We start from the raw sequence: 134,176 nt of genomic DNA on the forward strand, positions 1-134,176 counted from the left end.
CAAGCCTAAAATTGTCAAGTTCGAACCCTATTGCTGGGCTCCTCGCGGGGCAGAAACCACTGCAAGCTTGGAGGACCCTGCCAGCTTATGGATTGAATATTAAGAATAAAGTAATCAATCATTCGTGATTCAAACAGTAAGCAATATGGGCATCTTTGGAGAATCCAAATTCGTGGGCATGATAATAAAGTCGCTGAGAGGGGTCCACATATCACACAATTTCAACAGGCCAGGAGCCAACAACTTGTTTGTGCACAGGAGACCTGTTCATCCTGGCGGACACATCAATGTTCCTCATTATTATCGTCATTCCTGTCGAGTGTTCAGCCACACATCCCATGGAGGATTGCAGTAAAACTCTTTCGGGAGTATTTGCCCCCACAAAACAGAAATTGGCGCCCCCAATTTCGCTCAAACTGGTGAAGCCAAGGCAGAACCACTCCACACAGCACGGGATGAAGTCATGGACATGTCCTGGTTGTCGAGAAGCTCAGTCCTTGTTCTTTTTGCTGCCCTTGCTTTTCTGTGTTTGATACCCAATGGCTTCTTTACAGGAAGAAAACATTGTTGTCGTTGACGTCGAGCTTCCCCTTTTGGGGCAACACGACCATCATTAGGGCATAGGGCAAGGGCAGAGGGCAAAGGTTCATTCTCACCAATTCAACAGCACCAGGTCGAGCTACCTGCACACACCCTTTTCAGAGAGCAAATCTTCCTTTCTTCCCTCGTCCATCTTGAAATACAAACTACGTCATGGCATGAAAGCTATTGAGTGGTGCGATGCCACCCCGAAAATTTTCAAGCCCTCTGCAAGCATAATGTCTGTGCTGCTAGAATGGCGGAGAGCCCAATGAAGGATGCTCCACGGAACATCCATTATGCTAAGCCTTTTCGATTAACACGAAAAATTTCGCCTAGTCAAATCCGCCCGTTCGTGCTTGCGCCTAGTCCTGCCAGTCAAGTTGACAACCAAGCAGTTGGACGAATGGGGCTGTGCCAAAATGCGAAGCAAGCTTGCACCGACAACGGAGAGTAATAGAAAACCTGAGCTTTACCGATAGCTCACAATAACATGCAGATGCAACTACGTCATAAATTATATATCTCCAACCTTGATCCATCGTCATAACTCTACAAGCCATCAATGATAAGGATGTCAGCGGAGAAACGCCTGACTCTGTGGTCATGCCAGCAGATTCAGTCGCTCCATCAGATCAGAGTTTACTCTCTACTCAACCATCTTAAACCCTTCCAAAAAAAAGGGGGGGGAGGGGAGGCTATGCTCAACAACAGTGATTGTGGCACAGAGGTTGGGTTTTCAGTTTGCAGGCTCCAGGATGCCAATGTCCATGTGTCCCAAAAAAAAAAGTGAATTTTTTTGGCATCCGACTCCGTTTACGACTGACAGGGATTCTGTCGAAAAGCTTATGGCGGATCAAGTCATGGTTATTCCAGGTGGAAAACGGATGTAGTTATGGTTGAATAGAATAGCGAAATGCTGTGTGTTCTATTTCCGGTGAGCGAAATGGATTGTGGGTAATAAGGAATAAAAGTAAACCAAAAGGATTTTGAGAAGTAAAGGCTTGATACCAGATCAAAGGAGAACATAAATAAAGGGAACGAAAGTCCATGCTGATTGCAATATTGCACGGAAAACTTAGGGCACAATTAAAGGAAATAAGATGTTAATTCCAAGAAACAACTCTGGGATGTTGGGTAAAAACCAGGTTAGAAGAAGAGACAAAAACAATTGAAAGTGAATAAAGAATTGAAATAAATGAAAGACAGATATCATTACTGGAAACCAGAACATGATAGGTTATGCATCGCTAATTTCGTCAAATGTATGAATGAAATACAACAAGAACTTGTGGCAGAAAAAAATCCGACAAAACCAGACGATGATGAAAAACCCCACTATACAACAATGCCATCTATCATCACCGTTACAGGATCTTACAAAATCACATATAGAAGATATAAAAGAAAGAAAAAAGCAAAGATAAAGAGAACACATCGGGGAAGAAAGCAAGAAACGAGAAGGGAATGAGATGTTTCAGGGATTAAGAAGCGAAAATGAAACGCAAAAAAATTCAACGAAATCAAAAGAGGGGCTTCCAGAGGAAAACTGCAAACTGGGAAGTGGGAAAACTTTGTGTGAGAAATTCGCACCGGCAAAAGGAGAAGGGAGAAAATTGTTCAGTTGACGACTGGCTATGCAGCAACCTCCACTGCAGGAGTTCCAGCAGCCTGATCCACCACGTTTGCTTCACCATTGACTGCGCCATTTGTTGCATTATCCAATGGAAGATCGGAAGGAGCAGGGAGATTGTCACCATCCTTACCCGTAGAACCTACAGCAGGGGTACCAGATCCGGAGCCTGAAGGGTCAGCCGTTTTCCTGGCGATTTCCATTTTTCGTGCGAGGACAGAAGGTGAATCGGCATAAAGGACCACGCCAGGGAGATACACGCATTGAGTGCCTTTCTCGCCGTCCTCGGTGAAGTCTTCGTGCACTGGCTCTCGGTAAATGCGTGGACACATGCGGAGGAGCACGCGTCGCCTACGGACCGAGGGAGTGTTATCGTTGGAATCTTCTGTAGGTGGAGATGGTGCGGTCTCATAGTTGAATTCCTTCCAGCCTTCATTCACTGTTTGTTCATCCTCAGCAGAAGGCATGGTTGAGATGATAAGTTCTCTTTCGACACGGGCGAGGCGCCAGGTCTCTGCAGCGAGTTTCACGATTTTCCTCACCCCCACGAGCAGGGCGTCGAGGTGCTTAGGATCCGCGAAGTGACGGATATGGTCTATGATTTCATCCACAATGACTGCGGCAACTACGTTGATAGCTTGTTTGGCGTCGGAGGTAGTGTAGGCAGCCTTGAGCGTTTGTTGTCTCCAGTACGCCTCGCGTCTCACGGATTTGCGACGGATATCCATAGACAGCATTTGGAAAAAGGTATCTGCTTTATCGTAGCGCCTGCCGAGAGTGAATAAGAACGGCTGGAAAATCCTGTAATTGAGTGTCTTAGAAATAACATGCTGCACATAAGCAGATCGAAGTTCCCGGGATGCTTGGGTGTTGTCAAGGAACTGGGGGATTTCGGACGGGATCTTTGCGATGATGTCTGCGGGTGGGTCGATTGGAAGGTAGCCAAAATGCTCCTTTGAGAGGTCGACAATAAGGCGTGTAAGTTGGCCAAAGCATTGGAAGCTAGAACGACAGATGAAACATAATTAGAACCAATCGAACCAATCTATAGAAAAAAAAGTGGTGGGCAGTCTATGAAAACAAATCGTAGACAAATCGGCAGTTACGTTGTTGGAAGTTATTGAAAAGAAAAAGATCCGAACTGCAATATGCAAAAGAGATCTAGATGCCATGGCCTTGCTTCCCACAGCTAAGCTTGGCAGCATACTTACAAGAAAGAGTCCCCTTTAATTTTCATATCGGTGGCTTCTCCGAGACTATGTAATGTTTTTTTCAACCGTTCCCGATCTTTGCTCAGATTCTCATGCGTTTGTCGCATCTCCTCTACCACATTCCGTAGTTGTTCTTCTTTAGCTTGTCCCTCCTTGGCGAGAACTTCCTTCTCTTCCCCCACTTGTTTCAATTCCTCTACTCGTTGTAGTAACTGAGCCTCCAGGTCCTCGCGAGCCTTCTGCCAAGCCTCCTCCTTTTGCTGGTACTCATTTATCAGGTTACTTATCTTTTCTTCGGCCTCTTGTGCTGCAGTGTCACGTTCTTTCTCGTGGGTTTCGTTTAACGCAGCGAGTTCGGCTATGTGGGATTGCTTCAATTGGTCAAGTTCTGCCTGCTTCGCATCGAGTTCCGCCTGTTTCGCTTCAAGATCGGATTGTCTGGACTCGAGCTCGGTCTGCTTGCTGGTCAACTCTCCTTGAATAGCCTCGAGCTCAGATTTCTTAGCTTCTAAAGCGGCGTTTTTGGCCTCCAACTCCTCGTTTTTGGCATCCAATTCGCGCTTTTTCTCCTCAAGCTCTTCGAGTTTTGCCTCCAATTCGGAATGTTTCGAGTCAAGATCACTCTTCTTAGCCTCAAGTTCTTCCCGTGTGGTGGTAAGCTCGCCCTGTGTCGTCTCGAGTTCACCTTGTTTCCCTTCCAACTCCTCTTGCTTATTCTTCAGTTCCTCAACTCTCTTCTCCAATTCACCTTTTGTAGTTTCCAGCTCTCCCTGTGTGGTTTCCAATTCGCCCTTCTTGTTTTTCAGTTCACCTTGAGTGGTCTCCAATTCCCCCTTTTTGGCTTCCAGCTCGTCTTTGGTAGTTTCCAATTCTCCTTGCTTAGCAACTAACTCTTCTTGCTTAGAAGCTAGAGCTTCTACTTTAGCAGCCAGAGTCTCTCGTGTCTCATCTAATTCCGCTTGTTTGGCCTCCAACTGTTCTTTCTTAGCATCAATCTCTTCCTGTTTCGCGTCGATTTCGGCCTGCTTAGACGCTAGCTTGCCCTCGTAGTCCGTGGCCATGGCGTCTTTTGCTTCCGTAAGTTCTCGCATTTCGGCCTCCAACTCAGCCTTGAGTTTATCACGCTCGTCAGTCAGTTCTTGCTCACGGGCCTGGAGTTGCTCAGCAGCGAGCCTGTCATCTTCATTCTTAATTTCCTGGAAATAGCCTTCCAAGTCCTGCTTCTGGTTATCCAGTGCCTCTTTCTCCTTTTCCCTTTGTCTTTCCAATTCTTGTTCATGAGCCTCCTTTTCTTCCTGGATCGCTCGTTGAAGATTATCGATCTCCTCTTGTAAATCTTCCCGAAGTTGGGAAAGCTCATCGTTTTCCTTTTGGGCGTCAGCTAAGCTCTCCTCGACATCCTTTTGTTTCTCCTGGAGTCCTCCAAGCTCGAACCGGAGCTCATTAATCCTGCCTTTTAATTTCGAGCATTCCTTTGCGCTCTCGTTGGCTGTTTTCTGCATTTGTGTTTGGAGGGCCTCGATGTAATACTCCTTGCGCATCAGGGACTCCTCATGCTGAGCTTCGATTTGCTTGTGCTCTGCTTCTCGTGCAGACAGTTGAGTTTGTTGGTCTCGATAGCTGATTACCAGTTGGCTAATATCCGGAATAATGCTTTGGATGCGTGATAGGAGACTGATATTGAGCCCTTCCCCATTTTTTGATGCATCTCTCCCGTCCTCAATCACAGGTGGCTGGACAGGTGCTGGTTCCCTAACAGGGCCATAGTCATTGTTGTAATAAGCATCAGCGTATCCGCGGCCATATGACGCTCGGCTACTCCTCCTAGCATGGTGGTATGGGGTATATGGCGAATCCATCGTGGATGATCGCACAGGGGTATGATAACTTGGGACGGTAACCGCCATTTTTCCGACCATTTGGGGGTCGAATGATACTCCGTTGTGTGGCGGTATCATGGGATTTGCATACGGATGCACGCCTGGGATATTATACGAATAATGGGGTGAAGATATAGGCGCCGGTGACGGCTCGTGCAGGTAATGATGCGCTGCAGCAGGATTCGATCGTGGATTCAATTTTGATTGCGACGGGGAAGGAAGATGAATTTCTGCTGCTGAGGGTGACGGATGCCTTAGAGGCTGTGGTGAGTCGGCAATCGCTTTGTCCGTGTTATCCGCGTTATCGGGGGCATCAAACGGATTATTTGACAGTACTGCAGCAGGTGTGGAGGGGCCGGCAGATGATATTGCACTTGCAGGCGATGGAACTGAGCGCACTCGCGGTTCGTCAAGTTCGTTCTCGTTGTCTTCGTCTTCAGCTTCGTCGCCCTTTGCACCGTCTTCAACGTTATCTTTGTCGTCCTTGTCGGCGTTCCCTCTGTTATCAACAAGAGTTTGATCCTGAAGTTCGGAGTTAGAAAACGTTGGAGAAGATATGTTTTCTTTGCTGAAACTTAAGGGTGTCGCCAACGGGGTTGATCCAGTGGCATCTGGCAAGGGTGGAAGACTTTCTATGACAGATAACGGTGCCAAAGGCTGCTGATCCTCCTGAATTTCATGAGACTCTTGGATCTCTAGGGGTTCCTGAGGTTTTTCGGGATCGTCGGCGTTTTCAGCTTCCTTAGACTTTTCTGGCTCTTGGGGCTCTTGAAATTCTTGAAATTCCTCAGGTTCTTCGTGTTCTTGACACTGCTGAGCTGCTTCAGATTCTTGAGACTCGTGGGGTTCCTGAAGTTGTTGCGGTTCCTGACATTCCTGAAGTGCTTGGGGCACCTCAGGTTCTTGGAGCTCTTGGGACGCTTGGGGTTCTTGATTTTCTTGAGTTTCTTTGGGTTCTTGGGGTTCTTGAGCTTCTTGAGCTTCTTGAGCTTCTTGGAGCTCTTGGGACGCTTGGGATTCTTGATTTTCTTGAGTTTCTTGGGGTTCTTGGGGTTCTTGGGGTTCTTGGGGTTCTTGGGGTTCTTGGGGTTCTTGGGGTTCTTGAGTTTCTTGGACGAGGTCTTTGGATCCTTCGAGTTCCTGAAATGCTTCAGGCTGCTGAGGTTTGATTTTTGGTGAAGATGGTGTGGATGTCTGAAGATCTGAGGGGTGGTCTTCTTTCTGTGACTTGTTTCCTTTTTTCCCTTTCTTTCCCTTGCGGGCTTTTGTGTTTCCTCCAGATTGACCCATGATGCCGGCGAGAAAAGGTATCAAATACTTCAATGACTTCTGTCACCTGACAAAAATTGACGTGGTCCCAGTTAAAGAACAATTAAGAATCCTTGTTCAGGATAGAGAAGCAACAGGTCTGGCGAAGTTCACAGGTATGACTGGTAAAAATTCGAAAGCATGGCATGCGGCAGTGAGGCAGAAGAGGGCAGTTAAGTGAAGACACGAATTCTAAGTGAAGCCCTTCGAGGGGAGACACGCAGCAAGGAGGGGTGAGTGAGTCAAAGGGTAGCAAAGCAGATATGTGAGTGAAAACCGTTTGAATTAGAATGGTTCTATCGGCTAGGGCTTGCGAATGAAGATAAATAAAAATAGAAAGGTGGTGTACAGTGGAGCAATCAACGATGATATACTCAGGCAAGGTGAAAATCAAAGACAGCGAGTTGAATCAACCCGGCGTTGGGTGCATGAAAGAAAAGTATTTCTCGAAAAGGGAATGGGAAGGTGGAAATATGACCAGAAATAATAAGCTGGTTGAGAGTCGCGCGCCCAACAGCTGATATAGCTATCCGACGAGCAGGTTGGATAGCCAACGCTCCTGGGAGGGAAACGTAACAAACCGAATAGGGATGGCTGGTGCATTTTGCCCACGTAAGGTTACCAAATTAAATGAAGCGCAAGTGGTTCTTCAGAAAACAGCCGGCAAGAGGCCAATGGAATGGTTTGTATCAGGATATTGGGCATCAATTGAGGGTCTTCTTTCGCCAGTCCGCCAGTTGTCTCCGTTAGTCAGGTAGCAACCGGACCTGCATGCAGCGTCTAGAAACGAACACATAAGCAAACTGGAGGCTGGAGGGGTCCCTGCGGATGCATTAAGTGGCGGGCATATGTGACCCAGATGTGACGGAGCAAATGGACAGACAGCATCTGGTAAGCCAGCGAGCGCCCGAGAAAAGAAACAACACCATTTTGGTCCGATGCTGCAGCCAGCAGGTGGAGCCTCGCAATGCCCAAGGCGAGGAGGTTGTGAGTTGTGGTCGCCAGGCGAGCGTACGAGGCCTCCAAGCGGTGGCTAGCCAACAGATCAGCCGCTACGGGTAAGCTAGGGAGTTTGATGTTCCAAGGAAGACTGGACAGCCAGAGCAAGCGCAGAAATGGGCTAGATCACGACACAGATGGGCCTCGGAAGAAAGAGAAGAGCACAGAATTGTGTACAAAGAGCTGATGGAGTCATGTTTACCAAGCGAGCGAATGTGTAGTTATACCTTATGCACTCCTAAAGCTTTGCCCAAAAAAAACAGAGTTGGTGAGATTGTGAATAGGACTGGGGTAAACGATAAGACGCGCTAAGTATACAAGCCAATCTCCGCGAGAGTGTGCTTGACAATATTCAAATGATACGAGCCCTATATAAATACCTCTAGTTCCTTATCCCTGGTCGCCGTTTTTGGCATAGAGAATAGGGCCCAAATCTAACGCCATTGTATCTTCCGTTCCAGAGGTCAAGTATCCACTTGTTATTACTTTGCTGGCTACATTCTCATCATAATCATCCAGAAACCAAACAGAGAATTGCCACTCTCCTGCAGCTTTGCGAGTATTTCTTCTTGCTGGTCCACTTAAATGACATTGGAAGGATACCCAGTGGTCTCACTGCATAACCACAGATTGTGAATCCTGCCTATACTTCACGCTCAACCGGAGCCCTTATCCAGTGCACTCGCTGTTGATCAACACGCAGAAAACACAGGTGACTCCAACCGGGCACCTTGCATTATGACGTTGTTTGCAACAGATCCTGAGGATAATGAACAGAACTCACCTGGCTTGGGCCGCAGGATTGTGTAAACATCCAATTTTATATCTTCCGAGGTAGACCGAATCATATCACAAGAAGAACTCCTTTAGAAGGGAGTTGGAAGAGGAGAGCTGGTCCATGATGAGGTAATCTCCACTTTTTTGATCAAGTAGGCTCATTCAGAGGTAAGGGAGTTTGGTATATATATTTCGCAGTGACATAATTGATGTTGCCATTCTGAAATTGGGCGAGTGCTGCCATGGTCAGACTTTTAACGTAGCAAACACAATCACATTAGGCAATGTCATGCAAGTAATGATACCCATTTGTAGTAGCCACCAGAACCCAAGTTGCACATAGATTGAGTAACCAGCACGTGGAATCTTCTGGATGATACGACTCAAAATTTCCCAGTCCTTCCAATGATAAAGTGAATAATATGATTGAATACCAGGGCTGAGGCCATCAGCTTTAAACGCTGGAGGCAATCTCCACTGGCTGGCTTGGTGGAAAGTCACAGGACGTTTCAAATGCTGGTCGGAAAGACAAAAGGGGCCAAATAGCGATGTAGACTAGCCGCGCTTGTCGACAAAGTAAAGATACTAGATCGACAGCAGCCGCACTGGCATCTTAAATCCCAACCCCTGGAGCAGAGAACTGAAAGAGTTATTCTTCCGGGCCGAGGTCTCAAATCAAAGTCCTGGGACTCTCCAATAATTCTCTTATTCGCCCAACCTTCAAGAATCTCTGGAGAAGTAGGTGCTGGCCGACGGCTACCCTCCGGCATATCTATTGCTAAATCACTTGTTCATCAGGGGGGAAGCCCCAGGCTTGGGTGATGACATGAGAACGTAGTTATCTAGTTAGCTGTTAAACCCAGATCAGCCGATTATAGATCACTGGGGAAACAAAATTTCACCCAATTTTCAATGGCCAAACTGCTAACGGAGGCTGCGGGAGCTATGCTGGAATAACGAAGCGAAAGGCACCATGTTGCTGTTAATTCGACAGGAAGCAAAACGGAATGGATTGTCGTTCGTTGGTTGGATCCATTCGTAGCCCTGCATCAGACCCTATATCACATGACCATTCGTCACCTGACTTTATGTCGCTTCACCACGACAGCCACTCCTCAGTCCAACGATAGCTCGAGAGCATTGACATCACCGCCTCATTCTCAATGCATTGCGGGTTGCGAAGCCCAATTGTCAACTTCCAAACAATGATTCCCGCCCGGGGAGCCGCTGTCCCTGCTCGGACTCTCCTCCGCTACCAACAGCCTCGCCGCTTTGCCTCCTCTACACCCCATGGTGAGCATCACCATGCCGAGCCCGTGAACGAGACCTTTGGCGTAAGCAACCTCCCATCCCTCCACCACCCGTTGTAACGTGTTCCAGACAGGACGACCCCACGTCCTCAAATAGATATGATCCATTAAAATAACCACACCTAACTGCCATTGGTGCCCCGCTTACTTTGAACGATATCTCATACCTTTCTGCGTTTTTGTCCTCTTTCAAAACATTCTACATACGCATGCACCGGAATCCACATGCTAACGCCTTTCTTCTTCTTCTTCCTTCCTTTCGCAGCGCGGCTTCTACGTGTTCATCGCATCCGTCCCTGTGGGCCTAGCCCTGTACAAATACTCCACGTCAGATCCAAACAACAAGCCATGGATGACCCGCCTAATTGAAAAATACTTTCCCAAGGAAAGCACGTGGGAAAGGCGGAATACCCTCCATACAGCCGCTATCGAGCGAGCTGCAGCTGATCGACATCTATTCCACAGCCAAAGGGCATCCCTAAACTTGGAGCTGAGTTTTCCTGAGTGCGTCATTTCCCACTCTCATCACATCCAGCTTCCCCTCCTCGTTTCAATCTTGAACAAGAGCCATGCAGATCAAAAAGCTAATTACCTTGATAAATAGGATTTTCAACACCGGGTCGCCCATGAATGTACCTGCAGGTAACGGTTCTGCGGACCTCACATCAATCGTCTCTCACTATCAGACGAAAAATAGGAAAATCGAAGAGGAGCGCGTTTCGCGAATGAAGGATGGGAAAGTGCTTTCTATTTATGAAGATAATCGATACTTCTAATGTAATGGATTTGTTGCCAACAAGAAAGAAAAGAAAGGAAGAAAAGGAAGAAAGAGAAAGAAGACGAGTTGATGTCCTTGAATCGTACTCTTGATTTGTCCATTCCCTCCCATATTTCCTCAACCTAGATTTTATCCTATTCAGTTTCATTTGCTATTCTGGACTTTCCATTTTTGTATATTTATGTATATATCATGCAACCATTGCCATACGTCCGAGACGTGCAGATGTCTGATATTTCATCTGTCTGGAGCATGCCAGCCAACCAAACCAGCATTCATATCCTCCCTGAAAGGCTTACTCTCATTGATGAGGTTCAGAACATAAATCTGGGAAAATTTTCACCAAACTGTCGTACTAACGTAATGGTGAAACGCACATACTCTCGAGTCGTACGATAAAACCAGGAAGAGAGAATAATTCCTGCAGCCAGTGAGACATACAACGCAAAGTTCCAATTAGTTACATGTACCCTTTTTATTTTCCTTGTCTATTTTAGGCACTTATGCCCCAGGTTCCTGAAATGAGAAAAGAAAATCTACAAGAAAATCATCCCTGAATGAATAATCCCTGGCTCGTTACGCCATCCATCCATCAAGAAATCATCTGCCGGGAACACAGCCCTTCCAAAGTCGATATCGATACCAATGCGAGAGTTCTTCCCTCAAATCGTAACCTCAAGCACCACTCTCCCAACCCCCTCATTCCTAACCTCGGTCCTCACCTTTACAGAGAAGCCATCACCTCCAATCTGGCCCTCCTCACGCCCATGATCCCTCATCACACGCAAAAACTCGTCAACCCCGCCCCCAACGCCAAAATATACCTCCTTGGCAGCAATTAGCGCTTTTGCTTTATATCCCGGCGGAGTATTTTTATCAGTAACAACAGGCTCAGCAGCTGGTTCTACTTGAGGAGAAGATGTAGATGTAGATGTAGATGTAAAGCCCAAACCCCTACCGCACCGCAGGAGTGCAAGTAAAGTTTCTGAAAAAGAACGGAGGGAAGAGGGAGAGTAGATTGTTTCGCTGGCGAGGATGAGAAGATGTGTCCGCCTTCGTTGTGATGATGGTGAAGCTGGCGGGCAGTTTGGTAAAGCAAGGTCGACGAAGGCAGGTGACCAGGCACCCGAGATGAAGGAGAGAGATATTCCGCGGGCATGTAAGTCCTTACGGAAATTAGAAAGGAGAGCATGGTCGATATCTAGGTCGGGTTGTTCGTCAGCGTCCGCGCTATCGAGGAGATTACCATTAGGACGATTTTCGGCATCGCTTCCGTTTTCGGTATTAGAAGATATACTCCGCTCTGAGTCTTGGGGGTTGTTCAGACAATGGCGGCACATGTGCCATGTCAGGAGTATATTCGGCACGGTCACTAGTCGAAGAACTGCAGCGTTATAATCTGCAAACACGAAACGGATGGACCTGCGAGGCAGGTCCTGCGGAGCAGGTTGTGAAAGGAGATGATGTAAAATGGAAAGGGATGGAATGGCAGTTCCTGCTCCGAGCTTTTATTGCAGAATCCGCACAGACGTTTTATTCGTGTCAGATATACATCCAATATATATCACGAATCTATGGAGAGATGAGATTGTGGATTTCTTTTCCTCTCACCTCTACGACATGAACATCTCCACTCTCTCCCTCCGCCAGATCCGATAGGAGGGAAGGTATTTCCTCAGCAGCCACCAACTTGGCGAGGTCAATAGCACACTCCCACGTCTTGAGGCCGCCTTCGTAAACTGTTGGCTTTAGATCACCTTTTTCCAGCCCGGATATCAACTCCGCATTCTCGTTGGTATCTGCATCATCTTCCGCCATCAGCTGGGCGCGAATGTCAAACACTTCGCGCCGTGGGATAGTGAGGCTTGGAGGCCCTGGAGCTGATGATTGGGGATTTATTGAGAGCATGTTGTATGATATTTGTGATGGAAGTGTGGAAAGCTATTCAGTGTTTTCAATTAGCATCATCCATGATTTTCCGTCGCCATTATCAATTTGACAGCTCCTCGCATATCTAGCATCCTGAGCCAAAACATGATGGAGGATATGTAGTATAATCCTCCTCTATTTCAAAAAAGAAAGAAAGAAAGAAAAAACCCCAGAACAATATCACAGGACATGTAGTAAATAACCCATCCGGCAAAAGTAATCGATTGGAGGGCCGGGTGGTCATGATGAATCTCATCACTACATTCTTCCAGCACAAGAGTGATCAGACATGCTCTAAAATCATACGCAGTCGGATTTTCAGAAGGTAGAGTCTGCGTACATGACCAGGAACGCAAAATAGCAACTTAGAAAGTATTCACGAACACAAACGACTTAGACTCGCTCTCCCAATTCCCATGGAAGAAAGAGACAAGCCAGTGGAGATTCGGAGAATCAGAGCTCACACAACGATATTTCCTCGCGGTGACAAGCAACTCCCAAATCGAAAATCGAATGTCCCAAACAAAAATAATATAATAAAATAATAAAATAAATAACATACCATCTCATCAAGATCGCATTGGCTCGCCTCAATCAAGACTCCCCCTTCTCCATCATGACTCTCCTTGCTTGCAATGTTCAACTGGCGCATACCAGCATCCATGCCGGCATCATGCATCTCGTCTTCCACATCCTGATTGTCGATATCGTCCCCTCCAAAGCCAAATGTGAAAGCGGACATTGGAGACAGAAGAAGTCTCGACGTCGATCTCGACCTCCTTTTTGTCTGGAAGGACGATCTGATATATTGCCTCTTCCGGGATTTTCACTATATATACTACTAGTATGTATGCATTGGAGCAGATAGAAACAAACGAAAGGAAAGAGAGTATGGCGAGCGAGTCCTTGAAGTGCTTGTGAAAAAAGGGGACGGAGGCCCAACGTTCGATAGTAAGAGGGGGAAACAAAATTATATCGAGGGCAAAATGCGAACTTCAAAGCGTTGGAAGCTTCAAGTTCTCGGCGATTAAAAATATGGATTTCCTCCTTCTAGTTCCGACAGGGTGGAGGATATATATATACAACATCTGCGCATGGAAATTAAATGCACTAACATATATATACTCCGTCCATTCGCATATTTAGATCTGCGGTTCATGGCTGTGGGGAGGATTTCCGAACACGCGGCTGGGTCTATAGCCACGCCAGCGGAAGCCACGTGCCTGTGATGGAATCGAGACAAACATGCCTCTGCATGAAGCAAGTATTGATTAATCGACACAGCAAGAAAGCCGCAAATGAGAGAGAGATAAAACGCCCCATGAGGTAACTAAAGGAATGTATAGGAGAAACAACTAAAGATAACCCGCCATTCAATTATTTGTTTCTGACCCCCTTTTTATTTATCCGAACACTTTTCATTTCTGAGACACAGCACCATATCACTGGGCTATTACTACTTGCCAATAATATTTTTCATTTTGCTGCTGCAAAGGGTTGTGTTCTTAAAACTCCAAGCTTAATAATGACATGATTTGATCAAACCAAACACCTATTTGCACATTCACAACTGCGTCGATTAGTACTATTACTATTTCGCCTGTGAGAAAAAAAACAAGATACTTTCCATTGTTGACATCGGGAAGTAGGAACCAAAAACCAAACAAAAAGAGGTCATGGATGGTTGGACAGTTGATTCAATTTCAGCTTCAACACCTGGTTTTTTGGGGTGGTGGTGAAAAACTTTTAAATTGTATACCCGTAGGTGGATGACCTATGCAAACATAAACAAATGAATGGAAGTCACCAGATCCAAAACTCCAGGAAATTTTCAAGAGAAAAAGGTGGTTTGGGGAAAAGGTAGAGTGTGCCCTGTGTCAGACCAACGCCATACAAAAGGAGGCGCGCCCCAAAAGAATATAAAAAAGATTTCTATGGTAAATCTTGGCAAAATTTGGTAATTAATAAAAGGAGGGGGCATTTCTTCGTAACTCTACCAAATAGCAGAGGACCGGCCAAAAAAAGGGGGAAAGCACCAGATAAAAAGAGAAAAAAGGAAGGATGGAGGCAGTAAAGGAAGAAACAAAACAGTCAAATAAACCCCATTCACCAAAGGAAAGTAAACGAAAAGAAGCAAAATTGACTAGAAGCAAAGAAAAATACGATGGGCGGGCCGCTCATGCCCGGCCATTCGCCAACCCATTAATTTTAGGCCCCACAGCCGCCTTCTCCAGCGCCTGCAAGACATCCGCTACCAAATCCGCACTATCCTCAATCCCACAGCTGACCCGGACCAAATCCTCAAACACCCCTGCTGCCTCTCGCTGCTCCTTCGGGATGCCCGCATGCGTCATGCTGCCCGGAACCTCAACGAGCGACTCCACACCCCCCAAGCTCTCCGCCAACACAAACAACTTGGTCTCCTGGCAAAAACGCTCGGCGGCAGCTACACCGCCCTTGATGCGGAAACTGAGCATGCCGCCGCCCATGCCATCGCGGTGTTGTTTAAGGGCGATGTCGCGTTGGGGATGGGACTTGATGCCTGGGTAGTTGACGGCGATGACGTGTGGGGAAGATTCGAGGGCGGTGGCGATGGCCGTTGCGTTTTTAGAGGCTTCGCGGGCGCGCAGGTGGAGGGTTTTGAGGCCTCGGTGGGCGAGCCAGCAGTCGAAGGCGGAGGGGACGGCACCTATAGCGTTCTGGAGGAAGGATAGGCGCTCGTGGAGAGTTGGAGAGTTGAAGACAGCTACGCCCATGAGGACGTCCTTGAGGTGGGAGTTAGTATGAGATTCTTTTGAGTGACATTTCTCGTTTTTCTTTTCTTCCCATGTCATCTGTACTTACAGAGTGGCCATTGATGTACTTTGTGACAGAGTGCACGACGATGTCGGCACCGTAGTCGAGCGGGTTCTGGATATAAGGGCTGAGGAAGGTATTATCGACAACGACCATAATGCCGTGCTGATGGGCAACGCTGGTTATTTTTCTGATATCGACAAGGCCGAGGGTAGGATTCGAGGGGCTTTCGATCCAGATTAATTTGGTGTCATTAGGGCGGATAAGGTCTGTAATGTCGATTTCGATGCTGGGGGAGAAGGTAACATGCACGCCGTGGGCGGCGGCAACTTTGGTGAAGTAGCGGTAGGTTCCGCCGTATACATCGGAGACTGATATGACGTGTGATCCCGCCGCGAGGGATTGGAGGATAACGGCCGTGGTTGCGGAGCCGGAAGCGAAGGCCAAGGCATATCGAGCGTGCTCGAGAGCTGCTACGGCTTCCTCGAAGTGGTCTCTGTTTGCCCACCGGGTAGGGAAATTGTCAACACCCGACATGCACAAAAACAATGAACTAAAAGTTGAGAGTGAAACGGGCAGTTTCTGCGGACCTGTTTGGGTTTGCGCTTCTTGTATATTCGTATTGTCCGATGGGCTTGCCGACCCCGACTTGAGCGAAAGTTGTAGAAAGAGAGATCTAGAGGGAAGGAGTTAGTTTCATTCATAGCCTTCAGCATGAAGGGGCGTAAAAGAGGTTTCCCTCCCCGCCTCTCTCTGTCTTACCGGGGCAATTACAGCACCAGTTGTAGCGTCCACATGCGCTCCAGCATGTACAGCTCGTGTGCCAAATTCATGGACTGGTGTGGGAGCCCTCGCAGGGGTTTCAATGGAGGTTCCATTCAGCTCGGAAGGGCTGCCTGAATAGGTGTCACTTGTCATACTCGCTTTACCCGATTTCTGTACGCCGAATCGATCGAGGAATTAAACAGCAAAGAGGAGAGGAATGAGCGGGGAGAAAGTCAAGTATTTAACGGCAATTTGCGCGCTAGCAAAGATGGGGAAGCGGAGAGGGTTGCAGCACAGAACGGCGGAAGAGTCGATACTGAATTTCGTCTATTAAGCTGGCCCAAGGAAGAGATATCTCTTTTGTAAATCTTGTTTATCTTTTATCCACAGGACCGGTGTTATAAGAGATACTAGTATATATATGAGGGAGACAGAACAAGGCAAAAAGTCCAGATGAAGGTGAGTTCCAACGAATTATTAATCTGATACAGGAAGAAAAGAAAAGCAATCAATCGAGCACACCATTCGACCGCCAGAAGGTGCCGCACAAACGGGCCACGGGTAATCCATCTTCTAACTTTCGGCTATTTATGGTTAATGGGAATGACTGTTTGATCTTTGTCCCTTTTCGGAGGAGTCGCTAATCGAGAAAAAGATGCAATATCAAAAGCCAAAAGCTCGCTGAGAAAACCAAAAACAAGAAAAAAGAAAAAAGAAAACATATCACCATCCCTGGACGCAGAATACAACACAGCTTCCCCTCAGCGAATCCTTGTCCCCGGTTCAGGTTCCCAGGGCTCAACAGGCCCAGACGGCTTCAGCAACAGCTCTCACCGCGTCAACAAACCTCCAGCGCCATGCAGCAGCGCCTTGGTGCACCGGCGCCAGACTCCAATCAGAGTCCCGCAACCACATTTGTGGCTGCAGGTGCTGACATTTCTGATCTGGAATCGTGCATGGCGATGCGATTCTGTTTTACAATTTTTTCCTTTGTTTTTCCGAGTGTCTTTATTACTAATGTGGCAGGAAAACCTCGGTGCTATGTGACGTCATTTATTGTTCATCGACGACGATTTGCCGTGGATCAAGGATGCCAAATGTTGGTTTGCAAAGGGCCATTCTGATTCTGCTTCAATTGTTTGCCCATAAGACTTGATGCTCTCGGATGACGAGATTTTGGCCGGTATTTGTGCAATCTCTCATGTGCAGGATCGTAAATAAAATGGACGGCGTGCATCGCTGCGATGACCTCGAGATATTGAGCACCATACCTTCACGACTGCGGGCAGTTCAATTCCAGAAGATCAGAACTCCCTGGCTAGTGTCCGAAGGCAAACAATGGATCATATACTCCATTTAACGATGTGACGGTTGGTAGGCGGCCGGAATGGCAGTTCTTACTGCTGCTTTTTGGTCTTGTGCTAACAGCCCAACGCCGCGAGCCTTCCCTCCACGCAACGACCACGGTATATGGAGTCCGCTGTGATGCTTTGTTTAGCAAAGTCTAGAGTTAAGGGGAAAAACTACAGTACTGTATATGATGTTACTCTCCCCCAGACTTCTTCCCCTCATCTTAGTATTGCGTTTTCAATAGAATGGCCAAAAGTGGAGCAGTTGTGGATAAAACTCTAGCGCTCCCCTTCAGCTTGAGCGAGGTGAGAGAGGGAAGGGCCACAGAGACAAGCTGTGATTATAGCTCTCCGAGAACGACGCACGGCTTTTGGGCATGATGGAGGAGCGCTTGCTCTGGTCGGAGATCAAGCGCTGTTTCTCAGACAGGACAGAGTCGGCCCTGCGCCGGCGGAAGTCGACCCTTCAAAAAAGAACAGATGGGACTGCGCGTTCAGTCAAGCCTGCGGCCCTCACTCCGGCCTTGGCTGTTGTGATGTAAAATATGACAAATGTGTCCTGAAGACATCGAGTCCCAGCTCTTCGTAGCTCATCATCGCATAGCCCACGATCATTTGAATGAATTTTTCTGAGTCTTTGTGAACTTCGAGGATGTCAGAGCTGTGGGGAGCCGAGCGGTTGAACACCCATACCTTAAATTTGGTTCTGTAGAGGGCGAACGCGAGGCCGAACCGTCGAGTCGGTGGACGCCGGGGGCGGGTGCTTTCGGCCAGACCTGATATGTACGCGATATTAGAAATATTGTATGAAATCAAGAAAGGAGAACTCGTTGTACCCCCGAGTCTGAGAGTAGGGAAATTAGCACAATGCGTAGAGGTGTGTAGACGATGGATAATGGAGAAACATGACGCCCTATAATTTCCGTTTAATCTTCCCTAATCCCAAGGAATGTAAGCATATCTATGCAGGACTCCATGTCTGGGGCGCTTTGGATACCAACTCCGGCCTTCACCAGCGGGGCGCGTGGGCCGGGCCTCAGAACCCCGTAAAGACGACCAAAATAGCTGTCGCCCATCTCAAATTCCTACCCTACTATTCCACTCTAAGCGACGCACAAAAACTACAGCACCAAGCTAACTAGCAAGCATTTGCCCAAAAATACAAACTACCGTACCCGGACTTAAGACAGCTTATATTGTCCCCTGCGGCAAGCACCAGAACACCGTCCCAGCGGGCGGGATTGCATAATGGCTACAAAATGATAGAGGAGATTGGTTGAGGAGAATTTGAAGAAGTTTGGAGGGCTAGTCAATATTGCGGCGGTGCAATTTGTGCTGCAAAGAAGTTCTTCAGGACGAAGGAGAAACTGAAGGTTCAGAGTCTCTGTAATTGCCACCCTTAAGCATCTTTCACATAGATACTGCTGCCAGACGTACTTCTGGCTAATTATCTACTGCCACAACTTGCGTAATTCGTGGATCTGATTGCGGATAAAGTAGGACTTGCGCTTATCATGAAGCTTATGCCACTGGTAACCTCTTGGGCTAGCCTTGTGACTACAACAGCTCTCACGCCTGATTCTCTCCTATATACAGGTACCAAGAATCGAAAGTGCAAATTTTTTGAAAGATGCAGCATCCCAGCATGGTGGCTGTCTCTCAGTGAAGAGACGATAAGTTGTCAAACTAGGCAACGCGGATTCTCATGGACATAGTCAAACACACTGAGAATCGCCCACACATGGATGACAGCACCGAGGACGACGAAAATGTGAAAGATCTGGTGTGATGCTCCCCAGATATCGAATCTCTCGGGCATCCACGACTCTGGGAATCGGGTCTAGTTTGTTGATTAGTCTGGTGCTTGGTTTAAAAAGGGGGTGCCAGTGCTACTCACGGCATAGAAGATTGTCCCAGTAATTATTGACAGACCCTCGAGCAGGTAGTAACCCAGGCCCGCTTGCTGGTTCCACTGGGCGTATGGAAAGATGATGGAGGCGTGGATCATGGGCGCGAGTGCTGAGAAACCGGTTGCAACAAAGGTGGAGAGCCGCAATTTTCTCCATTTAGAGCTCTGGAACCGGGGGCTCACCACTACAGTGGCTGTCAGGAGCCCCAACACGCCAATCTACGACGAGAAAGAATTCAATAGGGCGCGCTAGAAAATAGGAGAGGGAGGGGAAGATACCATTGTCCAATAGAGCTTCTGCAGGCCCGGCTCACAGTAAAAACTAACATATATTCCCGAAATGAATGACCCGAGGGTCTGGAAAATAATGGCCACATAATCTAATAGGGCCCAGAGTTTGACGTAATCCTCTGAATGGCAGAGGAGGGTGTGATAGATGGAAGATATTCCGAAGCACAGAATGGAAGTGCACAGATAGACATGGAATGCCAACTGGTCTGCGCAGGAGGCAGTTGGGTAGCGATTGCGGAAGTACAGGTGGAAGACGCCGTTGCTGATGACGGCGATTCCGGCTGGCACAAGGTGAGAGTATATGTTGACAGTCTCGTTGTGAAGACATCGTAAACTTTCGAGGCACAGTCTGGTCGACCGAGTGACGGGACGGTAGCCGGTGAGTAAGAAGGAATTGTGGGCGTACCACGGCGGCACTTCAGTCGCTGTCAAGAGCCGATATTTTGTCCTTGGGTGTTCAACAGCCGCTACGGGCCGGAAAGTGTTCGTAGCTGTACTTTGATCCCACATGCCATCGCTCCGGGCGGATAACAGTCGTTGGTACGGAGCCATCTGACGAGATATTCCAAAACTGATTCAACGAAGGATCCAAAAAATACAAGGAGAGAAGAAGAAGCAGAAGAAGAGAAGAAAATTTCTCCATCTTTCGCTCGATCATCGCTCATCATGTTTTTATGACGGGAGACCAGCCCCCCAACGCATGAAATACGGTTTCGGAAGATGCAGGCTCATCAAACTCCAACACCATGCATGCGCACTCAATTGGTCCAGGGGCTTCGGTTTCCCCCTGGCACCAGGAATGGAACCGCCGGCTCAGCTTCCCTGCCAGACTCCAGTGGAGGATTGTGCAACCATTGAGCATCTTCCCCCCCTTAAAAAATACGTTTCCAGGACTTACCCAGCCTAAAATTAGTCAGTGACAGTGCTTCTCTTCTTTCGTTGTGTGATACCACTTCGGCCCCCTCTCTCCTCTTGGTCAACTGTTGTTCTCTGAACCAATGCTCTTGCCGCATGGACCCCATCGCTTCGCCGCCGCAAATTTCAATATTCTATTTTTGAGGGCAACTGGCAGCTAATGTGATTAACTCGCCATGGTCTGCCGGAGCGACTATACCGGGTGAGCGCAGGGTAAGATGGCACCGTCCCCTGCAGGGGAGAGGGACGGGAAGGGGAATGGTGCAGTGCACCTGAGCACGCGCGAGAGAGAGTAGGGGAGAAGGAGAAGGAGAAAGTGCGTGGTCGTTTCGAAGGAGCAAGGCCTGGCTTTTATAGATCGAGCGTCTTGACATCCCTAGTGCTCGCCAGAATGCCACGTGACCGCGCCTATTTAAGCCGTTGCTGCTCCCGCTAGATACTTGCAATGAACCAACCTTCCACCTCCATCAGATTCGACGGTCCCTTTCTATCCCCTGGCAGTTTGGCGTGGACTACGACACCATCGGCCGCAGTTCTGCGTCGACGGGGATGATTACGAGTTTCCTGTTCCACTCTGCGTTTGGCGTCGTTGATGTGACGCGGCTTCGCGCGAAGGTCCAGGCGTTGGCGGATGTTGGGAAATTTACGGCGGAGATAGTGCTTGGGGACGACGGCTCGCTTGGTGCCAATGGGCCTGTTTTTATCGGCGGCGATACGCTTAGTTATGCGCGGGTCGCAGAGTTGGTGGAAAAGATCACGGAGAGGTCGGCTGTGACTGTTCCGGAAGCGCTGGAGATGTTGAAGAAGGAACTGGGCAATGTTTTGTGGAAGTTCTATGCTGTTTCTGGAGCGCTGACGGGTGTTGCGTGGGATCTGAAGAGGACGTGGAATTCCCGGAAGGGGGTCCATGCCTTAACCGCCGAGGAATGGACGCGGGAGAATCTCTAAATGTAGAGATACTGTCCCTATTAAGAATGGAGTCGATTCTTTGAGTATTTTATTTTTTGCATAAAATGCGGGGTTTTAGATACTATAAAAGAAAATTTTAGTTGTAGATAGATACATGAGATCCTAGGGGACTAAGGATTCAATATCGTCAACACAAACATGAAAAACGCTCAATCATATAGCATGTGCAGAGGATTAGCATTCATTTTATTTTATTTATGTATTTCCCCCTTTTTTTAAAGTCAATATAAGTCATACACAGACTTGGAACCTTAAGACCACCATGCAACTAGCCCCAGGCCCGCAATCTGCATGGATCCCTACATAAATATTCTGTTTAGCCGCAAGTTGCGATAGCGTAATCCGAACATTCGAATAGGAAAAAAAAGGAAAGAAAAGAAACCCACAATGATTGAATAAGGCGGCTTTCTCTCCATCACTGCCACACCATCCTGGTCATCAGGCGCGTCTGGGACCTGATCATGCCACTCCTCCGCCTCAACTCGAAAGCGCACCGTTTCGCCAATATCAAAGTAGAAAATTGCACCCTCGCCGTTATCCCAAATCCAGACTTGGTCGGCGAAGTCGCTATAGCATGAGAACGGAGACATGGGCTGTTAAAAAATATTCGTCTTACGATAAGTGTGAATGAGGGGGCTTGAACTTACAATCTAGCACCATCAAGTAATAGACTGGGGGGTATGAAGATATCGTTAAAGAATTCAACGCTAACTGAAGGTGTTGAACGAAAATGAGGGTGCGTTGTCGTTAGCATAGTAACGTCGCAATCTTGAAACGATAGAATGTCTGTCCCGAGTCTCGACGATCTCCTTTTTGGGTAAAAAAGTATTTTAGACGCACTTTTGATACCGTTCTCGGTTCCACTGGTGATTTTCCCCAGGATAACCTCGCCCTTGAAGGGCCGGAAGACGATTAATCGGAATTTAACTGGCCCAAACATGTAGTTACTCAGTAAGGGCTTGCAGGGAAAACATGGATTTGGCAGTTCGTTTCATGCTGCATGCATTCATTCATTCATTCATGCATACCATTAACATTGACAAGGCCGGTGCCATGTCCAATCAGGCCATCAGAGGACTCGAGCAAGTCGTAGAATCCGATGCAGAGGCCAACATTTTGGATGACCTGGGAAATAAAGTTAGTTTCTAAGTGCTGGCTTTTTCTCTTTCTTTTTCTTTTCTTCTTCTTCTTTTTTTTGGACATACCTTATTTGCATACTTCTCATTAATATTATCCTCGATTGCAACAGCGCTGAGTTTTGAAAAGTCTTCGGGGGAAATTTGAACCAGGTCGGAGAGGGTTGTCTACAAACATCCAGCATTAGAAATCGGCGGTCAACCCTAGTTAGGAGAAAATCTACCAGAACATACGGCATACCAGAATAAACATGATGCTAATAATCCTTATTTAGATTGAAATGTCACCGAATAACAAAAGGAGAAATTTAACGGTGCAATCCTCGGCATCTTCAGCGCTTCATGCCACAAGCAGGAGAAAGGAGGTTTCGGTAGTGAAAACACATAGACGAAAGCAATTAAGCGACAATACATATCATAGATCCCATATCCTATTCTACGTATAATCGAGAAACATTGAAAGTGGAAAAGCACATAAGTCCCTCGTCACCAACCCTCCACATTTCGTTGTATCAAAAAGGTTTCTGATGTCCACGTGACTTTGCACGGTCTCTGCCGGAGCGGATCAATGTATCGCCCCTGAAACCGCTAAAAGTTGGAATTCCCATGAGAATGATAACGACGACGACGCCATCTTCAACGATGATGGGCCCCTGAAGATGGAGGCCTTACCTCTACATTTCCGAATTTAGTCTCTCATTTCTACTCCTGTTCCTACTATGGGTTCTGGCGGATTCTCGTTTCCCCCCCCACCACCTCCTCCACCCCAGACTGGCCTGACGAGTTTCCCTGGTGCTCCATATAGTCAGAGCCAAGGGGGACGAGGCTCTGGTGGCCACCAGCGAGGTCGTGGAAGAGGAAGTGCACATAGGGGTGGGAAAGGAAACCGTATGAACGGCCCTAGTCATGGCCCTTCTCATAATATGAACTTTACGCCTGCGAGTGTCAACCGATATCACCCTCATCCTCATGCTCCGCACCCCCACGCACCTCCGAATAACCCCCTTCCTCCTCAGTATAACCCTCAGGGACCTGCCGCACATTATGCTCCGCCACCCCAAGGCCAGGCCGATTTCCCCTCGGCAGCACCTTATACCCGCCCTTCCCCACATCTGCCGCCTCAACAAAATACGTACAGCCAGCCGGTGCCGATACAATATCCCCCCCGTCACCCTGCATCACATCCAGCTGCATATAGCCCACCCGCTCCCATGCACCGGCATTCTCCGTCCCCGAATCGTCATCCGCAACCTCACATAATGCCACCTCCCATACATTGGGGTTTCGAAAATGCCGTCCAAGGCAGCGCGTACCCACCTCCAGATTCGCGTGCCCCTCAGTATGGTTACCCTGATAAGCCCGACTCAAAACCTCACCATCCGCCGCGGCCGCCCCACGATCGCCATGCATCCCGACCATCTCAGGAATATAATTCGTTCTCTTCAACAAACCAGTTCAACCGTGGTGATAAATTCGCCAATCGGAATAATAAACGCTCACATTCCGGTGCATTTGGTGGATCGCAGATGTCTAACACGAGACCAACTGCCCCTCTCCCTATCCCCAGCTTTGGACTCTCGCTTCCTTCAAAGCCGCCGCCCTCCGTCGACGCTACTAGAAAACATAAAAAGAAAAAACGAACTCACAACCAACTTGGTCTCACTCCACTAACAGAGGAGCATGAATCGAGCGAGGAGGAAGATGACGTCGATGAGGAGACCAAGCTTTCACAAACAGTTTCCACTGGCGAGCTTAAATTTACCTATAAAGGGCAAACCTCCACCTTACAAACACCAACAGATATTGCTGCCTGGATCGAGGAACGGAAAAAGCGATATCCAACCAGAGCAAGGGTTGAGGAGCGTCTGCGGGAAGCTGAAGCGAAGAAACAGGCTGCGAAGGAGGCCAGAGAGGCGAAGAGGGCCAAAGAGAATGCTACAAGACAACAGAAGAATATGGATCAGGAAGAAGCAAGACGGCCTCTGAAAGAAGCTAGATTGAAAAAGGACAAATATAAATCGGACAAGATAGCTCTGAAGGAAGAACAGAAACAGCCACTCGACCCTGCAGATGCAGCGGCTAAAGCGAAACTGAAGGCAGAAAAACTTCGACGGAAGCTCATGAAAGAAGAAAAGAGAGTAGCTAGGGCGGAAGCAGATGCGGAGAAAGCTAGGCTGCGTGCCGAAGCGTCTAAGGCACAGACTAATGGGGTGCTTGATGGAGAGGCAAAACCGGCCGTTACCCCAACTTCCGCGGCGGAATATGCACCTTCATCTGCAAGCTGTGATACCTCAAAGCCAGCACCAACAGAAATAGAAGATACCCAGCCAGATGATCAAATAGACGCTGGGAGTCCGCAACAGGAACAGCCAACTTCACACCTTGAAAGCACTATCCATACAGACCCAGTCCAAGCTGCGATTACTGGACCTGCAACAATTCGCACCCAACAAGAAACCCCCAATACCATGGAACATACCCCACATGTGAATGGAAATGTCCCGCCCACAGCCGTCACTGGGAATGGCCTATCCGATGAGCTCGACAGCCTTTCATCATTCTCAGATAACGATTCTGAACTCGATGATGAAACATCGTCCAGCGGCTCAGATTCCTCAGAAGAAGACGACACTAGCTCCTCGGAACCCGAGCAAGCTACAACCAGGCGAGAGCAACCCGAACGTGTCCTCCCACCCGCCCGACAACCCAAAACGCTTTGTCGTCAATTTGCTAAAACGGGCCAATGCCGACGAGGAAACAGGTGTAGATTCCTCCATCAGGCCCCGGACAAAACGAAAAATGCAATGAGGCCCTCTGCTCCCGTCCAGGATAAGAAGGGGAGGAAATCCTTGTTTCAGACTGTAAGTTCTCCCCCTCCCCTGGTATTTTTCTATATATGTCTAAATTCCCCGCTTATCTCACTTCTTGTTCTTAAACTGTTCTGGGATGTTAATGCATTTATTGACGAAATCTATAGCTTGTAAGCCGTGAGAAGGAGGAAGAGGATCGGACAGTGATGAAGGCAATATCCTGGCTGGGCCAGCGGGGTGTTTTAGCCGAGTCGGCGACTGATACGGTACAAGACATTCATGAAGAACCATCAACCACTTGAATCCTTCGCCTGGCTAGCGATGGACGGGGTGATACATGGCTGTGGTAGCCGTAGTGCTACGCTGCGAGTTTGAATATTTTCCCCCCCCAAAACCAAAGTTGGCTTGGTGTACCCGCCAAACCGGGCTGTGTCAAGAAGTTACAGACTCAAGATAGGCACTGTACCAGTACGACATCCTCTCCATAGAAATTAGCGGCTAAGTTGATGATGCTGCAAACCGAGAGCAAAGGGAAAAGAGTCACTGGCTATCATTTATTTCTCAATATCATATATAGACATTCTTATTGCCTAAAAACCTCAGGTTCCCCCCTAGCGCTCCTTGAGTCCACAGCCTGTAACTATACTCTCCCTAGTTGGAGGAGCTTCTGCCACAATTCGGCTCCAGAGGGAGCTGCCAATGGCGTATGTGAGAAGGTTCTACATCTTGATAGAAACTCTGAAGGGGGGAAATACTATTTTGTTACTTTTGGTTCTTATCTAATATTACTACCACGACAGCAACCTCAAAACAAAGCCATTAATCCTCTCAGTCCTTAAAAATCTTGATAATTGACTTTGATGTTGAGGAGGTGGAAGGTTAGTTCATTGTAACCATACTGCTTAAATAGGAGTGTTTACGTGGCATCAGCAAGGATGAACTCTCTTCCCGCCAACTGGACCTTTCGCGGCTCGAGGGCCATGGCGATGTCCATCAATTGTGAATGTAGCCCTACTTTTCCATTCTCGGGACCCATATATATATATTGGTTTTCTACGCTTCCATAAAAGGTCGTACATACATAGTTGGAAACTGGAGGGGGAAAAAAAGAGAGACAGAATATCAGTCAGAGTATCTTAATGACAAACCCTCACAACAAGGGTGGGATGAACGATTTACAAAGTCGAAAGAGTTCCCGCGGGCGTTTACATCCCTCTCTCGGCCCAGCTGAACTTTGGAAGGCGATTCGGGGATCAAAGGCCATCTCGACCAGCGGAAACAAAAGGGGAAAAACTCGTGGAGATTTGATAGCGGAATCGCCGACTGGCAGAGGGGTGCTGTAACGATATATATAGTTGCGTTCCATTTCGTCTCTTCTTGCGGAGTAGAATGGATACTCGACGCAAGAAAACGATGACCGGAAAGATGATATAAAAGAGAGGAGAGTATACAATCAGAAGGAGTATATGTCATGATATATGAGCGATATATGAGCTCAACGGGTGGTAATTTCTTAGAAGAAGGTGGCTCTGTGACTAGGACTAGCTGTGAAAAATATGAAACGAAAATATAGACATTCCTTCGCGCAGCACTGGGAAGGAACTGGAAAAAAGAAAATCGAAAACGTCGAAAACCGAATAACTAAATAAGGAGGAAGAGAAGAAAGGGATACAACTAACATACTTTGTAAGGTACATGTGAGTTTTTTTTTTTTTTTTTACTGTATTGCAGCGAAGGATGACACTAAAATAATGAGTGAGCCAAGATAACTCGATTAGCAGCATAAAAGTATGGAGGAGATACATTTGTTAAATGGAGGGAAGGAAACGCTCAGAGTAGTAAGTGTAAAAAATCGTTCTTTTTTTCTTTTCTTTTCTTTTCTTTTTTTTTTTTTTTTTTTGAGATGGTGGGGCAGAAGGGGGCGAAGAAGTTGTCCGGTCCCTGCTACAAACTTCTTGATGTTAGCGAGGTATGCTGCATTCATGAGCCGAATAAAAGGTTAAGTAGCGCGGATATCATAAGCGACTCGCTGATTGAAAAACAGATAAAATCCACTTAAGAGCATGAAATGGACGCTTGGGCTTTCTTTGCAACAAGACCTTCAGGTTACATTTTGATAATCTCATATTGGACTGGGTGGGAAAAGACGCAATGCCATCAGGGAGCTAACCTCAATTATTCAATGCTTCCATGCTTCCATGCTCCAGAGACGCCTGTTTGCTTTCCAGCTCTGCCTTGTATTGCCTTTATTTTTGTATATATAAATTTATATATACGTATGTGTCAGTAAGCATCAGTAGCGGCATCAAGTTCTCGCGATCCATGCAAAAGGCATGTGAGATCGTTTTCACTCAGCATGGGAAGGAAAGGATTAAGGATCCATGGGAGAAAAAAAAAATAAAAGAAGAAAAGGGGTTACCGAAGAATCAACACCTCCGCTTCTGACGCATTAACTTCCTCCACAACCATCTTCTGCATCTCCTCTGGACTCTCTGCCTTCTCCTCAATCCGGAGAATAGATGTCCCCACAGCCATAAGCAGTCGTCCTGCTCGCGTCGTTTCATCTGCTAGAAATCCGGAAAGAAGGCAAAACGAAGAGAAGATTTCAAATAGTGAGTTCTCCAAGTCTGTCTCTCAGATTTTTTGAGAAAATTCTCGAAAACCACGCAGATGGAGGAGACGACAAGATTCAAGTGGGCATGATTTTCGGGAAATTTTGCCACACTTATATTCAAACAAAAATGTGAGGGATGTGTGTGCATGAAAAAGAAAAGGGGAGGGGGCCTTACTCACAAACAAACTTCAACATACGATGATTCTCCACCTTCAATGCCTCCAAGCCATCCTCAATCGCGGCATAGTCACGAATATTCCCCGCCTCCTGCAGAACCGTCTGCCGCTGGTAATATATTCGCAACTCTGTCGCCTTCTGATCTATAGATCGGAACATGTACCTCTGTAGTGCGATCATGTACGCCTTGCATTTATCTGAGAGGGCCAGGTACGAAGGCGTTTCAGAGGTAAAGTCAGTAGCTTGAAGTTGTGCGTCGAAGGTCGTTTTCAGCTGTATCAACTCGTCGACAGCAGAGATGGGAAGGGCAACTATACTGCTGGCCATTATTTATTTTATTTATGGCTCGCAGGGGGTTGGCTGAGCTATTCTTTCAAGAGGAAATGCGAAAAAGGGGTGGAGGGAGATTGTTAAATAACAAGGATCGATTTTCTGACTCTTCTTTACCCAATTATTGACATATATAAAGGCCCGGCGGAAGAGAGGATGAGAAAATGGACAATGCGTTGTGTGGGCCGATCGGTGTCTGCGGTCCGAGCAACATTCAGTTGCATAATTCCCCTTCCTGACTACAAGTGAAGCATCGTGGAGAGGCTCATGTGGTATATGGTTTGTTGGAAGCCAATAATAATGTCAGTAGGAAGGGGATATGACGGAACGCTGCAGATGAAACCAAAAAAAATAAAGTAGACGGCAGGGCTTGGTTCCAACTGGAACCATTGTTTGATAGCAGAAAAAAGAAGGTGGCATCCCATACTGGCTATTTTCTCACGGGAAATACAAACGGAGAAACAAAACCCTTGCCAAGAAAGGTCAGAGTAAACAGATGGCTATTCGCCCTATCCAACAAGCATCCGCTTGTCGTCTGACAAAATTTTTGCAGAAGCCAATGAGAATAGTTGTTCGGTTGTTTGTTTGCGTTGGTTTTTATATTTTCAATTTTTTTTGAAATGTATCTTCTTTCACGGAAAAAATGAAATGAAATTGAAAAATGAAATAAAAATAAGCGGGGGAGAGTGGCTTTCCTCCACAATCCCCATCGGCAAAACTTGGAGCGGAGATACGGATGCTATCCAAAGCTTGAAAGAATCTTTCATTTTCGGCTGGCAGAAGGCCATGACTGGCTGTGCATAGACCGACGGGCGTTTCCTGCATATCAGCCGGCAATGCGATACTCGATGGCAAAGGACTGCTACGACAGGGAAAGCGCGGATTCCGTTTCCTGTGATTCCGGGTGGAATCTTGGCTCCTTGTGAGTAACTGGCGGGAGGAAGACAAAGCCTTCGGGTCATGGGTCTTGGAGACTAGAGAGTTTCTCGGATGTGCTGAATGAAAGTTGGCCTTGCAGTTTGGAGGCTGGCCTGCCGGAAGCCGTGGATGTGGTCTTCCTGGGATGTGACCCGTCATATTTGGGTGTGCGTGGTGAGGATCTCTATCGATGTATCAATAGGAAGCTGGGTTGGCTTGATGCGTCTGCGTCTATCGCGGTTAACTGTCACCCACGTGATGGTTTAATTTTTGTCGACATCTGAGTGGTTGTAGTGGTTGGTTCTGCTCCATCCAGGGAGGTACGCGATGCGTGAGGACATCGACATGGACAACATCGATATCACCGAGTTTTACGGAGAAGGTCGATGCTCAAAAGTTGGGACTCCGCAATGACGTCGGCGTCGTGGCCACACACCCACGGAGATGATGACCCAGGAAAGCTGGAGTTATATATCTGAAACCTCTACACGATGGGTCTCACGATCATCTATGTATTGAGTACGAAGAGAAGAACTTGATATACATCCAGCATGGACGTTCAAGGAAGTACTGTACAAAGGATAGATCGCCTAATCTATGGCTAGGCCCAGATTATTGAGACAGTGCCCATGAGGCAAGTTCATGGGTGATTCCATGGAGAAGCGCAGGCAATGCACCTAGTTAATTGGGGTGGAGGCTCAAGTAGAATGCGAGATCGCCATATGGGCTGCATTGTGGAGTCCACGAAGTCTGTGTTGAGTCTCCATATGGGTTTGTGGGGCGCGTGGTACCTACGTGAACATACAAATCAGGGGTGATAGCTCAGTTGGGAGTAGCGTACGACTGAAGTGAACTTTGGTCAATTCTAAAATCGTAAGGTCGCCGGTTCAATCCCGGCTCGCCCCAGTTTCTCTTTTTTTTTTTTTGAGTCAAGTATCAAGAACACTAAGAACACTATTAAAACCAAACCCTATGATTTCTGTACAACTTTTCCATCAGAAAATTCAGTGCATTCAATCTCTGTTCTTTTATCTGATATTTATTTATTTTCTTATTTCAAGGGTACGTCCTAGGACCTTTTCACCTCCAGGCTCCAAATTGCTGAATTGTCCTGTACCTGGCAAGCCGCAAAGACCATTTTTATCAACCCAAGCCAAGTTACCTTCTTCATCGACCTGTGTTAACTGAAGCAAAATTAAAATGTTTTCTTTTGTTTTTTCGTATTGCCCAATGATATGGTCTCCTATTTCTCGTGTTCAGGAGACCCTCCGTCAATTTTTCAGCTTCCAAAGCCTTCCCCGCCAGACAGTGAGCGAAATGCTGCGACCGCTAAGGAGTATCCTCCTGTAAACAAATCCCCGAACAGCGCTGATTTTACCATAGCGGTTCAGTATCAAATGGGCCTTGACATTATCGGTGTCGGAGCAGCGGGCTAAGTCTACAATGTCGATGATCACATCGTTTTGAAGGTGTGCAGGATATATGAGCCTCCTTGTAGTGATGCCACCCCACGCATCTTGTGGGATTATGCCTCGGAAACCATATTTCACTCTGGCCTTTTGAACGATGAGAGGGCGGTGTTGCGCCTGCTTGTAGAACGTCCTCATCCAAATATCATAGAGGTTATTGATACGAATCACCCTGAATGAATCCATCTCCGCAAATACCAGCCATTGCCCGAAGTTACGCAATACTCACAATCAGATCGAATTCTTTGGTATCAGGGCCTTACGCGATATCTTCTCCACCTCCACGGCCTGGGTATCTCCCATTAAGATATACGTGAGAGGATAATGTACTCTTTGATTCAAATGGCCACGCTGGTCTTGGTGACTTTGGCGCATGCTGCCAATTTGGACACCATAATCCGTCTCTGCCAGTCCTTCTTAATGGAAGATGCAACAAATAGATTTGCCATTGGTTCAATGGTCTACAAATTAGAGACTGGAGTCGAGTCGAAAATATCCATCGACAATCACAACAACCGTATTTCGTCCCAGCTCCGTACTGGTCACGGTGGTCTTGACTCTGTGATCGAAATTGCCTGGCGCGGGCAGCATGATTCTACGGCACATATGCTGAAGTGTGTCGAGAAACTCAGTGCCAGACCAGTTGAACACCTTTTCTCAAAGGCAGAATTAGCCGCGTGAATTGTGCCGTGGAGGAGGAAATTGAGAGGAACAGCATGGTAGTTTGATATCCAAAACAAATTTTCCAATGAGCCGGGTTAACAATGAATTTTAGGCTATATCCTCTATTCTTTGCCAACTGAGTGTCAACTGGAAATTCTACTAGATCATTATTGCTTGAATGTGGGTGAAGAACTACGTTTTTGAGATCTTCATTTGCATTTTCCCTAGATCTATGTCCCCGACTGATGTCGTTGTATTTAGGCTGGTTGTGTGGCCGTGCATGGGAACATGACCAAAGTATCAACTGATTCCATTCTCAAATATCTCAGTCCTGGTCCCATATATTGTCAGTCACTTTACACCCTTAAAATACTAGTTCTAGTCCCATTGCACTATTTATATAATAAAGATTAAGCCTCAGATCATGTTTTGTAAAAAGATATCTAGTCCTGGTTCTGTTCTGATCCCATTTCTAGAATGGCGCCAAATGGGACACCATGACCTACGTATATAATATGACCTAGTGGTTGAATTCTATGATGAGTAACTATTACCAAAAATCGTTACCCCACTAGTTCTATTTTGAACTCGTATGATTAACGATATTACCTATCTCTTCTCTTCTCTAGACAATGCCCAGCTCTGGCCAAAGATCATCATCGCCGCTGGCGTGGCCGTCTGAGATGGAGCGGGGAATTCATCTTCCTATTCGCTGCGCGGGTCATTGATTGTGCTTTCTGAGCGACTGGACACAGTTCAGCCCTTGACAGTCATAATCACGTTGAGCGGCCGACAACGAGGGAATCAAGACAGATATTGAAAGACAAGAAGTATCGTAATACTATTGGAAGAGTGCGAAGAGGGCGAAATTGGCAATGAGAAACATGGGTACTCCGCTCCGAACTACATGTGCAAGTAATCAAAAGTTCTGTGAGTTTGCCATCCGATGGGGTGATAGCTCAGTTGGGAGTAGCGTACGACTGAAGTTGAACTTTAGCCAATTCTTAAATCGTAAGGTCGCCGGTTCAATCCCGGCTCGCCCCAGTTTCTCTTTTTTCTTGCTTCCCCTAACCAGTTTGCTTGAAAATACCTTCTTCCTTCACGAACTCTTGACAGAAGGTATTGAAATCCTCAGTTCTTTCTCAATCCGTCAATTTCTAAATCCAATGGGGGTTTTTTTTTGGGCCTTTTCAAAGATCCTTGCTGAACAGAACATCTGCAAATGCTGGCAGCTCGCCTTAGTTCGTAGAATTTAAATTCTACACTTGACTAGATCGCTAATGAAAACCTTTTTCTACTTCCCACCTCCAAGATCAGTAAACTGAGTCACAAGTCACATCAATTAAAAATATTTGCCGCCTTCGCATCATCTCTGGCAACCCCATGTAAACGATCCCGACTCTACTGTTAACTGATCTGCCCACTTTTCGCTCGCATCCGAGGGGTTAGACTGTAAAGCGGAGCCTAGCCGTAAACATTGGGAGGTTCTTCGGTTGTTTCATCGGCTGGTATTATTCCTTTATCCAACCGCTGGAAGATCGGGGGTTATGTAGGAAAGGTGAAATACCTTCTTGTACAGCGTGAGTCCTGTATTCATGCTCATGTGTAGTAAACCCAACTATCCTGGGCCGGCCGGCCTAGAGGAAATCCTATCTCTTGTGATTTGAGGTTGATTTGCATTTGTATCGGGTTTAGGTGCAAATGTAAAGGTAGGAATGGTTCAAGCCTCCCTCAGCAACATCCATTTTCCTAGAAATCATAAGCGAGTCAGGTATATCTATGCTGAGCATTTCCCAGGCCAGAGAGAGACACCTACAAGAGGATGTGCAAAGGTCCTCCACAATCTGCACATCCTCCCGCAGCCATTCTTGTTGCTCAGCAGTTATAGTGTTTTTGTCGTATGTCCTGGCCCGATCAAAATCCAGCAATACCACCCTTTCTCCAGGAGTTGACCATGAAATTTCTTGATAGCCACGACAAATTTAGCCATACGCTCTTTAGTAGATGTTTCAGGATGCAATTGACGCATGTCGGGAATACATTCGATGGATATCGCACTTGGGAGCTCTACGTCATTTATAAACATATTCCGCTATGGCTATCATTGTTTGGGTTCAGGCTTTTCGATGCTTCCATAGAATTGGGGTACATAGCCTGTTTCAGTCACACCATGCGCCTAGAGTCGTCGATAGGCAGTAGCTTCACGCTCATGGATATGTCCATGTCCAGGAGGCTCATGGTGCTATTTGACCACTCTCAGTCAACTCTCCTATGCATCATCTATCAAGATCGTGCTCACCACTTTCATAACACATTAAACTTGCTGAACTGATACAAAGAAGATCACAGTGTTTTCGTTGCGGTGCAGCTCTCGATGGAAATCTACATGCAGCGGACGAACGTCGTTGAAGTTCATGATGTGTGGACAAGCAAGATGAAATGGCTTATAGGGTCTGCTGCTTCTTTGTTGACTGTCAAACAGTTCTCAAAAGATCTCTCAGCCAGTTCTCAGATATTAGATAACCCACCAAGATGTGTGAGTCATACCGCGGTGTTGTTCACAAGCTCCGTACAGAGTGAATAGAAATAATACATACATTCCCGCCACCTGGCCAGAAAAGAAAGAAAAACAAAATAGAGAGAGAGAGAGAGAGAGAGAGAGAGAGACCATTTATCAGAAATTCAGGTATTATGACCACAAGGCATAATATCGTCAAAGTTGAATCCTCAGCACAGCCATAACAAGAGTATCAGGGGACAAGTGATTGCGTATCCTCTCCGGGATAACTGCACTGCATACTAATAATATCATCAGAGCGCACAAGTCTTTTGGTCAGGAGAATCCTATGTTTCTCCATAGAAAATAGGTCAGGGGATGGAGAGATGCTTGTCTGCCACGAGCAATTCATATGGCCGTTGCATTGATAGAGAGAACTGCGTATGTTTCTCATATGATTGATGACCGCGTCGATAAGCTTGAGTGGCCAGATTGGAGCTCGTTGATTCCAAGCCCATATCGTAGGATGATGATTTGCATTCACGAGCTTAATTCATGAATTAAAGTTGAGGTTAACGCAGGCTAGGCCGGTGACAGCTAATCAGCAAGCATGTGGAATCGATCGTGATTCAATAACCTTGGTAGCTTTCCAACGGCCAAACTCAATTGACAATTTGGCAGGCAGCCGGACGGAGAGGCTGGCGTCGCTAGTTGGTGTGAGCCGTTTAATTCCAGGTATCATTGGTGGAGCCGTCATCGCCGCCGAATCATGGGAGCAATGCGGCGCAGCTGATCTGATTGTTTCCACATACTGGACAGAAAAGGAGGCGATCATGATCCAGTCACATCACGAAGGTGCATGAACAATGGAGACGGAAATGGGAGGATGGCCATCCAGCTGCCCAAGGGTCAATAGGGAGGTAAAAAAGGGGCTTTGCAGGGCTGCAACTCGAAATTATCTCAGCTTACGAGAGCCCAGCGCTGCCATCTCGCTGATCCGCCCTTGCGCTGGCTGTCAACCTTCAAGGGAGGTGTGTGTCCTGTCGCCCGCGGAGGCCAACTGAGGTGTCAGGTGAGAGATATTAGCGACTTCGACGTATAGAGAGACCTCAAGCGCCACGGGTGCTGATCTGACATGCCAGCCTTCAGGAAAGAACGAGGGGGGCATTTAGACTGAAGTGCACTAATAAAACCACACGCGCCCCCCGGCCTTGGCGCGGTGTGGCTCGACCCTGAACCACCCACCAGCCAATCAACCAATCAACCAATCGACCCAGCCAGTCGACGACAATTTCCGGTCGCTGGGACTAGTGCGACCAAGGGCGGACTCTCCTCCTCTCCTCCTCTCCTCTCCTTCTCCTCTCCTTCTTCCTTCTCCTTTTCCCCTCGCTGCTCTTCGCATTCACTCTTCCCCCACCATTCGCTTCTTTTTTGTGTGGACTCTTGCTTCTTGACGCTCATTCAACAAGGCTTTAATTTCTCAATCGTTTATTTCTTTTATTCAGTGGTCTACTGACCCTATTGTCACTCCTTCAAACCCATAAATATAGCGTTTCTCCCAATCACCATGCGCTCAATCATCTACCTCGCAATCAGCGCCTTTGCCGCCGTTGTTGCCGCACAGGCAAATAATCCTTTCAATGTCCCATCTGGAGGCTACAGCCCCGTTGCTGGCCAGCCCTTGACTCTCAAATGGACACCCACCACTACAGGGCCTGTCACCCTGAAATTGCAGTTGGGTGACAAGGTTACTCCCAACGATGGCATTGTCCTTGCATGTATGTGTTTTACTGTTATTATATCCCACCATCAATCTCACATTTTCGCGCGCACCAAAACCAGACGTTCTTGGCTTTTATCTGGAAAACCCATCGAGCCTGATTAAAAAGTAGAGAAGGGTGATTTCTCCGCCATGTATAAATAACTATATACATCTCAAGCGAGAGAGGAGGGAGACACGAATAAATGACAGTAGCGCGAGCTAACAAACCATTTTCCTCCCCCTTCCAGCCAGTATCCCCAACGCCGGCAGCTTCACGGTTACCTTACCCAAGAGCCTCGGCCCAGGAACTGACTACAACTTCCAAATCATCGACGATGAGGACCCAAGTAACTTCAACTTCAGCCCGAAATTCTCTATCAGCGGTACTACAGGCACTGCTACCTTGTTGACCCCGACCGCCACGCGTACCACTGCCTCCACCACCGCGACCGAGTCCACCAGCGCCACGACCACGCAGACGGAATCGAGCACCACCCTAACCACGTCCGCCTCGAGCACGACGGAGAGCACATCCTCCTCCACTCCCACTGCCACTTCCACCGGTGAATCCAAGTCGGCTCCAAATCCAAACAGCGCCGTCTCTCTCACCCGTCCGGGCTTCATGCTGTCTGCCGTCCTGGGGCTGATGGCTTTCCTGTAAAAACTTTATATTGTGATTACGTTGTTTTAATTATTCTTTCCATTTACAATTTGACGCTCGAAATTTAAATTTTAAACTTTTATGTTCTATTATCTTTTGACGGGATTGTGTCAGTCGCTTCCAACCAGAAATTATGAACGCATTCCTCTCTTTTTAACATAAGCATGAAATAAATAATAAAAAGGATAAAACATATTAACCATTGCATGTGTATAGGTGTATATAGTATATATATACACACATTTTGAAAGGGACGTATATTCCATCAATTGTCATTTCGTCAATAGATCGGCTCCCTATCTTCCTTTTTCATATGTAACTTTGTATTTGATATCATACCCCTGATCAATCATGTCGCTATACCATATACATACCTAAGATCACAGAAACAACATATCCCACGCAGAAGGAAGCATGAAGCATGGGCCGGAGTCAAACCCCTTGCTGCGGGGAGGTCTTAGAAATGGTGATTCATTGAATCATTGGGTGATCAGGTTTTTCCAGCTTGCCCCAGGGCCCAGAGTTGAGTTGAGAGTTACTTGAGGGAATGCGCCAAGAAAAATGGGATGGATTGTGCAGATACACAGCTGCCGTACGCAAGCTTTCCGTGTCTCAGGGGGGAAAGAGAACTAAGAATGAATAATAATGAAAAAAAAAAAAAAAAAAACCCCTAGTTAGTTAGTTACGGAAATTTAATCTCCATGTCATCAGTACTGTTACCGCTCAACAATTCAAAGGATGATGATGGATGGATGGCTCTTTGTTCTGCGCAGGTTCTTCAATTTCTTTTTTCCTTTCTCTTTGTACTCATCCATTGGAAGAAAATGCCGCGCACAAAACTGGAAATAGATAATGATTGGAACAATGCATATGAGCAAATGTCAAAAGAGAGTCTCATGGAAAATATGCCACGCAGCCCTGCGCGCTGCTCTGTTCTCGAATAAAATAAAAAGACACAGTGCGCTAATGTAGGTTTCGCGTGGTTTCGCGTGTGAGGATGGTTGAAATCCTGTTTGTTTTGGCTTTCTTTTGGCTTTTTATTTTATTTTATTTTACTTATTTATTTATTATTTTACCTTTTTTATTTTTATTTTATTTTTATTTTTGGCGCATTAGATATCTTTGCGGCCTCTATAGACTATAAACATGTACTATGCAGAGTATATTGTAGTGGTGAATTGATGCAGCCTTCATAGCAGAGGAATGATGGAACGGATATATATTTACGCATGGTGGGCACTGTATGCACAACCTTGGAATTGTTGATAAGGGGAGCTTGCTTTTCGGAAAAGTCCCACTTCTTTTCTCTCTTCGTTGTCAATCAAATACCGCTGAAGAGCTCCAGAGTATCTACGTGTATACATAGTTAAGGTCCGCGCGATATCCTGGATTTAAGCTGAGCGAGAATGAAAAGGGAAAGGAAAGGCCATATGTCTAGACTACTCCCAAACAAAGTGGACGTACGCATGCAACACAAGATGCATCTACAAAAGGTAGCGACCATGAAACCAACCATGTACCCAGTCCCTCCATCTAGTCCCCTCCCCTCCCTTTCCCCTTCGCATCTCCCTTCTTCACCCCCCCGGCAGCCCTAAACACCGCCGCCCGCCTCGTACTCCTAGACTTCGGCTGCCCAGCCAGCGCCTTCGCCCCACGACTCTTTGTCCTCACCTTAAACCCAGGCCCCTTATCCGGCCTGGCCCTGAAACCCTCAAAGACAAACGGGGCAGAACCGCCACTAGTAGCCTCATTATCCCTGCTCCTCCGCTCCCCAGTCTCGTCAGTGGAGCGGCGATGTTGCACCCTCCACGCCCCAGCCTTCCCCAACAACGCCGTCGCGCGGCCCTCAAAGCTGGCTTGCCGATCCCCTCCTACCCCGCTCCTCCGCTGTCCCAGCCGAGTCTTATTGGCATTCCTGCTGTCCGTTTTACTACCATTACTTCTTCCTTGATCCCCAGCACTATCGTTACGAGTTTTCTTCACAACCCGTTTCGCACGCGTGACACGCAGCTTGCGCGGGAGTAACGGCGGGAATTTCTGCCCGTCCAACAACAGCGCCATCTCAACGGCATTCTCGTCGCGGAATTGGACGTAGGCGACTCCCTTCCCAATCCGCGTTGCCGGGTCGCGGATGACGCGGACGGATTCAACGGGGCCGCCGCCCAGGTCCGGACGAGGACCAGTATCCTTGCTTATTTTATTATTACTGGGATCCGCGGACTTGCCAGCAGCGGTGGGCTTGGACGGCTTCGCGATGCTGGCGCGCGTGTGCTCGTTGAAAGTGCGCCAGAGGCCCTCCTCCACGTCTGCGGGCGGGGCGTGCTTTTGTTTTCGCTTCTTCTTCTCCTTCTGTTGCCCTGCGACTTGTTCGTCGGTGGGCGTTTCTTCGTCGACGAAGCCGAGGTTGCCGACGAAGATGCACCGCTTGTAGTCGATGGGGGCAGGGTGGGCGACGCTGTCGACACGCAGGTGTCTGTCGAGGATGACACTGCCGTTCAGAGCCTTGGGGGCTCCTCGTGCGGCTGCAGTGGTGCTGTAGACTACGTACGCATTTGTGCTGCGGGTGGTGGAGTCCATGAGCTCGCGCTTGGCGTATGCTGCGCGTTTGGGCATTGATTGGGTGGAGAAGGCCGTGGAGCGGAAGCGGATTGATTCTATCTTATGTGGTGTGGCGGATTCGGGGAGGGAAGGGAAGAAAGAGCAGAGGTGTTTGAGGAGGGTTTTCTTTGCGGATTTGGATTTTATGGCTTCTGTGGAGACGTTGGAGAGGAAGATGGTGCGGGCGGATTTGTCGAGGAGGGCGGCATCGGGCTTGCTGGAGTTGGATTCGTGGACAATGGGAGGGTTGTCTATGCCATCTTCATCCTCCTCGTTGTCACTTTCAGAGTCTGAAGAGTCACTTTCCCTCCCGACGCTTTCCACAATTTTCTGCCGTTTCGCTTTCTCACTCCGTCGCTTCTCATCTTCCTTGGCTTCCTCCTTTGCTATGCGCCGCATGTATGATTCCTCTATGTCCTCTGCGCCGCCTCGTTTTCGTTTCCGTCGTTTTTCTGGACTCAATGCTTCATCACCGACATCCTCCATCATTTGATCACTGGTCTCCGACGAAGCTCCCTCCCCCGCCTCTTCCTCATTAGATGAGGTTAATTCCATATCATCTTGCGATGTGCCTTGCCCCACTCCATTGGTCCGTCCCCCAGACTTTCCACCATTTGCTGACGTCGCGATCAGCTTCGCATTAGTGAATTGAGGAGCTTTCACAGGTCCAGCCTAGAGTGGGGGATTTGCACACCAGGTTAGTTAAACACTATGTTTAAAAACACAGGCATTTAAGTGTGTCAAAAAGTAGATTTTTGATAAAATAAAATTAAATTGATACACTTCCAAGGGAGGACAAAAGTAATCAGAGAACTCACGCTCTTCTCAAATAGCGAAGCAAGCATCGGATCAACAGCTACTGCGCTCTCCCCACCGCCGGCAAAAAAGGGAAAGGATGGGATTGAACCATTGGCAGCTGGAGTACTGCCAGCATTTTCCTCGAGCGCAGACGCAGCAGCCGTGGGTTGGGATTTGTGTTTCTTCCCCATCGTTCCTTTTATGAGGGGATGGTAGAGTTGAATGATCAAATGCCAGCACCGCTTGTTGCAATTTTGCCGAGCTTTGAACTTTTTTTTTCCCTGGAAAGGTTCGTTAATTAAGGTTCGAAAAGGCGACTAAACCAAAACGATTCAGATCATGTGATAGAAAAGTTTGTAGCCCTGGAGGATCTCGACAAAAATTTCGTGGAGGATAATTTAATATATTCACCCAGCAGACACTAAAACTTGTGGGATGGCTAATCTTCTATCATTGTGGCATAATCTATATACGCCTGATCGTGTGGTGAGGGGCCGCCCAGGTAATATATGGAATATCCGTCACGCATGCACGACTACAACACCACAACACCAATGTATGAGATTAATCCACTGTGTATTCAATGCTAGGTTCTCAGTATGAGTAGAGGGTTCCTGAATAATACGCGGCGCACAAACCCAACCCAAAAGAGAATCATGCAATCGGGCTGTGATACGAGCAGAGTCCGACTAGCCAGTCCATGGGTGGAAGCACTCGGAAAACAAAGGCATTCATATATTTAGTATCCATTCTTTAGTTATCTACAACTTTTGAAAGAAGACGAAAACAGTTAAATCACCTAAATCTGACTAAAATGAATCCCAAGTGTGCGAATGCTGGATTATAAGAGAGGGAAGAAGGGGAAGAAAGTTGTCATCGCTTCGGCACCGGGAGTCTTCAGGCACGTGATCGGGGCTCTAGCAGAATGAGGATTCAGGCGCTTGGCAAAGGCGGCGAGTTATACGCCGGCGTTCATTGGGCGCACAGGGCTTCAGCGGGTCTGCCATTCCTGTCAGGGAATGTTTGCAACATTTGCTTAAAAGAGGTCACTTGAAGCAAACCTGGAAGATCGCCCGTCGTTTGCGGTGTATTGAAACTTTGGTAATACAGCTTGATGATTGTGACAATTTCTGAACGTCCACCGCTCTTGCCTGAGGTCGAACTGCCACCGAGGGCGCGTAAATTACAGTTTCTGATGCCGCGACGTGCTTTTTGGAAAGAAACAAATCATCTTCGATACGCCGCCAATACCAATACAGCAAGAGTTGCTTTCCCACTCCTCTCGCACTTAGAGCCTCCTCGTGCCGCTGCTCCCTCTCCGCTCTCCCACACGGCCATATGCCATCGATTCACTATCTTCAGATCCTTCACGCTGGCCCTCAGACACCCATTCCCTCCAATCTAACTAGATCTTAGCTGTGCCCCCTGCTTAAACATCCCCCTCTGCTATTTGCTGTGCTCCAGCTTCTTGCCCGCTTCCAACTCAACGCACCCTTGTCTATTGCGAACAGTTCTCTCATCTTTCCCCTCGCCCTAGCTTTTCTTCATCTACCCTTCACAACGTCGCAGAAGATCATCTGCTACCCTATTTTGCTTCTTTACGCTTTCTTGTGCATCACTGGCTGTCGAGTCTTATTACCGTTGTCGACCGCTGGCTTGTGGTCCACCACCATCGTTGCGCTTCGAGCGCATTTACCGACTTGGTACGTCCAACCGGCCTCTGTTCGAAACAACGCCTTCATACAATGTGGATGGAAGTGAGAGATACCTGGAAACTTTCTGGACCCGTCTGAATATGCCTGAGATGTTTGGGGCCCTATAGTTCTGACTGCTTCTTTTTGCCCTTGTTCGTCTCGAAACTGAGGTTGGGCTGCTGAAATTGATCATCAGTCAGAACCCTTCTACAGCCAGATAGCTCTCCACAAATCTCCAAATTCCATCTGCAATATTCGTGGTCTTTTTAGAGACGCTGTGTTCTATACAATCTCATTATTATGAAATCTCACTAACTCATTTTTTTCCTGCCCTGTTTCGCAGTTTCTGAAAAACCCTGTCACCCACCTTCGTGCTCTAATCGGTTGCTGAAATCACCAATCCGACGCCCATAACTCCCTCTCCCTCCATCTTTCCGTTGGATCAACGTACATCGCCTTTTCAATATCTAGATGGACTCCGTTGAGCCAGCGGAGTCGATTACTCCTCAATCAGCGTTCGCCGCTAATGGCGGTGCCAATGGTCGCGACACGGAATATTCAATCGCCGACGATGCCCGTTCGAGTAGCCTGAGCGACCTTGATGATGCTCTAGATAACGACCATCTGGATATTGAATCCCCCAAACTTGAAAAACTTGCGAGTGAAATCGACTCAGAAGCCGAGACGGAACGGATCGAAGAGTCTCCGAGCCACCCTCGAAACCGCACCAACATCGTATTGAATGCGGGTATATTCGAAACGAGCCCCAGCAAGCTAGCGCAATCAACAACGTATGATGAACTTAACGACGATGAGGACGACGAACCAGAAACTTCTCCCAGCAAACCACGAAGGAAAGCCAGTACCAATGGCGTACTGGCTACCGACAATGTTGCTACCACTGATGGACGTGAACTTCTAAATGCTTCTCTCGAGACCATTAACAAAAAAAGGAAACGTCTTGACTTAGAAGGAGATGTAAGCCCCGAATCAGGCGAAGAAGAACCTCTACGGAAGCGTCGTGGCTCCGTTCCTGTCAGCGGAACAGCTTCCAAACCATTGCCAGACTTTCCTCCCACTCCCACAACCGCGGAAGCCCTCCAAAAGACAGGTGAAACCTCCCCTGACGAGAACCCAGTGGCAGAGGAGACACAGAGTCTCGATGCACGTGCGCCAGTGTCGAGGGGTAAACGGGGCAAGAAAGGCAAACGAAAAGGCAGAAATGTTAAACAGGCTTATGACGACGCTGAAGCGGAGAGTATTCCTGCACCGGAAGATGCTGAGCAAGACGCCAATGGCTTGGCTGATGAACAGGTTGCAGAAGAGGATGAACAAGCTGAACCTGTTGATGAGGCTGACGACACAGAGGTCGTTTCCAAGGCCGAAGAAGAACGTAAGTATAACTACTCTAAAAACAAATTTCATTTTTTCTTTGCCACTTCCAAATCCTTACCTCATTGGGGTTTTGTTATTGACAAGGAAAATAGTTATGAAGAAATCCACAGCCATGGACCTTCTAGTTACTCTTGAACGACAATTCGCAACGTTGCGTGATAGGTAAATTGTTGATCTACATCCTCCGGTACATTTACATCGCCTCTAATGCTTCCTGTTTGGCTCCTTATAGGATATATGATGAGAGAATTGCGAACCTCAATAACGAGCTATCACAGCTCACTGAGGAGAACGCTACTCACCCTGAATACCTACGTCAGCTCAGTATAATCGAGAATTATCGAGATGACAAAATCAAATACGAGAGAACACTCTTTAAGTACAAGCTATCCTCGCTATTTAACAAAAGCCAGGCCGAACGCTGCCAAACAAATAGCTCTTACTTTCAACGGGCCCGAGAAGTTCGTGAAAAGTATCTTGATGACGCTTCGAGCCTACATTACCGAATCCAGCAGGATAGATTCCAAAACGCCGAAGCAAGCCCAAACTTCTTCATTTCCTTCCCAACTCGCCGCTCGCAACAAATTGCCCAGCAAGCCGCCTATAACAAGGAGGTGTCTATACTCTCAGGCGTTGCGAAATATGTGGGTTTTCCAGCTGCTCCGGCGATCCTGCCAGCGCGGCAAAATGAGACAGATGAAGATTTGGCGAAGATGGGGGTATGTGCTCTACTATACATCATGGATGATATGGAATATCGAAAGGAGTGCTAAAATAAACTCTCCGCAGATTGACCCTCGTTCGATCAATGCGCCCCACAGTTTTCCCCGCCCATCCCTGCCTCGCAGCACTTTTACGACAACACCATCGACAACGGCTCGGCCAGGCGCAGCAGAGGAATTCCTCGAACACACGCCTTGGGCAAACCCACAACATTCTAGCCATGAGCAATATCTGCAACAGCTTCAGCAGATTAGGATGAACGAAGAGCAACGCAGGGCGGAGAATGTATATGCTACCCCTGCTGCACAACAGCGCGTTGTCGATCTACACGCGCCCAACGGGTCAGCTTCGACGATCCCAGATCATGCATCCGCGCCTAACTCGTCAGCTACAAAGACTCCGCAGGACGTTGAGCAGGATCGGATACGCCAACCACATCATAACAATAACAGGGCGCTCATAGCGGCAAACGAGTCCCCATTCGCTCACCATCCCAAACCAGATGAAGCTGAAAGAATCTCAGGATTTCGGTCCCAATCATCGTCGCCGCTAGACTTGCGGAAACCCAATAATCCACGGCGGCCCCAGTCGAGAACCATCTCTGATCAGCGATCTCCCTCTCACGCTCAGCACCATCGTAATACTCCCTCAGAAGTCGGGCTTCATCAAAGCTCTAGCGCTACCAGAGATAACAATTATAATAATAACAACACCCACACCAACAGTAATAATAATACTTCTAACAATCTCCAATCTTCTCCACCCACCTCAGCGCGCTTGGGACTGTTTGGCGCGCCACCTCCATCCCGACGGGACCCATCTCCGCAACCACCGACTTCGGCTTCTGGCCCCAATCATGAGCTACTCAGCTCCTCATCGTCAGGGGCAACGGCTGCCCGACAACGGTCTACGCCTCTGAACTCCATGCACCAAGCTGCTGGCATCACTGCAGGCGGGTCTGGGAGGAGTCGAATGGGCGCGCGATGATATATATATATCTACGTACATCCGGGAAAAATATTTATACCGATCCTTCATGGTGCACATCCACCGCTCGCACCTCACACCCCCCGTATTTATTTCCCACGTACGCGCTGCTCGCGCCCATGCTGGTGCCTGCCATCTGGTGCAACCATGAAAACTTGATAAACGGCGTTTTGTTTTGTTTTTCTTCACTCTACGAGCGCACGCGGTACGAAACGGTTGGGAATATGCAAGGGTTGTGGTAATGGAATATGGGGGTGGGTGGGGAATGGGCTGTATTTTAATTATCTTCTCTCTGCACGGTTGTTTGATTGTTCCTTTTTGTTCTAACCCGTAATAACTCCATAAGAGGGGGAAGGCCTGTAAGCAATTAGCCCCTTTCTTTTGCTTTTCATTTTTTGCATATCATTGGGGGTTAGCGGACTGTGGGAAGTATTCCAAAGCATTTTTTATTATTCCATTCTGTTATTTTCTAAACCATTTTGGACATAACATAATTACCTGGGTCAAAGAAAAGAACGAGAGTAGGTGTTTTTTAACCTTTTTGACTTTAATTTCAACTACAGTTCAAGATATATATTTGCTTCCTGCCGTTTCTTCTTTTAGCTCATGTAATGATGTATCTATTTGCATTGGGGTTGATACCTGGAACGTTTTACTCTTTTTTCTCTCTCCTCGATAAATATGTAAAGATATCTGTTTCCTGTTGAGCGATTTGTCAAAGGGAGTTTGTTTTATATGATACATATTTATCTTCATTTTTGTCTCCCGTTTTTATGAGCTTTGCCACATGCATTTTCAGTTACCGAGTGATCTGTGTGCCTGATTTGATTGATTGATTGATTGATTGATTGGCTTTGCCCCCAAGTTCCGTCTTTGTCGTAGCCAACTAGCCCTCCGACAAGGTCATATTATATACGACGAAAGTCATCCAACACACGTTCATCGCGGTTGATTTGGAGTACACGATATTTTTCAACTCCCGTCCGAAACCGATCGGGGCAGATTAGTCCGCAATGCGGTATCGGACGAATCAAGACATGGCGCAACGCACTTGGGCAGATACCCACAGCTTTTATCTGGCCAAAAACAGCGTTGGCATTGGCATCCGTTGAAAAATGGACGGATGTCGTCCACTGGTGTGTGTCGGCAATCAGCTTTCGCGAATTCTATCTGCTCCTGCTTCAGGGAGTTCTGCGTAGTTGGGTTCTGATGGATGGCATATTCGTCTCCCATCACGCTCCAGGGGCGGCTATCGGGATCGTATGCGGCGAGGAGGAGGAGGGGAGGAAGATGTCAGAAAGTTCGGGATCCCCATACATCTTTCACCCGATCCTACAGATACCGGGTACCGGGTACGTATATCATTTACATGCGATTCAAGGACATAACTAATGCAAAGTGATGCATTTTATTATTTCATCTCGATTCTTCTCATCATCATAACGATCGTGGGTTCACATAACATTGCCAAAATGGGGTATATATAAAAAAAAGCTATAAAAGAATTGCATGCGCATATATCAGTCCCACCTCTATCCTCTCCCCCTCGGAAGAATTGAAAAGAAAAAAAAAACCTCACATAAACCCAAATTCAAACCTAGTCTCACCACATCTTCCCATTGCTTATCGCATTCACTTTCCTCCTTCGCGCCTCCCAACATGGAGCCCTCCTACCCAAACCACTCGCACCCGGAGGCGTCACAATTCGTATCCACACAATCCTTGCAGACCTGGTACATCCTGCTAGTCTTTGGAAAATAAAACTGGCAAAGGGTATACCCATGAACGGCGTCAACGCAGTCCGGTCGTCGCTCCCTGTCGTTTTGGCAGAAATGGGTTGTGCCGCACTGGTTGTCGAAGGCGCTCGGCCTTTCTTCTTCCTGGCGAGGGAGGAATTGGGCTGTATGTGGTTTTAGAATGGTGAAAACAAACGACCAAGAAAAGAAAGATGAATTTATATATGTATATAGATAGATAGATGGATAGACAGATGTGAGAGTACAATTATATATAACGAGCATATACATGTAACTCTCATGCATCAGATGCCTAGTAGAATTAGGGCAAACATACCTGCTTTCAGAGGGGAAGATAATACTTGAGGCGCCCAGAGCAGCAAGACGAGGAAGAGGGCGAGGAAGCGCTGGCAGAGAGCGAGTTCCATGATGGCGGGCAGTTGCGATCGAAGCGTGATAGGCCTATGATGAGGTTGATCGACACATCGCAGATCGGCGCGTGAAAAGGGCTCAGATTTCAGGCGCTATGCCACTATTCAGATTGAGGAGCTCCCTCCAGTGGAAAGATGGCGAGCAAATGATGATCCTATCGATGTTCCGTGCATTGGTGGGAACACGTTCAACTTGATTAGCTGGGATCTTCATAGCAAGTTATTTTCTGGTGCGTTCCTGGGGAAGTTTTATTTTTTCCCACCATGGCTGGTTAATTGGTTGGTTTTTCGGTTCTTTGGTTTGAGCTACCTACACAGTGTTGGCTTATTATCAATTAAAGAGAGAGAGGTTTTGTTTTCAATTGGTTTTCTCCCAGGCGAAACGTGCGGTGATATGCAACTGGGCTCAACTTGTCCTACGTCCAAAAAGGCCGTTTGCTGAGTCAAGGTCCAATGCGGGGTGAAGTGTGAAAGGGAAAGGAGTCTTTCTTATAACCGGGCGCTTGGTGAAATCTGCTCGATTGGCTTCCCGGCTTGTGCGTGAGTGAAGCAAGGGCGAGCAGCCTCCCAAGCCGTCGTTGAGTTAGTTGTTTGCGTCAATTCGGCTGAATGCCACAGGTTGTTGCTAGACTCGACTCAATTGGCTCTGTCGCGACTTGTAAGACGAGCCACGGCCAGGCTAACAAAGGTGTTCCTTAGTGGGATGCGAAGGGAGGAAATGCACAGATTTACCACTTCGTGACGGATTCAATCCGGTCTGTCTCCATGCACCATGCGTATTCAGTTTTCTTAAGGATCGTCAGATAAGCCTGGACCGTTGAACCCTCCAAAGCATTTTTTGTTCCATGCATTCGTTCCCTTGCAATATAGCGACCCACCCGCCCCCCAGCGGAATAGTTCAACCCGGAAAGAAAGAATGCGTGAGTGGTGGAAAAATATTCCTACACTGGCAACATGCAGGTCAAGCTGTCGATAGAGAAGGAGCGTCTGTTTATTCTAGAAAGGCGGTTATTGAAAATCCCTTCTGACCACATCATAGATGCATCTGTGGATACTCCCGTACGCCAGGAAGAAGCATTTGTATGTCACACCGGAAAACTTTCAACCCCCAATGGCCCTATTTTGACGAGCTCTGGCTTCTAGCCGTCTAGGAGCTCAAAGGCGTAATTTACTGGGTTAATGAAGCATTTTACATGAGGCCTCGTGAGTCGTGGGAGACGCACAAAGGAATATCGTGTTCAATATTTCCCAAACCAGGTTGAAACCCAGGCTTCATCGATAGATGGAGACCCTCCCTATTTCCGTTGGCAAATAGTGAGTGTGACATGCATGAGACTGATGAATATTGGCTGATCTGGGAAGAGATAAAGGCTTCCTTTGATAAACTTCCGCCCGTTTTGAGAGTCATTCAAAGTCTCCATGGTCATGGTCGCAACTCAATTTGTCATCCACCTGAACCATATTGACGAACCAGTTTTGCTGGGTTAAGAACATTTTCCTTGTTTGTGTTATCAAAATGCGCGTGATGGTTTCTTGATGCTGACGGTGAACTGCATCGTCGAACGCACCCTGGCTGAGTCCCCATTCATTGGGGTGCTTTGCTTCAACCATTCCGTATGTGCATGACCAGAACTGTTATGACAGCTTCGTTAGTCCTCCGGACTCCGGCATATGTGTGACTGAACGTCCGTGAGCGTCATCCTACTGGACTTATTTCCCTGACACTTTCCTCAAGTGCAAAACATTAGTTTCGCACGGTTCTGATCCGACAGAAGGAAGACCCTATGATCATGATCAAACCATGAGAGATATAGTTAGACAATGGGAGGAGAAGCAACTGCTCAATTCTCACGACCAAGAAAATCCAAGCTAAATATTTAGCTTTCCTCCTTTCAATTGGGGTTTAATCTCTCCAAGCGCATCGCATCTTTCAATCTCGCAACATCGCTCAACACCTCGCATGCAGGATGTCCGATTGACCCCTCGTTGCTTGGTATTTGAGTTGTCAGGGAAAGCATCTTAGCGTCGCAGCACCTTCCTGATCCTCCAACGCCTGAATAGATATATTGGCGGCATTCTTAGAAGATGGATCCGTCATATGTGGTGTTTCGGACATTTATGAAGTGACATGTATATCCGCAATCTTATGTATTTCCTACATCAATTGCAGATACCCCTGACCTTCTCCTGGTAATGTGAACCAGCCCTCCTGCTTTGATCCCATTTTGCCCGTTGAAGACAAAGACATACCAATTTCAGCCCACGACACAATATCTTCAGCTTCACAGGACAGCCTAGCTCTAGCAGCAGCCCGGAAGGTCAGATCTTCACCGGAGCAATGCAATATACCTGGTGGCTTCAGAACAGCGGGACGGGAGCAATCATGGCAAAATCGAGCAATCCCTATATTCCTCCTACCATATTCCGGAATTACCACTGGGTCCTTAGTTCACTAAATATCTATATGAGGGTTTGATATCGCTCATTGAGTGAGGATGGAGGATATCCGTCGTCAGCGGCGAAGTCGTCGTCGTCGTCGTCGTCGTCGTCGTGGAACTCCACCATGACAAATTGCAGACGGAGGTCATAGACAGGTTCAGGGTTATGGGTGATGAGAAGGAATCTCATGATTGTGTTAGCAAATGACGAGGAGTTTGGTGGGCGGCGGGACATTTTACGTTCTTGGTCTATTACTTATTTCGTCAGTGTACATCAAGACCACTTAGTCAGTGACGTGTTCAGCATCTCCAAACCCTCACTACGGACCGTCTAGAGGCTGATATGGAGCCATAGGAATAGACCTTCTCCACGTCGTTCCTGTGGTATTTGTCGTTGATGAATATGGACTGGTCCTCTCGAGCTAGGTCGTTCGAACCAAAGTAATCAACGCTGGTAAAACCATTTGTTGCCAGATTGCTACTCTCCGGGCCATCGGTGCTGCAACCGGTGGTGACGGCACCGTCTCTAAATGTCGAATCTCTGTGCTGGCTCTCAAGCCACAATTCGCGTTACTGTCGACTGACTTCTCGTGACATTAAAGTCGCTGGAGGAATCAATATTAGACCCCATAGTAGCATCCGAAGAATAGCAGTCCCGTCTCTATTTTCGAAGGGATAGAAGGGTGTCTAGCCTTCCGTGTGGCTCGCAAAACCCCGTTAAAGTGATCAGACCCTGGTCTCCTCTTTCTTGCCTGGGAGTCAGCTGCAATCGTGGTTTCGGAGCCAAGTTTGCATCTTCAACCCACATAGGCCCACCGTTTATGTTGTCTATGGGAATAATTCGACTATAATCTCTTCAATTTCAAACTCATCAATGGCTGGTCACTGGGCATCCTCATCTTCGCCATTAGCCCCCAGCAACCAGGGGAACATCATGGGTCCAATAGCTTTCGCCTTGTCGGAATGAATTTTGAAGATGATGGTCATGATTACGAACCTGTCAAACAAGGCGATGAGCCTAGAGCCAGAGATGTAGGACAAGGAGCACATCAGCCGACACCCGTAACCACTGTCTCTCGTCGGCGTATGTCCTGGTGCACCACTCCTGTTCCGCACAGAGGAGTCAGTAGATGTCGTCCTTATCACTACTGAATATCTCAGGGGAATATCGCCTAAACCCGTTCATCTCCTCCCATTCATCGGACAAGATATTGGTGTATTGTAAATGTTGAGAGCCTGCGAATTGGCCTCAGAGGAAAGAGATCATTTACATTACGGTAGCCATCTTGTGTAGAAGCATCAGCCACTATGCTTTCATACTTCACGATACAGGATCTTCAGTCACCCCCAGTATGATAGGACCAAGTTTTCATACTTGATCCGATAGTCGTAGATTTCACACTGCCATTCCAGGAATCCTGTGAATTTTGAATCGTCGAATGTCTTCATGAATTCATGAGGGTTCAAGCAGAAGCAGGGTTCCTCTGGGGTAGGTCTTTCCATTGTGACACTCAAAGTGGGGTGTACCAATTGTGGCTTCCATTTGTCGCCTGTTGGCATATATGTACTGCGCATGCGTATTCCTTTCGTACGTGTGCTGTACATCCCATCTTGCTGTCATGGTCTACAAAATAGCCAGGTTAATTACATCGTCGACATAAGATTACTGGCTCGCCAACTGTCAGATTGGTATGGCCTGCTGAGAGCACAGCGTTTTGTTTTGAATCTCATTTCTATCCTTTGTTGAGGTTACATTTTACAGAACGGTTTCGCGCCGACTCCATTCAGCTGCTTGCCCACATCTATCTCCGGTTTCTGGGCGCTCTCATGCCCAGTTACTCTCATGGGAATGACGAAAGACTGATACAATCTGAAGACTGAGATCAATCCCATAAATATTGGGTTATCGAGAATCTATATTCCATCTGAACTATGACGGCAAGCTGTGTTCTGAGAGTTGTACATATTTGTCTTGGCCCATTCCTCCATCCCAAACCTAACACTTTCTTTGCCTTTCCCAGTTTCACAACGATTTAAGCACCTGAAATGGCGATGATATGGTTTGATGAGCCGAATCTGCTCGCTGGAAAATCCAGGCTTCCTGCAGGCTCATTCAAACTGGCACATGTGATGAAGGCTATGTGCCACAGTTTTATGGCTCTCTCTGGACCGAGTCACTCTTACCCCTCATCGGGATGAGTTTCAGTGTGACAGCAACCTTCCAGGTGCCGTTCTGGAATACTTCCTCCGCCTCTTGTTGATGAACTGCATCGGTGACAGAAAGAGCGAATGGCCAAGGCAGTCAATGGCGTAGGTTAGATTCATTCATCGTTGATTGAGTACCATGGCTCCTACTCTGCGATCATTCTGCTTGACATGGCGACCTGGTGAGAGTTGGATGGATAAGATTTTGGTAGTTGCAATCACCTATTCTGACAGAAAAGGCATTTGCATTAGAGACAGGGAAAGTGCTTGACCTGAGGCCCCAACCGGAATGGTTGACCTGTTGGTGCGTGGACTTTAAACATATACACACAGTGCGAGAGAGAGAAAGAGAGAGAAAGAGAATGTCTCTCTCTCAGCTTCATGACTTTGGGAAAGCCAAACGTCTCCTTCCATGGCAAAAAGTGGTGATTTTCAGTGTTGAAAACATTGTCAACAATCCCCCTTCCGAGAGTTCACGTCCGAGCAATACTCGCCAGTTGTTTCAAACTTGCTTCTAGAACTGGCACTTGAATGATGAAATTATTTTGTGATGGCTCACACAAACTTATTCCGTGGCTAATTTTGGACATGCCAAACTGGAAAATGGATGCACATTGATCTTTCGAGACTTTGAGAAGGACAACCTAGGAAAAATTTGATTGTTCAATGTGCGGCTCCAGGATTGAAACGGTGTTAGGGGCTGAGGCCGATATTTGGTAGGCCCCTAAGTGATTGTGAATAAAACCCGGGAGAATGCAACAATTAGTGACATTGAGAAAGTGATTGTCAAGCTAAGTTACATACCGACGCCGAGCTGAGTGTTCTCGTAGCGAGGAAGATCCCCGATATCGCACGCCAGCTGATTCGAACTACCCACTCATGAGCTGTTTCCACCTTATGAACCCATAATATGAGTCAAAAGAATGGCTATCCCATTTTCTTTGTCTCAGAGGCATGTTTTCAACCCAGGGATTTGAATTCCAAACCAAGCCCTTCATTTTAGTCTCAGGAATTATCGGGTTTGAACCTTCAGTTATTACGACGAAGATATCATTCACAATCAAGCATCTTCCGTCTCATCCTTAAAGTATGAGGCGCCAATAACCCTTCTCCTACAAGCAGAATCTTGAACAGAAACTGTTTTTATCTCTTTGCTGAATTGTGACGAATGTCATACCTTACTTCGCGCTGCTACTATACTTCATACACCCTCGTCTTGGAGCATATTAATCCAGCACGATGTCCAGGCTTCAAGCGACGGCGAATCCGCACAGCATTTAAAACTTGGCCGTGCGATACTATGGCTTAAGTATAGCTATGTGGGTGGAAGTTTTTTCTTCCACTCAATATGGCCGTATGTGCATGTTTTTAATGTGCAGTTGATGAATAGCACCTGTTCAACCCTAGGGTTGGTTTGGAAGGGTACATTTGTGAAATTGAATAGCTGTGCCTCATACACTAGCTAATACTTTATTTAGACACGGTGTAAATGGGCTGATGTATAACTATTGCCCAAACAACTTATCTCATCAGGCTACCTACACTGTGGTTAACAAGTTCCGCTATGTTATCTGATCCCATCTCAGGCTAACAGGATAGCTCCTCCTACTTTCTCAATCCATAACCTCCTCGCATCTCGTCGTCGCACAATTGCTCTCCACACAAGATTTGCAGCGGTTCAATTCCACCGTTGGATACTTCCCATTTTTCTGCACGCACATGGCGTATCCTGTATCCCAGGAGACACACCACGACTCTGCTAGCGAAGTCGGACAGAACACTCTGTAGTTGCAGTCACGCCTGGAGAGCTGATGATCTGTCATATCTGTTCAACTAGGGTTTCAAGTGAATGGCATACGGGGCATTCATTTCTCACATACCTACAATATTGAGAGGGGATGAGAGAACGAGTTCTACAGCAGTGTGGATGCTGACAAACGCGGTAACGAGAAGCGCATGGAACGAAAATTTCATGATGAATGGGCGGTTTTTGAGTTGCCAGCCGGAATGGCTCAGGGTTGGTTGAAGAAATGAAGACCCGCGTAGGAAACTAGGCTTAGTTGTGTCATTATTATATTGCTATATGGCTGGTTCAAAGGGCTTTGATCATACCTGTGAGCGTCTTTTAACTAAGATATAGATGGCAACACAGATGGACTCAAAACAATCTTTTGAGGGAGCAGCTAGCCTGACATTTATACTCATTTCACCGTTGGCTTGTTTGATGGGATATTTTGATATCGCCTAGAGCAGAAAACCATGTCTCATACCCCTCACAATACCTCGTAAAGTTTGAGCGGTTAGCTCACAACCCGTTCCCTTTACGCAAGGTTATCGCTAAATAGCTGGGATAATCACCATCCATATTGTGTATTGTACACACATAGACAAACTTACGCAGCATGCAATCCTTGATGGTGTGTATGCAAGGAGCCGGAGTAAACTTCATAGGTAGTACTGAATAGATACCTTGGAGGGATATCCGTGCCTCTCTTCCTGAAATCAAGGCCATGGTTAACAACGCATAAATATTTTGGAATGGCGAACTGGAATGCCTGCGTCAACCCGGGAAAGACTGACGTTCTCCCTTTTGAAAGCCGCAATCCAGCGTTCGTGTCCTGTTACATTGCCATACCAAACAAGCCGGATAGGAAGGCATAACAGCTCTGGCCTCTGGGTACGGAATATAGCGGCAATAACTTTTTCCGGGCAACGAGATTGAAACTTGAGAAGTGAAGGTGAGAACACAAACAACTGGGGAACGTGAGTTAATAAACTGTCCAGAAGCCACACCCGAAGAACAAATAGACAAGTAGAGTATGTATATATTTGCTTCCACAGAGGTGTAGGGTAACAAAATGGTACATTTATATCCATGAAAATATTAAAACTTTGAAATCAGGTGAAGATAGCGTATTTGTACATAAATGGTAGAACATGGTTGCGGAACTTAGGAAGAGGAGATTCGAGCGGAGACTGTACGTAGATGCCTGCAAAACTTCGATTGAAAAGGTAATTAGCGGACCGTGATAAAATAACCCGGTTTCGGTGGAGCTGTGGAAGAAGATTATCTCCCATATTTGTCCAAACGAGCGCCCATAGTATCCATTCCCACTTTCATTCTGCACTCTGACCCCTTCTCTGTCCATTGACCCAAGAGTGAGAACTTCATTAAACTCCATATTTAATATTTCCCAACCAATCAGAGAACCTACTTAACGCCAGGCGATTGAAAATGAATATCATGGTGAGTAGGAACATCGTAAACTCTCGGTAGGTGCGATAAGTGGCTCCACTGTGGCATAGCTCGACGACGGGATGGCCATTATAGTATTATTCGCAGGTGTTTTTTAGAGTTCTTTCGTAGCCTGTGACGGGCCTGTGTCGCCCGGTTTTTTATCAGGAAGCTTCACGTCCGAGAAATCATCTTGCCCAACAGCATTTATAGTGAAAGCGTCTGTACGAAAATCGCGATTAGATCAAGCCAAGACCGTCCGCGGGGAGACCGAATGAGGGGAAACACTCACAAACGCCTATACAGAAGCCGAACAATGCGAGCCCAGTAGCAGCATTTTTGATCAGATACGGTCGACGGGCACGAATTAGGGCAGCGCCCGCTCTGTAGTCTTTATCGTAGTATGAGGATTTGAAGCTGTTTAAGGAAGCAAGTGTCAGTTGATTATGGCTTGGTTCAATCGAAGTTTTCGGCATAAACTTGGGGATCGTGTAAACTTACATCGTCATGATAGAGAGAATTGTGTATTCAGGTTCTTATTGAATTCGCTTACCGAAGGAAGGTGGAATGGTAAAATACCGATATCTATGGTTGTCTTTCATCCATTTGAATTTTCATGACATCAATCTGTAAGGGACTCTCCGCTCTCAAAGCAACGGAGGAGGAAACCTTGGCATCACGTGATAATCCCTTTGTCCGCGCTCATTCACGCAAACAGGAGCTGGGCTGGTTTGGTATGAAGAGAAAATTAGTGATAGCAAGTATTTCGTGAAGCGTAGCTCACTTATTTGTTTATGTATCTTCACTCGTCTGATCGCATGCCATCAACCAGCGGAGTGCGAACGCTTGCTGCCGGTGGTTATCAATCCGGATCAGGTTAGCGCTATCACCTTCAAGCTACGTCTACGCTCCAGACTTCCGCAAACTTGCTCCTATCCAAAACAACCAGCTCAATCAACACGCATTGCTCATCCACCACCATCAGCTCAACGATTAATAAAACTCCCTAGCTTGCTTTTACTTTATTTTTTCCATGTAGCATACTTTTTTCCATTCCAGCTTTTGCCCATTGCAGGTGGTGAATAACCTTCCTTCTTCCCCTGTATTCCGTTGCCATCAAATTTCTCCTGGTCGTATGACGATTCACGTCCACTTCCCCTGCCGCCCACGAACGCTGCGTATCGACACTCGCGATTTTGTCCTCCAGCTAAAGTAATGAAATTAGACATCTCCACTCAGAAGTAGTATACGAAACGCTATTGGATTTAACCGTCGTGGTCTTGCGACCCGGTCGGATTAGAGTCACCATGGCTTTGCCTTTCGACAATCTCGCGGAGCAGATGTCCCAGCTGGATACTGCTAGAAATGTTGTGCTTGGTGATGCTGCTTTGTATCCACAGATCGTTCAGGGCATACTCCCAATAATAGGCGCCAAGGCACGGATAGAACTACGACGATGGGGCGCCGACTTCCTAGCAGAAACCTTTGCCAGTCCCGCGCTGGCCCAACAACCGAAGCAGAAGCTGAGTACACAGGTGGTGCAGACATTGTGGGAATTATTGGAAAATCCAGAAGAGGATGCCAGTGTCGTAAAGGGAGTTATTCAAACTGCTGCTAGTATTTACCCATTGGTGTTTAGAACTATGTATGTCGAACCCCGGCACCCCAATCCCTTAAATCCCTAATCTGCTAGAATTGCGGATATCGGAATAGCTGTGGGAAAGAGTCGATGGGCGATCCTCCCTCTCAAAGGCAGTAATTCTTCATCAGCATGGGTAGCATGGTTCTGATTTAATGCGGTTTTCTACTAGCATTGATAACTCCAACGAATCTGCATTGTGGGAAAAAATGACAGCCATCAAGCAGAATATTTTAAAGCGATGGGACACTGCTTCCAATAACATCAAGGCTTGCTGTATCAAATTTGTCCAGAAGGTGGTGCAGGTCCAAACTACTGGCGTCATATCTGATCCAAGGGTATGTATGGCATCCTAAAAAAATTTTATCATCTAGAAATACTGAGCACAGCTACAGCGTCCTGAGCAAAATGAAACCTCCTTGTCAATTGTGCCGAGAAATCATCCACTTATACCACTACCAAATCTCGAAGCAGAAGCTTCTGGCTTGCTAGATAGGCTACTCAACGTGTTCAATGAAAATTCGAGGTGTGTATCCGAGTCCGTTTGTACTGGTAGTAAAACAAGACAACCACCGATTAACAGTTATAGTGATCCTATCTTGGTCAACGCAACGTTAAATTGTCTCCCGGTCATGATACGCACCCGACAGTCCATTTCAAGTAAGATTGTAAATGCGATTCTTAATTTCAACCCGCTTAAACAAGCAAATGCGCCAATGACTCCTACAATTCGAGTAAATATCAAGTCCATGGAACGGACCACGAGGGCACTGCTCATCAATTTAATGAAGAGGTACGGAGCCAGGCAGTGTAAGGCAGTAACTGGTTTCTGATCGGTGCTTTTAGGAACCCAAATCATCCTTTGGCAAGCCGCATTCAGCAATATTTGGAACGATTAGCGCAGTCGCGGAATGATATATTCGAAGAAGCATCGAAAAAACGGGCGCTGCCAACCGAACCGACTGATCTCGTAGATAGCGCAAAGCGTGCAAGACTTGGCGTTGATACTCCCCCTCAATTGAAAATCCCTCCCATGCCCCCTGGCCCCAATTCTTTTGCTCAGCTCTTCACATTGACCGATGAAGCGGGTTTGACATCCTTTGATGTCAAACAGCTTCCCGCAGACCTAATTGTCAAAATCACCGTTCCTGTGCTTAGTCGAGTTGATCCTGAGGCATTAGATCAAGCTATTGGCGTATGTATCCTCGAGTTGTATTTCACTTGCAAAGGAAAAGAAACCTAGACTCACCTGCTCAATATCTAGGCTGTTCGGTCTCGTTACCTCACATTATCCAAGAAACAAGTCTTCGAACAACAATCCTCACAGCATACCGCTCCAATATCAGCAGCCGGCATAGAAGAGGATGATGACTACGAACCAGAATATCAGCCAATGGACATCCCAACTGGGACTCATGTGCCAACGGGATCGTCCATTGCCGGAAATGAACAATTTCAACCAGATCTCGTTGCCCTCGGCCCTTTTGTCCTACCTCAGCCACCGCCATTAACAGAGGAAGAAGCCGCCGAAATTGGAAAGGGTGCAATTGAAAGAGTTTTTAACATGATTTCCGCCTTAGAGCAACCATCAAAGTCAACCAAAGGTTCCCAGAAGCCAGGTTTTGGGAGGCTAGCAGCCAGCTCTTTTGATAGGGATTCTTGGTTGGTCTTGCTCACTCGATTGGCAACTCGAGCCTCGGCCGGCTTGGAGGTGGATGAAACAGATGAGAATTTTAAAGCTGAAGACGGCCGCCAGTTGTTATTGAACCAACGCATCAGCATGGCAAACGGCATCAGGGAGATGTTATATCGATATGTCCTTGAAGATTTTCGTGTTCGAATCAATGCCGCTATTTCCTGGATGAACGAAGAGTGGTACAATGACCAAATACAACTGAAATATGCCGCCACAGAGGATAATGGCGAACATGGTAACATGTCCTCGAAACACTATGAGAAATGGGTTATGAGGCTACTGGAAGGCATCTTGCCTTATTTGGACAGCAAGGACAAAGTGTTGATTAGGTTTCTAAGTGAGATACCGGAACTCAGCCCGAAGCTCGTGCAAAAGACAAAGAGTTTGGCAAATGATCCTGAACGTGTTGCCCTATGTGTTCAAGCCCTTCAGTAAGTCTTAGTAGCAGGCCCACATGGCAGGTATCTTTGCAATATATGAATCGTTCAATACTAATTAAAATGTAGCTATCTTGTCCTCGTGCGGCCTCCAGCAAGGGAACTTTGCCTAGATGCTCTCCAAGACCTCTATACAAAAGGTAAAGAAGACCCTCATCCCTGTACCATGACATATCTAACCACCATGGCCGAATTGTATAGTGGACGAAGCGGGGCCTCTCGTTTCAAAAATCCTCCTCAAATGGCGACCACATGCCATTCCAAATCAAGAGAACTCTACCTCAAAACCTAACCCTATATCAACAACACAAATTCCACGAACAGCCTCGCCATCGACGGACCAAGGCCAAGGCGCAAACTTCAATCCCAGAGCTGTGTCCGGTGACAATGCGTCGAATGGTGTAAAATCAGAACCAGGTGCTGCTGGCATTGTCGACGCCCAAAACCAGGACATTAAGCGCGAGCCTGAATCGATTCCTGGCTCAACATTGAGCGGCACACCGCAGCAGGAAATGAAGGGGACGGATAATACGGCTGATTCGTCATCCACAACTACTACTGTGCCTGGTTGAGGCACCGTGGTGACCAGATGATGTGATGTAATTTCGGCTAGATCACCCGCTGTTTTCGTGTCCTAATGTTTAGGTTATTACCCTGCTATATTACTCACCCCTTCTTCTCTTCTACACCTTGTTTTTCGTGAAGCGGTCAGTTGTGTGTATTAAAACTTAGACGAGACATATACAAAGAGAAACACATGCAGATGTGCAAGAGTAGAGTTTTTAATAACTGGAAGCGGAATGAGCACAGAATCGTGACTATAGGGCAGAGATTTGTCCATGTCAAGTATGGAATTATATTAGTCGGATTTTTCTTAGGCTTGGATTGTGCTACATTATTTTTAATGAAGCCCTTCGTTCCTTTTTCTTAATACACAAATGATAAACAGCAGGTGGACATGTGTCATTTGTATTTCGGTGATAAGTTTGAGCTTATACATCTAGGATAAGGTGTAGTTATCGTTAGGGGCTTGAAATACAGTAGGACGTAAACTCTAGGAGAAAAGATGCTGAAAGCATCATTATTAAAGGAAAATAAAAACAGGAAGGTAATGGCTAGCAAATGAGGTTTAAATCAGAAATAAGTAGGTAAAGGCATGAGATGGAGCTGTAATGTGATTTCCTGAACTCCGTGAGGCAGACGAAGCGAAACTCTGGAAGGCAATTAAGAGGAAGTGTTGAAAGACAAAGAAAAAAGGAATAAAAAGAGCATTGAGCATTCTTAAACCCTGGGGATTTGCATACCGGCCGGCTGTTGTGATGGGGAATCAACCTGACTCCTTTTCATTTGCAAGCTGTGATGCTTTTTGTTTCCGAACCCATTCTAGAGTATATTGCGTGCAAAATATATAAGGGTCGCGCCCCAGGTTCTGCCGTGCTTCATAACAGCGCATCAACACCTGTTCTGCCTCATCATATTTCTGCTCAATCGCCAGCACCACGCCCAAATGATCATTCCAATCCAAAAAGTCTGGGTCCGCCGTACCGCCGCTCGCCGCTCTGATATTTATCATCTGGCTCAAAACTTCGTTGGCCCTCTGCCACTTACCCTGGCCCTTGTAGGCAAGCACGATGTTCATCATGCTGCCGAGCGTACTAAGATGTGCGGGATCTATCTCCGAAAACTTCATCCCGACAGTGTCATATAGTATTGCTTCGGCCTCCCGAAATTTTCCTTGGCCGCCTAAGGCTACCCCAAGATTGTTCATGTAGTAGATGGTTGTGGGGTGCATGTAGCCCAGCTTCTTTTGAGCGCTGCGATACAAAGGAGTGATTATGGCTTCAGCTTCGGCAAAGCGGGATTGCATATTCATCTCTACGCCAGCGTCTTTGACAGTGGTATTTGCCAAATTTTCAGACATCACGTCGCATGTCCAAGGATACCAATTGAGCTGCTGAATGAAATGGTTCTTTATGAATTCTCCACGTGCTGGTTCCGTCGGAGGAGGAGTAGGGACAACATCAAAGGTGATGAACGTCGATTGTATTGGATGCACTAGAGTCATGTTGAATAGGGATATGTCGTACTTGTCATGCATAGTACATGACTGTGGATTTACAAATCGCCTGCCATTGCCTGTTTGGGGGGTTGGCGGATGCGGCCGCTCATGCGGCCGTGGTATTGAGCCTGACGAAATGGGCTTCATATCCTGCATTTGGCCCGGGGGAAGCACGTAAGGCTCTTCTGTAGGATGTTAGCTACAAAACAACTACCAAGTGGTGCGATTCAAAAGTCGAACCGCAAAAATGAAAGAATGTGTTGGCTTAGGGATGTTCATAATATAAATTCATGAGAACGGAGAAAGGCAGTGTATACGGAGAATTGAATGGCCTGTCTCATGAATGAAACCTACCAACTCTAGGTGTTTTCGCGGATTCATTCTTCTTGCCGAAAAGCTTGCCTAGAACCATCATACAGTTGTCTGTTGATAGGGTGGGTTGGACCTGGGTGGAATGGAAATCGACCCACGTTCTTCAAGAACAAATATCGATTCTCTGATTGGCGTGAAGGCTGGCAATGCGATCCTGGCTGTCATCGATATAACGGTTACTTCCTCCTCGAAAACGAGGCGTGCCTGTATATATATTCCCATCTCCGTTGCAGGATTGCAATGATACTGCCCCTCACTTGACCAAGGCATCCTCTCGTACTCTTTTTCAGTTAGAACCCTCGTATTCAAAACTTAGCTCGGGCGGTGATATTGGCGTTGCCATCAGTTCTCGACCCAATCAGTTCCTCTCCATGCACATGCACCAGCATCGTTGGCGGTCGATTGGCAAGGCACATTATGGCTTATTGATTCTCTTGGGCTCTCTTGGCTGATCAGAGAATAAAATCAGAGGGGATGGCAGGCAGGATGCTCCAACGAAACAGCGAAAACTAGTAGTGTCCGCAAAACCGCGTCCCTTCGAAATAAATAAGATTTAATAAGATTGAACAAAACTCGCGAAGCTTGAAAAAGTGTCCTGTCGTGGCTCCTCTTAGGAAGTGGAGAACACGCAAAACAAAATCCATACCATTATTTGCAGGCAGGCACCCGTTTCGTTGGCCAAGAAAACCCCTTGTGAAGCGCTGGGGAGAAGAAGAAAGTTGGGCCGAAAGAACAGGAGAAAGCGAAACCCTTATCCCATTTATTCTACAGGTTATAAACTCGCAACCATAAAGAACAAGTAGAAAGAAAAGATTGCATAAGGAAACCTAGCATACATTTTACAAAAGTAAACTAAATTGACAAATTCGAAGAGAATCTGAATCAAAAGTGGGAAAAAGGAAAAAGAAGAAAAAGCCAGGAAAGAGCAAGAGGGACAACCAAGAATGAGAAATAGTTATTCGGTTCTCAATACCCTCCGCCCCCGCTTCTTCGGTGCTTTCTTCTTCTTGCGGCCCCTATCGAACGCGGAGGCATTATTATGGTCTCGCCCGACGTTATCAAGGTCCTTGACCTTGAAGATTCTGATGATCCAGTTTTCGCTGGTGAAAGCTTCGTCAAGTGTAGTCAACTGTGGGTCTTGAGCCGGGAGACGCGCACCACGCACACGATCAACCGCTTCACCACCCGGGAAGAGCGCGTTGTAGTTGGAATACGACATTTTATACCTGGATAAAATTAATTATTAGTGGGATGAAATTGCCAAAAGGTGGAGGGGGAAAAAAGAGGAAAGGGAGAACGCCAGAAAGACAAGAGAAACATACATCAGACTGTTTCGCATGGCTGGGCTAGCCTCTCCATCGACACGATATTCACCTTTGGGGGTGAAGAAATTTCGTTCCTTGACCTCGTCTGGCCAAATGCCTTCGGCAATTCGAATCATCCATAGGAATTTGTTGATATCATCTCCAGAGTATCCCACCAATCCACCAAAGACAATTAACACGTAATCAACATCGTGTTGTCGGAGGATGGGGTAGCTGACTTCCTCACGCGAGCTCATTGCTTTGCCGACTGTTGCAATATGGGTGTTATTCCACGTATTGTTATCGACGAGGGTAGGGCGATTAGCCATTCCGCCAATTTGATAGCCATAATCCCACCACGACATGATCTTAGCATTTTCTGGAGTGTTTTGGCGTAACCAGTAGTAGGCTTCACGGAAGTCGTCAATGATGAGCTGATTCCCATCGGGCGTTCTACTTGCCAGAACAACAGAAGGGGACGAGTATGCGTTTGATGTCACCCAGGTACAATGAACCACAAACATGAGGAGGTAGATAACGATGGAGGTAGAAATTAACCCCTTTGAAAGTTTGGAATAAATCCCTACAACCTGTGTCCGCGTAGATCGAAGACCTCCCTTCGGTAAATTCTCGCTGTCATCCTGCTCCACTGGAGAGCTAAGGAGGTAGGTATCGAGGATACTCGACAAAGCTATTGCAGCGGCCACGCAGACAACGGGTGTGAGAGTAAGCATCAGTCGAACCATGACCCCGGCGAAGTAGCTCGCGAGAACTGCATAGATAACAATGAACACGTGTTCATCCCTTAGTTTGCTGAAGCACATATATACACCTGCTGGGAAGAGCCATATTAACATGTTAAGGTCGAAGAAGAATGAAGGCCAAGCGGTTGGCTGATGCTCTGAAACGGAAGCAATAATCGGTATATGGACTTTAGCGTAACCGGTATCCCATAGAGAATAGAACCGGCCACTCCAGGGAGCAATGACACCGGAAACGGTGAGAAGAACAAGGCCGAAGAAAGAGACGCCGAATATGAGCCATACGATGGTCGTAAGTAGAGTCTGGAATTGTTTCCCTGGTACCTGGGTGCGAATGAACTCGACAAATGCCACCACCTGTATGAGACCAAAAATCCCTACTAGGGATCAGCTTCTATCCTGGGGATTTGCCGCAAAAAAGAAATATAAAACTAGGAAAACCTACCTAACGCCGACATGTGATCACTGTTTCGAATAGGCAGGAACCCCACAAAGGGGATTTGCATGCTGGCCAAGGTCCCTAGCGCATACCATGTAGTGTAGCTGATATAAAGGCGGGAACTGTATCGGCCCATACAGATGAGAACGAATACGTGAAGCGGAATCAAATTGGTGATGAAGACATATCCGCCCCAGGCAGATACCATGTAACCGTAGAACAAGGCTGTCAGAACACCCCACATAATTGATCCATTTTTCACTGCCTTAATCCAAAGATAAAACGTAAAGACGAGAAGGAATATCGCAATAGCTTCATTGTCGTAACTACCAGCGACGGAGCGAGAGATGTAACCAGGCACAATTCCCATGAAGGCAGCAGCAAGAAGACCAGCCGACGGTGAAGGAGACATTTCGCGGGTAAGGAGATACATAGCTATGGCAGTCAAGCCAGAGAAGCCGGGAGCAAGCAGCACGCAGATGTTCCGGATATCGACTGGAATGGAAAGGAATCGGAAAATATGGTATATGACACCACTCGTTACCATCAAGCCCGGGTACAAAGTACCGCCAGTAACACGCCCAAGGGGGTGCCATGTCCCTAACCGCAAGAATATATTATTTTAGATTTTGCTCTTATGTGATATTGCCAAACGCACTGATAACTCTCGGATATAGCTTTTTAAGGAAAGGCTGCCTTACGGTCATCGAACCAGTCCCAGAAGCTGTAAAAGCCATGCTTCACAAGGTATTTGGTTGCTCTGAAATTGAACCAAGGGTCAACTGTAGTGTGGATGTTGTGTCAGTATGTGTTCTGATGGAATAGGTTGGATGGAATATTTCAGTCGGAGAGATAAAATTCGAAGTTGGAGAGGGAGCGAGAAGGCAGCCACGCAACGTACACTCATGTATTATACTCTCAAATCCTGAATTAAACACAATCGGTTAGTTTCAGTGCATACCACTTCCAATTCCACATATAACATGAATATACAAAAAGAGGGCGAGGGTATTGTTATCTTACTTATTACACTAAATAGTCGACTGGCAACAGCGGCAGCAGCGATGAGTCCTAGAATGGTAACACGGAGCAAACCTCGAGTGTTGCCTGAGTTAGCGCCCCTCAGGACTGGCTCAATTGCAGCGTTGGCCATGCTGGCCTAAACTGCAAAGAAACACAACAAGATGGCTGGAGCAATGGGTGGTCTGAGTTGTATGTAGTTGTCAAGCAGTCGGATGGAGCTTCGCGCCGCAAGGTGGTCTCTCCGGGCTTGGCATCGCGTTGCCGCCTGAGGCTTGAACCTAAGTTTGAGCTTTCCCCACCATGTAAACATGTTGAAGGTACTATTCTACAATTCCTGTCATGAAACTTCCATGTCTTCTATTCTCCTCATTGGTTAATTGCTCAGTACCCAGCCACTGCTTGCTTTCTCTCTTGGCTTTGCTGATGTGAATTTTGAGTGCTTAAATAGCAAGTAAATCTATATTTTCTTACCCGAATATGGTGTCCCTGGCAGATGTCGCACATCTGCTCGCAACTGCCCCGTCATCAGCAGTTCTTCTACAGAAGCTTATGGAGCTCGAAGGAGACGTCAGTTTAGCAGTTGGAGATGCCCATATGGCTAGCGACACTGAGTTCCTGAGCATATATTACTCGTCATACTTCTTTGCCCTTTTGCTTGAGGACCAAATGTCCGTTTCAGCACCTACTTCTATTTTGCTCTAGGCTAATTGTTCTTCTACAGTAATGAAGCACATATGCTAAGTCGCAGACTCCCCGCGAGTCTTGCGAAAGAAGATCTTACAATACAAAGCACCTTATCCCTCCTTCGAGCCGTTTGGAACAATAACTACGAGAAGATCTACCGTGTCATCAGAACAACACAATGGCCACAGAGCATCAAGCAACTAGCTCAACAATACCAACGTAAGTGTAAGAAAGCAAACCATCTCCCGTTTCATTTCGACAATTAACTGTTGCATACAGTCTTCTTCCAAAATAAGACGTTTCACAATATCAGTCATGCCTACGGATCAATCCGACCTTCAGCTGCTGCTCTCTATTTGGGTCTTAACTCGGTAGAGGAAGATACAATGAGTGATAACGCAGATGGGACAGGCTCAGAGTTGGTTGCCCTGCTCACTGGGAAAGGTTGGGAATGGAACGCGGAATCGAAGCTATTCGCTCCGAAAGTGGCAATGCCGGTGCCTGGGGTAACTGGTTCGGAAAGTGCGGCAATCAGAGAGTTGGTAGCACAATTAAGAAGTCATGGCGGTTGATGGATAACTGGCCTCTGAAAGGAGTCAACACGATTGCAACGAGAAACGCGAATCGAGAGTCGAGAGTTGGGACACTTGAAACGGGAAACCGAGGATGACTATTGAGCAATTCTCTTGCTTGTGAAAGGATTGAGTTGTTCTGCTAGGCCAAGTGAAGAAAATAGGATCTATCACATAGTCATCAGTGAGCCCATCGACGTCAGCCGGAAGTGAACCTGTCAGAATGTCGGTAGTATATCCTCCATCCCTCTTAATGGTAGCTACATATATTCATTCCCCATTAACCACTCTTGGATACACGGCGTTTTCTGTTCGAGGAAGACCAAAAACCGTGGATGCTCAAAATCTGGATAGAATTTAAGTCGCCATCTAGGATATGTACATGTACAAGATAAGAACAGAGTAAAAAAAAAAAAAAAAATCCGATGACTACCTTTTTATCGCTTTTTCTGCAAACAAAAGGAAACGGAGCTTAGTTATACGCTATAAGTAATACAAAATAGATATTCCCCAAACACACAGCTTGTTCGGATATATATGGCGCTCGCTCATGTCCTTTTTACTCGGAAGTTTTTCTAAGGAGTTTGAGCTGCTCCCTTTGTGCTGTTGAGTGCTGCGGAACATGGATCTTCATCGAGTTATTTCGTCGACAATGCCTCCCTCACAAGTCCTCCACCTCCGCGTTCGAGTTATTTTGGTGTGTTATTTCGCCATTTCGGCAAATTTCATATTTATGAACGCTTCAAGGTCGAATCTTTTATCTTCCGGGTCGGTTATGACTAATCGTAGATAGTCGTTAGCTATAGTTCACAAAACTCTAGGTATATAACAAACACAAGAGGAAAAGCATGTATCAATAGTCAATATAGCCATCCCATCCGGAACTTGGACTTAAGAAAATCATGTAATGTACCTCCACTACTCGTCGTTTTAACTTCTGCTGGCGCATTCTTCTTTGCGTATTCTGCCCGCGCTTGCTCAATCAATGATTCCTTGCGGCTGTATTCGCGATCTATCTGCGCTTGCTTGGCTTGTGAAGTGAGGGACGATTGGTGGAAGAGGCCGTATACAATGCCTGCGCCAAGGGCGGAGTAACGTAGTACCTAAGAAGGAATCGTTTTTGATCAGCACGATGTTCGAACATATCTCGATTCGCAGATTAGGGCGAGAGTGGACGGGAAAAGTGAAGATTTTCCTCATAAAAAAGCTGGACATACGTTGACACCTTGCGAAGTAGCCATGGCAATTGTTCTGTATGGGTTCCAGCTAGAGAAGGAGAAATGTGAAGGGAGGGACTGCAGATGTGATAAGCGTCAACTCTGACGTTACGGGAGGGCTTGCGGGCTGTCAATGGTTTTCTGTTAACGTTGTTGATAGCGAGAGACCCGGCCTTGGAGGAAGCTCGGGAATTTTGCTGGGTAGGTTTATAAGGCCAGGGCTGCTTACTAAGTGAAGCGCGGCTCCTTGTCCAACCCTCGACATCAAACAAGGAGGAACTGACAGTAAATAAATATATAAACACCATCCATCAGCCTCGTCAATACTACATGTACAGCACCAGCCTCAGGGCACGGATATATGACAATGCAGCAAAGGAAGGATGAGATTCTGGCCAAGAAGGCCAAGCTTGCTGAGCTGAGGCGACAACGCGAATTGCGACAAAGGGAATTTTCGCAAACCAGGCAGAGCATCGGAGAAGGAGGATCGGAGGTGAACAAGCTCCTAAACTTCCCAACTCCTCGGATTTGCTCTGTGCTGACCCGTAATACATTTGGCAGATCCTAGCTCCGACTCCCGGCCGTGCAGATAGCAGAGCTGAGCTCGATAGTTTAATCTCTCGGCTGGTCGATCGGCCTTCATCTGCTGCCTTAAAAGAAGGTGTAGAATCTCCCAAGGGTCGAGGGAGTAGACCCAATTCTGTCCTCAGCGCCAGTCAACTGAGCGGGGAAATTCTCGAATCAGTGACGCCTCCAACTAGACCTGTGTCTCTCTCAATTGCAACACAAACCACTCCTTTTCCCGCTGCCGAACCCCCCACTGCTGCAGCGGTCCCGCCACCTAAACCGGAGGTCGTCACCTACAGCAAAGGTGTCCAAACAGACTCATGGACAGAACCCAGAAGCCAGTCCATTGACGGCAATTCTGGCTCAGAAGATGATAGCTCTCCCACAACTTCACGTGCAAATAAACGGCTGAGCCGGAGACAGCAGCGTGAACGTGATGAGGAGATTAGGGGGAGGTTACGAAAGGAGGTTGAAGAGGAGATACGGTCTGCAAAGGAAATGGCAGGTGGGGGAACTACACAACAATCGACAGATATAAGATACCCATTACGGACGCTTACGAATGACGAGCTCAATGCGGTCACCTCGTCAAATGATTTCTTGGACTTCGTAGAGAAATCCAGCAGAGTTATTGAAAGAGCCTTGGATGAGCAATACGACGTCCTTACAGACTATGCGTTAGGTGGTGTTAGTGCAAACGGTGGCGGTGAGAATGATGAATATGGCAATGATAAGAAACGAAGAGGTATAGAGGAGCTTGTTCAGTTCTATGATGAACGATGGAGCAAGAAGCGAATGATCAGTGATATCAACTTTTCTCCAAAGGTGAGACCTGTACATGATATATATGTAGAAGGAGACATATGGACTAAAATCGTTTCGTTGTATAGTTCCCAGAATTGGTACTCGCCTCTTACACAAATAACGTCACCGCACCCCATGATCCCAATGGAATAGTACAAGTGTGGAATCTCCATCTCCATTCAAGACCAGAATACGTCTTTCACTCAATGTCCGACATTCTCACGGCGAAATTCTCCCCATTCCACCCAAACCTGATCGTAGGCGGCTCCTACTCCGGCCAAGTCCTATTATGGGATACCAGATCATCGCGTGCAGGGGGTGGAGCCCCCGTCCAGAAAACCCCCCTAACCGGTTCCGGTCACACCCACCCGGTTTACAACATCTCCATCGTCGGTACTCAAAATGCTCATAACATCATCACCGCCTCTACCGACGGCGTTGTCTGCGGCTGGACTGTCGACATGCTCTCTCAACCTCAAGAATACCTTGAGCTCACTACACCACCGCCATCCAAAACAGAAGATCTCGCACCCACAACTATGACATTCCCCCAATCCGACCCAACCTTCTTCCTCGTTGGCACCGAAGAGGGCGCCATATACCCATGCCACCGCTACGACCGCGCGGGCGCCAAAGCAGGTACCGATCATCGACTCTCTTATCGCGGTCACGCCGCCCCCGTCATGTCCACTGTCTTCCACCCAGCCCGTGGTGCTATCGACCTAGGCGACCTGATGCTTAGCTCTAGCCTAGACTGGAGCGTGAAACTCTGGCGTGTACGACCGCCCGCCGTCACCTCTACTTCACACACATCCGCCACCACACCCGCACAAGTGGTTTCGCCTGTTCTGGATCTGAACCGCGAAGACGTCGTGTACGATGCGCGCTGGTCCCCGCATCGACCTGGCGTATTTGCCCTTGTCGACGGTGCTGGGTCTGTCGAGGTGTGGGACCTGTGCACGGACACGGAGGTATACGCGGCGCGTGCGACGCCGACAAAGGCGCGCAATGCGGTTATTGAGCAGAGTTTGAATAAGGTTGCGTGGGAGGAGAGAGATGGACGACGTCTGGCGACGGGTGGGCTCGATGGCGTGGTAACGGTGTTTGAGGTTGGGAAGGACTTGAGTGGGGGCCCTGATGAGGTGCCTGCTGAAGAGTGGTCGGCTATGAAGAAGCTTGTGGCGAAGTTAGAGCAGGGGAGGGATTAAGTACTTTTTCGATACCCCTTCTCTCCGTTCCCTTTCCTATGTTTTTTCTTACCTTTCTTTCTTTCTTTCTCTTTTGTCTTCTACTTACATTAATGATGAAAACACGGGAGGATTGCTAGTGGATATCTCTGTTAAGTGACTTTATGATATGTTCAGTCCAGTTCTCTGTCTGGTTTGTTCTGGCGCTTCCTCATCTTCTCTACTTTTCCTCTGTTTTCTCTTTCTGGACCGATTTTATGTTACATTTTCAACATGTTGCCTCTTAGGTCATGCTCTTACAGCGTTCCTTCTCCCCCTCCTTTTTCATTTTAAAGGATCACCTTGCATTATCCTTCAGAAAGCTGTCACAAATACGCCATAGATACCCATAATTTTCTAAACAATTTCTCTTCCTTTGCTCCTTTATATAGGATGACCAGTTCTAAATTCTATTTTTCTGCAGAATTGGATCAAAATCTGGGAAACCATCACACCGTAACACCTCATGCGCTCAATATATATATATACACGTTCAGTACATATGTCAATGCATAGAACCATAGACATGCACTATGGAAAATATTTTTGAAAAAATGAAAAGAGGATATACAATGAATATATAAGGTTAAGGAAATGATGGCAACATCTGTCTAGGCACAAATTCCGAGTTTTGAATAGATGGATGCACCTTCATAATATAGCCATAAGAAGAAGGGGGCGGGGGCGAATGAAAAATGACAATGAAATGTCAATATGTGTAGTGGAACCCATCCTGCGAAAAGAAAAGCATCATTAGCATGGATTTTTAAATAGCGGAACGGATCATACGTACCATTCCCTCAATTATTTTCCCGCTTGCCCTTTGCTGTCGGTTCATGACATGGAAGTACACAGAGAACATGATGACTATCATAAGGATAAGAATGTGCGAACTAACCGTGGTTTTCGGCAGGTGTGTTATTTAGTCCAAGTTAGCTCAAAGTGGCGCGCCCCCTTCCCATCCCCCCTCCCCGAAAAAACCGAGGGAGACATTTTCCCCTATCCTATCCATAAATCCGCACCCGTCGTACCAACACAATGGGATATAATGGTAACTCGCAATATCTTTCATAGTTTTCTAAAATGAAATAATGAATGAATAAACGAATGAAAACTCACCCAATAGAAACCCAAACCGCCGTCTCATATGTCGGCGCCTCACTGGATTTCACAATAAAGCTTCCCGCAATGCCTCCCAGGCCATTACAAGCCGTCACAGAAGCCGCTACGGTAGCCCGCTTCCATTGCCCAACAATATTGTTCGCTTGGTAAGCGTTCAGGGCTGCCCAGTTGGAAACGTACGCACCTGTGGCGAGGAATATGCCGATATAGCGGACCGTGACTTGCTGCGAGGCTGGCAGGCCAAGCATTAGGAAGCCTGCAATTAGGCTGAGGGAGTTGAAGACGATGAGGGGACCGCGGAGGCGTAGTTTATCCCCAAGTAGAGAGGTGAGGAGGACGGGAATTATGGCATAATAGTAGGGCTGGTATTGTCGTTAGCTTGATGTTGCTATAGCACTATGTGAGGTCGGGAAACGACTAACAGGTGCAGATAATAATATCGACTTATCCGTATCAAAGCCCATGCCTCCTTGAAGGATTATTGGCAGGAAGTACGACAGCGAAGTCGCGACCAGGTTCAACAGAAAAAAGAGACAGCTGAATCCGTACAATTTAAAGTCGAGAAAATGGACCAGGATCTTGGATATAGAAAACGGCTCGGGAATTGCATCCTTCCTATCATTGTGGATCCTCCTCGTCGCTATATCTGATTCCGTCTTGGTAAAGAAACGGAAGCTATGATGTGCATTTTCTGGAAAATCGATCATCCACCAATATGTGATAATGCCAAAGAAGATTGTAATCAGTCCGTTCACCAAGAACATCCACCGCCAACCCTCGAGTCCAGATCTGTCGCCAAGGAGATTCAAGCCATAATTCATAATGTTCCCAGAAGCCAGGAGTGAAACCTCCCCAGCCTGGAGGAAAGCAAAACGAAGCTGTTGCTCTTCGCGCGTATACCAGGTGCTGATCAAATATGTCAGTCCAGGGTACATTCCGGATACGGACATGCCTAAGAAAAACCGGACAACAATCATTTGCCTCCAGTTTTCTACGAAAGTTGTGCACAAGGTAATCACCCCGAAGCAGATAGTGATCAGAGAGAACCATCGCCGGGGCCCGACTAAACGCACTGCAACCGTTGATGGAAGCTGAAAGATAACACTGGCGATGGTGAAGATGAAGATCGCCGCGGAATATCTGTTTCCCTCCAGTGATAGATCGGTCATCATGCTAGTCACGGAGGCTGAGGAAATGATGCCGGAATCTAGGAGATTCAAACTGCACAGGATTCCAGCAATAGTGCACAGGCGGATATCTACCTTCAAGCGCAGTTTTCGCTCCAATTCATCTGTGCCCTCTCTGTTTATCATTTCGCCGCCAGCCGTGACGGCGGCAATATTGTCTCCCCCACATCCCCCCTCCCCTGGCCTTTCTGTCAACGTAGCCCCACCGGAGCTGGGCGACTGCAAACCCATCCACAAATAAAAAGCGAATGGTGCGTTTTGGGGGTAGCTAAAGAGTTGGGTGTGAGAATCGCTGTGTTATTATAGAAGGTAACTTTTTAGCAGGTGTCTGGTCGAACCGGCCAAGGTTCCGAGTGGAAAGGCCGAGGTCCGTAAAATCAATCCCGAGTCGCCATTCCTGAGAGCGTCCACGGTTATTGTTAGCCAAGATATGTACCGTTGATAGAGCCATAAATCAACCTTCCGGGGAATATACCAGCAGCTGAGCTGGGAGAAACTGATCTGCATAATGGGTCAAATTATGCTGATGGCATAGCCTGAAGATTGTCTCTGGTCCATATCGGCTGGGGCTCGTAGAGTATAGATGAGAATACGGCTGTAGGCCGATTGACTCTGGGTCAAGTTTCGAGCTCCAGAAGTACCTTCCAGGAAGCATTTGCAGTTGGTATTGGTTTTTTGTCAACCTTGTATGGCTTCAATTTGAGCGCGCTGCGGGCGAATTCCGCCACCGCCATTAGTCAGCCGAACCTCATCTCGTGAACATGAACAACACTCTGGGTAGGGTCCGAGGTTAATCGCGAAACCCACCAAGAGCACACTGCAGCTTTGCCAACGGCTTCCAAAACTCTTCCAGCCACGCGCGCTTACTCGCATTCCCAGGCGGCTGCAGGCATTTAGCCATCCAGTGCCGTCTTAGACCCGCTCTGTTCTACGTCCTTCTCGGGCAAATGGAGCCTAAAACACGCCCGGTGCTTCGCCTCCCCTCCATGGCTCCAAGCGGGATCCCCGACAATATCTTAATAAAAAGGAGAAGTGAAGACCAAGAATAGAATGCGGCCCGTGTTCGCATTCTTCTGCTTACTTCTTCGTCGAGGTGCTTGAATCCTTATTAATTCTGTTACTCTTTGACCTCTCGGTTTCGAATTCCCCCTCCCACCGACGCCACCTTGTGACCCCTCCCCCTTCTTGGCCTAGCTGGTTTCTTGAGAAACCACTGACTGAAAACATATTTGGTGAAAGCCTTGAATCCGCGTATATTGTTTAGTTGGTTGTTGTCCTCCTCGGAATCTTCCTCAACCAAAAAAACACGAAGTCCGGAAATAATGGTTGAATACATTCCACCCCCTGATCCTCGAACCCTCATTCCTCCTCTCCTCGCCTGCATTGCTACTGCGTTTAGCTCTCCCAAGCCTCCTCCCGCGCTGCTGCCATTGATTTCTCCAATCCTTCGCCAGCGCGTACAGATCCTCAGCTCTGTTTCACAGTCGCCGTCGGATTCATGGCTACGATTATTATGTTGGGATGCTGGGAAAGCGGAACGGTTGCAGAACATCGTTGAGGGTGCTACGTTTGAGCCACATCCCGTTTCTGGGGAAATTGAGATACCCGATGACGTCCCGATTACGTATAAGCGGTTAGACACGGAAACTCTTCGATCGCACCTTCCCATCCCCGACTTTAATCTTTCGGCGCTGTATGTCTGGTGCCCTGTAGATCTAGAAGGCAGCGGACCAGGTTGGAGGGTTGCAGAGGTATTGCCAGGAGATGCTCTGCAGGAGGAAGCAGGCAGCTGGTCGGGATCTATTGGAGAAGCTGATGAATATCGGCAAGTGAAACTTCTACGGGACGCATTACAAGAAGCAGAGGATAATGAATCTCATAAGGTGGCCTCGAAAATTTCCCAAGGTCATGTGGTGGAACCGGAGAATGAAAAGGAAGATGAGGATGATGATGACGGTTACTGGGCGCAATATGACAATACCCCAGGCAAGACACCGTTAAAACGATCTCCCGCACCAATCCAGTCTCAATACAATGGCCTTGGTCCAGGTCCATACCCAACTTCCTCGGATTCTTACTTCGCCAGATACAACAGAGTGCAACCGGCGTTAGATAACGATGACCCGGCCGTTGACCGAAGTGAGCTAGGACAGTCGACATTGAACGGTGATACCATTGCTTCTATCCTCCAACAGCAGTCAGAGGTGGTGCTGTCAGAAGCCCCAACTGGTGCCGCACTGTACGATGACGGCAAAGAGGACTATGACTCTCTCGCGAGGTCCCGCGTTCTTTTGAGCCACCCGAGGCCTTCTTCAGCATCTTCCTCTGGCGGCTCGGAAACAGTCAGCAAACTAGAAAAGACGGCGGAAAGCCAGTCTCTTTCTGAGATGGGAGTGAAGCAACACATCTCCTCGAACATAAAGAGTCTCTTTAGGTTGGCGAGGGCGACCGGGCTGTCCAGAGCGGAGTTTGAATCGATCGTTAGGAGGGAATTGGACTGCCTCGCTTTGACAGATGTGGATAACTATGATGAGTGAACGGGGCGTTCATTTTAGGAAGTTTTCGTATCTTGCGCGTCTTTCATTGCGGATAGCGTTCTGTACGCATTCATATCATATCATATACCATCTGCGGAGTTCAAATGTAAATACGTCACTAGTTGGATATTTTGTCTTGATTGTGCGTGTTTTGGAGCTGACTGTAACTTAGCAGCATGTATAACTATATGTTTAGCGAGATAGAAACTCAAATCAATACCCATCAATAGCAATTATACGTCGCAAATATACTCAATATTCTATGCTGTAACTAAACCATAGCTTTGATAGTTAATGGACAACTTCTTTTGTCATTATTGTAGGCTCCAGACTCGGCTGCACCTCCAAACCAGGCTCCTTTGAGTTAGAACCCAAACCAACCATGCTAGTTATACAACCTTTGGCTACCTTCATGAAGTCAAACTTGAGCCAATCCTCCTTTTTCATCCAAGCAGCTCTTCCACCCAAACCAGCATTCTTTTGCTTTTCATGTCTTCTCGACGCTCATTTACCATGCCAATTAATTAATTCCTTTTATCCTGTAGGCTGGCACGTCCCCCTCTGTCTTGCCTTGCTCTCCTTTCTATATATGCCAGGAATCTTTGATGCTAACGTGTCTTCTTGTGATTCCAGCATACTTATCCTTTGACACCCTTCTTCTGTGGATAAGCCATGTCCTCTCCACCCCCAAACCTCCGACAGCGAGGGGGGAAAAAAAATGTCGCCGCTAAAGAGCCACAAACAATTTCCCCCTCACTCAAATTGAGCCCACATAAGAAGGCTGTTGCAAAACCCGCCGGACAGTGGGATTATAAGGCCGCTTTGGTGATCTTGACGCTGTTAGCGTTCGCAACACGTTTTGCCAGTATAAGCTACCCTGACGAAGTTGTGTTTGATGAGGTCCATTTCGGGAAGGTCAGTTGGTGTTTTCAATTACACTTCCATGTGTGGCAGACAACGCAGAAAAATGCCGCTGTAAGCTCAATTGGGTAGAAATGAGACCAAATAGCTGATATATCTTGTTTTGAAACTAAATAAGTTTGCTTCGCATTACCTTCGACGCACCTATTTCTTCGATGTTCACCCCCCGTTTGGCAAGCTTCTCCTTGCTCTTATGGGTTGGCTTGTGGGATTCGACGGCCACTTTCTTTTCGAGAATATTGGAGATTCATACATCGAAAACAGAGTCCCGTATGTTGCCCTCCGGGCCATGCCCGCGATCCAAGGCGCCTTGACGATCCCTGTCATCTTCCTAATTATGTGGGAGTCTGGCTACTCCCTCCCAGCCTGTATCCTCTCTGCGGGACTTGCCCTGTTCGACAATGCGCACGTTGCTGAAGATAGACTGATCCTTCTCGACGCAACCCTGGTGCTCACCATGGCACTGAGCATCCTCTGTTACGTTCGGTTTTACAAATTCAGACACGAGCCATTTAGCCGCAAGTGGTGGAAATGGCTGCTTTTGACTGGTGTCTCGCTGAGTTGTGTTATTTCAACTAAATACGTGGGCACGTTTACGTTTGTCACTGTTGGTGCCGCCGTTGCCATCGATTTGTGGGATCTTCTTGATGTGAATCGCCCTGGAGGCGTTATTCCCCTAACTCAATTCGCCAAGCATTTCGCTGCTCGAGCTCTCGCCTTGATCGTCGTGCCATTTTTCTTTTATCTGTTCTGGTTCCAGGTTCACTTTGCTATTCTCAACAAGTCAGGTCCAGGCGACGCCTTTATGTCCCCAGAATTTCAGCAGACTCTCAGTGATAATCCGATGAACGTGAATTCGTTTGGGATCCATTATTACGATCATATAACTATACGACACAAGGATACCAAGACATATCTACACAGCCATCCAGATCGCTACCCGTTACGTTATGACGACGGTCGTGTCTCCAGCCAGGGCCAGCAAGTTACTGGCTACCCTTACAACGACACCAACAACCACTGGGAGATACTTCCGGTCACTCCATTCGACGATAACGATCGCCTTGGGCACGTTGTTAAAAATGGTGACATTATCCAACTTCACCATGTGGGGACAGATACTATTCTGCTAACGCACGACGTGGCCTCCCCGTATTATCCCACAAACCAGGAGTTCACCACCGTTTCCCATGAGCTGGCAAATGGCGAGCGCCACAACGATACCCTCTTTGAGATCAAGATCGAGAAAGGAGGATCAGAGCAAGAGTTCAATACCATGTCTAGTCATTTCAAGCTTATCCATGTGCCCACTAAGGTTGCCATGTGGACCCATACCAAGCCCTTACCTGAGTGGGGATTTAAGCAAGCTGAAATCAACGGGAATAAAAATGCGCAACAGTCCAGTAACATCTGGTTTGCGGAGGATATCCCGTCTCTAGACCCGGACAGTGAGCGGCTGAAAAAAGAGCCCCGCCCGATCAAACAACTTCCTTTCCTTGTCAAGTACTTAGAACTACAACGGGCAATGTTCGTTCACAACAATGCCCTAACCAGCAGCCATCCGTACGCCAGTGAACCATTCGAATGGCCCTTCCTCCTTCGTGGAGTAAGTTTCTGGACTAAGAATTCCGAGCGAGAGCAGATCTATTTCCTCGGAAACCCGATCGGCTGGTGGCTTTCAAGCGGTCTTCTCGCCGTTTTTGCCGGCATTGTCGGTGCCGATCAGCTCTCCATGCGTAGAGGGATTGACGCCCTGGAAGAAAGTAAGATATATATTAGACACCACCTCACATCCAACCAACCACTACCACAATTTTCTCTTTTTGGTTGTGTGAATTAGTTTGCTAACCACAATTTTTTTTTAAAAAATTTGATTTCAGTCTGGGGCCCCGGCACCCGCGCGCGCCTCTACAGGAGCACTGGTTTCTTCTTCCTCTGTTGGGCCGCCCACTTCCTGCCTTTCTTCCTCATGGGCCGCCAGCGTTTCCTCCACCATTACTTACCAGCCCACATCGCCTCCACCCTCGTCGCTGGCGCCGTAATCGAATTCGTCTTTAACATCGATCCAATAGTCCCGAATGACAACAACGGCGATCTGACAGCGGCTGAAACTGCCGCCACGGATCGAAAGTACCGGATCCCCAAGGGACGGTTGGGTCGGCAGAGTCTGCTGGCTCTGTGGGCAGCTGTCGGCGTGATTTTGAGCGCGACGATGTATGGGTTCTATTTCTTTGCGCCACTTACATATGGACGGCCTGGGTTAGATGTTGCAGGCGTGCTGGCGAGGCGGTGGTTGTCGTACGATTTGCACTTTGCGAAATAAAAAGGTGGAAAAATACTTGTGTCTGTATTTTCCAGCCACGCAAGGTGGCTCGCTAGAAGCATATATAATATCTGGGCCTTGGGTTTTATTGGTGGGATCCCAGCTGCTATCTGCTACCCAAGCTTAACCACCTATTGCAAATATGGAGGGTGCATCTCAAATTTCCTTTCCTTTCTTCTTCGCACTTTTGCGTTATGTCGTGCAAGTTTGTCGAGCGCCTGATATGGCTGAAGGTTCAATGGCGGATGTTGTATGCGGTGAAATTTCTTGTTTATTTTTAAGGTTTAATAAAAACATGTACGATCATAAGCGGAACGGCTTTTTCCTGATTTCCTTCTGCTTTTTGCCTTTTCTAGTTCTGTATCATTTTCGTTGATTCCTCGCAGCTCGGTTTCCTTCATGAAACTGTTCTACCTCTTATTTTTTGTTTTTATAAGATCTAGGAACCTTAAGCAGGAAGAGAACCATTCAAGCACATAGTATATCAAGAACAGATAAATGACGATTTCATGTTGGCTGTCGAAGTTGTTGTGTTAGTGGCAGCTGAGGCATGTATGTGCGGTGTGCTGGTCCGCAGTAGCCAAGATAATATCACACTGAGGAGGACACAATGAACCTAGAACTTGACGAAAGTTCCGCTGCCAAGCCTATGACGACATGGGTTGGAAGCTGCTGACAAAAGGAAAAAGGTCAGCATTGTGCGGAATACTTGCATGTACCATTCTCCAACAATTGGCTTAGGAAGAAGCAACAAAGTATATTACGGTACATTCTCTGGGAAACTGCGGTCGGAAAGACTCTTCTGGCAACATTTTAGAAGATCGCAGAAACTTTGTGTCAAAAAGCTATATAACCCACCAGGGCGGGCCCATGAAGCTCCTCTTCTCCATTCTAACTTGCCTCACAGCAGTTGTCCTATTTTACTCCTTCGACGATATCAAAAGTCTAGTTTCCATTCAAGTTAATTTTCATTTCCTCCCCTTTTTGAAACGGAACACTACTTCCACGTCGAAAACCACTCCAGAGAACATATCGTTTACACCTCCTCTCGTCCTACCCCCGCTAACAGACATGTCCATACCTCGCACTATCCGCCAAGCTTTCATCGCCACTGAGCAAGCAGAGGGTGCAGGTGCCCGCGTCCGCAGATCAATCGGTACCCATAAACTGCGGAACTTCAGCCCATTCCTGCTACTCGACCACTTTACAATCGGCAGCGGCGCCGGATTCCCAGACCATCCACATCGAGGGCAGGAGACTATCACCTACCTTCTGTCCGGAGGCGTAGATCATGAAGACTTTGCCGGACACAAGGGCACAATCGGTCCCGGCGATCTCCAGTTCATGACTGCCGGCAGGGGTATAATGCACGCGGAAATGCCCCATGAGAATCCGGACGGCAGTCCGAACGTTGGCATGCAGCTGTGGGTTGATTTACCCGAGAAGTTGAAGATGTGTGAACCTCGATACCGTGATCTGCGTGCGACAGAGATTCCGGTGGCGAATGTCGATGAGGGCAAGGTTTCCGTTAAGGTGATATCTGGGCAATCGCACGGTGTCGATTCCGTGCGTGACTTGGCCTACACCCCCGTCTGGATATTCGACATCACGATACGCCCGGGAGGGAAGATTTCGCAAATGCTCCCGCAAGGGTGGAATTCATTTGCATACACGCTGAGCGGCACTACGAGCTTTGGCGCAGGTGGCGAATCGAACCTCACTCCGACATCTTCCCTAGCAAACCCTTCACCTGCTAAAGCTGTGGGCCCCTTCTATAACATTGTATTCGACCAGGCTGGTGATTTTGTGCAGGCTTCGAATGCAGAGGATTCGAAAGAGGACTCGCGGTTTATGCTTGTTGCTGGCCAGCCCCTCGATCAGAAAGTTGTGCAGTATGGTCCGTTTGTGCTGAATAGCAATGAGCAGGTGCAGCAGGCCATGATGGATTATCAGACCAATTCCAATGGTTTTGAAAGGGCGAAGGGATGGCGGAGTGAAATTGGGAAAAGAATGGGGTAGGCGTGTTAGTATTGATTTTTATTGATCACCTCTGTATGAGCACAAAAGCTTGTTGTTTGTGCTGGAATTTGTATATTTAGCGATACCTCCATCAATATTTTATTGAGTTTGAATTAAATCTCCGAATAAATTTATTTAAAATATTACCTTTTTCCCCTCATGTGAGAAATAATATGGAACAATGTTCGAATAAATACATCCAAGTGCAGAATGCCAAGACTTTCGGCGTCGTTTCAGAGATGACACGAAAGCTTCTATCTAACTTTGGGCCACTACTCTCGACTATCTGCGTTTGACACTCCAACCTGCCCACAAATCTATCACTAAGAGTTTCGGCCCAGGCCAGACATATTCGACTGTGCTCAGCAGTGGATTGACCCCGCCAGGGAAACCAGTCGGCTATACCATGTTCATGGGCCACTGTAAACAACAGCCAACATACCAAGCTAGCAACTTTCCTAGGGGGCGTTATGACTACCCGTAGGTCGTGAACTCAAGGGATGACCCTGATATACTGCTACTCTAGTGACTGGCTGTCGTTTCGAGATAGTACTGATTATCTCAGCGATTTTTCGGATTAGAACCAACGTGTTCGCTGTCTTAGGAACTAGATTCTGAGCAAAAATCCTCGCGCAGTCGGAAAGTGGGGAAGAAAGAAAGAAGAGAAACGCGACCATGTTGCGCCATTCCATATTTTCACTCTCAAGTTTACTGGCATATGCCACCTTAAGCTTGGGACGCATGAAGACTTTCAATGTTCATGATGACGTATTGGCGTTCCCGCAGGTGAGAATTATATTTATGCTATTATTCAAGAAGAAACGAAAATGGATATACTGGCTAACTTACATGAACCGCGTTCTTAATCTAGTTTGAAGTTCATTTCCCTCCCGAATATATCCTCGCTTCAGATGTGCACGAGGCATTAGCACACCAACGATCATCCTCAAAACAAAGTTCTGCGACCTCCTTGTTATCACCTCCGTCGTCACCTCCCCTCGATTCCATAGTGCACCTAGAGAGATCGCGGCAACAGGCTCCATTGCAAGATGAGAAAGAAGAAGCTGAAAAAGAGGAGCACACTCCTCCCGATGACGGGGTGGAGAGATATGAAGAAATGATTCTCGAAGGTGCCCGATACCTTTGCTCTGTGCCCAAAGTGGCAGCGAAAAATGAAATAGAAGATGCGGCTACAACCCCGGCTGAGCAAGAGAAAGAACTTGCGCGAGCTGCTGATCGCGGATTGGAATTACTTAGTGATATGAAAGGGAGATGTATGTACTACGTTGCGGGATGGTGGTCTTATTCCTTCTGTTATATGGACCAGATCAGGCAGTTTCATGCTCTGGCGCCGGGGAATGGGGTCCCGGCTTACCCGCCTGTTGAAGACCCTGCCGCGCAATCTTATGTCTTAGGAAGATTTCGTGGTGAGAAGCAGGGCAATAAGAATGGAAAGGGCAGTAGAAATAGCCAGTCGTCGTCTGGCGGTGATCGAACATCCTCTACAACGGAGGTGGCAGAGCTACAGGCCAATGGTGACTCCCGTTACCTTGTGCAACGTCTGGAGGACGGAACCTTATGCGACATAACAGGCAAGAATCGAAAGATTGAAGTCCAGTTTCACTGCCACCCGCAATCGACGGATCGCATTGGGTGGATCAAGGAGGTGTCGACATGCACCTACCTGATGATCATTTATACCCCACGATTGTGTAACGATGTTGCGTTCCAACCTCCAAGGGAGGATGATCCAAACCCCATCGTATGCCGGGAGATTATTGAACCGGATGCTGTTCCGGAATTCGAGGAGACAAAGGCTCTCCATAAGAAAGCACAAGATATCTTGAATCTGGGTAAGACTGACGGGGAGGATTTCGCGGTCATTGGGGGTATCGAAGTTGGTGCGATGAAGCTTGTTGGAGGGAGCGGGAAGCGGATTGAGAAAGGTAAGGTAGCATCGGCTGGAGAGGAGAGAATTGAGGTTGTCGCCAGGCGCCTGGCTGGGGAAATACATAAAATGTCGAAGGAAGAGTTGGAGAAATTCAACCTTGACGCGGGTAAGATTGAGGAGGTGAAGAAGCATCTAGAGAACATTGCGGGTGGGAAAGATTGGAAATTGGAAATTGTTGAATCGAATGGGAGATCCACACTTCGTGGTATTCTCGTTACTGAGGTTGACGAAGATGAAGATGAGGAGACAGTGGGAGATTATGGCAGAGATAGCAACAACCAAGACGGCAGGAAAGAAGAGAGGGGTAATGAGTATGAGGAGACGGGCAGCGACGAGACTTACAAGGAGGAACTATGACCATCGCTTTCTTGGATCGCATCTATATCCAGCCATGTCACGTGGTGATTTGTATTTTCAAGGCTATATATTTGGAACCCCAGCCTCAATATGGAGGACACTATATATGGAGTAGAGATATGCCTTGGACTGCTTTCAGCGCCCTTCTCCTTTTCCGTAAATGCAAATTCATTCACTTCAATGCCACGAGGATCATTCAATTCAAATTTCTTCGTGGGACAGACCGTATCTCGTTCCATCTTAGCTCTAACTAGCCTGCGGGAACACAGATGACAAATTATCGTACCGTATTGTAAACACTCCCGGGTCCAGCCAAGAACCGGATAAACTCCAGACCAAGGCCTTCTGTATGGCCCCTGTACCGTAACTTACACCGGCCACTCCTCCACATCCCTCGATTCCTCAACTTCAACCATCACTCCAACGTATCGACCTTTAAGATTTCCTGTGAACTCTGTCTGACCGCAGCACAACCGAAGGGAGCATCTCGAACTAGCCGGTCGCGAAGCCTCCAGTTGCCTCTTCATCTTTTCCCGGAGCACCTCCGTCTTCTCACCAGCCCCTCAAATATTCAGCTGCTTTCCCCAGGCCCGAAGCTACTGCGCTTACGCAATAGCAGCGGTTTACATCCTCTTCCACCTGCATGTTTACCAAGCTTGGATAGCTACCCAGAGGGCGGTGTCTTCGTGCTGTGTTGCGTTTGCCTTGTCCGTTAACATGCGAATGGACCATTTTCCCTCTTCCTGACGATACCGTGTCGATTATTGCTATCCTTCTCCTCCCCGCCAGCGACGACCGATAGCCCGATATCGCTATTTATCAGAATTCGCAAGCATCCAATTAATCCGTACCCACTCCCAATTTTATTGGTCCTTCTACTGCCGCAAAGTAAAAGACTATCCGGCGGATTGGAGCCGCTAGCGATTTGTTTTCCAGGCTCGCCGGCATCGGGCGAATAATCTGCTATTCAATCGAAATAAGTCGTATTAAGGAGTATATCAGCGGATAATACAAGTAGAGTCCAAGGAAAGCAACCATGGGATTTTTAGGGGTCTACACTGCGGTGTATGATTATACGCCGCAGGCAGAAAATGAGCTGGAAATCAAGGAAGGGGATTTGTTATATGTGATGGACAAGAGCGTCGAGGACGATTGGTGGAAGGCGAAGAAAAAGGCCGCTGAGGATGATGAGGAAGAACCTGTTGGATTGGTGCCGAATAATTATGTTGAGGAGGTAAATATATTGAATTATTTCCTTCCCCCTTTCGTCTCTTGAGCCATGGATATTTATTGGAGGGGAAGGATGAATGGGCTTTTCACCGCCTTACCTGAAGACGGGAATCGGATGGCATTGGCTACTACACATTTTGGAAGGCCAGAGTGTTGAATCAGCTAACGATATTACAATAGGCGCAACCGATCAGCAAAGCAAAGGCACTCTATGATTATACCCGCCAAACCGATGAAGAGGTGTCTTTTGCGGAACAAGTTGAACTCGTTGTCTACGACACATCGGATCCAGATTGGACCTTAGTAGGCGTTAACAATGATTTCGGCTTTGCACCCGCCAACTACATTGAGATAACAGAGGAATTTCTGGCCAAAGAAGCTGCCTCTGCACCCCCCCATTCATTGCCTACAAAATCAGTTGAGACAGAGTCCGAGGGAGCATTAACCCCAGCATCTCATTCCAGTGCGGATGCAAGTCCTGCGGCTGCGTTAGCTGGTATCCTCCACAAAAGCCAGCCATCGATATCGGAACAGTCTCGGCCGGTTCCCTCTCCTCAGGCTCCTCAACCAGCCCGCCAACCAACATTCACACCGGAGGAATCTGACGGAGAAGATGCAGCACCCCCACCGGCTCTTCCGCGACGTCCTCCATCTCAGCAGAATACTCCATCTTCCCAGTTACCTTCTCCGCGCGATCCCTCTCCACCGCGCCCAAAACATGCCCCTCTCAGGGACGAGGAATCCTACGGCGTCCAGCCATCTCCACCTTACAGATCCGGGGAGTTCAATCCTGACCAGCGGTCTGCGATTTCGCCATCTGGATACCATCTTTATAACATTAGCGAAATGGTTTCTGTAATGGGAAAAAGGAAAAAAATGCCGACAACTCTCGGAATAAATATCAACACCGGAACGATTTTTATTTCGCCGGAGAAGTCGATTGATGGACCACACCAGGAATGGACAGCGGATAAACTCACACACTACTCAATCGAAGGGAAGCACGTATTCATGGATCTTATTCGACCCAGCAAAAGTGTCGATTTTCATGCCGGCGCAAAAGATACCGCAAACGAAATTGTTTCTGCACTAGGCGAGATTGCTGGCGGATATAGAGCTGAAGGACTTAGAGAAGTAATTGCTGCTGGTACCGGAGGTGCTCGGAAAAAGGGCCAGGTGTTATATGATTTTATGGCTCAGGGCGACGATGAAGTCACTGTTGCCGTGGGTGACGAAGTTATTATACTAGATGACAGCAAGTCAGACGAGTGGTGGATGGTTAGGCGCCTGAAGACCGGCAGGGAAGGGGTCGTTCCTAGCAGCTATGTGGAGCTTACAGGCGTAGTGACCACAGACGAACCTAGCAGAAAGGGCACGAACGCAGGACTTTCCACTGTTGAACAGAACCGACTTGAGGAATCGCGTCTGACAAAAGAGACGGCGCGGAAATCAAAGAGCCATGATTCTAGTAACTCGCGTGGCGGAGAGGTAGGCCCAGGCATACAGCTTCCTGAGAGAGGTAGTAGTTTGTTTCCCAGAGAAAGTAGTAACCATCGTTCACAGCGTCAGAAGCGCGATAGCCGGTCGAAACCAAGTAAGTGGCGCTTTGACTTTCATTCTTTTCTTTTTTGGTTTTCAGTTTGTAAATGTGTTAGGAAGTCATTAACAACTCAACGTAGAACCAGACCCTTTGAAAACACGAAAGTGGACCGATAGAACTGGAACCTTCACTGTTGTAGCTGAGTTTATCGGGCTTGCCGAGGGTAAAATCCATCTTCATAAGCAGAATGGTGTGAAAATCGCCGTTCCTGTATCGAAAATGTCTGTGGATGACCTTGAATATGTTGAGCAAGTCACTGGCCAATCTCTCGACGAAGACAAGCCACTTTCCGACATCCGACGTCGAAGTCGCCTTAACGACGCCGGGAAAGTTGGTGCGAGTGTGAAATCTTCCGATTATGACTGGTTTGACTTTTTCCTGAAGGCCGGCGTCGGGCCTCACCAGTGCGAACGGTACTCCCATAACTTTAACAAGGATTCCATGGACGAGAGTGTTTTACCAGATATCACCACAGAGACACTACGCACATTAGGCTTGAAGGAGGGAGATATTCTGCGAGTAATGAAATACCTTGATAACCTGTTTAACCGTACTGCGAAGTCAAAAATGGTAAGCTTCGGTGGAGAAGAAGTGATCGGAAATGGCGAAGAAGGAGCTGGCGGGCTCTTCTCTGGTCCTGGAGGAGCCCTCAGGAACAATACCCGCAAGGGCCGCCCGGCCCCTGCTGTCCAGACTAGCGACGTAGTGGATCCCAAGGCATTTGAAGGAAAAAGTGGCTCTAAGCCTAGCTCACCAACAGGTGCCCCTGAGCCTGCTGGCCCTACGAAAGGTACAATTACGCAAGGATTCGAGGACAGCGCTTGGGAAGTTAGACATCCTAAACAAGCTGATGTCTCGACTGCTCCACCATCTGCTCCATCATCTGCTCCAGCTCCTACAGCTACAACACAGGCAGCACCCGCGACGCAATCACCACCGGGACCTCCTGTAGGAGCAATGGCAGACCTGTCCCTACTCTCGACCCCTCTGCAACCAACTAAGGTTCAGCACTCATCTTTACTTCAAACCACGCCAGCTCCTATATCGCAGGCCCCACCCCAAATTCAACAACCACAGCAAACAGGAGCAAACCCAACTTTCTTTGCCCAGCTAGGCCCCCAGCAACAGCAACAACCTCAAACAACTCTCCAGCCCCAGGTAACCGGATATGTTTCACAGCAACAACCAATGCCGCCAAGACAGCGTCCACAACCACCGGCAAAGACCAACCAAGGATCATCTCTTCTTCCGCCTCCCCCAGATCGGCCCCTATCAGCACCCCAACACCTCCATCAAAACAGCTTTGGGCCTCCTCCTCTCCAGCCACAGCTCACTGGCATTCCAGCTTCCACACCTAACATTGCTCCGCCTGGCCGAAGCCTTGCAGAGCTTAATCAGCAGCGGTTTCAGACCCAATTCAACCAACAACCACAACCACAACAAATTGGCATGGGCTCATTCGGAAGCCAAATATCGCCACAGCAACAACCGCAATATGCATTTCAGTCTCCTCAGCCATTCTTGAACGGGCCGCAGCAAAATATAGGCCAACAAGGATTCCAACAACCACTCATGCCACAACAAACTGGATTTCCCAGTTTCCCAATGCAACAACAGCAGTCTATTCAACCCGTGCAGCCTATGGAGCCTATGCAAACAGGTATTAATTCTGTTCTTTCCCCGCCGATGCAGCCGCAACGTACTGGTATGAATGGCTTTGGTGGAAATGCAAGTTTTAACCCCTCCCCGCCCCCGATTCCACCTATTCCGCATCAGCCTACTGTTGCTCCGCTGCAACCGCAGAAGACAGGGCCTGCGCCCCCCGTTCGTTTTGGTGTGCACAAAGATGCGAAAAAGCTTACGCCCCAGCAGACCGGGCTTAAAGCAAATCTCTCACAGGCCAGTAAGTTGATCCCCCTTAAGATTTGTTCTACCCTAGTTACGTTTATCTTTCTTCTTCCATGAGGATATTTTACTGATTTTTCATTTTCCTTCACACCAGCACCATCCAATCCATTTGGATTTTAATTACCCTCCAATATGTCCTCTCTATATATACTTCTGTTTTTCTATGATCTACTTTCTTTTCATCATGAAAGCATGTCTATTAAGAGGGAAATGAAAGCCAGCCAAATGATCTTGTCATCGTGGAATCTAGGGGGACGACCACCCAGCTTTTGCAATTTAGACACCGAGAGTCATCACCGTCCAGCTTTCTCATCTTGTCCTCTATCTTTCATATTATATCATTCAGTTCCTGCACAATTAACAGGAGAAACCCTGTGTATCGTGGCACCTATTTCACATTGGAATGTTCTCTCTCCAACCCTGCCTCCATCCCCCTTTTTTCAATTTTTTTTCCAAATTACACTGCATCATCTTCATCATTATATTATGTTTATGTTTCGTCTCTCTATTAAAATTCCCTGTTACCGTTTTCTTCGCCCCCTCTCTTGCATGCTCATTCTTCGCTTCTACTCTATTCTATGCCTCTTGCGTTTGAACAAACTAGTGCTCTACCTTCATCTTCTCATGTCATTTAATTTTATCATCTATCTGAACCAGCTATTCTCCTTTATACCTTCCTCCTTCCCACCCTCTTACCTCAATTTCCTGCAGCCATGTTTCCACCCCCCCTTTTTTTGAATAGTTAGCTAGCATTTTAAGTTGAGAAGACTTCGCTGACGTTTCCACGAGTCCTTTCTTTGTTCACTTTCTGGCGTATAGTAAACATACATAAGTTTCAAGAATATATCAGCTGGGTTTGTGTGCCGTCTTTCCTATTCCCTAGCCTAGGATCCACTATAATTGTTGTAATAGTGAATACTCCGGAAACCCGCCTTTTATTTACTGACGAGGAATAAAAGAAAACTGCAAAGCTTAATCTACGCCAATTTTAACTGTTGAATGAATGAATAATAGCAAAATGGTAACACAAAATAAGCATGAACTACACCAATGCGTCAACAGAATCGAAGTCAGGGGATCGGAAGAGTGGATTAGGAGCTTTGTTGACTTGATTGATTTCGGCAAAGAGAAGGAATTCTTGAAAAAATGGAGTTTATACAAAAGAAGGATTAACTATATAAATTAATTGAGGGAAATACAAAGGTTGGAACCATGTTAAAAATGGGATAGAGAAAACCTAAGACAAAAAAGACGCCAATACTGAAATGCCAAATGAGCAAGTATATGAGTGGATGTGACATAGGTATATTAATTTATAGAGGGGGGAGGAAGTTGTCATAGCTTCGTAGACGGGATAAACAAAATATGGGTGGCTTTTAAGGAGAGTAAACATAAATATAAAATATGGAGCAGGAGGGGGGGAAGAAAGAGAGAGAGAACCTACAACTCCACTAGTCCCTTTACTTAATCCCCAATCCTGATCTATCCCCTTTTTCAAAACAAAGATGACAAATTTGGAGGGAAAAAGGGAAATGCGATGCCAGCAGCCCACAAATGCAAAAGACCCAAAAATTGTCTCACATCATCCGATAGACCAGGTCCGATGCCAATTCGCCCAATGTATCCAATAAATCCCTGAAACCCAAATGCTGTGTATCCATGGATTCCACACTAGCTGCTGAGGGCGCCGGGGGTTGGTAGCTCGCGAGCTCTCTCACCTTACACGCAGCATAGTGCGTGACTAACTTCCGCAGCTCGTTCTGCCGTTGCGAGCTAGGTTCTGAGCTCATCAGTGAGAAGACTGGGTCATCACGTTTAGTTCTCGTGAATGTGAAGTGCAACAGCTGGATGACGGCAGAGGCACTGATCGGAGATAGATGGTCCGCGGTTGCCATGGAGAGCGGAAAGGAGACAAGGTCCCGATGGAGTTTTTTCAGCGTGAGCTGTGCAAGGGTTGGAATCAAGAAGCGCGTGGCGAAGACATACAGCTTGGCATGGAAGAGGAGGTATGGGGCTGGTTCAGTGCCAGAGACGGCAATACCGTAACCGGGAGTATTTCGAGAGAGGGGGGATGGAAGAGTCATACCGCCAGAGGCGCGTTGGTGGTGGATGTATTGTAAGGAAGCGAATTCGCCCCAGAGTCCCAGACCGCGAGATTTAGGGGAGATGAAGGATCCTTGGAAGGCCGGGCCAAGCTTAGGCATTTCAGGTTTCGGGGTTGGCTCGAAGTCGAACCAGTCGGGGGCGGCGGAGACAGCTTCTGAGGGGGGTATGCCAGGAGTTGCGGCGGCTCTTTCTTCGGGGTTCATGTTCTCTGTGTCTTCTGCTCCCATGCCTCCAGTCGCTTCTTGCTGCGCCTGTTCGTCCCCATCTTTCCGTCCCCCTGTCATTGGCGGAGGTGTTCTCGGAGGGGTCATGTTAGCTGCCGTGCCTTCATCAAGGTCCTGAGCAGGTTTTGCTCGGTTTCCCGCTTTTTGATTTTTCTTTCCCTTCTTTCCCTTCTTCCCCTTGCCGGAGTCACCCGCTTGATTTCCGTCTCCCTCTTGCTCTTCTGCCTTAACTCCTCCCGCTGCAGCTGCAGCTGCAACACCTTCACCTTCACCTCCTTCTCCTTCTACAATTTCCTGTGGCTCTTCCCCGGGCTGGGGGGTGACTGGAGGAGATGGGGCCGGGGGACGCATAGCAGAAGCTAACGGCGGAGCCATTCCTTGGCTATCTCTGCGTCCGATTGGCGTGGCTCTAGGATTGGGCACTGTGTAGTCTCCCGTATAGGCATACTCGCAGAAGCCAACGAAGGTCTCGACATCTTCCTCCTCCAGGACCGCGATCCGGTGCCGCGACTCGCGCGTGTGGCCATTATTCATTAACTCATCAAGCCGCTGGGAGACATGTTTGGCAAGCCCAGATTGGATGGTAAGTTTTGTGTGATCTGGGCCAACGAGGAATGTGAAGGAGGGCGAATGAACAATGCTGTTGTGTCCAATGATGGAGAAGAGTGATGGGTCAGCGGGAAGTCTGTCATTGCAGAGTGGATTTGTATTGTTAAAGCCCGCTTGAGCGCGTTATAGTTGAGTAGATGCTCCTAAAGTGCAGGATTGACCGGAATGGGTGCCAGAGTGCCTCATATCGGTATAGGTGAATTTATGACTCTTTTCAACGTACCTATGGAAGTCTGGTACGGGAGCGGTCATCTTGACAGAAAATGCAGTAAAGTATGTCTAAACTAAATAATCACAATATTATAGTTCGTAGAATACAAATCTCGCCTTCTTTCCCGCTGTCAGCTGTCAGAAGGAGTGACAAAAGCCAAAAGACGATTTTTGGGAAGAGAAACCACGATGAGGAGAGACTTGAAACCTTTATGCTGCACTCGACGGCAATAAATAATGTATCCAGCGCTATATTCAGTGCACGTCGCCTCATCTCTAGCCGGCCCAACAGCAACAACTGCTGCCATAAACAAGGGACAAAGCATGCGCTAACTGTGCCTGGTTCCCCCCGTTATGATTGTTTCGTAGTTAGATAACGCCTGCAGTCACCGTGCCCGAGACAACGTCACATGCATCCACCATCGTGCATACAGCGAAGATGTTGATATGGGAGAGGAACCAGCCTGGAAGCAGGGCGACCAGTTAACTCGCTGTCGTGGCAGGCCGTCAAGTGGACCCTCCCATCTGTGATGCCACTCAATAAATGGTGCTAGGTCTTTCATTCAGCATACAGGGAAAGAAGACAAAAATTGAGCATGCAGTCAACTGCCGCCCACCAGGTAGTTAGTTCTGCAGCATTGAAGGACCCGAAAAAAGACGATATTTTTGGATTCCCTGATGGAGATGGTGTTCACGCCTTCGTTTTCAGCTTTTTCATAGTTATGCATTGTCTGTCTCTGTATTCAGGGCCAGTCGGGTCGCCATTCTCTCGCAAGCTTCACCCTCTAAGGATGTCTGTAATCTGTTGCTCACGACGTCATGAAGAAGCGGCTAGCCACTCGCCTGTTGTTTGGATCAAGCTACGTGGGCGCTTTCGGTGGTGAGAACGCCAGCAGAAAATGCAGAGAACGGATCCTCAAACAACATCTGCATGAGCCTAGCTAGCTCGCCATATGTGTGCAGTTGCTTTGGTGTTAGTAGGGTTCGTTGCTGGCAAGAGAAGGTTATGTGGCTGACCATGGAGGACGATTGGGCTGCACCGGATGCGCCCGCTGCTTGGCGTGAGAGTGAAGCTGCATGGCTTGGTTTCTGGATGTAGATGATTGATGCCCGATTGCTATCTTTGAGGTGGGAATATAGAGTTGCTGTTTAGCCGTAGTTGACCGTATCCACCAAGTGGTAGATTTGCTGACTCTATTTGACACCTATCATACAAATAGAACTCAACTCCCTCGTAGATATTTTAAATCCATGGAGTTGTCTCATAATCACTGGGGCTGGCGTTTGTGTTTTTACTGAGTGATGGATGTTATTTCGAGATTACCAAAAAAAAGCAAATCCAAACAAATCCATCAACCAAGCTCACAGACCCAGTTACAGACAGATGGAGCGGTGAAGGGTTCCAGATTCAGACCAGGCGGGTGATGCAATAATTCAAATTCAGCAAAGATTTGAGAAGCAGGAATGTCCTGCCAGTTTGACCATGCTTCCTCCTCCTCTTCTTCTTCTTCCGGGCTGTGTTAAATGCAAAATATGGGAATCGCCACTGATTTAATAAAGCTAGAATCATCACTCATGTGAATTCGGATGGTATATGCATATTATCATGATAGATAGTTAACAAAACAACATAAATAGAACAGGCTCCCGTAAGCTAACTAATGTACCAACCTTACATCCTTTCCGGGCTCCCAGTCCCGCAATCCATCTCGAATGGTATACCAAAACCTCAACCTAACGCACTCCTTCCTCGCCTCCTCAATATCACCGTGATCGAACGCTCTTCCCAGAGCTGCAACACATCCCTTGATCCTCTCTTCATTTTCGTCCTTCAGTCGCGCAACGGTCACTTCATCCTGCGCCTCCTCAATGATCTCCTGAACTTCAAGTACCTGCATCAACGTCTCCATGTCCTGAGGGTGGTCCTTGGCGCCGTCTTCCGCCGTCACGTCGATGCCATGTTGAGAAGCGAGAAGGTATTGGGCGCGGCTTAATGGGTCTGCGAGCGCACGGTACGCTTCATTGATGCGAGCGGAGAGTGCCTCTGCGTGCTGTTTTGTTAGGCCCGGAGGATATTTGTCAGGATGCGCACGAGCTTGAAGGCGGAGGAATTCCTGGCGAAGGTCAGGGACTGAGATGTCGAAGGGACCCTTGGGTGGTGGGTCGGGAATGGCATTGGGGAAGATGGTGTAGTGGGTAGTGATGTCCGGAGGTTTATTTATGAGGGATTCTACCTCATCCGTCGAGGTTTTCTCCAAATTCGGGGATCCCTCTGGCTCGGATATAGCGGAGGTGTTCACGGACGGAAAGGATGCTGGGGCAGCTAATAGTATTCGTGAGCCATGGAATTTCCGAGTAGCGGCTAACGGCCGCCATGCCCTATGTTGGCAGAGTATGCATGTATTGCTTCTCGAGGTTGGTAAAGAAGTATTAGGAGTTATGGAGCGACCTGTCAACCCCCCTATTCTAAGGACGGAGAATGGAGTCGTCTTCGGCATATTTAGCAATTGGCTGTCTGGCGGGTAAACTGAGGAAGCTGCCAATCGCCCTATTTCCAGGAGCAGTTCACTCAACTCCGGTATGCCACATCCAAGTTTCCAACAGAGGAAACGACTTGTGAAACCAACCCATGAGTAGTGGGTTGGAGAGTTTGCGCGGAGTCGCATCACTTGGTGCAGGGAAATTTATATTCAACTGTCATGCAGCTTTACATAATATGCGCCAAGACCCGCGCCCTTTCGGCAAAGAAATGCCGGCCGCGGTCAGGGCATATCGTGCTCTACGGAGTACTCTCTCCCTCTGTTTGATTCGCATTAGCTTTTGGCTGCTGGCGAACAACCAAAATGACTGTGAATGCATACAGCCATTTGCAAGAAAACATCTGTCGAGTCTAACTTCCGTGGAGTTCGGGTGAAATAGTGTATGGGAGAACCAAATGAGGGGCTATACCCTGGCCCTGAATCATCATAGCGGGAGGGGGACCTGGGACCTGCCCTCCGACAAACATCAACAACGGTTTCTGACCATACATGGAGACCTCTTGCTACCTGACGGTATTAGTCTTATCTTGGGCAGTGCATATTGGTTAACCAACCCATTTCATCATTTGTTTACCCATCGTACAGGGTACAGCTTAACCTTCGTGACGAGAACAATCCCAGGATCTAGCCTCGGAGTCCCAATCTATTGACGTCGCAACGCAGTAACTTCACGAGTGCTTATGCCTGGAGAAGAAAAGAAAGACGATATCTCTAACACACCTCGTCCAACTTATTATGCTGAAGATATGTCAACAAGCTCCGTATGCTATGCCCCCGCTGAGTGGTATTCCGCAGACTGGCAGAACGATGGCCCCAAGACCGGATGGTACTTCCTCTACGGCGCTCTTGCCAACGAATCTAAACTTGCGGAGGTCATCGGCTACGAAAACCACCCAGATCTTCGACCTGCAAAGATGTTAGGATACAAGCTCATGTTGTGCGGGGTGCATCTTGTATTAACCGACGGATCCTCGACCGAAGAGGTACAAGGGAAGGCAGTCCTTGTTGAGTTGCCCTTGCATGCTCGAAGACTACAGGGATACATGGCGAAAGTTTTGAAAGCAGAATCGTGTCGGATACATTTGGATGGTCCGGACGCAGAGGTGGTTGATGGCTACGCATTTTTCTGGGACGGCATAATGAGTGAGCTGAGGAAACTTCCCGCTGTTCAGGAGTAATTTTTCCGGGGAATGTTTGAGTATGTGAAGTCAGATGCATCGGCTGGTAGCTGTGTCAGGCATGTTTCACACATAACAATGGGAGTGCTGTATTTCGGGGTATCCATTCTGCTGTGTATGGCTTTGAGGATCATTGACTGGACAAGCGGATGAATCCGCTGAATGGCTTCTGCTTCTTTTTTGCCTCTTTAGACAACATTCATAGTAACCAACCCCTCCCCAAACTAAAATACTAGTAATACCGAGGAATACGCAAAATTACCTGAAAAGCATTGGTGAACTAGTGTCTGAGACAGCCCACCACAAAGACAATGGGCAACTCCGAGACTATGCCGGCTAAATGGTTAAATACATCAATACCAGGCGCAACTACCATCCTCGCACGCCTGCTGCACCTCTTCACCACAACGCTATACATCCAGCCTCGAGATGCGGGCACGGAAATTCCGAGCAGCAATCGACAGGGCGAAAGCTGTATATCTAAAGAAAAACCAATGGTATGTAATACGGCTACAAAACTACTAGTACAGACAGGATACCCAAATTCAACTTCCACTCGAAATTCCAGCTTGAGAAACGAATCTTACGTTCATATATTTATCTGTCTAGGAAATGCGCCCACTGACCAAAAGTTTCCTGTGGCCGTAGTGACGATGAAACACTAGCTTTCGATGGAGTTGGCACATCCTCGTGCTGGGACAGGCTCCCAGTTGAGATCAAGATCAATATCTTCAGGCGTTGTCGACTGCAGGACGTGGTTAATCTGAGACTGGTCTCCCGAGCTTTCAGCACCCTTATAGATATCCATGAGCAGGCCATTTCGCGGGAATATCTACGGTTGCGGAGGCATGGAAGTCTGCCATCTCCCATCGATGAATCAAGAACATATACAAGAGAACCGGAGGATGATGTGATTCTTCTCTCGGATCTGTTTCCGCCGCCCAGGGCTGAAAATGGTGCGAATGATGTGTATTCATTCCGGTACCTCTGGAGTCTGCGGAGGAGGCAGGAAGCGTGTTCCAAACTTGCAAATCATCTCGCAGACAGTGTGTTAGAGAGGTACTTGCAAAGTGATCCTGCTCATAGAGCTATATTTACATCTAAAAAGGACTTTCAAGCCTATCGTGAAGGCGGAATAGCGCAGTTGCAATTCAAGCTTACACCCCTCATGTGAGTATATACAAACATCTCCATAATTGCCCAGCGGCGGCGCCATCATTACCCAGCCTATTTACTATTTTTTTTTAAATTGACGTAGCCGGCTAATATCCACTATCCTAGGTTTTATACTCTGTTCTTCTTAGAGACATACGCGCAGGCCCGGTCTGAACTTCAGTCCAACCTCTACGCCGTATACAAGGCTGGCCGACTTCCTGTCACCATTCAACCCGCCGACCGCACCATAATGTTCCGCAAACTTCAGGCTAAAATCGTCAGTAGTCCTCCATTTACAAACACCCGAACACTCGTGTCGACCCACCATTGCATCCACCTTCTCGTCTCCTATCTGCAACTCACACTCTCCTCCGAGCAGCCATTCCCCACATCTTGCGATCTGTGGATTAGCATGCTGCTCACCACATCCGGGCTAGGCCGGATTGCCGAATTTTTCGCCGCTGAGAAGGGAGGGGGTAATAACCAGCGCAGCATACGGAGGGAGTTCATGCGGAATATGCAAGCCGATTTAGATGCGATTAGGAACGATGAGCGGGCCTCTAAGGTATATGGGAGCGGGGAAGAAAGTAGGAGGCCGCCCCGCCTACGGGAGATTTGGTTTGAGGCAGCGAGGAATGAAATGGAGGTTCGCGGGGTCATGCCGCATCAGACGGAGGATTGGGTGATTGTATGGGAAGGGGCGAAGATTAGTATTGGTTGTCAAAACTGTGAAGGGGAGGATGGGTGGCTGGCATGATTACTGCATCATTTTTCTTTTTGCCCAGTTGTGCGTCCTTTTTCCGTTAGCCTTTTGTCGACTGGTATATGGTTTCTTCCTTTGCTAAGATTTACTACCCCATGAGCCTTATTGTTTCAGGCAAAAGGCGATCACGATCACGATTGACGAATATTTAGATCTACGTGTTAGAACTTGAGTGCATTCCATCTATCATCACATCAAATATCAATAAACACAACGACTTGATATGTATGATCTTGTTCACTAAACTCTTGGCACTGTCAAACCCCAGCTTCAGGCTCCAGTATGGGCTTCCAGCAAGCCCGTACCCAAACACAGCACCAATTATGTTGCCCAAGTGTGGGACACAGCAAACACATATCTTTTGCCGAGCCAAATTGCTTTTGGTCTTATCAACATCGGCAAAACTGTTTTTACACACCAAGTCACGGAGCTAAGACTCGTGGCACAGGTGTCAAAAGTGCATGATGCATGCTCCATACACCCCCGAGACACCACAGAAAAATATAAATTCCTCATACTTGCACAATGTATAGATGTTGATTTATGTGTATCTTTTATATAACTATTTGATATGATAAATTTCCACTATATATATGCCAATGTGTTCAAAATGGTGGCTTAAATCTTGATGATTTTATTAATGTAGAGCAGATTTCTGGATCTCTGATTGATCAAAATGCTCAAAATTCCCACTTTTACGCTGTAAATCTGCAGTGGAGACTTACCTTTTCAAATACTGATTCACAATTGGCTGAGCCCCTATTCTTGCCCCTGAATTACCTGCCTACCAACCTGCGCGATATCGATCGATTGCTGATGGAATACGGAGTAGATAATGCTAGATAGCTGCTTACCATCAATCTCTATGAGAATAAACATCACCATCTATCTGCCCACCTACCTGGCAATGCCGGCTTACTAGATGACTACTTGGCTGCATACCTGCCTATTTATCTGCTCACCTGCTTGAATGAATGATATCTACCAATGGTATATATCGATGATGATATCTAGCGATGATATCTAGCGATGATATGTATCAATGATGATATATTGATGAAATAGCAATGGTATCTATCAATGATATTAATATGACTTCGCACTTGTGCTCTGTCCTGCCCAGCTGCATGTTTCATGAAGCTTCTGCTATACAGTGTTGTGCCTGAGCTGTCCACACTCCTTCAAAGCAATTAAAAATGCATTTCATCCCCTGGGTCTTAGAGGTTCATTTTCCCACGCCCTGAAGGGGGGGTGCTGGGGGCAGACTGCCCCTAGTAATAAATTACTCAGATAAAATAAAGAGTAATTAGAATTGTAAGAGATAGACTATAAAAGATAGTGATAAAACTAGTTTAAAATATACAATAATAGTATTAATAAAATAGTAATCTCTTATATTCAAAGCTAATCACTGATCTTCTAAGATCTATGACTATCAATGAGTATTATGTAGATAGTATTGTTATATTACATACTACATGTATTATAATCCTAGCATGTTCTGCACTCTTCTATTGCTGTCTTACCACTTGTAAATATAGATACTTCCATTACTTTTATTACAGTGAGCACAGTGGTGATGGTGACCACAGTGATGGTGGTGTTGATGGCGAGCATGGTGTTGATAGCGAGCACGGTGAGCATGATGTTGACAGTGACCACGGTGTTGACGGCGAGCGTGGCGTTGATGGCGAGCATGATAGTGATGCTGATAGCAGAGTTGACAAAGGTAAGGTAGATGTATGATTAAGGTGTGTTACATGGAGCATGCACATGCCTGCTCCATGACTACACATAAGAATTTTTGCCACAAAAGCTCCTACCGCACACATGTGCATGTGGCAGCACGCACACACAGTACAACAAAACAAATTTGCCGATGAATCTGGCCTTCGGGAGATAACAGGGCACTTGGGCTGGCAGATGCCCTGAAGTGCATCAGCCGGCAGAACCTGCGCGGCCAGCTTTAGTTATTTTCAGGGTATCTTGCTTTATCTTTCAAACAGTCCCAGATGGAGATGCCTTGTCATTGGAGTTAGCTATATCAAATCGTCTCACGAAACCCGATATATCATAAACCGGAAATCTGTAAGGTGGACACCATAGGGTTGCTCGCTTCTTACTCGAGGGTGATTATAACATCAGCGTGCAGTTCGATATCTTTTTAATTTCCACCAAGGAATACCGTCCAAGCCAATCGAAAATTATGCCACTCCGTATTGTGCTCAATTATGTTCCAACTGCGTGGTCACCCGGCTATGTTAGCCAGAAGTGGATGCACAGTCCCAAGGACTGAGTCTTTCAAGAGTTGCTATCTGAATCCTGTTCTCCCCCTTACTATGTATATAGGGATCTCTTCAGCGTAGCACGCCTCCATGCCCTTTGGGAGGCTCCGGGGGCGCAGGCAGCACCACACCAGCCCCCGGGACGTTAAACGAATACATACATACTCGGCTATGTTATTCAAGGCAGAGTCGCTCTATATTCATCACCGGATGGGAGAATGGAACATAAGCAGCGTTCCTTAGAATCATTTTGAACTGCTTCCCTACATTGATCACATAGGTCCAAACTGTTCCTTATCTTTCAACCCTTGTTGTCGAATCTCCAGTATACGCTTGTTCTTCTGCCGATTCGGATGTCAGGAATGTCGATCGATTATTGCGTATATGCCACTCAGCGCCGGTATCAAATATCCAGGAATCTCGAAGATAGGGGCGAAAGCTAGAAGGAGAATTTTTCGACACTCGTCTTTAGCCGTTTTATCGATCAATCGACAGGCGTGATATCAGAAGTGACAGAAGATTGATCAATAGGTTGATCAATAGGTTGATCAATAGGTTGATCAGTAGGTTCTCCCTTTCCTTTTAGAAGAACCATGCCACCTAGTGCTTGTTCTACCATCTCAGTGTTAGAAGCAGCTCTGGTAATGCTGCATCTATCTTCTTCTTGATATCATCATTCTTTAGTGCCTCAACAATCTTCTTACATCGGTTTTCGTTTTTTCCCATCTTTCTGGCTTCTGACTTGGATTGAGATAGTAGCATTTGATCCAGGGATGGCTTGCTCCACAAATGCAGACTCTTGCTCGACTGCCTGAGTAACCTTTGGTTTACCTTCCGTCTTTGAAAGGCACTTGGATGCCCAGGTGTGGGATACAAAGTTCGCATCTGCTCCTGAGTCCACTAATGTCCACGCTATAGAACACCCAGCATCTGTTAACATCCAGGTATTCATTGCTAATGAACATTTATCTTGCAGCTTGGTAGTTCGAATTCCCAATGCAGCAGCTCCTACAATTGGGATTGCTGGTTTTTTGCTTGTCAAACCTGGTTACACTTCTCTGGGTATAACATCCAGCAACCATTCGCGACATGACCCTTCTTGTGACAATGTGAGCACACCTTCATCCAATTATACTTATCTTTCTTAGGTCGCTAATGAATTATTCCCAGGGAGGTAGAGTTTGAATATTATGTGTATATTGATACCAGCGCCGTTGCGTGTCAATATCGAAATGAGTAACTGCTTCGATGATCTTGCAATGATCATATTCACTGTAATAGACAAGATCACTGGTGTGAAATGCAATAGCAGCAGTAACAAAAGTCTGAGATTCCTTCATGCTTCGACCCCGGAATTTCTCCACATCATTTCTTGGAGGATGTCTACTCATGCCAGGATCTCGTTAATTCCAGTTGCCAAAGTGGTACCCGGCTACGCCTCCGGTTGATTGTATTTGCGGTGCTTTCTGCCGAGGTATCAGCCGCTCTTGGCGCAGGTTCCGGTGGATCTTGAGTCGAATCAGTTTGCTCCTCTCGTTTCCTTTTGTTCTGACAGCTATTAGATTTACCAGGGCGACGTTGGTTGTCTATAAACCTCGCAGGCTTGCCCTTACGAATAGCTCGCCGTCGCTCCGGCATATTTTCATCGATCAACTGCCATCTTCGAAGGGGTTCGTCATCATCTCCGAGTTCTTGGGTATAACGAAGGAGTTCATTGCGTATCACTGGTAAAGCTTTACTTCGCAGGTTATCCATTCTTTGCTGCTCATTGTATGGGGGTAAGTAATATTCCCAATCTTCGAGGTATTTGGAGAAGTCGCGTATCGGTTGCCAGTCTTTTTGATAAGCATCTTGAAACCTTTGGCTTGCTAATCGGCGCTGGTTCTGCGGGTCATTTATCTGCATATCTAGATGCAAGAGCATGTCATCAAAGGTAAATGGCATCGCTTCTAGTCTAGATTGTCCTGCTTGCCTACCATTCAAGGTAGCAAGATTGGACACAAGCAGTCCTGGCTTGGTATACCCTTTTTTTGCGATATTTGGATCGGAAACCATTTACCACCTCTGCGAAGGAGAAGTTCTCCTTACCCCCTATCTCAATTTCCCTTTTTCGAACGGTGACATATGGATTGTCGATGGGTATATTAGCATAGAGGAAGTCCTTCCACATATCAAAATTGCCATCTATAACAGAGTGCTTGATCTCCTATTCAATCAGTGTCCAAGCATCTAACCACCTGTTTAGGCACCTTTTGCAGGTTCTGATACTTCTGCCGTACTTAATATTGGCGGTCCGCGGTCCTAGGGGATAATCTCTTCTTAAGAGCAATCAGAAGGTCCTTGAAATCAATGAGATCATTTCCATCAGTTGCTATCTCTAGCTCACTAGCAGATACCGTCCTGAAGATCTCCTTCTTGATCCTACTGACACCTTCAAGCTTATCTCGATAGATATTTCTATCATTGTTATACTTAGTATTCTCCATATCCCATCTAACTTTTGCTTCCGTGGTGTGCTCGATAGGGAACTCTGGAGGAGAAGGTATAGGTATTTGGCTCGTTCGATTGGGACTTTCTTCACTGACAAGATCCAGTACTTGTAGTTCTATGGCAAGACCTAGCATCATCTTGTACCACAAGTTCCAATTCTTGGAGGAATCCATGAAGGGCGGTGCTTTTGATGACAGATTTTCTGTTGACATTTTGGTCGTTTGGATATAGATAAAAAATCGATATAGAATCGAACAAAGGACGATATACATCGAACGGATATAGGTTATGCCGCAATCGTCGCCGATGAGGAGGTCGGTGAGATCGGATAGATAGATAAGGATGTAATCAGATGGATATATTATGGATATCAGTATAGCGATTGGTAGCTAACCCGGGCTCATAACTGTCGGAACGATGGAATGTCCGAATATTAACCCCATCCGTTTGGACATTCTTCGGGAAAGTGATCCTCCCAGAGTTTGAAAACTACGAACCAACCATGAGAGAGGAAGCAGTCCATGTTCTCATCTCGAACCAAACTCCCAAGCTCGGCCTTCAGAATCACAACCAAGTTGCCCAATAAGACAATCCTTGGCCAATCAATCTCCCTGCTGATCAGCGCCAGCCACCTCCCGGATGATTCCGCCACCAAATTCGTCCCAACAATGCGTCTCCACCATCTCAAACTAGTCATTGAATGTGCACAGCCTTTTGCGCCTTTGCATCCTTTGGCTGCAAAACAACGACGGAAAGATCAATCACCCTGCTCTTATCGACTGCTCTCATCCTGATATTCCCCTGGAACCCCTCGCGGCTAATATTGGTGAGCTTCTGGACATCTTCTGTCTCCCTTCGCTCACGCATAGTTTCACGAGAAATCTCGTTCGGTGCAGATACAGCTTTCAGCTGAAGATCGTGGTTTGAGTGCCTGGCTGCACGAAGACTATCTGGGCGAGCCGAACGTTGTTGAGGTTTTGTCGTCGTCTTATTTGCAGCTGCCCCTTGGGCCGCCACCACTACTGTGCATCAGAGGCGGCGGCAGCGGAAGATCGGATGCAGTTGCTTCTCAACCTTGAACGCGGGGCTAAAAAGGTTCGTCATGGTGCGATCCGGGGCCGGAAAAACAGCCCGGCATGGTCCTAATCTGGCATGGTGTAAAAACTATAAGACCTGGCTGGTTATTATTCTTAGTCTAGTGGCTAGCGGCAGCTAATATAATGGATATGTGTGTGGGCCACGTGGGATAGGGCTTTTTTGACGAATCTCACCCCTGCATGCACTAGTGCATATTCCACGATTCCTCTCAATGATGTTGATTTTGCGTATTTTGCAAGGCCCTAACCCTTAACCCCCAGAGGAAATAAGCATGCTCTCCCGTTGACATCGGGATAGCTATCCGTAGATAATATATATAAGTGTATAGTGTATGAGGTGCAAAGGCGGGGCTGGAAAAATAGCTAGGTGTGCTGCAATTGATAGTGGTTGAACTTTTTAGCACCACGTTCAACTATGTCCCGGCGCTGTTTCGACATGCGCTTTCATTTCCTTACATGTTTAACCTAATGGTTTGTTTTGAGTGTATGTCTTTTGCTACTATTGTTGGATATGACGAATTCCTTATGATCCCTTTTTTTGCAGAACACTCTTCTTACATGGCGATGCCTCTTCTGGACATGCAACCCAGATGTTGCATTGATGGTTTGTGGATGTTAAAATTTTTTTGTATAAATAGGCCGGGAAAAAATGAAGTACTCTCTTAACTCATTTCAGATTATCATGAAATTAGCTCGTTATGAGCAGTTTTTACGTCCTTCGATTTCTGATATCTCAAGTAACTCTTAACCTCGGGTTAGAGATCTTAGCAGCACACAGAGTATAGATACTGTGGTTGTTAAAATGGGTCAAATATTTCGGAGTCTCCCATGTTTATTGTTTTGAGTTTGCTTCTTCCGTCCTTCTGCGGCAAGTACGTTTCGATGGGTCATTCCAATTATACGTCAAAATAATCGCAAACATTGGCCAAACATGGGACAAGCGAAATCGCAATGACGGAAGATAGGATATCCGGATCGATCTTGAAGGTTGCAGAGTACAGGTTCCCCCCTACTGGTCGGGCAGTAGCCAAGAGCGGCTTTGGTCGGTTCACATTGCCATTGCTATCAACTGTCAATGCCCCAGAGTTTCACCGTACGATCGTGGCCACAGCTGGCAATCCATTTCACATCATCGCTCACATCGACGCTAAGAACATTTCCGGAATGTCCGCTCAAGGACTTGACAAGTGACCAGTCATCCGCGCTGAACACGTTGACATTCTTGTCAAACCCACTAGAAACGAAGAAGGTGCCCGATTTCTTTGGTTGTACTGGCTGTGAGGGTGACGATGATGATTGGTCATCTCCTGGTATTGAAGGGCTAACGGGATTGTCGATTGCGACGCCATTCTGGTCTTGCAACGGGATGGATGGGAGGCATGAAGCTGTTGATTCAGTTCCTTTATACCACCTGAGGTCTGAGACAACGCCGCGATGAGCTCCTACCCCACCTGTGCACCGTACCTGTCTGATATCCCAGCATTTCACCCAGCCATCACCCGAGCCAGAAAGCACACGATATCCGTCAGCGCCCCAATCCAGGCCATATATTTCTCGGATATGTCCTTCCAAAATCATAACGGTTCGACCAGTCCGTAGATCCCAGATGCGCCCATAACTATCCAGACCACCACTGGCAAGGAGAGAGCCATCGGAATTAAATGCCAACGAGTAAACTTCTCGAGAATGGCCTTCCTGTAGGAGAAGCTCAGTGCTAGTCGCGACGTCCCAAAGTCTCCAAGTTGTGTCGTAGGAAGCAGAGGCAAGGTAATCTCCTGAAGGGTGAAATTCCACGCGACAAACGCGTCCTGAGTGGCCAGACAATGTCGCCACTGGTGTATCTTGAGTGAGAGACCAAAGGTTGACGTTTCCTTCACCTCCTCCCGACGCTAGGTTGACAGATGACTCTGATACGTTAGATTCGGGTTTCGTAGCACCTGGATACCATGAAATTCCACCAACGCGATCCGTATGGCCCCGTAATGTAACCTTTTCATCTAAATTTGGCACGTTGAGAAGTTTAATCCCTCCTCCCCAGTTTCCCGCTGCTAGGGTCTGACCATCCGGAGCAAAGCGCAAAATGCTGACTGGACGCTCGCCCGCGATTTGGGAACCATAGAGATCAAAACTCTGTAATTTCTCTTTCACGGCCTTGCGATGTTTGATATGTGTACGTAGCGGGATGGTAGATTCTTCTTTCTGCCGCTCAACCCTGGCCTTTGCGCGTGGTAGTGAATACCTAGCAATCTTCTGCCGGGCCTCTAATAATTCTGGTCCACCAGCAGTATAGAACTCCTCTTCACCTTCTGCCTCTTCTTCATCGCCGTCCTTTCCCTCTTTCATAGATACATCCTCTCCTTCTTCAGCAGCAGCCGCGTCAACAGCCTCCTTCTGCTCCTCGAGGTCCGTCAATAGCTCACGCAAGCGGTCTCGTCTATCTGTAGCATCTTCGCCGAAAAGGGTGATGGGATGTCCAAGCTCGCGTAATCTGGCACGAACTCGACTATCTTCGGTGGGAACGGCAATTGCGGCAGCTCTTCTGCGACGGGAAAATTGCGACAGGATAGCAGAAGCTTTCTCAGGGGGAATGCCCGCAGCAGCAGCAGGCATGTCATAGTCCCGGTCGATCGCTAAGTTTCCGGAAAACAGAATATCAGTACACTGGCCATCGGCAAGTTTATAGGATAAATAAACAAGAAGTGAGATAATAATGTGTTCATTTGTTTGTTACTTACGGACAGCATTTAAATCAATCCCCATTTCCGTATCCTATATTCCAACAGGCATGGCACTGATCAGCTAACGTAAGCAATCAAAACGGCAGGAAGCGCAAATGTTCTTTTAAGGGAATTCTGTGTGAACAATTCCATACGGATAGGAGGGTAATATATAACCGTAAGGAATGGCAATGGGCGGGGCTCAAAATGCCTACCTCTGCGGCATCATTGACATATGCCCGTCTTGCAGGATGCATCTTGTCCCACCGGTCTCTCGGAAAAGAGATAGAGTAAGGTTGGCCGAATTGAAGTGCGCCGGATTATAGAAACCACTATACACAGTCTTAACCTACAGGAATGCTATAATGGTGGCATGGTATTGAATGCTGAATGTTTGAATGTTGAAGGTGAATTCTCCCACGAGCAACACGTGATCTCGCCGCCACAGACCCCTGCCCAAAGGTGGATTTTCAATCTGCAGCTAGACCGGGGCTAGTGCTGGAGCTATCAACATCCAAGCTCCTGCACCGAATGAACCTCGACTCGTGAATGTTCAATGCAGAAGACCAGCGAATAATAAGTTAATCACTAAATTGTTGTTGTATTCGGGGGGCCAATTCCATACTGGATTGCTTGCATGACCCCGCTTTAATTGCCGTATGGACACATAACAATATATAATACAAACCTATTGATAGCTTCGAAGCTCGATGCCACATGTAGCAATATTCTCTGTTGACCGCTGATCTGCAGAAGAGGGGAAACTATGTACTATGCACTCTGTATTATTGGCCTCAAAATTCAGAAGGACTGCGGGTTGCAAACGCCGAGAGAACTGGTTGCTGTTGTTTTTGTTTTTGTTGTTGTTGTTGTTGTTGTCCGCCTGGCACCTGCATGACCATCGGAAGACAGGAAGAAAGGGTGGCACTGGCCCCAGGACGCGGCTGCAGGATGCGAGGCCGGGCAGGATGCAGGTGGAAGTGTGTTCTGTTAAGAAATGGTATTCGGTAAATTTGTTTGTTATATTTCGTTTGATGTCCAACCATGAGACAGCTCCTGGCGTCGTACCAGATCCGTGCCTCTGACGGACGCATTGGCCCACTTGCCCCTTCATACACTTGACTCGAAATATAAAGTTTTGTTGCGCGTCTCGTCTGTCTGTGCTGATTTAGATCGATGTTGACAGTTCCTTTCCAGCCTGTTTCAACGCAGTCCCGTCCACAATCCACAGCCTCCCACGTCGAGAAAACCCATTCGCCGTCTGCCGTTGATCACAGCTACACGTTGGTCCGTTGCCACATTCGATTGAGAAGATGGAGGATATCATTTCGAGTGGCCCTCCTTGTCATTCGGACCAGAAGGGCTATAAACTTCAACGTATTTCAAAGGACGTTATCCCATCCTGGGGCAGGCGGAGCCATGTCCCTCGATTTCGGGGTGCACTGTCTCTTGCGATAATGCTGGCATGCCCTGCTGCCATTATCTTCTGGTATGTGACGCTACACCATTTTGATGGCTCATTATTGTCAGCCTCCGTGGCGCTCAGGAACAAGGGGTTCATTTCCTTTTATCGCGAATACTGCCCCGTCCTTAATCCGAGAGCCACTCTTGTCTACGGAGCTTGGGTTCTTTTTCAAGCGCTGCTGTACAGTTTTCTCCCAGGGTCTACGTATGAAGGACAGCCCACCCCTGCTGGAAATGTCCTCAAGTACAAAATCAACGGATTGTTGGCTGTCGTTGTCACTGTGCTCCTGTTTGGCGCGATAAGTCTGCGGGGTGGTATTCTTGCTTCATCATTTGTCGCCACAAATTGGGGTGCATTTCTGGCCACATTCAATATTTACGGCTTGTTTCTCACTCTAGCTTTCTACCTTAAAGCCCACATTTCGCCATCACATCCAGAAGACAGAAAGTTCAGCGGTTAGATCACGCAGCGTTGACTTTATTATTAGAATTTTGCCACACTGACATTTCCACAGGGTCTCCCATCTACGACTTGTATATGGGAATCGAGCTCAACCCGCGGTTGGGCCAATCATGGGACATGAAACTTTTCCACAATGGTCGTCCTGGTATTATTGGTTGGATATTAATGTGAGACCCTCAAATGTTTTCCTAGTTGGCGTTGTATGAGCTAACAACAATGCTATTTTTCATAGTGACATGTCCTTCACCGCGCTCCAATTTTTACGGCACGGATACATTACGAGCTCAATTATTATTGCCGACATCCTTCACCTGGTTTATATTATAGACTTCTTCTTCAATGAGCATTGGTGTGTTTTCTACAAAGGCGAAATTTTGAAATGTCTCTTCTAAAAATAAATGCGAGTTAGGTACCTCAAAACCCTCGATATGGCTCATGACCATGTCGGATTTTATTTAGCTTGGGGCTCGGCAGCCTGGCTTCCCACCATCTACACCTTGCAGCCCCAATTTCTAGCAATTCACCCAGTCTCTCTCTCTCCTATTGCTGCAGCTACGATTTTGACCACTGGGCTTGGTGGATATGCTCTGTTCCGGTCCGCAAATGACCAGAAATACCTCGTGCGTGAAACCCAGGGCAAATGTTTAATATGGGGGAGGGCGCCAAAGTATATCCAATGCAAGTATAAGACCACAGATGGATCGACGCACAAATCCATTATTCTATGTTCCGGTACGTTGAAACACTATCCCAGCGCTCTTTATTAAAACTACCACCTGTAGTAGTTGTGAATTTCATTGCTGAACCGTCCATTGCGCATTCTTTTCATGACAGGATGGTGGGGAGTTGTCCGTCATGCGAACTACTTGGGTGATCTCATCTTATCCTACGCAATGTGTGCTACCTGCGGGTTCACTCACTTGCTCCCGTGGACATACGCCATATTCATGACAACGATACTCGTCCACCGGTGCTATCGAGATGAGCAGCGATGCGCCAGGAAATACGGGAAGACCTGGGAGGAATACTGTGAGAAAGTCCGATGGAGAATCATTCCTGGCATCTTCTAGGTGCTATCTGGTATGCGAGATTGGATTTATTCTATTAGATCAGGACCTATTGTGTTTTTATAACAACTCCCAAAGGATTGTTGTTATGCGAAAAGGGTGGAGTCCGCGATCCGGACATGAGCGAGACAAGGTGTGGGAATGAAATTAATAAATTATGGACGAGTTGCCTCGATATCGATAATTAAGTTAGATATTCGAAGCCGTTATTATTATCATTAACGCGGGAAACTGGATAGAAATCTAGAAACCAAAAATCAAACTGCCGATTCCGGCATGGCGACTGAATATACATATGCAATTGGAACATATATGGGATCAAAATACCTCTCTACTTCACATATCTATATGACATTCTCGTCGCGTGGTTGCAGAACAAGCCATAGGTCAGCCATCACTAACCAGCTTCAAGGTCGAGATCTTTGAAAAGAGTAAAATTGTTGCCCACGAAAAAAAACCGTCTGTACAGTAACCTCTGGCTGGTTTAACCACCAAGCGCCGATCATTCATGAGACGGCATTGCAGAATTGCATCTCCCTAGAATCCGGTGGCGGCTCTAGACAATCAAACAGCAAAGATTATCTGGAAAATGTCCAGTCCTTGGTGGACAATGACCCATGGGCGCATCCGGAGCGTTCATGTCTCACACCTGTCCCTTATTACTAATGCACGTTCATTTTCAAGGTTGATAAGTAGCCATCCCCAACTTCAGGTTAGAGAGTTAGAATTTGAAAAAAGCCTGTCTGCACTCGATTAGAATGAGGGAGGAGGATGGAAATGCAGGTTAGAAATCCTCAAACGGTGTTGTAATTGCGAGCGGATGCTAGAAGCAAGGGAGTCAAGCAAGCTATTTGATGTGATGTTCCGTCGCTTGTGAGAATTTAGATGTTAGGATTCGGTGGTTGGCCAGTCCATTTCTGAATTCACGCGCGCCTAACGCTAGACGCACCCGAGGGTTCTGCTCTGCATTGAAAGGGGGAAATGAATTATGGTTCTATTGTGCAAGTCTCTCAATACGTTCTCTACCTTTCGCATATGAAATTGATTTACATCCGAGTATGTGAGCCTTTCTTTGCTCAATGTATCAAGGAGGTTGCTTGTTTCATAATAATTGTTTAGGCGGCTAGGTCGGATAAATAAAACTCTTGGCTTCATCAATTCTTCCGCAGTGCCCAAACAACGAATATTCCGCATCTCTACCCACCGCTCCAACTTTTTTTTTTTTTTTTTTTTTTTTTTTTTTTTTTTTTTTTTTTGGAAACTGCCTCCGAAAGCCACGTGAGCACATGCGTTTCACCCGTGTTGAACTCCAGAGCGTGTCCCAGATGCCCTCGCGGGTCATTCCTGCGCAGGAGGGCAAAGCCCAGTTTTTCGAATGGACGCGGCTATAGTCGCCGGAACCAGTGGCCTACGGAGCTTGTGTCCAATGCAGCTGCGGAACGTAGTAGGATCCTGTCGGTCGCTCTTGTCCAGACCGGCTGCGTTTCGAGCGAGTTTTCAATCCCCGTGCCCATTCCCCGGTACGCACTGGCGGAGCACAGGGTCGACGAGGTCGTTCCACTCGAGCCCTTTCACTCTATCGGGACGCCGCATAACGTATCGCATCGCCGCGTCCGCGTCTGGAAAAGGACAACGATTTTCTCCCACGAAAAATGTCATTAGTTTTCGGCCGGAAAAGGATGCGGCTTTAGGCCTACAGGTGGGGACAACGCCTTTCGCCCGGAGGATGTCCCGGTTTGATAGTGGAGAGGATGCTTTTTTTGTGAGCAAGGTGAACGGCGAACCCAACACTGTTGCTTTTGGCGTGGCAGATGGTGTAGGAGGTTGGTCCCAATCGGGTGTGGACCCGGCGGATTTCTCCCATGCGCTCTGCAGCAACATGGCTCAGGCCGCTTTAGATTGGAATACAAAAGTCGAAAAATTGAGCCCCAGGGCTCTGATGCAGGCCGGCTATGAGAGATGCTTAGCAGATCAATCTATTTTTGCAGGTGGAAGTACCGCTAGCGTTGGCATTGGGCATGATGATGGGAGGGTGGAACTTGCGAAGTATGTAAATATCCTGTCTATTCGCTACATGACGAAGCCCTGTGTATGACCTTGTAATGTTAACAGCAAAAAATTCGATTCCAGTCTCGGAGATTCAGGATCCATTTTTTGCCGACTGGCAGCCATTCATCAGTACTCCATTTCTCAAACGCACGCTTTCAATGCTCCTTACCAGCTCTCCTTGATACCGCCGCTCATCCGAATCCAATCGTCAATGTTCGGAGGTCAAATCTTCGAGGATTTCCCCTGCCATGCGAGTGTAACTAATTTGAAAATGCAGCATGGTGACGTGCTCATTCTAGCAACGGACGGCGTCCTCGACAACCTTTTCAACCAGGATATTTTAAATATCATAACAGACCAAATGATAACTGCTGGTGCTTGGAACGTTACTTCGGAATCGGGGATTAGCGTTGCTGCTGATCTTGATAAATTCACTCACGAAGGCGGCCTTGTTCAAGCCCCCAGAGTCTCCACATCGACGAACGACTCTCAATCCAAGCAACCGATATCTAACCCTCGAACGAGATTCCTTCCGTTGCAGGATCGCCTCGCTCTTACAGTCGTTCGGCAGGCGAAAGTTTCCAGCATGGATCGTCATAGGGACGGCCCATTTGCGAAAGAAGCTCAGCGATATTACCCTTGGGATAAATGGAGAGGTGGTAAAATCGATGATATCTGTGCCGTCGTCGTCGTTGCGGTTGAAGAGGGGAGAGCAGAGTCATGATGAAACTCCCCGCTGAACTGCATTCCGGCTCAGAAAGTAACAGTACTTGAGAAAGATGGATTATATGGTATAGATCTGACACCACTCGGAAATCGGCATGTCGGTACCGCTTTGGAACCCATAGAACGGAAAGAAGTGGTCACAAATGACTACTCAGGACAGTTTTGTTTTCATATCCTTAATACTTTGCAAGCTCTTGTCAGGAGGGCTGTGTTGGCGCATGTTAAAGATGGTTGGGTTAGAGATGGGTGTCAACTCACATGCCCCAATTTTTCAAACAGAAAAGGCAGGCCTTTGTGTGCATCGTCATCCGCTCAGAGGGAAATGGCTCAAAAGAACCTAAAAAATTGTTTCTTTATAGACTGTACATAAAGCAACATGCTGTACGAATACTGTACATATAGATCTGTATGCTTTGAATGTAATTTAAGAAGTTTGTATACCATCAGTTTTCGTGCTTCGATCTGGAATTCCTCGCCCCGGTGATGAACTCGGATGGCTTGACGCTGAGGACTACATGACTATCTACAACTTCTTTATCATGATTCCCAACCTGACCAAGCGCCCTTGCCAGTCTCCAGGGATAGAGCTGACTTAGAGCCGATGTTTGTTCATTGGCCTCTTATGGCTCTTGCACAACAGTGTCTCTCCTCCTCAGCGTGTCCGTTGTCCCAGACGCTGTTTGAAACACAGAGGTAGATGACGGCACCTCCTGAAGGTAAATTTGTTGGGGCTGTTGTGTCGCAGGTTCATTTTCTTCACTCCTAGACTCTTCTTCCGCACGATATCCCCATGCTCTGGCTTTCTTCTTAATCCAGGGGGAGAAATTCATAAAGAAACCACACGCACAGATTCCCAACCAAAAGGCTAGCTCGCTTCCGTAGATAGCCATCCCGAGTATATCAAGTGTGGGTTGGTATACTAGATTGAATTGTTAGACAAGGTGGTATCGGCATAGGAGATGATATAACTACTGAGTGATCTTCTTGCAATAGGGAGTGGTGACATGGGGAACGGGGCCGTAGTTTGAAATGAAGCATACAGATAGAAACCAGTGAAAATAAATCACCCGCCGCATCAATGGCCACAAACAGGAAACTTATTCCCCGCACAGTCCGATGGATATATATATCCCAGTAGTGCCTAAGCACACCGGCAACGAGGAGACAGGCGCTTAAAATGGCCATCATGGTGATGGGCCATTGGACTTCGTGATGCTTTGCGATTCGGAGCAAAAATATTAGGGCGGCTTGGACACCGCCGAACACGGCGCAGAGAATAAAAACAGTAATGAGACATTTCTTCACGGGCCATTTCTGAAATACATATATGTGTATGCGTATGCTTAGCAATGCGTGCTCGAGAGCAATATAGGGGGGGAGGGGTTGGATATAAGACCAAAATGATAAAATCAATGTGCATACTTTTCCATAATACATGCACTGCGTCCAAGTTGCGAGACTCAGCAGCGTTAAAATCTGAGGCTGGATCCGCAGGGCAATGTTGAACTCCTCAACTATATTGTATGTCCCAAGCGGAACGCCAGCAATTGCCCATAGAATCATCATCGAAGGCTGTAGACCCTCGGTGTGGTGGCGCCGATGGTTTACTGCGATTTGAGGGAGTAGCTAGGAAAACAAATGGTTAACGTTATTCGATCTCTCGGTAGAGGATTCAGAGCCATACATCCCCCAAATCTGCTTACCTGGATACACCAGCAGACCTGCCGTTGCTGTTAGAACTTGAATTCAGGAATGGTAAAAATTATATCAACAACCGCGATTTGAGCTTACAGCGCCAATGGTGCCCAAAACATTTGCTGCAACAGGGACATCCATGTTATACATTAATACAAGTTGTTGAGAACATGAGGCTTGATTGGATATTGACATTCGTGAAGGTTGATAAGTTTGCAGTTTGACATTCGCATATTGACTTGGCGTCTGCATAGTAAACCAACCCAACAACTATGACAAGCATGAGAATAATAATATTTGGGGTTCGCTGTTTCCACAAGAAGAAAGTATCTAGTTGAAAACAGCCATTACGACATACATGGAACACACATTAAAAAATATGAGCCCGAGGAATTAAGGTCAAACGCGCCCTGCACATGCATAATAGAGAGAGATAAAAGTGAGAACTAGCTATGTTTGATAGCCAACTTGATGATGAAGAACTGTCTGGGACAACGAAACCGCAGACACAGTAGATAGGTTGAAAAGAAGGCTAAAGAATCAAACGATATTATTCAAGAGTTTAGGCTACTTTCGGCTATATCCAATCAATGTAAACCTACATTGGTTGAGAATTAAGGCCCGCTTAGTTCAGAATTCAGAGTGGAGTCCCGCCCTTCTTTGCACCGGGAAATGTATCCAGCAACACATCCCAAATAGGCTTGCCGCCCTTGGTTAGGTCAGCCATTGCGGGACAGCCGAGATCAAGGAGAGGAGTGTTGATAGTCTCGGTCAGGAGCTTGAGTGGGGCTTCGAGGGTAGCGACGGTGCTAGATAGAACGTTGGGAGCGAAGGTTTTGATGAACTGGAGAAGGAAGCAGATGAGATTGTTTTCTTCGAGAATATGGCCGGCGTTTGCAATCCCGCTTGTAAGATTGCCAAGGTCGATACCGGCGAAAGTGTTGATTTTGCCCATGTTACCGCCGATGCTTCAATGTGAAGGTATTATTAGTATGTGTGCTCTTTGTCCACGACCATATACTGAGATCTATATACGCCTGGAATAGTAGTTAAGGTCAGCAGCCTTGGAAGAACTAACCTTGCCAACTCGGGATATTTAACAACCCAGTCAATGATATCAAGATTAAATTGGATTAGACCGTAATCGACTGGCGTGCGATACCAGTTTTCTGGAATCCTTTCCCAGCCCTCCTTGTACTCGAAGCAGTCCTCTTCGCCATAAATACCGTAGAAGTTCTTGATAATGTTTTTTGCTGCGATAAATCTCTTTTAACATCACTGATGCCTACCGGGGAGGTATGGAAAGTTTCACTCACTCAAGGCACCCTGAGGGTTTCCACTGGAATGGTTCCTGAATAGTCGACCGGGGAAAATGTACCCAGCGTTGCGGTTGATCAAACCGGTAACTGGGCCGTAGTAGAAGTATGGGTTCTCAAATTTGCTTTCTTGGAATCTGTCCGCTGCCCGGCGTGCCATGACGTCCATGTTATAATCCCCGACCGGGTGTTCCCTGGACATGTTATACCAAGCCATAAACTTGTCCATTCGAAGTGTATGTGCATTTCCTGTGGCATATAGGTCATCTCGCGTATTGGAAGAGTCTGATTCGATCATGTTGTGAGACCCGATTAGACCTTGCGGGGTGCCTGACATGAATAATCAACGATACTGTTCAAAAGACACTGGAAATTCGTTCTTCTCATACCAACCAAGCCAAGAAGATCGTGCAGGATATTTTCAGACAGATGAGTCGGCCCTCCAATGCTGAATCCTGGAGTTAAGGAGATTGGATTCCCAACCCACACAGTTCCCAAGACTCCAAGAATTGTCGCAAGGTCGAGGCCCATTCCATATACTACACATAGAGGTCATATTAATCAAAAGTTAAGGTGCGCTCGCTGGTAGGTAGCGCTCACCATCGTTGATCGCAAAGATAACTTGAGCTGTCTGTAGACCTGTTAGATTGTAAAATGAGCCATGTAGGGCAACTTTCAAGTACAGTTGTAACCCCGTTATGTGGGATATATCCATGGTTTGCCAAAGCGTTCAAGCCTGGGCAAGGGCCTCGCTGATCACCGGCTTCGAAGTTGGGTGGTACGAAAGCATGTTTTCCAGTAGCTATGTTCAATGTTAGCTACTATCACAGGTAGACACGGCAATTTTCCATCTTACTCTCGATGGGTTTTTTCATTGTGTCGAAAAGCATCCGCTTTTCGCGCTTATGCTTGAGCTCGGCTTGAAGCTGCGCATACGGACATCCTTCGTGAGACTGATCCGCATTGAATCTAGCAATGTTTTCCACAGTCGGCAGGGCATTGACGAGCGCATCCAACCCCAGAATAGGGAGGGTAAAGGAGAGAATTGAAAACTTCATCACAAACGAAAAGGCGACGGTTCTGAGAAAAGAATATATGAAACGAATGACTGGAACCTAAAGTCTGCTCATGTAAAATATCATACGGCGTCTGGGAAAGGAGTGGACAAGATCAAACGATCAAAGATCTCGAAAATGAGTGACAAAATGAATGGATTCTCCAGTTCGACCAAGGCAAGCTTTGTCGAAGGAAAATGGGAACAGATGGATACCTCGAAGAGCAAGAGGCAAATGGGGGCCAGAAGGTCCAGGAAATATTCCGGCCCAAACCGACCAGAGGCCGATCATTCAGTCTGTGGTGAGGAATTCACATCCCCAAATCCAGCCGCATCATCAGCGGTTGAGCAGCTTTGCTGAATGTTGCTGACCTACGATACTAGTACAGTAGCTCCACCACGGGAAGGGGAGGTAACCTGTGAAGCCCTAAACCGACAGGGTTCAGTTGCGCAGCATCATGCATGGAAGGGTGAACTGGACGTGGCTTGGAATGAACCAATGACTCCATTTTCATTATTCAGTAGATCGCCGCCCGCTGGAAGTAGACTCGGTTCAAGCAGGCACTGGACGAGGACTTGTCGAAGTCGTCTCTCTTGTGCAGGGGGTGGACCGGGCATATTGGACCGGCGAGGTGGATGCATACTAGCGCAACGATGCCAACCCCTGCTACATTACTCATAGGATTTGGTGATAAGCTTCTTTTAAGAAACCTTGAAAAACATGGGGAAAGGGAGATCCTTATCTTATGCTGCCAGGAGTCCAGGACTCAGGAGGCGGACAGGGCAACTTAGGACTGGACTTGGTGGCTTGAAGGCTTTTGCTGCATGTTTCATGGCCACGTGACATCCTCCTCCATCAGATTCTCCCACCGTGACATCGACTCGGCCTTCTTGGATCAACAAGAACCGTCCGGATGTGCCGATTCCCAATCCTTAAGGTTTCAGAATGACAAGGGTATGAGCGTGAGTCAACATATGAATGCCTTCAGATAAATTGAAATGTATTCATTTCTAGTGGGCGGCAGCTCTGCGAAGTGAGCTTTGTCATTGCAACATACAAGCATTACCATGGGACACGAGAGCACTTCTCGATCATAGCTAATGGACTGGACTGAATATGCGCGACATTGACCATTTAGAATCGAAAGAAGGCCAAACTCTCAATCCAACAGACTCTCTTTTCTTCAGAAACTTGGATACTGGAAACACATGGATGACAGAGAGTGTACTACAGAAAAATGTCTAGAGGAGCCCATTCCTGTTAGGACTAGTCGTACTCTTAATTAATTAAGAGTGGTAAGAAGCGGCTCATGAGGTTGAGAACTGAGAAACCATCCTCATTATGATCTCCGGCATGGACAGTTTCTTTGCCAATGCAAAGTGTGACCTTTGAAGAGAGGTTCGAGTTGGTGGGCGTTGGCGGCTTTGACCCAGCACGTCGTGCCTCTTACCCCCTACTCGCATCCTTATTGCTGGGGCCCACGAGTATTTCCAAGGTTGTTAGCGCTTGATCACGCTCAGGGGATACGACCCGTGCTAGATGTCGAATAGCATGCTCCCTTAAAGCTATCCCCGGTAAAACCAACGTGCTTCCGGTCAGAATTTAATTTCGCATACTTGCTGATAAGCCTCGTGCGGGTAGAAACCCGTTTTTACTGCGTTTATGGGAACGAAGAAGGCACGTAGCTAGTTTGTCTATCGAGATTTTGTTTGGCTCGCTTCTTTCCTAGACTCTTGGGCCAACACTGTCCCCACGGCACCCGAGTATGGGTATGTTTGAGGCTTGCAGGGTTTGTTCCTCCCTTAGCTTTCAGCCTCTGGTCGGTGATCAGCGTCAGCAGCTTTTAGTTTATTTGCTTGCGCATCGTTGAAGTTTGTTTGTGATGCTTCCTGAAGTTGACCTCTCGATTTGTGACCATAAGCCGTTTGATACGATTACTTGAGAGAAGCCGAGAGCGACCTTCCGCGATCCTAGCCGACCCTTCGGAAGCTGGAATATGGAACCCCCGTCAAGCGCTGACGCCGAGTTGAACCTGAAGGACTATCAATGCTCGGCCAGAATCTCAATTTCTCTTGCTCCTTGTGCCCTGGGAACAATTCACTTTGGTCCACTGTCAAAATCACAGCCGCTCATGTATATTTTTTTAAACAGGATTTCGTATTTCCATTCCTTATTATTAGCCTCGTTCTGCTTATTTTCTATTCTCGCAACATTGACCTGTTGAATTCTTCCGACTTTCTCTTTGTCAACTTTTCACTTTCATTGGGTTTACCTTCGTGACCCCTCAGTCTCTTCTACACATGTACGGCAATTGGGCATCGCGCCGCCTCTGTGGTACTTAGACCGTGGATATGAAGGCCTTCAACATCTTCTTAACGGGGCTTGCAATCCTATTTTCAGCAGTGCAGGCAGAGAAAATCTATATACCGAAATGCACGGTAGGGCGAGTCCTGGATAGTCACATATGCAACATAGCTAAAATGCAATCAGATCGAGTGTACGAAACTAGCAATCTCTCAGCTATGCTCGCTCACAGATGTGAAATGCATGGACACCTGCACAAACCCAGAACTCGAGGCGAAGATTGCACCATGCGTGGAACAGAAATGTACAGTCAGGGAATCTTTGAGTATGTGGTCACCGCAATGACAATCGCTATCAACGGCTACTGATTTAATGCAGCGACGCAGCGGATATCTGATTTAAAATGTGGACGCCCAATCCGAGACCGCACTAAGGTGGTATCTATTGCTGGTGTGGTTGGGGGTGGTGTTGCGTTTTTGGCGTTCATTTTGCGAATGATGGCAAGATTGCCGTTTTTCAATGGCGGGCCATTTGGTATGGACGATGTGATGATAATTGTAGCAATGGTTAGTAGCCCGGGATGACTCCCCTGCCGCTTGAGCTCTGGCTAACTCAATATTAGATCTTCGCAATCCCCTTCACCGTTTTCTCGGTATTCAGTGAGTGTCATTGATTCTGAGATAGCCGCGGGGCAATGTAGCTAATAACCAATCTCCTTCCAACAGTCGCAAACGCCGGCCTCGGGAAAGACATATGGCACGTTGATTTCGATGATATTACAAAAGTTCTTTACGTTCGTAATATACCTCCTAGATCGGCGTGCTCTTTGCGTAACTGACAAACCCTAGATCTACTATTGGGACGAGTGGATTTACTTCTCGGCTATCGTTCCGACAAAAATGTCCCTTCACTTCTTCTATCTTCGCATATTCCCAAAAAAGAGTTTCAGGATAGCAATATATATCGTGATGGGTATCACTCTGGCATACGGCATCGTGTTCATCCTCGTATCCGTATTCCAGTGCTCTCCTATCAAAACCGCATGGCTCCGGTGGGATGGCACTGCGCCAGGCCACTGCAATAATATCAACTTGCAGGGCTGGACAAGTGCGGCGATCAATATTGTCTTGGACTTCGTTACGTTGGCTCTCCCTTTGAGAGAGTTATCCCAAATGGACCTCTGGCGCAAGAAGAAGATCCACATATGTATCATGTTCAGCGTCGGTTCTTTGTACGTTGATCTTCACACTCCATTCCCATCTCATTGCAACATAAAAGGCTGACGAGAAAACCTGATAGCGTCACAATCGTTAGCATTCTCCGCCTCCAATCACTACTCAAATTTGCTAAATCACGTAATTTTACTTGTGAGTCTACCTTATTGTTAATGCATTACATGTTCATGAATTCAGACTGAACTACTTCCAGGGGATTACGTCGAAATGGGCTACTGGAGTACAATTGAGGTCCACGTGGGCATCATCTGCGCATGTATGCCAGCAATTCGATCACTCCTTCGAAGACTGTTCCCCAGCTTCTTCTCCTACACGCAACACCAGAAATCAGGCACATTCGGTAATAGCTCATCTCATGACGAGTCTGTAATGCGCAACTCGCAGCCTCCAAAATCTGATTTTCATGAGTCGGACTCGTTGCCTCTCGTCGATGTTTATAATTCTCGACCGCAGTACAGCTACTTCCACGCCAAGTAACTCTCATCTTGCCAGTGTGACTGGTTGTTCCGTCGGTTTTCGCCGTATTTTGAGTCCACCGCCGTGTTCTCTTCTTTTCTGCCGCTAACATTTTAGACTTTGATAATCATTTCTTTGTTCTCCTTTTTGCTTACGCAGTACTTGATCTTGAAGATCACAGATACTATCCTTGCGCTCATTTGACACCGCCCAATAATGTAATGGGCGAGACCCATTTCTTTTCTTTTTTCTTATATCATAGGCAGTGCTTTTCAATTGGGAGTAATATTTTTGGTAGAATCGAAAAGGGGGTTTATTATGGCTGCAAATAACCTTGGCTCTTTCAAACAAACTAAGCCTCCCGCATTTTTTGCCGTCATGGCATCTCAATGAACTAACGGTGGACACCCCCACTGCTTGAGTGGAGCATTCCTACGGCAGCCTATAGTGACAAATGTGTCAAATAGGTTTTTTATACTAGCATTACAGTGTACACACTCCAATTATATTCATTTTATTTGTAGTCAATTAGAGCTTATTGATTAGATATTTTAGCTCTATATTATCTTATGTCATCAAGACTCACTAACTCTATTGATTATATGATAAAATAGGGGTAAGAATAGAGATAAGAATAGAGACAAGAATAGTGGTCAAAGATCTGTGAGAAGTGAGATTTCTTACAAGAACAGCAACTGAGCTCTGTTTACAAGAATCTGATCAAAAGTTGATATGAGTGATAGCTTATAAATTATCTAGAGATCAGTTAGATAGCATTCATTTTTTGATCAAAGATTTTACAAACAATTGTTTGTATTAATATCAAATTTTACAAAGTATACTATAATCTATCAATCATTCTACTAATCAATCTCAATGCTGATGCTGAAATCTTGTTTCATTTGCAGATGAATCAAGATAGTTTGTTTGTGTTTCAAGTTTATTAGAATGACTCTTCTTTATCTCCATCACAGTGTCTTTCATCTTCTTCTTTATCTTCTTATCTATCTTCATCAGAGTGTCTTCCATCTTCTTTACAGATTTCTTCTCTGTCTCTGATTCTATATTATGTTTCAATTTCTTCAACTTAAACAACTTGAATAGATTCTTCTCTATTTTAATTGTCTCTGATTTGTCAACTTTGGCTTCAGATTTGATTTTGGTTTGAGATGACTGACTTCATTTAATACAACTTAGATTGAATAAATTGACAGAGGAAGTATATTTGTATTTGATTATTAATATAGAGATATTCTCTTTTTTGACTTTAATATCTGATGATTTGATTTTAATATTTATTGATTCTGATGATTGTTCAATGAGATAATTGAACTTATTATAGATAACAAGACATATATGAATAATTGTAGTTGTTGAGATTGATGAGTGCACTTTCTTAAATGAACTCAATAACTTCTTCAAATCTAACTTTCAAACATTAGAAGTGAGTATTACTGCATCATTCTTTTCTATAATCAAGATAGAAATAAATACATCAACTGAAGAAACAATAGAAAGAATATTCTTTCAGAATATATCAAGTCTGACAGTTATAATTTCTAGAAAATCTTTTATAGTGAAAAATTCACAATCTGAGTAGATTTCATTCTGGATTTTATCTATATAAAACTGATTAGAGTTACTCTTTAATTGAAGATTTTATACTTATAAATTAACTCTCAGTTGTAGTATGTTTGTAGTTTTGTATCATTGTATTTACACTTTTAAATATAAATAAGTAATTTGTAGGATTTCTGCAATGAGAAGAGCTGATTCAGCTCAGATTTGACAATAGATTTCTTTGTGAATAATGTACATTGAATTGATGTATCAGCATTGAGAATCATTTGTTGAACTTTCTGTGTTTTTTGAATAATCAGTTAATATACTTACTGAGAAGATTTAGAATCAAGAATTATTGCAGAGAGTGATAGTGTCAGAGCTGAAGAACTGAGACTATCTTCAATGACAATGATTTCATCATTTGTTGAAGTGATGATGAAGGATTTCAATGTGAATAAATTGACTTTATCACAATAAAAACAGACAGCTTCACTAATACAGTATATTTCATGAGAAAATCTAGAACAATTGAGACAGAATGATGTTCATATAGTGAAGGAAATCAAGATGATAATAAACAACAAAGCAAAACTGAGGAAATTTTGTGTGTGTATGTGAATGTGTGTGTGTGTGTGTGTATGTGGATTTCAGCAACTTGATTAGTATATTGATTAGTATAATAGCTAACTACTTTTATTGGCTCTAGACTATCTATTACAGATTAGCACATCACATATCTAGATATAATGAGTAATAAATAACATATCAAATCAATACATAAATCATTCATATATAATCAACAGAATATTGTTATATTAATCAAGTAAGCAAATTCATGATTAAAATATCTTTTAATAGTATTAATAACTCTAGATTTGAATATATAAATAGAGATGATAATGATATTACAAGATATAGAGTATTCAGTGTATATATATATACTGTGATGTATATTCATTGCAATTATATATATTTATATATATAGTTATTCTATATTAGTAGATTTCAAAATTCACAAAGCATTAAATTTAATATATACAGCACAATTAATAAAGTAACAATGTTAAAAGATATATTCTTGAGAATATTAAAGAGTGATTATTATAATACTTATTTGTATCTGAATTAATTACAAGTTACAACTTTGATATATCAGACTTATCATTCTCACTATTCTCATTATAGATTTCTATTTTCATTACATTATTAAAATTCATCTCATACTTCTGTAATTGTTCTGTCAGTCAGTTTCAAGCATCAGATGATTTTTCAGATTCTTGTAGAATAGAAAATTGTTGAGATTGTATATGATTGTATACAAGTTATCACAGCTGAAAATATACTATTTTATATATATACTCATCAGCTTCATTGACAGCTGCAGCAGTGATTCTTTCAGAAGAAAATCTTAACTTTGAAATATAATTCTGACATCAATTCTTTGTCTTCAGCAGCAGATACTCATTGATATCTGTCAAGTATTAGTACTTATATGATATTAAATAAATAGAAATATTAGTGATAGAGATATTATATACCTCAGTTTTCAAAGTACATGTGAAGTTCTGAAAGCACTTATAAGTCTGATTTTAAATCAAACTATAATGTATTATCAGAATAATAATACATCATTCAGAGCTGTTTATATACTTCATCAGATCATTTATATTGAGTATAAATTTGATGATTATTTCAGACTTCAATATAGTTTGCCATCTTCTGTCAAATAATTGACATATAAACAGTAAGAAAGACAATATAATTGAATACAGTATTGCTGTGATATAGATCTCTATCACTGAGATCTAAAAAATAGCACTGAGAGAAATATTAGTATGAAGATTAGTATAATAATTAATGAAAAGAATAGAGAATTTCATACTCTTCAATAATTTGTCAACTGTTTTGCAAGTTGTCTTCATCAAGATTCAATTTGCTGATTTAGTGTACTTGTTTCAAATCAATAACAATCATTCAAAGATATATTTGAATTAGTTACTTGATATAGTTTGAGTTGTGCAGCTGTAATCATTGAAGTCTCAGTCTCTCAATCTGAACAAATAATCTGAGAAAATATATCAGTGATTTGAAGAATATCAAAAAATTGTCAAAGAACAGAAACAGCAGTTCAGTTGGTGATTTCAATATATATTCAGACAATATATTGAGAGTATACATTGATTGCTGTATATATTTCAATTCCTCAGTGTTGAAGCTTGCAATAATCATCAATAGATCAAAGATAATTTGATTCAGAAACAATATAGAATTCTTGATGATATTGAAGATTATTCAGTCAATACTTAATTCCATCTGAATCAAGAATCTGAACTGTTTTGAATAGATGATCTCTGAATTTATTAGTATTATACTAATTATTATATCAATCAATCAAACATACTGTGAAATGCTATACTCTTACTGTCTAAAATATGTGTACAGATGCTCTCTTTCAAATTTCTGAATAAATTCACTGTCAAGCTCTTTCTGTACAGTAGATATAAGCTCTTTTTGTATCTCATCACTCTTATAGTCATCTCTTTGCTGATGAAGTTTTAACTGCTGCTGAATTTGATGAAGTTCATATATACAAAGTTGAAACTCAGAATGTTTTTATTTAACAACAGATAGAATATCAGTATTCTGCAAGCTTTGTAAAAACAACTCTTTAATAAAATATTGAATTTCATCATTGATTTTTCATTTCTTGTATTTTCTAATATTTCATTTCTAAAGACAATGACTAAGAGTAGATTGACTAACTTCAAGATTATGAACTTGTTTTAATTGAGAGATAATATATTAATGAGTTTGATTCTGTTGATGAAGATCAATGATAAAATCTTTATAAAAAAGAAGATGAGAATAGTCAGTAGAAGACATTGTAAAAGAAAGTGAAAGAAAAAATATTCATTTATTTTAAAAAAAAAGAGAAGAAGAGGAAAATAATAATATATTAAAAAAGTAAAAAAGAAATTGAAACAGAAAATACACTAAACTAGCTTAAGAGTTCTTAGTCATAAAAAAAAATTTTCACACAAAAAATTGATTAGTAGAATGATTGATATAATCATAAAAACAAAACAATACATCAGTTTTCTGAAACAAAAAGTATATACTCATCTGAGTTTCATATCATTTGTATAAATTCCTTCAAGATCATCTTCTCTTTCAAGGCTCTATAAGTCTGTTTACAAGCATCAATGATTCTTTTTGATTTTTTGATTATTTGCTCTTCTCATTATTCTTTTGTCAATCTTGATTTAATTTGTTCTATACAAAGCAGTATTTTCAAAACAGAAAACTTCTGATTTGAAACTTTTTTCAAAAAACTATAATAGCTGACAATATTATTGAAAAAATAATATTGTAATTTTTTAAAAAGACAACTGCTGATATCTTTTCATGAGCAAATTCATTGATTGTATAAAACAATAGAAAGTCTTTCTTTTTTTTTCATCAGCTTTATTTCTTTCTCATATGCAGTCTGTGAATCTTTCTCAGTTGATATATTTTCTTTGTCAAATCATTGTTTATCTTTCATCTGCCATTTCACTTCTTGTATAGTTTTCTCAGAATCTAACAAATGATTCCACATCATGAGTCTGTGATTGATACTTAGAATGATTAATATAATAATCAGTAGAATAGAGAACTTACTTTTTATTTGATTTAGAGACATCTTTCAGTCTCTGTTTCAGTATTGATGCTGTAATCTCTGTGCTAAATCTATATTCTATCAATATCTATATTAACAAGATTTCAAGATTTTGTTAATTATCTTTTACTCATGATTTTTGATTTTTTATTGTCAATTATTTTCTATTGTTCTTCAGTATTTGCTTTTCTGAATATCTCAGTTTTTTTCAACTGTTGAATATAGTAATTGACAGCTGTGTGATCTGCATTTTTGATCTGTTCAACTGTGGCTTCTTCTTCATTCATTTTTATTCATTATTTTGTTGTTTTTTGAATATGAGAATTAACTGAGAGTTCTGCTTCTGCTTTTCATTTTTTGTCAGCTGTGGTTTCAGATTTTGATTCACAATATATCATTTTGATAGATTTGAAAGTGAGAATCAACTGTGGCAGATATAAAAACTGAAAAATCTGAGATAAGAGATGAAACTGAGGCTAGAAGTGATTGATCAATATAATAATTGATATAAAAATGAGCTCAGAGTAGAGGGCAGAGAGCAGTAGTAGTAATAATGAATAAAAAAAAAAAATCAAAAGAATTGAAGAATAAATGATCATATTCTATATAATATATTATTACATTTTCTTGAATTGTCTATTTGAGTGATTTTGTTGTTGTGTTATTCATCAACTATATATAAATATCAAATATCTCTTCTTTCTCTTCTGTCAATCTTTTCATCTTCTTATACTATTTTTACTCTATCATTCTCTCTCTCTGTGTTCTCTGCTCTCTCTAGCTTCTCTTTCTCTTCTTCTTTCTTATAATTTTTAATTTTTTTTTAATTCTATCAATGTAAGTGAGCTATATTTTATTTTTATACTAGTTATTATGCTAATCAATAAATTGACAGCTAGAATCATCAAATAGCCATAAAAATGACAAAAATAAAAATAATAGTAAGAAGATGTGTTGCAGAGAAGAGATCTACAAAGAATTTAATTAACAAAATTAGAAGAGAAAAAAACAAACACTCTTCAAAAAAACAGTATATCACTTATATAGACTCAAAACACTGTTACTGTTGAAAGAGTAGTAGTAAGTATAAATATATCTATAGATTTTTTGATATATATAGCTGAATATCTAACTTAATTATTTTAGCAAATGCTCTATGTCAAATCTGATATTATCAGAAATCTGTTGAGCTTCTTATCTGCAAAGTCCTCTTTCAATATCTTATTCATGAAATTATATATAATATTTTTGATGATATTCAATTTCAAGCAACAGTACTTCAGATATTACAAGAGACTGCAGAGACAGTCTTAGTTAATGAATTTACAAATATGAAAATGACTGAATTTTACAAGTTAATATACTAATCATTATACTAATTGATGAAGTGTTAGTGATCAATCTATACATTATTCATACTAAATGTATCACAATTCAATAGAAAGATATGAAATTGATGCAACATCTGTAACAAATCATGACAGAAAGTGATATATCAGAATATGAAAATACCTCAAATTAGTTCACTTTTTATTTTTGCTTTTTATTTTCATTTTTTGTTTTTGTTTTTTGTTTTCACTTTTTGATTTCACTTTTTGTTTTCAGTTTTCACTTTTTTTGTTTTTTTGATGATATCCCATGAAGTTGATGTTTTTAATTTTTTTTTTTTTTTTTTTTAGTTAATCAAAATGAAAATGAGATGTTTCTGCTGTAGACAAACTTTCATATAAATTTCTATTGGTAGGTGTCTATAGTGGAATTAAGTAATTACAGTGAAAAACATCAAAAAAACCTATTTGACACATTTGTCACTATAGGCTGCCGTAATTCCCTCACACCACCCCTGCCACACGGGACAAGGCTGAGGGATCCCATGAAATCGTGATTGTTTTTAAAGTGGGTCGTTCGGCAAGAAGCCCTGTTTCATACCACTGGCCAACTATTCTCAATACTCTAAACATTCGCCACAAACTACATTTCTGATCCTGACAAGGTATATATATATATACATTCCCGGGCGAGCAGTTACGAAAGGCGTTTATAGAGGACGTGGGATGGGCGATTCTCCAATGTTTCTTTGGTTACAAACGCGGAACATACTCTACCCACCCCATCAGACTGAGAATTTGAACAAATACTCATTGATGGCGTTCTCGGACCCTGTCCCTTGCCAGCCACCGTTGAGCTATTGTGCTGATGTTGCCCACTGTGTCGGAGAATAGTGCTTACTCAAGGTTTCGTTCCTGGCAGATGATCGGCATATTAGCCTGTCTTTAAGATACTCCTTGACCCGGCCTGGTCCTTCGACATGACAGATCACTTCAACAGAAGGATCGTGTGGGTAAACAATTGTCAATTGCTATTCAAAGGTAATACGAAATTCTTTGGAACAGCTTGCTATACGCTAAGCTTTATTATTCCCGATGGATACTGTCATGCCCAACAATATATTACTATGTGGAGGGCTTCGTCAACATGTTCCAGGCTTTTAGTGACCTGATTCCAATGTGCCGTGCATGCCCACATTTTTTGTGGCTATCGCTGTCACGCTCCACGATGGGTCTCCGAGCCCAGAGACCGTTTTTTAGGCAACGTGAGATGGGAAAAAGCAAATATGCGACTAGGAAGAACAACTAAAACAATACAAGCAAAACCTGCGACAGGCATGGCGAGAAAAAGCATCCCCGCATGGGATGCGTCTTGGATTACGAAGCCCAGGTCGCTTTGATATTAAGTATCATCATCTCTGAGGCCGGATTAGTTGGGATGGCAGTGGGTTTCGCAACTACACTCGGTTGCGCATATGTGAAGAGCCTTTCAAGTTAGCCGCCCTCTCTGATTTTCATCCCGGATATTGCCTCACTGTTATTGGGTCAAGAATGAATGACATATCAATGCTGTTCATGGGCATTGTTCTGGAAGATTTCTTGAACATCAATGCAAAACTTATGACAGACGACAATTCCGAGGAATCATGCACCTTGCCGTGTCATCTCGTAAAGGGGGTCGCCGAATTTGGGATTTGGAAATGATCGACCAACTCTCATGCGACGGATTTCCATAGTCGTGGCTAGTACTTTGACGATGTCAGATAATGCAACAGAATGCTGGGAAGCACCATGCACAAATTTGAATACTCTCGTCTTTAACTACTGCGTACTGCTTGAGTAAGTCTTGAGAATAGTAACTAGCATGAACCATGTGCCTTTGAAAGATACTTACCCAGGAGGTAAATATCGATCGAGGTTTTTACCAGTCCTATGAATGAGACCAGTCAGATATCGCAATGTGTTTGGAGTTCAAGATCCAACCCAAGCTTTTCCTTCACTTCCCTCATCACTCTTCTTGCTTATGCTGGTATACTCCGGTATTTTCGTTCATGGTACACCTGTGTATGCTTGTTTTGAAGCTAATCCAGCGCCTGGGCTCTTTCTTTGAGCCCTATTATTATCCCCTCCATACTCAAGATGAATACGAACTGGTAGACAACCTAACAAAATGGGAGTTAGTACACCAAAGCTTGAACGTGACTATCAAACATGACCAGAGATTAGCATTTTGGTTAAGGTTAGGCAATGGTGGCGCCCGGAGGAATATTGAAACCATCGCTAAGGACATTGGAACCCCCACCTTGAAGGTTTTTCCGGTCGAATATGGGCTTTCTACAGCTTACTGCATACTCCATCTGAACCACTCAAGAGAGTATGTCTCGGGTTTGACAGGAGATCAACATGGAACGTAGCATTCCTTGAACTCAATTATTTTAACCAGGAGGTAATCGAAATTCAGATTCCTCAAAGCATCACTTGGCCATCTACTGAGCACTCACTGAGCAGAGGGTTGGAGACTGCCTTTTGCGTGGAAGACTCTCCTAACGCTAGATGGCTGCCATACTGGAAAATTCTTGCTGGGCCGCAAGTGGCCAGGTTCATGCAAAGGCTCGATGAGAAAGCGCCATAAACGGGCCGCCGGGACCTCCATCCTCCGCGGCGAAGCACCGTATCCACATATCATTTCGGATGTGAGTAGTAATACTTGTGGACATCCGTATATCCACCTACCTCCACCCATGTTCGCAGCTCCAGCGCTAGCTGAACCAACTCAATTGGGGGTTGTCTTTGGCCCTGAGAGATGTCATCCGGACTCTGAAGTATGAACTGCTTCCCGCTATTCCAGAGGAGCTCCAGGTTAAGGGGTTATTTGAAATAATTTGACCTCCCAAGTGAAATCAAATGATCGGACGGTGAAGTTGGTCGCTTGGTATCTTGATTACTTATTCCTAGGGATATCGCCTCTCGTTTCTATATTTTATTTCTTTTCTTGTTTCTACCTTCGTTTTCCAGCATTTGCAACTTCAAACACCTTTGCGAGGCTGCAGTTTTTAAGGCTGGCAGCGGGTTTGTACAATATTCCAGTTACTGTGGCTAAAGTTTCTTGAGAATATGCTCTTTCGACATGGTCTAGGCTTGCTCGCCCTCGTCACCTCTGACGTGCTGGCTGCGAAGTAAGTATCAAGCGCTCATCGGATGAAGATGTGAAACTGTGGGTTACTGACCCTTCTGATAGTTTCCATGGAAGGCATCACAACCACATCCATGCCACCTACGAAAAACGGCAATCGTCCAATACCACAGAGGAATATGAATATGTCATTGTCGGATCTGGCCCCGGCGGGGGCCCTCTCGCATCTAGGCTTGCTCTTGCAGGGCATAAAGTCCTTCTGATCGAAGCTGGCGATGACCAAGGCGATTCCACAGTTTATCAAACCCCAGCTCTTCATCTGCAATCGAGTGAATATCAAGAAATGCGCTGGGACTATTGGGTTAACCATTACTCTGATCTCGAACGCCAAGAGAAAGATTCCAAATTTACTTATGGGAAACCCGATGGCCAATTCCATGTCGGAGCAGCTGCACCCGCAGATGCCAAACCTTTGGGAATTATATATCCAAGAGCAGGAACGCTCGGAGGCTGCGCCTCCCATAACGCTTTGATCAGTGTTTATCCTCATAGGAGTGATTGGCATAACATCCAAACCATCACTGGTGATGCATCCTGGGCTCCGGATAAAATGCGCAAATTTTTTGAGCGTCTAGAGCGGTCGCGATATTTGCCTAATGGTATTGTCGGTCATGGTTTCGAAGGTTGGTTCGAAACTAGCCTGACAAACTTGGGCATCGTTGTGCAGGACCTCAAACTCGTCTCCCTGGTCGTTGCTATTGGCACTGCCATGGGAAAAGGTGTCGGCAGGCTGATCTCAACTGTAGCTGGCTTAGGAGAGGCTTTGCTTTCTGATCTTAACTCCGGTAGTCCGCTTCGTGACTCCACTGAGGCCGTATACCAGGTTCCTATCGCTGTCAATACTCATGGGTATAGACGAAACGGCCCTCGTGAATTCATCCTCCAGACCGCCAATGCGGTCAATGAAGATGGCGCGCGAAAATACCACCTGGATATTGCCCTCAATACACTTGTAACCAATGTTCGATTCGACACATCTGGTCCTGTCCCGAAGGCCGTTGGTGTAGATTTCCTAAAGGGCCAAAGTCTCTATTCAGCCGATCCTCGTGCTTCGGATTCCCGGAAGGGAACCCCAGGCAGTGTCACTGCAACTAAAGAAGTGATTCTCTCCGCCGGAGCATTTAATACCCCTCAACTGCTCAAACTGAGCGGTATCGGTCCCAAGGATGAGCTAGAGAAATTCGATATCCCGGTCCTTGTCGACCTTCCCGGAGTTGGCCAGAACCTCCAGGATCGCTACGAGATAGGTCTTGTGGCAGAGACCGAGACTGATTTCTCCATCACTTCCAAATGTACCTTCTTAACCACGGACCCAGACCCATGCCTTGAACAGTACCGGCATGGCGAATCTGCTGTTGGAAAGGGAACCTACACCACCAACGGCCTCGCCATCGCAATTATCAAACGCTCTTCCGTCGCCAGTGGCGATCCCGATCTCTTCATCACTGGCGCCCCAGCCTACTTCGACGGCTACTTTCCCGGCTACTCCGTTAAGGCACTTGCTGATGCTCGTCACTGGACTTGGATTACGCTCAAAGCACACACTCGTAATAACGCGGGAACCGTCAAGCTACGCTCCAAGGATCCCCGCGATATGCCCGAGATTAACTTTAATTCGTTCGACGCTGGCGTCACCACTGATGGCGCAGATGAGAAGGATCTCCAGGCCGTTGTCGAAGCAGTGCAGTTTTCGCGCGAGATCTTCAAGAGCGTAGTACCCATCGAAGGCAGCTTCAAGGAAGTTTGGCCTGGCCCCGAGCGAGCCAACGACACCGAGAGCCTCAAGGATTTTATCAAGAAGGAGGCGTGGGGTCACCATGCGTCCTGCACATGTCCAATTGGCGCTGACAATGACCCAATGGCTGTACTGGATTCCAATTTCCGCGTGCGTGGCGTTGAGGGCCTGCGCGTTGTTGATGCCTCTGTCTTCCCTAAGATTCCCGGCTTCTACATTGCCGTTCCTATCTATATGATCAGCGAGAAAGCTTCGGATGTCATTCTCCAGGCTGCGAAAGGAGTTTAAAAGTACAAGAGAAAAAGGGATCAAACCAGCTTTGATTGAAATGTTGAGCGATGTGCCTTTTCCCGTATAATAAGTCGCTGTACAGTATATATTCATTCCGTGAGAAAGGGACTGATTTACCTGCTCAAAAGAGATACCCGCCATTTTATGCTAGTAAATAGCAACAGGCACCCATCTGCGCCGAACTGTACACTGATTGTGTATTTATATATATATATATATATATATATAATAATTTAATCGCCGGTATTTGTTTCGTCTCCATCCTGTTTTAAGCGACATCTGCCTCATCCAACCACCTAAATTCTAGTAAATAATTTAAATATAGAAGCATCGGTTTATGCCGATAACCTTTCAACTTCGTAATAGTGCTTTTAGGCCTTAGGCCAAATCTCGGCCGTTCCTGACCTTTTCTGTAGAATGGCTAATCTTCTATGATGGAGGTGGGAAATTGAAAGTTGATTGATTGTATGCAACTATGTATATGGCGAGCTAATATCTGGTCTACTAGAGGCCTACCAGCACCCTGGCCACAAGCACCCGGAGCATATCTATGGCTCCATGAATATTACATATTAATCCGGCCCAGTAATCCCATTGAAATTCTCCCATTTATATAACTTCTTATATTCCCTGCAATTCAACTCTGTCTCTTCTAATCAACTCTCATTTGAGCATTATTCTCTGCTCCTTCCTCCCTCAATTCCCCCACAATATCCTGCTCTTGTAGCCTAAAAACACTGAACATTTTTGTTTGCTCCTTTCTCCCATCTCACAAGATCTGGTTCTAGCAAAGGTCTCGCTCTTCTCTTCTGGCTCTGGCCCTTGGCTTAGAACAGCTTCTGGCAGGAGGTTTTATTTGACCAGTCGAAGGATTGACTGGAATTCACCGATGGGTAGACCTTGAAGTTTGATAGAGTGATGTAGTTGAATAGATAATTAGTACTGAATCGCGTATGTTGGATGGAGGAGGATGGTGAAATTGTAATGACTCTAAGCAAGGACTTCTGTTGTCTCCTGCTGAGGGCTTTGTTGCTTGTTGATCTTTGGACATGAATTCGAGTCGTTTTGTTAGTCATTCTGTCCGGTCTTTGAACCAATGCATTGCAGTAAGCTTGCTACTTGTCGGAGATTGACCATTTATGGCAGGAGGCCCACGGAGCCAACCTTAGGTTAAGCATATAGTTGATGGTGCGGGGAGCGGCCAAGGGCCCAGAACCTGATGGAGGTGGAAGATTGTGTTGTTGCTCGTAGTAGTAGTGGTGGTAGTGGTGGCCCCGTTGGCCCTCGGAGTCTTTGTACGTTCGGAATCCTTTGTCTTCATCAGGTCATCGATGTTGGAGATAGGATCTTTACAGTAGTGTAGAATCCATCAAGGCGTCTTCTAACAAATGCCTATTGGCGATCTCGCATGCTGTTGATGAATGGGTTGTGATAGAAATCATCTCGATCTCTGGTGAGTTTTATATCGTGAGTGACAAAATCGTGCAAATGATATTTGTATGACAGACGATCATTATCCTTGACATATAAGGTAGTTATCTCTCTGATGATATTAAAATGTTCTTCTGCCAGGGACACTGCATATTTGACTCCTATGTTCTCCCATAGCGCAGCTGCGTTATCTGGTTCTAAGATTCCAATTCTTGTTTGAATAGGGCTTCTTAGTGATTGCAACATGCAACAATAGAGCATCTTTGTGTACATCATCCGACGTTATTTTCTAATGCTCATAAGTTTTCCAGGGCCATCTTCTGATTTTTGGCGAGAATGTCAGTTCCACCTATTACATCCAAGTCTGATTGAATTCCAACCTACCACGTTTGGTAGTTGGTCCCATCTAACGTGGTGGCGGGTTTCGTATCCATTGAAGCTTGCACCTCCATTTGATATTCGCAGTTTTCATTCTTTCAATCATCTGCTGGAGCATTAGCCCAATCCTGACGCGCCGCAATCATCACCTGTTGGCAGAGTTTTGCCAGTATCGCGGCTCGAGCTGGAGGTCTTCATCACGTCTTCCTCTGCCGTCGCGTATTTCGGTTTGATCTCCTTGTCTCGTGCCTTTGAGCTGGATTCCTGATTGCACTCTTGTTCGTGAATGGTGTCTGAATGAGAACGTAGGGATTTCTTGTGATCTGATCGCGGAATTGGTCGTAATCACGAACCGCTCATTTGACCAATTGATAAAATAGGGGTTTTGATTCCAAGAATGCGATCACCTTCCTGCTGTAGTTCCACGTTACTCGTATTCCTGTGGAATACACTGCTTTATGTGCAAGGAGCTGCCTTTTCAACAAATTGATGTCGAACGCATCTAATATAGTCTACCGCGGCATATTCTCAATCAAGATGTGAAGCTTTTCTCAAAACCATGCCAACTGGGCTCATAACCTTATGAGATGGTCAATCTTCCGTTGTTGACAATGGTGGTGATAGTGGAGGCTGCTGGTCACGTGCGCTGGTGGACCTGGGCCATTTCAACCGACCCCATCCAACTCCTGTACCGCCGAAAGGCTTGGGGAACACCTTTTAATTCAATAGGATATAATATGGAGCCCTCACCCTTTTATTTGGAGACGAGATGTCTTCAAATCGGCCCACACGCCACCCGTTGGACTCCGGAGCGCTAACAGGCGAGTTCAGAGCTAGGCCAGACCTTGCTCTGGATTTCACCTCTATCAGGTTTCCATGTATGAGATTGTGGTTCGAATAAGTTGCCACCAATATTTGTTGTGCAGACAGGAGAAAATTGGATTTGATCCAATGCGTGGTTTCCTTGCCATTGACAATGCTAGCGCTCCTGAGGTGTGCAGCTTCCTTGCTCTTGCCGTGGCTTGGCCTGGCTCAACGATGAGAATTCTGTTGTTGTTCTCTTCTTCAGTCGTGGAGCAATATGGATTTCTTTTTCTTTGTTTGTTTGTTATGCTATACATGACACCATGAGAGATTACCAGCATACTCCTTATCCGATTTTTTGTTCTCGTTTATCAGGACAGCAACCGGAGACCAGGAACCCAAGACCAATATCGAATAACTGCTCTCAATAATGGCTCCTGTTACGCGTTTGAATTCATTCCTCCTGGCCTGTATCACATTATCTCATCGTGGGAGGTATTTTTTGAGTTCTTTCTGTTAATGGCATTACGTTCTAGCCTAAAATTGCTACCCTTTTCACTGAGTTTTCCCCAGATCGGGTCTCCGGATCTCTTTATATATGTACGAGTTGTTGACACAACTCCGCTACCAAGCAGCTGGGTGCATATTCTGTATATTAATCTCTTCATTTAAGGGATGGGGATTGGACTCCTTTTGGAGCCATTGGTGGTTGTTGCTCTGCTGCTGGGGGGAACATGGATCAACCGATTGTCAAATGTATCCTGTCCATATACCTCCGATACAACACGGTTTAGCTCGGTATCGAGTGATGACTTAACGGATAAAATAATGGACAACGCTGAGGACAAACCATCCACCACTGCCGGAACAGATGATGGGTCGTTGTCAACTCCCACTTATCGTTCCTCATCCCCATCTTTGCTTTTGAATCAAGAACGGCCATGGAGAATTAGACGAATTGGGCTGTGGCTGTGGAAAAGAGAAATTATCACACCAAATACAGCAAAATTTCGCAATCGATGCTTCAGCAGATTTCTTCGGAGATTCCCTTTTTTGGTGGAATGCTGGTATTGGACCTTAGTGTATTGGGTATGTGCCCTTTATATGAGTTACAATGACTTGAGACGAAACCCTGTCTATGTGTTTATGCTGACTGTATATACAGATATATCAAATTGCACGAGCCTTCACAGCAGTTACTCTCAAAGATGCAACTGTAGACGTTGCACGAAAACATGCAATACAGCTTCTAAAACTGGAGAAAAGCTTCTACATCTTGTGGGAGGCACATATACAACATTATTTCCTCCGCCGCCCAATCCTAATGGCTTGGACAAATCGGCTCTACTCTTTCATCCATATACCTGGAACAATTGCCTTCCTCGTTTTGCTCTACTACTATACCAACACGAATAATTATCCCGAAAGCCGCCATTCCGTGAAGTGTATTGGCTGTCCAAGCAGAGTCCCGAAAGTCCCAGAACTGTATCAAACGCGCAGGCGAACGCTGGCACTTTGTAACCTGCTCGCCTTTGTAGTTTTCACGCTGTGGCTGTGTATGCCACCTCGACTTTTAAGTGATCGGCCAGTGGTCGGTCCGGTAGGCGAGCTTTCAAGGAGCTATGGTTTTGTTGACACAGTTCACGGGGCTGGTGGCGCAAGCAGTGTTTGGACGCAGAACCGATTCTGCAATCAATATGGTCAGTTTCACAACCCACGACCATTTTATACCCATACGGTATTTCCTGCTGATGATACGATCTCCTTACTTTCTCTAGCTGCCATGCCATCTCTGCATTTGGATATTCGTTGATGATTGGTATCACTATAACAACATTTCCACTCCCTCCTCAGCACCATCTATCCCAAACCTTACGCCCACTTTTTCTCAACTATTCTCATCCTAGACTCGCCTCCAAAGCCCTCCGCCTACCATGGCAGCGCATCGTATGTATTGTCTT

At 46.1% G+C, this 134,176-nt stretch overlaps 49 protein-coding genes and 2 non-coding genes across 51 annotated transcripts in view; 25 read left to right on the forward strand and 26 right to left on the reverse strand.

The window, feature by feature from the left end:
* Positions 1-1,823: 1,823 nt before the first annotated feature.
* Positions 1,824-6,593, reverse strand: HCBG_01779 (RNA polymerase Rpb1 C-terminal repeat domain-containing protein; the record flags this gene model as incomplete). The annotated part of the gene is made up of 2 exons (XM_045428828.1): positions 1,824-3,214; positions 3,424-6,593. The coding sequence occupies 2 exons, from the start codon at positions 6,591-6,593 to the stop codon at positions 2,215-2,217; spliced, it is 4,170 nt and encodes a 1,389-aa protein (XP_045290614.1).
* Positions 6,594-9,592: 2,999 nt separating this feature from the next.
* On the forward strand, positions 9,593-10,588 carry HCBG_01780 (NADH-ubiquinone oxidoreductase; the record flags this gene model as incomplete). The annotated part of the gene is made up of 3 exons (XM_045428829.1): positions 9,593-9,721; positions 9,963-10,201; positions 10,302-10,588. The coding sequence occupies 3 exons, from the start codon at positions 9,593-9,595 to the stop codon at positions 10,471-10,473; spliced, it is 540 nt and encodes a 179-aa protein (XP_045290615.1).
* Positions 10,589-10,872: 284 nt separating this feature from the next.
* Positions 10,873-13,146, reverse strand: HCBG_01781 (protein-histidine N-methyltransferase; the record flags this gene model as incomplete). Its single annotated transcript, XM_045428830.1, has 4 exons — positions 10,873-11,980; positions 12,087-12,416; positions 12,745-12,768; positions 12,967-13,146. 4 exons carry the CDS (start codon positions 13,144-13,146, stop codon positions 11,138-11,140), a joined length of 1,377 nt encoding a protein of 458 aa, XP_045290616.1.
* Positions 13,147-14,135: 989 nt separating this feature from the next.
* Positions 14,136-16,439, reverse strand: HCBG_01782 (cystathionine-gamma-lyase; the record flags this gene model as incomplete). Its single annotated transcript, XM_045428831.1, has 4 exons — positions 14,136-15,169; positions 15,249-15,696; positions 15,791-15,876; positions 15,963-16,439. The coding sequence occupies 4 exons, from the start codon at positions 16,116-16,118 to the stop codon at positions 14,582-14,584; spliced, it is 1,278 nt and encodes a 425-aa protein (XP_045290617.1).
* Positions 16,440-17,386: 947 nt separating this feature from the next.
* On the reverse strand, positions 17,387-18,390 carry HCBG_01783 (uncharacterized protein; the record flags this gene model as incomplete). Its single annotated transcript, XM_045428832.1, has 4 exons — positions 17,387-17,445; positions 17,681-17,778; positions 17,832-18,090; positions 18,312-18,390. 4 exons carry the CDS (start codon positions 18,388-18,390, stop codon positions 17,387-17,389), a joined length of 495 nt encoding a protein of 164 aa, XP_045290618.1.
* Positions 18,391-18,825: 435 nt separating this feature from the next.
* HCBG_01784 (hemolysin-III family protein) lies at positions 18,826-20,024 on the reverse strand (the record flags this gene model as incomplete). The annotated part of the gene is made up of 3 exons (XM_045428833.1): positions 18,826-19,154; positions 19,212-19,442; positions 19,503-20,024. 3 exons carry the CDS (start codon positions 20,022-20,024, stop codon positions 18,996-18,998), a joined length of 912 nt encoding a protein of 303 aa, XP_045290619.1.
* A 623-nt stretch (positions 20,025-20,647) lies between these two features.
* On the forward strand, positions 20,648-21,377 carry HCBG_01785 (isoflavone reductase; the record flags this gene model as incomplete). Its single annotated transcript, XM_045428834.1, has 2 exons — positions 20,648-20,690; positions 20,866-21,377. The coding sequence occupies 2 exons, from the start codon at positions 20,648-20,650 to the stop codon at positions 21,375-21,377; spliced, it is 555 nt and encodes a 184-aa protein (XP_045290620.1).
* Positions 21,378-21,649: 272 nt separating this feature from the next.
* Positions 21,650-22,787, reverse strand: HCBG_01786 (DNA-directed RNA polymerase III 25 kD polypeptide; the record flags this gene model as incomplete). Its single annotated transcript, XM_045428835.1, has 7 exons — positions 21,650-21,697; positions 21,785-21,965; positions 22,046-22,109; positions 22,239-22,325; positions 22,427-22,523; positions 22,604-22,702; positions 22,776-22,787. 7 exons carry the CDS (start codon positions 22,785-22,787, stop codon positions 21,650-21,652), a joined length of 588 nt encoding a protein of 195 aa, XP_045290621.1.
* A 466-nt stretch (positions 22,788-23,253) lies between these two features.
* On the forward strand, positions 23,254-25,646 carry HCBG_01787 (CCCH zinc finger protein; the record flags this gene model as incomplete). The annotated part of the gene is made up of 2 exons (XM_045428836.1): positions 23,254-25,395; positions 25,512-25,646. 2 exons carry the CDS (start codon positions 23,254-23,256, stop codon positions 25,644-25,646), a joined length of 2,277 nt encoding a protein of 758 aa, XP_045290622.1.
* A 2,113-nt stretch (positions 25,647-27,759) lies between these two features.
* On the reverse strand, positions 27,760-28,462 carry HCBG_01788 (uncharacterized protein; the record flags this gene model as incomplete). Its single annotated transcript, XM_045428837.1, has 2 exons — positions 27,760-27,977; positions 28,156-28,462. 2 exons carry the CDS (start codon positions 28,460-28,462, stop codon positions 27,760-27,762), a joined length of 525 nt encoding a protein of 174 aa, XP_045290623.1.
* Positions 28,463-30,194: 1,732 nt separating this feature from the next.
* Positions 30,195-30,289, forward strand: HCBG_11009. Its single transcript has one exon. It is a non-coding gene; the product is annotated as a tRNA-Phe (tRNA).
* Positions 30,290-30,426: 137 nt separating this feature from the next.
* Positions 30,427-31,038, reverse strand: HCBG_01789 (uncharacterized protein; the record flags this gene model as incomplete). Its single annotated transcript, XM_045428838.1, has 2 exons — positions 30,427-30,558; positions 30,748-31,038. The coding sequence occupies 2 exons, from the start codon at positions 31,036-31,038 to the stop codon at positions 30,427-30,429; spliced, it is 423 nt and encodes a 140-aa protein (XP_045290624.1).
* Positions 31,039-31,194: 156 nt separating this feature from the next.
* HCBG_01790 (uncharacterized protein) lies at positions 31,195-31,533 on the forward strand (the record flags this gene model as incomplete). The annotated part of the gene is made up of 1 exon (XM_045428839.1): positions 31,195-31,533. The coding sequence occupies one exon, from the start codon at positions 31,195-31,197 to the stop codon at positions 31,531-31,533; it is 339 nt and encodes a 112-aa protein (XP_045290625.1).
* A 930-nt stretch (positions 31,534-32,463) lies between these two features.
* On the forward strand, positions 32,464-32,559 carry HCBG_11010. The gene has a single exon. It is a non-coding gene; the product is annotated as a tRNA-Phe (tRNA).
* Positions 32,560-34,424: 1,865 nt separating this feature from the next.
* Positions 34,425-34,875, forward strand: HCBG_01791 (uncharacterized protein; the record flags this gene model as incomplete). The annotated part of the gene is made up of 2 exons (XM_045428840.1): positions 34,425-34,453; positions 34,599-34,875. 2 exons carry the CDS (start codon positions 34,425-34,427, stop codon positions 34,873-34,875), a joined length of 306 nt encoding a protein of 101 aa, XP_045290626.1.
* A 525-nt stretch (positions 34,876-35,400) lies between these two features.
* Positions 35,401-36,625, forward strand: HCBG_01792 (uncharacterized protein; the record flags this gene model as incomplete). Its single annotated transcript, XM_045428841.1, has 2 exons — positions 35,401-35,790; positions 36,023-36,625. The coding sequence occupies 2 exons, from the start codon at positions 35,580-35,582 to the stop codon at positions 36,433-36,435; spliced, it is 624 nt and encodes a 207-aa protein (XP_045290627.1).
* A 1,131-nt stretch (positions 36,626-37,756) lies between these two features.
* On the reverse strand, positions 37,757-40,022 carry HCBG_01793 (nucleolar protein; the record flags this gene model as incomplete). Its single annotated transcript, XM_045428842.1, has 3 exons — positions 37,757-37,785; positions 38,052-39,705; positions 39,852-40,022. The coding sequence occupies 3 exons, from the start codon at positions 40,020-40,022 to the stop codon at positions 37,757-37,759; spliced, it is 1,854 nt and encodes a 617-aa protein (XP_045290628.1).
* A 1,974-nt stretch (positions 40,023-41,996) lies between these two features.
* Positions 41,997-44,630, forward strand: HCBG_01794 (uncharacterized protein; the record flags this gene model as incomplete). Its single annotated transcript, XM_045428843.1, has 5 exons — positions 41,997-42,918; positions 43,013-43,082; positions 43,153-43,639; positions 43,710-44,280; positions 44,416-44,630. 5 exons carry the CDS (start codon positions 41,997-41,999, stop codon positions 44,628-44,630), a joined length of 2,265 nt encoding a protein of 754 aa, XP_045290629.1.
* Positions 44,631-46,300: 1,670 nt separating this feature from the next.
* HCBG_01795 (uncharacterized protein) lies at positions 46,301-46,794 on the reverse strand (the record flags this gene model as incomplete). The annotated part of the gene is made up of 2 exons (XM_045428844.1): positions 46,301-46,530; positions 46,704-46,794. 2 exons carry the CDS (start codon positions 46,792-46,794, stop codon positions 46,301-46,303), a joined length of 321 nt encoding a protein of 106 aa, XP_045290630.1.
* A 2,463-nt stretch (positions 46,795-49,257) lies between these two features.
* HCBG_01796 (uncharacterized protein) lies at positions 49,258-50,684 on the reverse strand (the record flags this gene model as incomplete). The annotated part of the gene is made up of 4 exons (XM_045428845.1): positions 49,258-49,420; positions 49,564-49,776; positions 50,122-50,340; positions 50,611-50,684. 4 exons carry the CDS (start codon positions 50,682-50,684, stop codon positions 49,258-49,260), a joined length of 669 nt encoding a protein of 222 aa, XP_045290631.1.
* A 2,369-nt stretch (positions 50,685-53,053) lies between these two features.
* On the reverse strand, positions 53,054-53,952 carry HCBG_01797 (uncharacterized protein; the record flags this gene model as incomplete). The annotated part of the gene is made up of 4 exons (XM_045428846.1): positions 53,054-53,265; positions 53,321-53,519; positions 53,553-53,608; positions 53,838-53,952. 4 exons carry the CDS (start codon positions 53,950-53,952, stop codon positions 53,054-53,056), a joined length of 582 nt encoding a protein of 193 aa, XP_045290632.1.
* A 408-nt stretch (positions 53,953-54,360) lies between these two features.
* On the reverse strand, positions 54,361-55,228 carry HCBG_01798 (uncharacterized protein; the record flags this gene model as incomplete). Its single annotated transcript, XM_045428847.1, has 3 exons — positions 54,361-54,897; positions 54,968-55,092; positions 55,177-55,228. 3 exons carry the CDS (start codon positions 55,182-55,184, stop codon positions 54,791-54,793), a joined length of 240 nt encoding a protein of 79 aa, XP_045290633.1.
* Positions 55,229-55,982: 754 nt separating this feature from the next.
* On the forward strand, positions 55,983-59,257 carry HCBG_01799 (RNA-processing protein PTA1; the record flags this gene model as incomplete). The annotated part of the gene is made up of 8 exons (XM_045428848.1): positions 55,983-56,320; positions 56,487-56,652; positions 56,710-56,840; positions 56,904-57,107; positions 57,161-57,488; positions 57,579-58,441; positions 58,517-58,587; positions 58,649-59,257. The coding sequence occupies 8 exons, from the start codon at positions 55,983-55,985 to the stop codon at positions 59,017-59,019; spliced, it is 2,472 nt and encodes an 823-aa protein (XP_045290634.1).
* A 517-nt stretch (positions 59,258-59,774) lies between these two features.
* Positions 59,775-60,918, reverse strand: HCBG_01800 (uncharacterized protein; the record flags this gene model as incomplete). Its single annotated transcript, XM_045428849.1, has 2 exons — positions 59,775-60,691; positions 60,861-60,918. 2 exons carry the CDS (start codon positions 60,916-60,918, stop codon positions 59,775-59,777), a joined length of 975 nt encoding a protein of 324 aa, XP_045290635.1.
* A 915-nt stretch (positions 60,919-61,833) lies between these two features.
* On the reverse strand, positions 61,834-64,535 carry HCBG_01801 (oligosaccharyl transferase stt3 subunit; the record flags this gene model as incomplete). Its single annotated transcript, XM_045428850.1, has 6 exons — positions 61,834-62,104; positions 62,201-63,320; positions 63,389-63,982; positions 64,084-64,164; positions 64,284-64,307; positions 64,406-64,535. The coding sequence occupies 6 exons, from the start codon at positions 64,533-64,535 to the stop codon at positions 61,834-61,836; spliced, it is 2,220 nt and encodes a 739-aa protein (XP_045290636.1).
* A 347-nt stretch (positions 64,536-64,882) lies between these two features.
* HCBG_01802 (uncharacterized protein) lies at positions 64,883-65,661 on the forward strand (the record flags this gene model as incomplete). Its single annotated transcript, XM_045428851.1, has 3 exons — positions 64,883-65,073; positions 65,127-65,308; positions 65,369-65,661. 3 exons carry the CDS (start codon positions 64,883-64,885, stop codon positions 65,659-65,661), a joined length of 666 nt encoding a protein of 221 aa, XP_045290637.1.
* Positions 65,662-66,008: 347 nt separating this feature from the next.
* HCBG_01803 (uncharacterized protein) lies at positions 66,009-67,044 on the reverse strand (the record flags this gene model as incomplete). Its single annotated transcript, XM_045428852.1, has 3 exons — positions 66,009-66,440; positions 66,575-66,764; positions 66,879-67,044. 3 exons carry the CDS (start codon positions 66,900-66,902, stop codon positions 66,364-66,366), a joined length of 291 nt encoding a protein of 96 aa, XP_045290638.1.
* Positions 67,045-67,199: 155 nt separating this feature from the next.
* HCBG_01804 (cytoplasmic dynein intermediate chain) lies at positions 67,200-69,636 on the forward strand (the record flags this gene model as incomplete). The annotated part of the gene is made up of 3 exons (XM_045428853.1): positions 67,200-67,371; positions 67,440-68,270; positions 68,336-69,636. The coding sequence occupies 3 exons, from the start codon at positions 67,246-67,248 to the stop codon at positions 69,455-69,457; spliced, it is 2,079 nt and encodes a 692-aa protein (XP_045290639.1).
* A 954-nt stretch (positions 69,637-70,590) lies between these two features.
* HCBG_01805 (uncharacterized protein) lies at positions 70,591-72,235 on the reverse strand (the record flags this gene model as incomplete). The annotated part of the gene is made up of 3 exons (XM_045428854.1): positions 70,591-70,959; positions 71,020-72,052; positions 72,099-72,235. The coding sequence occupies 3 exons, from the start codon at positions 72,233-72,235 to the stop codon at positions 70,591-70,593; spliced, it is 1,539 nt and encodes a 512-aa protein (XP_045290640.1).
* Positions 72,236-73,106: 871 nt separating this feature from the next.
* On the forward strand, positions 73,107-74,425 carry HCBG_01806 (uncharacterized protein; the record flags this gene model as incomplete). The annotated part of the gene is made up of 1 exon (XM_045428855.1): positions 73,107-74,425. The coding sequence occupies one exon, from the start codon at positions 73,107-73,109 to the stop codon at positions 74,319-74,321; it is 1,215 nt and encodes a 404-aa protein (XP_045290641.1).
* Positions 74,426-74,840: 415 nt separating this feature from the next.
* HCBG_01807 (mannosyltransferase) lies at positions 74,841-77,984 on the forward strand (the record flags this gene model as incomplete). Its single annotated transcript, XM_045428856.1, has 4 exons — positions 74,841-74,862; positions 74,955-75,236; positions 75,361-77,005; positions 77,123-77,984. 3 exons carry the CDS (start codon positions 74,994-74,996, stop codon positions 77,563-77,565), a joined length of 2,331 nt encoding a protein of 776 aa, XP_045290642.1.
* A 487-nt stretch (positions 77,985-78,471) lies between these two features.
* Positions 78,472-79,702, forward strand: HCBG_01808 (pirin; the record flags this gene model as incomplete). The annotated part of the gene is made up of 1 exon (XM_045428857.1): positions 78,472-79,702. One exon carries the CDS (start codon positions 78,637-78,639, stop codon positions 79,582-79,584), a length of 948 nt encoding a protein of 315 aa, XP_045290643.1.
* A 187-nt stretch (positions 79,703-79,889) lies between these two features.
* Positions 79,890-82,033, forward strand: HCBG_01809 (uncharacterized protein; the record flags this gene model as incomplete). Its single annotated transcript, XM_045428858.1, has 2 exons — positions 79,890-80,370; positions 80,456-82,033. The coding sequence occupies 2 exons, from the start codon at positions 80,260-80,262 to the stop codon at positions 81,890-81,892; spliced, it is 1,548 nt and encodes a 515-aa protein (XP_045290644.1).
* Positions 82,034-82,928: 895 nt separating this feature from the next.
* Positions 82,929-86,687, forward strand: HCBG_01810 (cytoskeleton assembly control protein SLA1p; the record flags this gene model as incomplete). Its single annotated transcript, XM_045428859.1, has 3 exons — positions 82,929-83,126; positions 83,303-84,716; positions 84,802-86,687. The coding sequence occupies 3 exons, from the start codon at positions 82,929-82,931 to the stop codon at positions 86,685-86,687; spliced, it is 3,498 nt and encodes a 1,165-aa protein (XP_045290645.1).
* Positions 86,688-88,207: 1,520 nt separating this feature from the next.
* Positions 88,208-89,821, reverse strand: HCBG_01811 (uncharacterized protein; the record flags this gene model as incomplete). The annotated part of the gene is made up of 2 exons (XM_045428860.1): positions 88,208-89,645; positions 89,793-89,821. The coding sequence occupies 2 exons, from the start codon at positions 89,819-89,821 to the stop codon at positions 88,208-88,210; spliced, it is 1,467 nt and encodes a 488-aa protein (XP_045290646.1).
* Positions 89,822-91,216: 1,395 nt separating this feature from the next.
* HCBG_01812 (DnaJ domain-containing protein) lies at positions 91,217-92,277 on the reverse strand (the record flags this gene model as incomplete). The annotated part of the gene is made up of 1 exon (XM_045428861.1): positions 91,217-92,277. The coding sequence occupies one exon, from the start codon at positions 92,275-92,277 to the stop codon at positions 91,438-91,440; it is 840 nt and encodes a 279-aa protein (XP_045290647.1).
* Positions 92,278-92,999: 722 nt separating this feature from the next.
* Positions 93,000-93,497, forward strand: HCBG_01813 (uncharacterized protein; the record flags this gene model as incomplete). Its single annotated transcript, XM_045428862.1, has 1 exon — positions 93,000-93,497. The coding sequence occupies one exon, from the start codon at positions 93,000-93,002 to the stop codon at positions 93,495-93,497; it is 498 nt and encodes a 165-aa protein (XP_045290648.1).
* A 429-nt stretch (positions 93,498-93,926) lies between these two features.
* On the forward strand, positions 93,927-95,409 carry HCBG_01814 (F-box domain-containing protein; the record flags this gene model as incomplete). Its single annotated transcript, XM_045428863.1, has 3 exons — positions 93,927-93,994; positions 94,146-94,667; positions 94,779-95,409. 3 exons carry the CDS (start codon positions 93,927-93,929, stop codon positions 95,407-95,409), a joined length of 1,221 nt encoding a protein of 406 aa, XP_045290649.1.
* A 2,851-nt stretch (positions 95,410-98,260) lies between these two features.
* HCBG_01815 (uncharacterized protein) lies at positions 98,261-98,791 on the reverse strand (the record flags this gene model as incomplete). The annotated part of the gene is made up of 3 exons (XM_045428864.1): positions 98,261-98,300; positions 98,405-98,612; positions 98,713-98,791. 3 exons carry the CDS (start codon positions 98,789-98,791, stop codon positions 98,261-98,263), a joined length of 327 nt encoding a protein of 108 aa, XP_045290650.1.
* Positions 98,792-99,103: 312 nt separating this feature from the next.
* On the reverse strand, positions 99,104-100,402 carry HCBG_01816 (uncharacterized protein; the record flags this gene model as incomplete). Its single annotated transcript, XM_045428865.1, has 4 exons — positions 99,104-99,240; positions 99,269-99,607; positions 99,789-99,884; positions 100,087-100,402. 4 exons carry the CDS (start codon positions 100,400-100,402, stop codon positions 99,104-99,106), a joined length of 888 nt encoding a protein of 295 aa, XP_045290651.1.
* A 1,585-nt stretch (positions 100,403-101,987) lies between these two features.
* Positions 101,988-104,261, reverse strand: HCBG_01817 (U4/U6 small nuclear ribonucleoprotein Prp4; the record flags this gene model as incomplete). Its single annotated transcript, XM_045428866.1, has 2 exons — positions 101,988-103,948; positions 104,220-104,261. The coding sequence occupies 2 exons, from the start codon at positions 104,259-104,261 to the stop codon at positions 102,353-102,355; spliced, it is 1,638 nt and encodes a 545-aa protein (XP_045290652.1).
* Positions 104,262-105,109: 848 nt separating this feature from the next.
* Positions 105,110-107,303, forward strand: HCBG_01818 (7-dehydrosterol-delta 7-reductase; the record flags this gene model as incomplete). The annotated part of the gene is made up of 4 exons (XM_045428867.1): positions 105,110-105,924; positions 105,984-106,098; positions 106,341-106,663; positions 106,766-107,303. 4 exons carry the CDS (start codon positions 105,318-105,320, stop codon positions 106,999-107,001), a joined length of 1,281 nt encoding a protein of 426 aa, XP_045290653.1.
* Positions 107,304-108,373: 1,070 nt separating this feature from the next.
* Positions 108,374-109,771, forward strand: HCBG_01819 (type 2C protein phosphatase PTC7; the record flags this gene model as incomplete). The annotated part of the gene is made up of 2 exons (XM_045428868.1): positions 108,374-109,044; positions 109,129-109,771. The coding sequence occupies 2 exons, from the start codon at positions 108,374-108,376 to the stop codon at positions 109,769-109,771; spliced, it is 1,314 nt and encodes a 437-aa protein (XP_045290654.1).
* A 622-nt stretch (positions 109,772-110,393) lies between these two features.
* On the reverse strand, positions 110,394-111,609 carry HCBG_01820 (PQ loop repeat protein; the record flags this gene model as incomplete). The annotated part of the gene is made up of 4 exons (XM_045428869.1): positions 110,394-110,692; positions 110,925-111,087; positions 111,196-111,399; positions 111,565-111,609. 4 exons carry the CDS (start codon positions 111,607-111,609, stop codon positions 110,394-110,396), a joined length of 711 nt encoding a protein of 236 aa, XP_045290655.1.
* A 246-nt stretch (positions 111,610-111,855) lies between these two features.
* HCBG_01821 (uncharacterized protein) lies at positions 111,856-113,842 on the reverse strand (the record flags this gene model as incomplete). The annotated part of the gene is made up of 7 exons (XM_045428870.1): positions 111,856-112,436; positions 112,547-112,721; positions 112,785-113,114; positions 113,174-113,323; positions 113,385-113,415; positions 113,468-113,586; positions 113,641-113,842. The coding sequence occupies 7 exons, from the start codon at positions 113,840-113,842 to the stop codon at positions 112,106-112,108; spliced, it is 1,338 nt and encodes a 445-aa protein (XP_045290656.1).
* A 135-nt stretch (positions 113,843-113,977) lies between these two features.
* HCBG_01822 (uncharacterized protein) lies at positions 113,978-114,485 on the forward strand (the record flags this gene model as incomplete). Its single annotated transcript, XM_045428871.1, has 3 exons — positions 113,978-114,140; positions 114,228-114,308; positions 114,361-114,485. The coding sequence occupies 3 exons, from the start codon at positions 113,978-113,980 to the stop codon at positions 114,483-114,485; spliced, it is 369 nt and encodes a 122-aa protein (XP_045290657.1).
* A 1,654-nt stretch (positions 114,486-116,139) lies between these two features.
* Positions 116,140-117,855, forward strand: HCBG_01823 (CFEM domain-containing protein; the record flags this gene model as incomplete). Its single annotated transcript, XM_045428872.1, has 6 exons — positions 116,140-116,173; positions 116,349-116,468; positions 116,522-116,709; positions 116,992-117,374; positions 117,422-117,510; positions 117,572-117,855. The coding sequence occupies 6 exons, from the start codon at positions 116,140-116,142 to the stop codon at positions 117,853-117,855; spliced, it is 1,098 nt and encodes a 365-aa protein (XP_045290658.1).
* An 8,172-nt stretch (positions 117,856-126,027) lies between these two features.
* HCBG_01824 (uncharacterized protein) lies at positions 126,028-127,126 on the reverse strand (the record flags this gene model as incomplete). The annotated part of the gene is made up of 4 exons (XM_045428873.1): positions 126,028-126,125; positions 126,278-126,313; positions 126,518-126,545; positions 126,950-127,126. The coding sequence occupies 4 exons, from the start codon at positions 127,124-127,126 to the stop codon at positions 126,028-126,030; spliced, it is 339 nt and encodes a 112-aa protein (XP_045290659.1).
* Positions 127,127-127,497: 371 nt separating this feature from the next.
* On the forward strand, positions 127,498-129,599 carry HCBG_01825 (glucose-methanol-choline oxidoreductase; the record flags this gene model as incomplete). Its single annotated transcript, XM_045428874.1, has 2 exons — positions 127,498-127,559; positions 127,622-129,599. The coding sequence occupies 2 exons, from the start codon at positions 127,498-127,500 to the stop codon at positions 129,597-129,599; spliced, it is 2,040 nt and encodes a 679-aa protein (XP_045290660.1).
* Positions 129,600-131,528: 1,929 nt separating this feature from the next.
* Positions 131,529-132,075, reverse strand: HCBG_01826 (uncharacterized protein; the record flags this gene model as incomplete). Its single annotated transcript, XM_045428875.1, has 3 exons — positions 131,529-131,734; positions 131,765-131,862; positions 132,053-132,075. 3 exons carry the CDS (start codon positions 132,073-132,075, stop codon positions 131,529-131,531), a joined length of 327 nt encoding a protein of 108 aa, XP_045290661.1.
* An 815-nt stretch (positions 132,076-132,890) lies between these two features.
* HCBG_01827 (uncharacterized protein) overlaps positions 132,891-134,176 on the forward strand; it is a gene marked incomplete at both ends in the record, with an annotated part of 1,836 nt that continues 550 nt past the window's right edge. Inside the window, 3 exons of the mRNA XM_045428876.1 lie at positions 132,891-133,304; positions 133,381-133,915; positions 134,123-134,162. Of these exons, the coding sequence (XP_045290662.1) occupies positions 132,891-133,304; positions 133,381-133,915; positions 134,123-134,162 (989 nt within the window). The remainder of the gene's footprint in view (positions 133,305-133,380; positions 133,916-134,122; positions 134,163-134,176) is intronic.

The sequence above is a fragment of the Histoplasma capsulatum genome, assembly GCF_000150115.1.
Source record: "Histoplasma capsulatum G186AR genomic scaffold supercont2.2, whole genome shotgun sequence".
NCBI lineage: Eukaryota > Fungi > Ascomycota > Eurotiomycetes > Onygenales > Ajellomycetaceae > Histoplasma > Histoplasma capsulatum.